The sequence below is a fragment of the Lemur catta genome, chromosome 16 (assembly GCF_020740605.2).
Source record: "Lemur catta isolate mLemCat1 chromosome 16, mLemCat1.pri, whole genome shotgun sequence".
Taxonomy (NCBI): domain Eukaryota; kingdom Metazoa; phylum Chordata; class Mammalia; order Primates; family Lemuridae; genus Lemur; species Lemur catta.
The window spans coordinates 21,114,503-21,258,681 of record NC_059143.1 but is presented as its reverse complement, the minus strand read 5'-3'; positions in this window follow the sequence as shown (position 1 = coordinate 21,258,681).

Below are 144,179 nucleotides of genomic sequence, written 5' to 3'. Positions count from 1 at the left end.
CTCACATGTGGATGCATAAGGCCAGAATGATTACTAGATTTCTCATTTAGGCAAACATCTAGACTGTGAATTCATTCACTAAAATGATAATAGGAAAAAAGAACACTTCAGAGTGATATGCAATGAATTCAGTTTTAAAACAGAAACAGTGCTGGTAACAAGGTGGTCTCCCAATAGTATATGTCCCCACATTTTCTAGGGCAAAGAGAAATAACTAACTGGACAATACCAAATTCAATTTAGTGTTTTACCTTCTCAAGCTTGGCAAACTAGTATGTGCTGTAAAATAGACCTTGCTGTATGTTTATAGTAGTATCTATGAGCAAAGGTGACTTTCATCATTTTTTAAAAATACGCATCTGTTTAGAAATAAGCCCATCATTAGATGCCAATATGAAGGAATGACACTCTTCTCCAGTGAAATGGTACCTTTTTTATTTCAATAAGCCATTCCACATTGTGTTTTATAGTGTAGTGCCAAAAAATAATTTGTAGTATGGCTTTAACATTAGAACTGAAATTTTTAAAGAAATATTTGCAATAGAACTGTAATGCCCTTTTAGCATAATGATTTAGAAATAATTAAGAATGATACTAATCGGAAGACAAGCACAAGATAGAAATACTTTCTCATCATCTGTCAGCATCCATAGCTCCCAGTTCTTTGCTATCCTAAGTTCTTGTTTCTTGCCCCTAAACACCCTCTGAGATCCAACTACCTCTGTCTTTACTCACATTTTCTCAGTTTTTATTTGAGGTCTGTGAGCCACTTCTGTCCCTAAACCATCTCTAGTGGAACAGAGCAGCAATTCTTGTTTGTTCACCATATTTTTGTGGCTTTACTCTGTTCTGAATTATAGATGAGTGATAAGTTTCTATGACAAAAAAGTGTTTACTAAGGTCCTAGAAATACTGACCCACCAAAAATACATTATAAAAATGTGTTAGCAGCCAATTAGATGCATTAATAAAAAATTCAAATCACCTATATTTAGAGATTGAGCTTTTATGATAGTTAATTTTACTTTCTAAAGATAATTAAGCATGGGTGTATCCATGTATGAATGTTTAGTCATGGGCAATTATCAGGTCAAGTGGAGCATTTGAATGTATGTATATTTTCTATTTTCAAAATCTTTGAGAGGAGTTTTTTCCCATAGCGTGTTCTCCATTTTTAATATTGGGAGAAAAAAGGCTGCTTAAAAATTATCTCATAAGTTCCACAGAAAATTAAATCGATAATGTAAGAAAAAATTGGCACTGTATATGGTTAATGGACAGAACATAATACATTTCCTAATATAAATTATAAATCCTATTTAATAATAGCTGCTAAGTAGTTATTAGAAAGTACTATACATTCTTTCCATAATTCATAGACACTTTATTTCAAATGCCACCTTGCCTCACACATACTTTATCTCATCATTAGAAGAATATATAAGCTGTTCTACAAAGAGAGAAAATTGCTTTTATTGAGATGCATATGAATCATTTTCCACTCTAATTGATTGGCTTTTTGGCCACATAGTTGAACATTAAGGAATAACAGAAAGTAATGTATACATTTTTTTTAGATTGTGTGCCACAGAAAATCACAGCAGGAACTTGATTATGATAATTTTATATTTCTGAGAATAGACAAAAGAAGAAAATTGCACAGTTATCTAATTTACAGAGCGAAGTGTTATTTTGCAGGATTGTCTCATTCTGCACATAGGTTCTTCTTGGGGATTTCAGCATAATCACGTCCTTACCAATCATTTCCGAAATTCTAGCTGTACTAGTCTTTAATACTATTCTGATTGTGATAAAAGTAAATCAATGCAACTGTCTGGAGAACCAAAGCCTCTTTGAAGTTAAACTGAGTTAACACACATGAAATTAAGTAATATGAGTTCTTATTTGTTAATAGTTCCATTAGATCTTCAATATAGGTTTATGCTGTAAGACCTAAAATTGGGATCATTTTGACTTCCTGTATCTCTTTTTCCTTGTGCAGAATCTAAGGTGGATCTGTCCTATCAAATATGACTCTACAGTAAGTGGCATTCCATTGATGCTACCGTCACTAGCTTAGATGTAATAGCAGCAGGGATGCTTTATAATCAGTATTGAGCTAAAACATATTTACTTTGCAGCTTAGTCCTTCACCTGCATTTCATGACTTCCCTGCCTTTTGTAGAATCATTTATGTTCTACTTCAAAGAACCATGACAAAGTTGAAGTCATTTTAATAAGTTTCACTGTGTTTTAAATCTAGTCGCTTAGAGAATATATTGTTTGCTTTTCCCCCTCCTTTTCTCCAGTACCCATAAATACAAATATGTGTAATGATAACGGAGATTTGATCACAGTTCCTTCAGAGGATCTGCCCACTTCATTGTGTGCAAAGATCAGATTCAATGAATATTTTCTTATTTGTATCTTTATAAGCATGTCAACCAATTTTAGTTGAAAAATGAGGTTGAAAGCCAGCCACCCATAAAATATATCTGTTTAAACTAGAATTGAACTTGTCCAAATGCTCATTGCTTTGCAAAATATGCTATTCCTATTTATTTATTTTTCACAGTTGGTTAGATCTTGACCTACCTTGCAACACTGCATTCCTTCCCACTAAGGTGCCCGTTTTATAACCCCTCTGTGAAACTTGAAGAATGCTCCCATCTACTGAATGAAGTATGAATGAAGATAAAAACTCATGATGAAAGAAATAAGTGTTTATGGAGAAAAATCCTTAGATGTGTGAAAGAAAAAAATACTATTCATGTGTATTATAGCACTTTCTTTAGAATAAATGTGCATTGTGTTTTAACCAAACAAGTTAACTCTCTCACTAGCTATCTGTGAATTAAACAAGTTTCAAAGCAATACTCATTCCACATCCTAAATATAATTGTAAGGAAGTGCACAGGTTCCCCCTGATGGTTCCGTAATTGACTCTGCTGAAATAAACTGACAATAGGCAGATTAACAGGAGAAAAGACATACAGATTTACTGATACACAACCACATGGGAGTTACACAAAGTATGAGACCTAAAAAAGGGCCAGATGGTTGCAACTTAAATACCCTCTTCACAGGGGAGAGCAAAGTGGGGGATATAGGCAATTTTAGAAGAATAAATTATTTTTAGGGAAGATGAATGGGCCCAAAGAACAGACAATAGCCTGGGAGAAAGTTTCTCTGGACGCTGAGGTGTAGTGTCAACCCTAGTAGGCCTTCCTGCAACTTGCATCAATTTCTGTCCTTTGATGTGGTATCTGGGGAAGGGATTCACAACAAATATCTTTTGGAGGATCCAGCCTTTAGGTAGATAAGGGAACTCAAAGATAGCCCTCCTCCCTATTTGCTGCACCTTAGGTGTTCTCAGTCTGAAATCCAAAGCTGCATATTTTGAAGTATTGTTTCCTGAGCCCCAACATGACAAAAGCTCGTCTTGTCACTAGGTCCAGGTATGACTATTAACTACACATTCTTGCAAAGATTCAGAGAATGTGAAATGGGGGTCTTAGAAAGATGGATACTTAATACACAAAATATGTTAAGAAATCAAGCAAAATTACCAAGATGTGAATTTCTTAAGGACAGGTTGATATGATCTTGGGAGAACTGGGAAAAATGGGAAGTACTAAATGCCAAAATAATAAAGACAGATTAAAGAGTAAAATTAGTAGAGAAGGAAACAGAAATCAATAAAATATTTTAAAATGTAAAAGGAGAAAAACAATTAACATAGCACCAAATATATTTTGGTAGGGCAGCTAATTATTTTGTATATTGTATTAATTCTCTCTAAAGTTGCTAACATGGTTTTGTTACTCAAATGAGAAGGTTTTAGATGCCAAGTTTTGAGACTGAAATGCATGGAAAATATTATAATATTAAATCCTTTGAAAACCCATTTAAGAAAATTTTACTGTATAACTAATGATTATAATGAATAAAAACATTTGAAGTGCCACATAAACATTAAATAATAATGCCATCATTGTATATAAAAGATAAATTTTAATCAAGTTAGTTATATTCATATTTGTAAACTTAATAATAAATATAACATCTAAACTGGGATAATTGTCGTATGTTCCCACTGGTTTTACTTGAGCACTTGTTGATTGCAGGGAAGAAAATCCTAACAAATTAGCTCACTTATGGAGGAATTTACTGGATAAATTTGGGAAATTAATGGAAAATGATAGAAAACAGAATGAGTGAACAGGAAGAAACCAAGGGAAGATACAGCACACACAAAGAGTGATTTGGATGGGTATATATCTCTCCAAGTTTTCTATTTCTCATGAGGAATATTCTTTACTTGTTGATTCTCTTTGTAACCAGCTTCCCTTGCCCTGGTCTTTTCATTGCTTCTTCAAGCTTTGGCTTGTGTATAATTCTGGCTTACAACTCAGTATCCCTAAAGCACAAATATGCAACATTATTTGATTGACTCAGCCTCTGTGTCTTAATTCAATGTTTCTGAGAACAATAATCTAATTTGTCCAGCTGAGATCGAAACCACATTTACAGATTATTAATAAGAAAGGGGTGTAAGGCAAGAACTGTGGTAAGGGCCTAGCTAAAAATAAGGCACAGGCCCAGCTAAAATAATGATAATAATGAATCACTGTCCCCTATTGCTTCTCTATAATTGCTATTCTGGAGCCACATTAGCTGGTGGTCATAAAGATTCTTAGCTTTCTCGGTAGATAACATCACCTTTTCAAAACCTAGGGATAGTTTCTGAGATATCTTCCAGGTCCCACATTCAAGTGGATTGGCTGACCCACCCAGATCAGCGATCCATACCAAGAAACTGACTCAGCTGGAATAGTAACCCCAGGAACTGAAGCAACACAAGAAGATTTCTATACCCCTATAATTTTGCCCCAAACCTAGCCAATTAGCAAGCCTAATTGCCTAATCCTTGGCCCTCCAAACTATCTCCCAAATTCTCAGGAAGGCCGATTTGAGAAATTTCTCCCATCTCCCCACTTAGCAGTATGCAGAATTAAACTCTTTCTCTGCTGTGACACCTACTGTCTCAGTGTATTGGCTTCCTCTTGTGCAGTGGGCAAATAAATGAACCTGGCTCGGCAGTTACAAGATCAGAAACTGACCACTGGTGCAATCAGTAGTAACCAAGTGTACTGGGATCACATGATACACAGGGCTAAACATTTCAAAACTTTAAGAAGGAATGGTTCACTAGGAAGCTGTGTGCCTGCACTTAATGAGAGGTATGAGCATCAGTAATACAATTTGGTATGATGTTTATAAAATATTTAGTAAAATTCACGTTATAAATATAAATTAGTTTTATTATAAAAGTATCAAAAGACAGTATACTGCTAAAGAGGAGTTGTGAAGTCATACTGCCTCACCTTACCACTTACTAACTCTGTGATCTTCAGCAAGTGGTTGTGAGCATTCAATGTATTAATTAGTGTAAAATTAGTGTAAAAGGAAAAAATTTGTGTATAACAGAAAACTGGAACACCATGAGAGCTATGTAAATTTTTGCTACAAGAAAGGACTCTGTAATATTTCATCTTTAGCATGGGCTCTGTGTGTGCGTGTGTGCTAATATATATGCTAATGTACCCATGTTCACATACACAGTACATATGTATATACACACACTCACAAACACATACACATGCATATGTGTATATTAAAATAGATAAATTATATATAGACTTTTTAAACGCTAAGTATTTTGTAATTTATAATAAAATAAAGAACAAAATGCATTTATTGGCTATTTTCAAGAAACAAGAAGCTAACCTTCCAGGATTAAAATAATATTTTCCATGAAAAAATGTTCTGCTTATAGATATTTACTATTTGTAAAGAAATTGAACACCATTTAACAATCCAATTTCCTCAATTGTTAAGGTGTTAATAGTATAGAAAACAAAGAGAACGAAAACACCAAAAAATTCTAAAAAAAGCGTGCAGAATTTAATTTATCTTCTCTCTTTCTCTTGTACTGCTTCCACTTTACTGTACATTCTCAAACACTACATTTATTTCATTCCTGTTGTCCTTGAATATGTTTCAGTGATAATGACTGTTTGTTAAATATTATTTAGAAAATACACATTTACAAAAATAAGAATATAATAACCTATAGACCTAGTATCCCCAAATAACTATTGTTAATATTCTAGTATATATCCTTCCAGGATATTTCCCTATTCAAACACAAAAGTATGTTTTTGCAAAAATTAGTCTATCAATAACATTGTTCCATGCTACCACATTTTCTCCTGCTACATCATTATTAGTGACTAGATGGTAACACAAATAAAATTTATTTAACAAATCCCTATTTTTTTCCTATTCTATTGTGCAAAACTTTCTATTACCATTCCCATAAGTATTTTTCATATGTGTATGCATAATTCTTGAGGATAAAAAATAGTGGATAGAAAAGGTTAATAAAAAATATGTAAAAAATATGTAAAGTTTAAGACTTTGGGTACATATTGCCTGATTGCCCTCTATAATTATTGCTTGATGACTCTCTTCTATCAACTATGTGAGAGAGTTTGTTCCTCTCAATTTTAATATCAGTTAGCTTTCCTATTAACACTTGTTAATTTTACAGGTTAAAAATATATCCCATTGTTATTGTAATTTGCGTTATTTAATTACTATTGTTATTGGTGCACTTTTCTAGTAATATTTTTTCTTTAGTTATATTTATTAATGAGCATCATTTATTTGTTGAGTAAATTTTACATACTGATTTGTCGAATGTTACATTATATATCTATGTGCTTGTGAACATTTAAATTTTATTTGTCTTTATATTTCATTATGCTTTTAAGGTGAAAAATATTATATTTGGGTAAACACTTGTCAATGTCATTTCTCAAATCATAATGAATGTTCTGAATCCTTTTCATTTCTGAAGGTTGTTAAACTTACACCTCTAATCATGGTCTGATGTGGCTTGTCATAACCTTCCCTAGGATCAGTTTAGAGTAATACATTTTAGATTAGTCTCTAGTTGTGTGATCTAGTAGTTTTCTAAGGGTCATAGAGCAATTGAAAGATTGAAAACACACAAGAATTTCCATATAACAGGCAAAAGGTATCCATCTTTGAAAAAATTAAGTAAGATTAGGGTTAGATAACACATTCTTTGCTATATTTAAGCTTAAAGTAGTAAGATATTTAATTTATACTGAGATATTGGTGTATGGTAGATTGCTTTGTACAAGGTATAGTTTTCTTTACACATATTAATTAGCTGTTAGCCAACAATATATACTTAATTAATAAAAGACAATGTCTAATGTTAATGGAACTTCAATTAACAAAATTACATATAATTAACAATTTTCTTAGATATCTGCAACTCTGGGGTAGCTAGCTAGTTGCTGCCTATTGTCCTATCCAAATATTATAGCAGATTCTAAATATATAGATATTATTAAGCAGAAATTCAAAAGTTTCTGATAGTTTAGGTTCTAACAAAATGATCAAAGATTTCCTAATATGTCTTATCAAGTAGAACGAAAATGCATGATGAGAGCATATTCAAGGAACTCAAATTGCTTTAGTTGTATAAAACAGATCAAGTAACTTCTCAAATATACTACATGATTGATTTTATTGTTCATTTTATTGCTAAACATTGTTTTCCTCTGCTGCTCTTACCACCACCAATTTCCTGCCCATCACTCCTCCTACAATTACATGAAGGGTTTTCTACTTAAGTTTCTTGGGTTTAAGAGAGCAAAGTAAAATGGACAATTCCATCTTCTCCTCTTTTAATCATGCAAAGTAAATTAAAGAAATAGGAAACAATAGAACTTCATTTAGAAAATGCTAAGAAACAGCTGTTACCATTTTATACTTTATAAGCAACATCATCATTAAGCTAAAGTTTTTTGAAAAGTACAAATAGATGCAAATTATCAAAATATTATTGTTGTTTATGGAGCATGTTCTGCCTCTTGCTATCATTTTCAAGTGCATACCTCACAATATTTTATAAATGATTTTTGAAAATATTAATCTGTCTAATAATCTGTCTGCTACATTGTAGCAGAGATTGTTCATTGTTTTCCAAAAGCCTTTCTCCACTTCCTCTTTAGTAAAAGAACCCACTGAAGCCCAAGTGAAAAACTCTTATTTCTAAAACTTCTGTTGCTGCTGTATACAGCCATGTGACTACATACTGGTCATTGAGTTGTAAGGGCAAGAGTTTTGTGGGACATCCTCAAAGTCACCTTGAAGAGGTCATAGCCTTTCTTTCTTCTTCATTGTGTTTGATTATCTTGTGCACGGATGTGATGGGTGAAATCATCCAAGACAAGGAGAAAGAGGTGCTACAGGTGAGAAGAGATGAAGCCTGAGTACCTTGCGTGGAAATGCCTACCCCATCTACTTGTGTTTATTTCTGCAATTATTTTCAGTGACAGAGAAGTAGACTGATAGCTTATTCAAACCACTATTATTTTTGATTTTTCTATCTCACTCTTATCAAAACACAATCCCTATTTGACACCAAAAGTAAAGCCTGTTTTCTAAACATATTTGAAACCAAACGTAAATATCAATTCAAGTGGTCTCATTAATTACATAATATATGAATACTAATTAGTTAAGAGGTTAATACGGAAGGACATGCTACCTTTAAGAAGTTCTATTAATTTCAGTTGATCCAAGAACAATATCATATTTATAAGTTTTCACAAAATTTAATATAGGCATTGATTTTAAAATCTACCAGATTGCTTCATTCTACAAACCTACTCCGTGTTCTGGCGATTAATGTGTCAAACATAATCCCACAATTATTTTGATGTTTTTAGTGATGAATGAATACAAATTTAGAAAGATGTCTGTTGAAGGACAATAGAAATATTGTCATTCTTTTCAGTAGCAAATCTTTGTAGGTTTGTAGATGAGATTTTAATTGTTTTGTAATGTAGTTACCCCTTATCTGCAATTTTGCATTCTAAGATTTTAGTTATCTGCATTCAAATGTAGCCCAAATATATTAAATGGATAATTCCAGAAATAAACAACTCACAAATTTTAAATTGCATGCCATCCTGAGGAGTGTATGAACTGTTCCACTCCAGACCTGAATCATCCCTTTCTTTTCAGTGTATCCATGCTATAAATGCTACCCATTGATGAGTCACTTAGTAGCCATCTCAGTTATGAGATCAATAGATCACAAGAAGAGGGTGATTAGAGAATAATAGGATAAATTGAAAAAGAGAAAAAAGAGAGAGACTAGATTCATATAACTTTTATTATAGTGCCTAATTTGTAAATTAAACTTTATCATAGGTAATTTAGATATGGAAAAAAACACAGTATATATAAGGTTTTGTACTCTCTATGGTTTCAGGCACCCACTGGGGTCTTGGAACATATCCCCTGCAGATAAGGAAGGTCTTCTGTACTATTAGGCCTTCTCTTCACATTAAGTGCCCAAAAGATATAGATACATACATACAGAGAAACCTTAAACAATGAAAAACTATGTACTTTGTTATTAGCTTTACTCTTTCAAATTCTCTTAGGACAAAGACAGAGCAGTGCATATCTAAAGAATAAGCACATGACTTATGCTCAAGGAATAAACAGGGCTTCCAACCATTCTGTTCATTTAATATCAGCTGTTCCCAAATCTTCTCAAGAAGTCAAGGCATAAATTAAATGTCCCACTTGCTTTAGAATTTGAAAAGAAAACCATACACAGAGCATGACCATTTTACATAGAGTGACTCCAACCACGGGTAATTAGGGTACACTATTTGTAATATAGCATTATTTGTATTTTCTTTTCTCCTCTTGGGGAGAAGAGAGATCGATGGCTATAGAAAGCCAATAAAGGAACAAAAGCATTGCTGATGTGTGAAGAAAGAAACCAAAGACTGTCCCTCTTGTAACCACTGGTTCTCTTGATTTTAATTTGTTTCTCTTACATTGGCTTAAAAATCAAACAACCCTATCAAAAAGTGGGCAAAGGACATGAACAAAAACTTATCAAAATAAGATATACTAATGGCTAACAAACATGAAAAAAATTTCAACATCTCTAATCATCAAGGGAAATACAAATCAAAACCACAATGAGATATCACTTATCTCCAGTGAGAATGGCCTTTATCAAAAAGTCCCAGAGCAATACATGGTGGCGTGGATGTGGAGAGATAGGAATGCTATTAAACTGCTGGTGGGACTGCAAACTAGTGCAATCATGGTGGAAAGCAATATGGATATACCTTGAAGAGCTACAAATAGAACTACCATTTGATCCAGCAATCCCATTATTGGACATCTACCCCCGGAGAAAAAGACATCTGCACTCAAATGTTTATAGCAGCACAATTCACAATAGCAAAGATGTGGAAATCACCCCAAGTGCCCATCAATCCATGAGTGGATTAATAAAATGTGGTATATCTATAGCATGGAGTTCTACTCAGCCACAAAAAACAATGGTGGTCTAGCACCTCTTGTATTACCCTGGATGGAGCTGGAACCCATTCTACTAAGTGAAGTATCCCAAGAATGGAAAAACAAGCACCACATGTACTCGCCATCAAATTGGTATTAAATGATCAACACTTAGGTGCACATATAGTAATTATATTCATCCGGTGTCTGGCAGACGGGAGGAAGAGGAGGGAATGGGCATATACACACCTAACAGGTGCGGTGAGCACTGTCTGGGGGATGGACATGCTTGAAGCTCTGACTTGGGTGAGGTAAAGGCAATATATGTAACCTAAACATTTGTACCCCAGTAATATACTGAAATAAAAAAATAATTTAAAAAAACAGTTAAGCCTACAATTGGTCATGGATAAGCATACAATTCTGGGAAATATACCAATTAACTATCAAGGAAGAACTATTAAAATCACATATGGCTCCTTATTTTGTACATACTGTTGTTTATTTGTGGACACTTGGGACCAGGAAGCTTGCCCAGAGCTCTCTCAACAGCACATTAATTTGCCTTAAGGCCAAAACAATTCATTTCTTAAATTATGTCCTAATTTTAACAATTATTTCCTAATAGAGGGCAAAAATATATTTCTTCTATAGAGGCCCAATAGAGTTGAACAAGAGTGGAAATACTAACACCTGAAGAATTTCCCTCTCTCAGAGATATTTGCATAAATGGAAAAAAGAAAATAAATTGCACACTTGTTGCAAACACAGTGTATATTTTTGATAGATTAAAAAGTCGAAATGTTATTATTGTTGTCACCATTTGCCTTTCTATGATTGCAGAAACTCTCAAGTAATTTTAGTCATTTTTTCCTATGTTTTTATATACAAGATAGATTCTTTGTTTGCTGAGGGGAAATATTAACAGCAAAAGGATATATAGCAAAAGCTTCTACATGGAACTGACTTAAGTGTTACTCTTGGGGGGTAATTTTCACCTAATTATTTTCAGTAAAGAACTTTATCAGAATTGAATTGCAAATTATACATATATTTAGTGGGCTTGATTTTCTGCTTTAGAATAAAGTCATTTTAATAGGAGGCATAATTAAGCTAAGCTATTCAGAAGTTTAAAAATAATAGATGCCAGCTCATAGATGTTTGTTAGGTGAATCTATTAATTTTATGTTTTAAGTCACAAAATTTTAACAATAATATTTATCTGAAGACATATTTGAAGACATGTTCAGACAAGGAACATTTTTGTTGCATTTGCTCTTTTTTGTTTGTTTTTTGCTTGTTTCAGAGATATTCTTCACATTTATTTATTGAAACACAGTGATTGTAGATAGGCACAGTCAGTAGTAAATGTGGCAAAATTTCCCCCATTAGTTTCAGATTGCTAATAATTTTACAGTATTGAATGAAGCCCTGGAATCTGTAGTCAAATACAGTGTTTCTTTTTACCCTTCATAAGAAATGACTATACAATTCTGGTATCATATCTCATATCACATAAAACATTTTAATTTGGTAATAGGCACCTTAGTTGTATTACTGTAAGAATGCTAACTACTTACTATATGTATTTATCTATCCATCTACAAAATAATGCAAATACAAGCATATACAAATTTAAAATAAGGTGAACAAAGTAGAGAATATTTGGTATAAAATCTGAATCTATATTGTTTATCAATTTACTGATAACCAGGAGCTATGGTAGACAGTTTATGTATTTTTTCATTTAAACTTGCACAAAATCCCTTTATAGACTAAAAATAGATTTCACAGAGCTTAAGTAACTTGTTCAAGGTAACTTAGGTATGGTGTACAGAAATTGGAAATGTATGTTTAATCTAAAATACTAATTAAATTGAATTAACAAATCATGGGTTATAGGGGCACAGATACAGTCATTAAAGAAGTTATAGCTTATGGAAATCCTCTATCTCTTCTCCAAACTGCTGTGATTTTTATATGCCTTACTTGTAAAAACCTTCTTAGAACATTACTACAAGATATGGAGAAGTTAGTTATCATTTTTTGTCATGCCTACCTTGTATTCTAATGTGAGTTTTTCTCTGGCTTCTTTCATTACAGCATCTTCAGCTTTGATTGTCACAGTTTGACATTGACCAGCTGGGAGTGCTCTTTTCTGTGTCCATCCATGTATTGGATTGCTGAGCTTCATGTATATCTAGGTAAGTCTTTCATCCATTTTATAAAATTCTGAGCCATGCATATCTTTAAATATTTTTTCTCCCCATTTTCTCTCTTCTCTCCATCTGGGAATCTAATTACACATATGTTAAACCATTTGATATTGTCCCAAGAACTTGTAAGTATAGTTATATTTTGTATCATTTTTTTCTGTTTTTTTGCATATTTTAAACTCATATCATCTATTTCACCAATTATTTTCTATAAGCCTTGCTTCTTTCTATACACAGACCTGAAATTATTGTAGTACTTCGCAATGATGATGAGAAATCGCTATTAATTTCTGAAATAAATAGATTGAAAAAAATTCTCATTCCCTAAAGATATCATTCATTTTCTGAATTAACACACCCATGAACTGCCTTACATTACTATTTCTTACTGTGTAAAATTTAACACAAACACACACACATACACACACACACTCACACACAAACCTGGATAGCAGTCCCTTGGTAAAGCATACTTTAAAGTTTATACTGCCATTCTATATATGTTTGCCCAAAATAAATATGTAACTATTAAAAGGAATAACCAATTTAGTCATTTTAAGTAAACTTTGTGATGCTTTTACCAAATCAACTTGCAAATATTTTTATAAATATATTATATAAGAAAGATATCTTCTACTGAACATTGCAGCCAAATTTCTGTGCTTAAATTATTGAAAACCATGTGTGTGTGTGTTTATATAATATACAAAATAGATACTACAAAAAAAGAATTCTATGGAAGTATTTTTTACTCGCAAAGCAGTATCGCTTTACCCCTTAACATAGGATTCAATTGATGGAAAAAATTAACTCTGATGGATTATTTTGGATAAAGGTTAAAAAAAAACTTCCTATGAAAATGTTAAAATTGTACTTATATTTCTGGATAAAGGTTATAATTCATTGTTATCCATTTTTATTTACAAAGCTATGATAAACTAGCAATACTTTGAAAATTACAACTAGCTTTAATTAGACAATGTTATATTAAAAATATAAAGTGGCAATAATAACAATCAATGCATCTTTGTTTTTTTTAATATTGATATAAAGAAAAATACTTTAGGTACCATTTCTATTATAATTGATCATTTCTTTGTGACAAGAATGTTGTAAATCTCTACCTGGTGGCTTGTGTCTTAACCTGGAAAACATTCATACAGGTTATTAGCAGTGTCAAAAGATTTTTCAGGATATTAAGAGACAACGTTGTTTCTAAGAGTAAATAAGATCACCCCAAAATATATTTTAAGTATTTGAAACTTCTAGATATTTCTCCTTCAGACAGTTTTCCTTTTGATACTCTGTGCAAACAGGAAAAACAAATTTTAAAACTTCTCAAACATTGTCATTAATATAAAATTGAATAAATGATAAGGACAATTCACGAATAAAAAATAAACATAGTTAACCAACGTATAAAAAATATTCAATTTCTTCATTACACTAGTATTAAAAAAATTCTTTTGGATATTATTTTTAATTTAAATATTCAATTAAAGTCTAATATTTGTTAAGTCTTCATGGTGGAAATATAGATGTTTTTGTATTTTCCTTTACCCAGCTTTTTCTGAACTTTAAGTAAAAATATACTACTTCTATAATTAAAATACACATATACTTCACTTTTATTAAGTCTACCTTAAGGGAAACCACTGGAATAGTGCATAAAAAAATGACTGGGAATGCTTATTTTAAAAATCTGTGGATCATATTCATAGAATAAAATACAATAAGTAAATAAGATACCATAAGAAAATGACATAAAAGTCATTAAATATTGGAATGAGATGGTTTGTTAATGCCATTCACCAGTTGAAGGGCATCTGGACTGTTTGCAGTTTTTGGTTATTATAAATAAAACTACTATGACTATTAATGCACAGATTTTCAATGAATTTAAGTTTTCATTTCTCTGGACAAATGACCAGAAATGCAATTGGTGGATCTTATGATAATTGAATATGGCAATTGTATATGACAATTTATAAAAAGCTGCCAACCTATTTTTCAGAGTGGCTGTACAATTTAATATTCTATCAGCAATGTATGAGTTATCCATTTTTTTTGCATCCTTATAACATTTGGTGTTGTCACCTTTTAAAAAAATTTTAGCCATTCTTATAGGTGTGTAGTGATATATCACCGTGGTTTTAATTTGCATTTCCCCGTGGCTAATACTGGTGAACATGTTTTCACATGCTTATTTTCCATTTGTATATTCTCTTCATTGGTATGTCTGTACATGTCTATTGTTTATTTTCTGATTGCTGATTGTTTTCTTTACTGTTGAGTTTTGAGAATAATTATACAATATTGATTTTAGTCCTTTATCACATATATGATTTGCAAATATTTTATCCCAGTTTTTCACATGTCTTTTTGCCCTCTTCTTTTGGTATTTTGTAGAACAAAAGTTTTAAATATTGATGAGACTCAGTATACCAATTTTCCCCAGTCTATGAATTCTTTGCCTGGCCCTAGTTGTCAAAATCATCTCTTATTTTTTTCTCAAAGATCTGTAGTGTTATAATTTACATTTAAATCTATAATCCATTTTGAGTTAATTTTTTGTGTAAGGAGTGAAATTTGGGTTACAGTTTATTTTTTTGCTAAACTATATCCAATTGATCCAGCATCATTTCTTTCATTCTCCACTGAATTATTCCCATCTCAGAGAATATGACTTACCAAAAAGAAAGAAAGGGCCAATGATAACACAACAACTTGGATGAATCTCCAGGGAAATTGACTTAGTGCAACAAGCTAATCTAAAAAGCTTACATACTGTATAATTCCATTTATATAACATTTTTTGAAAGGAGAACATTTAGAAATGGAAAACAGACTAGTGGTTTTCAGGGATTAAACAGGGAGTGAGGAGTGGCCAAGGTAGGAATTGAAGGTGGAATAAAATAGTTCTGTATTTTGACTGCAGCAGTGAATATACAAACCTCCATTCGATAAAATTGTATTAAACTAAATACACATCCATGCACACATGTGAGTACAATTAAAACTAGGAAATTCTGAATAACATCAGTGGATTACATCAATATCAATATGCAGGTTGTAATACTGAATTACAGTTCCGCAAGATGTTACAATGGGAGGGAGCTGGGTAATCTGTATAAGAGATATCTGAATTTTTTTCCTACCATATATGAATCTAAAATTATCTCAACAAAAAACTTGAACTGAAAACATTTAAGAAGTTAAGTTTATCTGGTCATCTCCAAGAAGCAAGAAAATTTTACATCTATCCCTCCAAATTTAGAACATCTAATACAAGTTAACTTTAGATTATCTGGTTAGGTTTTATTTGAGTACATATTGAAATTCATATATTTGAGGATTCTGTAATACATTCTACTTCAATATTATGCCAATGGGCTATACGTTTTAGTTTATGTAATTATAATGAAATTATATAAACACCCATGTATTAAAGACACTCAGTAAATGTGTATTAAATAAAAGTATACATGGAATTTTTATTTTAAACTTATTGACCATTTTAACATTTTATACACATGTGGCAATCTTTATATATGGTTGTGTGAATCTATTCCTAGTATTGTGATACTTAGGGATATTAATGAAGGAATAGTGGAAATATCTGTGAAGTAGGGGGTGGGACCCTTTGTTTTGTTGATTTCATGCAATTTCAAATCTGCAATCTCTTTTAATTCAGTGGCACATTCCATTAAAATGTTGAAAAATTCACATTTTACTTGCATTTTCCATTGAAAGGGAAATGACTGAAACTCTTCTATTTTGTAAGCATCATTTAATTTAGATTCTGTAAATGTATAAAGAAGATATAAGACAATACCAGTACCATGTATTTTGTCCATCCACCCACCCATAATCATTTCATCAATCAGAATTTTCTCCAAACACATCTGAAATTAATTCCTGGGAAGAGCACTTACCAATGATAATTTCCTTTACAACCATCATCCTAGTGCATGTCTATTATTGCATTATACTGTCAAATAAATATATCTTGTCAGAAACCTATTTTCAAATTGTTGACAAATTGCTATTTTTTGGACAGCCTCAGAAATTCTGTTGCCCAGAGAGATGGCTATTGTGGAAACATCTGAAAAATATGACTGCATTTCAGGCTGCCTTTTTTTATTATTATTATTTGGCTTAAAAGAGCCATGACATTGTAGTTTGTGACAAGTGACCTGTGAACATTTGAATTGAAGTTTAACCACTATTTTGATGTTCTGCCTATTATGTGTGTCATTTAAAACAAATACCGACTGTTACTCCTTTCATGCTTATTCAACACACTATAGTTATAACCCAAAACCATATGTCAAAAATGAGCCAGATATGCAAAGCACAATTGAATAAATATACAGTTGTTACTAAGGTGATAAAACAACTTTGCTATTATTAATATGTATGAACTTTTTAAAACCTTAGCTGTTCATAGATTTATAAAAAAGAATAATTTTAATATACTGCACAAATTGTGAGAAAAAACACTACAAGTTCTATAATGCCATCTTCTTGAAGAATATTAAAGCAGATTTATTTAAACCAAAAGAACTTGGAGTCTAGTACATGACTCAATGCACAGTAACTCAAGACCACTGAACTAAGAAACTAAATAAAGCACTGTCTTCTGAGGGCAAGATAGGGAATAAGAAAGAACTGTGAATTTAGTTATTACTTTATGGACATTGCTTTTAGAAAAAGTATAGATCACATTACCTAAGTCTTTTTCAATGTTTCTATATATATATTTATACATATATATATATGTATATAAATGTAAATATAAATACATACTCCAGCAAGTTTGGAATGAGAGCAATTTCCCTGGCCATTAACACTTAGTTACCTGACTGATTTGTTAGCTATGATCATTTACTTTTTCTAATTATTTTCAAGGACAAAAGAAAATATTGATTATAAACAAATACGAGTACAAAAAGTCACATGGTCCAGTAATCCTTTGTTAGTTTAGTTAGTAATGATTTGGTATCTCAATGTCAGACCTTCTAACCTCTCTTCCCCCAAATATCTGGGTTGATCTCTTTAAACTGCAAACATGCTTCATTTTTCTCCCCAGATTAAGACATTTAAAAGATAACCCCATTGAATATGGGATGAAATCTAAACAACTTTTCTTCACGTTCCCTACTGGTCTTATAACTGGGCATAGGCTTCATGTAGGCTGAGATTACAGTTGTTTAATTCACTACTTCCTACTCAGTGTATATACTAATAGCTGACACATATTATAGTAAGTGCTCAAAAATTGTTTATTAAATGAAAGAAAGCATCTTTTATTTTTCTCACTGCCTATATTCAAACTATACTCTCTTTGTTCATATGGCTTTCTCTGACAGGAATTCTTTTCTGACAGTGTGGCATAAAATCAAAATTTGAAGCTAAGACCAGTTAGGAGGTTATTGCTAGAAAACAGACAAGAAATGGTGGTGATTTATACTTATGATTTGGTCAAGCTACAAAAAATGGTATAAAGAATAGGGACATATGAAATAAATTGGCAAAAGTTAGAATTCCAAAATGTAAAAATGATTTCCATTTTCAGCTTGTGCACCTGGGTAAAGTGAGGTACCATTTACTGAAGCAGAAAAAATTAGCTGTACTTATGGTATAAGACTAGAGAGATAAAGAAATGGGAGGAAATACAATAACCCAGATATTTATAAAGCAAAACATTATAAATTAATGGTGAATAAAAGATTATCCAATACAAGGTGTTAAGACAATGTTAATTATTTTGGATAAAGACACTAAGATTTTTTTTGCCTCTCACAACATTACGTATTTTAGGAATTATATTAAAAACATAAAATTAAAGATTTCATAAAAATGAAAGAAAATGAAACTTGAGTTTCAAATTCACTGTGGAAAAATACCAAATATAAAAGTGTTAGGAAATGGGGCTGGGTGCGGTAGCTCATGCCTATAATCCTAGCACTCTGGGAGGCAGAGGTGGGCAGATCGTTTGAGCTCAGGAGTTCGAGACCAGCCTGAGCAAGAGCAAGACCCCGTCTCTACTAAAAATAGAAAGAAATCATCTGGATACTAAAAGTATATAGAAAAAATTAGCCGGGCATGCTGGCACATGCCTGTAGTCCCAGCTACTCGGGAGGCTAAAGCAGAAGGATCGCTTGAGCCCAGGAGTTTGAGGTTGCTGTGAGCTAGGCTGATGCCACGGCACTCTAGCCCGGGCAACAGAGCGAGACTCTGTCTCAAAAAAAAAAAAAAAAAGTGTTAGGAAATGGCACAAGTAATATGGGTACATACTTGCTTTTGGCTTCATATAAACTAAAAATTTAGTGTATAATGTGAAATCCAAATTGATTTTCGAAGGATATATATAATAAAAGCTTTTTGTAGAATATTACCAAGTACTAACACATTAAAATTTCATTAAATAGAAAAAAATGATTAAATTTTATGTTCAAAGTATTTTATAATATAGTTTACAAAAATACAGGAAAAGGATTCTAGGAAAATGCCAAAGTAGGAAGCATCAGAAATCTGTTTCCCACAAAGACAATAATTACCCTGGGAGAATTTTTCTGATGTAACTATTCTGGAACTCTGGAGTCTGTTGAAGGCTTACAAATTCCAGAGGAAAGCTTAGATGATAAATTGAGGTTATTTACCGTCAGTTTCTCCTCTTACCACAGTTACTGCTAGCCATTCCCCACCCCTCAGCCTTATGGGAGGCAGCTATGCACATGTGCCTGGAACAGCTTGTGCACAGCTAACAGGATCAAGTGAGGGTAAAAATGATCCTGTGTGCCAAAAATCAGGGGTCTGCTCTGATCACTGCTGCTTCAGATCACAGAGGAGCAGAAAAAGAGGTGGCATTGTGTTGCACTGATGCAAGCCCCTCCCCCTCTGGCTGAAGTGACTTGTGACTTACAGATTTGAAGGACTGGGGCCTTTTTATTTCTCCTCTTTACTTTTCTTGTTTTCTGCTTTTGGGAACCAGGCATTGAAAGCTAGGACATTCAAAAGCAACCACATATATAGAGGAAATTAGAAAGTCACTGTGCATGCCTAAGGGAAAGGATAGGCTAAAAAAAGACCTGAAAAAATTTAAGTTTACACCTCAGGCTGAGACAACGTGCAATAAACAAACAAACAAACAAATATAAAAACAAACAACAAACACAAAGAAACCCCCACAAATGCTAAGAAGGGATTAGAAGCTAATTTCCAGAGTTGCCATAGCTATCAACTCCAATGACCAGTTTCCAAAATAAATAAATAAATAAATGAATGAATAAAAGGAGGAAGGCAAAGAAACAGAAAAGTGATAGTCCATTCAATGGAAAAAATAAAATAAACTGACAGAAACTATAAAAGTCCTGATGACAGATCTGCTAAAGACTTAAAACAACTATTTTAAAAATGCTCAAAGAATTAAAGAAAGATGCGGAGAAAACCATGAAAAAGATAGATGAACAGAATAGAAATATCCAGAAAGAGATAGAAAACTTAAAAAAATCAAATAGAAATTCTGAAACTTACAGAACAACAATTAAAAGTCACTAGAGGAATTTAAACAGGCAGAAGAAAGAATTAGGAAACTTAAAGGTGGAACAATGGAAATGATCAATTCTGGGGAACAGAAATTTAAAAAATAAAGAAAACTAAATAGAATCTAAGGAAGCTGTGGGACTATCAAACAGAACTATATACATATTGTAGGAGTTCCAGAAGAAGAAAAGAGAGAGGGAGAAAGTGGTAGAGAAAATATATGAAGAAATAATAGCTGAAAACTTTCAAAATTTTAAGAAAGACATAAATATAAAGATCCAAGCAGTTCCACTGAGTCAAAGTAGAATGAACTCAAGGAGGCCCACACAGTATAATGAAACTATCCAAAGGCAATCTTGAAAGCAGCAAGAAAAAAGTGATTTATCACATACAAGTGATTCTCAATAAGACTATCAGCAAATTTCCATCAGAAATTTTGGAGGCAAAAGACTCAGTGTCTCATGAGGGCTTGTTATCATCTTCAAACATGATGTCTCCTTGCTCTATCCTCAAATGGAAGAAAGGGTCAAGGGAGTTTTGTTGAGCCTCATTTATAATTTTGTTCATGAGGATGGAGCCTTCATGACTTACTCACTTCCCAAAAGACCCACCTTTTAAAACTATCACATTGGGTAATACATTCCTACATATGGATTTCAGGAAGACACAAACATTGAGACTATAGTATTCCATGTGTGGCCCTTCCAAAATTTATGTCCCTCTCACAGGCAAAGTACATTCATTACAACCCAACATCTCAGAAAGTCTTCATTTAATTCAGCACCAACTCAAAAGTCTAAAGTTTAGAGTCTCATCTATTATCTAAATCAGATATGGGTGAGACAATGTCTCATTTATCCTGGGGCAAATGCTCTCCATCTGTAAAACTTGTGAAATCAAACATGTTATATGCTTCTATAATACAATGGTAGAAATTTCCCATTCCAAAAGTATAGACATTCCCATTCCAAAAGGGATAAATAGAAAAGAATAAAAAGGTAATAGGTCCCAACCAATTTTAAAACCCAACAAGGAAACATTAAATTTTAAGGCACTAGAATAATCTTTGACAAAGTCCCACCTTCTGGACACACTCGACTGGGAATTGGGTACCTAAGCTCCAGGGGGCTCTGACTCCATGACTTTGGTGGATGCAGCCCACAGTGCAACTCTCACAGACTGGAGTGTCATGGCCGTGACTTTCCCAGTATGGAATTGTGTGCCAGTGGTCTACTAGACTGAGGTCGCAGGGTGGCCCTGCCCTCCTACATCTCTGCTGAGCATTGAACTAGTGGGGTCTCTCTGTGGTGTCCCTGCCCTGTGGCAGTTCTCTGCCTGGGCCCCAAGTCATCTCTCTGGGACATCCTTTAAAATATAACTGGAATTAGCCATTTCCTGCACTCTGCACCTTGGTAGAAATGGCTCCAAATGGAAGCCACCAAGGTTTATCATCTGTGCTTTCCAGAGGGGCAGCTGAAGCCACACTTGGGTTCACTTGAGCCATGACTAGGACAACCAAAAACCACTGTAATGTAATGCGGGGAGCAGAACCTTGAAATCATTTTGCTCCCAATGTTCTGGAATTCTGGGCCTGTCATAGGCAGGGCAACTCCAAATACCTCTGAAATACCTTCAGGGTCATTCTTCTACAAGCTATTCCTGTTGCTTAAGGAATAGCTCCAGGCCTTTAAGGAGGTATCATTTCTTCACAGTAATGCAAATTTCTTTGACAATAGTTTGTTATAAATGTGATTTCTTACATAATCAAAGTAGATAAATTCATCAATTACTAAATAGGAAAAATGTGATATTTATCTTTATAAGTACTAAGTAATTGTTTTTAAATAAACCTTCTAATACCATAAGTAATACATTATTGATATTTTATAATAGTCATATTCTGTCATAAAAAATTATGAAAATGTATTTAATATTTGTAGTAATTTTCATTGGAGTAGACCTTCATATTAAATATCTTCTATAGTCAGATACACCTGAAAAATGGTAGAATTCATGATCCAAAAGTATTCCTCCAGCACTAACCTTCTATTACTCTATTTACTTACTTATTTTTTGAGACAGCATCTTGCTCTGTTACCCAGGCTGCAGTAACTTCTGGGCTCAAGTGATCCTTCTGCTTTAGCCTCCAGAGTAGCTAGGACTACAGGTGCACACCACCACACCAAGCTATTTTTTTTTTACTTTTTATAGAGACAAAGGTCTCACTATGTCATCCAGCTGGTGTCAAACTTCTGGCCTTAAGTCACCCTCCCACTTCAGCCTCTCAAACTGCTGGGGTTATGGGAACAAGCCACCATGCCCAGCTATTTTAAACCTTAACCATGGTGGCTAGTTATTAATGGATATGCTATTGCTGCTTATATAGATACAACATATGCATATGCAAATGTATATATATACATGTGAATTCATATATATACATGTGAATGTATATAATTTCAGAAACTATATTCTTAACATTTAGATTCATAGTCTGAAAACAGAAAAGAACCATAAACACATAAATGTCTTCTTATCCAACATCCACATTTTATGAATCACAAAAAATGAAAGTGATTTACTCAAATGTATACAACAAAGGATTTAGGCTACAAAGAATAATTATTCCTGTGCCTGCTAAGAAACTAACTCTTCTACTTTGGGCAGAAGAAGTTACTTATCTGCTATATATCTCTATCTTTCTATACTATATTTATACCTATACATATATCTATACCTATATACATACAATCTATCTTTAACTATCTACATTAAGAAGCCTTGTAGAAATAACAGCTTATGCTATTTTTTAGCATCAATAGTGTGTTTGTGTCTCTCTGTATGTAACACAACTAAATAGCAGAACTGACTTTTCATCGAACAAAAATTTGGACTTCAAAATTGCACTCTTTCCACACTTTCTGCTGCGTGTAATGAGTTGCACCATACATGTTTAAACATTCATTGATTTTAAATGGCTATAGTTGGTAAAATTGATGAAGTTATATGCCAGACAACCATTTTCATCTTAAAAACATTATTATATTTCATACATCAGAAATTATAAGACTTTCATTTCTCACAAGAAACAGAAGCCCATTCCAAAATTTTAATGTGCCAAAAAAATCTGATATCATTTATGTGCTATTTAATAGATTAGTCAATCCAATTACAAAAAATCTACTCATTTTATTTTTAAATGTTCCTGAATATATAGAGACTAGGACTAGAAGACCATCTGGTATTAAATGACTCAAATATACAGAAAGAAACCCAAAACATATATCCATCCATGTTAGCACCAAATGACTAAAGAATGGTTTTAACAATTCAAGTCACATTTTAGGAAAAGAAAACAGACTGGGGATAGTAAACCCAGCACCAATTTGCTGGCCCATTTGATTATAAAAGACTGAGACATTAAACTGTGGAAACTACAGAAAAGCTGACAGTACCTTAATTAAATTGATACTACTAGTGACACTCTGAGAGTGTACTTGTCAAGGTATAAATTCTTATAACATCAAATAAAAGTGACAAACTTCCCCAAGGACTTAGTGTAAGTTCTTCTAGAGGGGATTGGCTTATCCAAATTACTCATGGTGTATTTCATTTAAATTACTTAGAGTCAAAGTGAATGTGGGCTCAGCTAAACCATTTTTTCCCACCTGCTGCATAGACAGAAGGAAGATGAAGAGAATCCTGGGAATTTTAATTGTGGGACATTGGCCAGAAATGTAATATGGGAGTAAACAATTAAAAATAAATTAATGGCTTAAACATTATCATCTAAGAAATTTTGAAGGGTAACTTATTGCTGACAAAGATATCAGAAGGTTACTTTTGTCATGATGAATAGCTCTATAATATAGAAAGCTGCTATAGTCATTTGCATCCTGCTGCAAGCTTTGCCTCTTTAGAAAGATTGTTTATATTAATACATAATTTGTAAGTTAAGAATTTTAATTTTCAAATATACTTTCACATTTATTTTCCACTTCTCTGTGAAATGAGGTCTAGCCTTGCCGAAACAGAACACGTGTCAACCATAATCATGTATGCTCCTGAGCTACCAGGAAAGTGGTTCTTATAAAACTTACTATTACTGTAACACTTGCCCCTCATTACTGATGATGTGATGGCTCTGCTGGTAGGATGAAGAAAGTGATCATCAGTAGGACAGAGTGAGAAGATGAAACACTGTCAGGCAGCCAGCCTTTCATACTCCAGAAACTTATGCTGAACAAAGTTGACAGCTTTCAAGACACATACCAAATTCTGGCTGCTTCCCTCTGAGGCTAGCAGACTCATAGCTCTAAAAGAGGTGAATGGGATCAAGGCAGTGCTGAGCATTTGCCTAGAGAGACATACTTTGGCAACAGGTTTGTAGAGCTGAAGGATGCAAAATATCAAATATTAATATAAGAACTTTGGGACTTTCTGTGTGACATTTTAAGGAGACAGTTTTGGCTCCATCTGATCTTAAAATGTGACCTTCAGTAATTTCTGGCTATAATGAGCACTATTCAGTAAAACTTATTTTAGCTAGTGTCTCGCAAAGACTAGCCTACTAGACAATATCTACAGATGAATAAAAGTATGGCCTTAGGACCCACCAATCATTACTAGAGTTTTGGGTTTTTTTAAATAGGATTATCTAGTAAAGCCCCTCCCAGACACCAGGTCCTATAATAAAAAAAGAAGTAAACTGACACTTTAAAAAACATCCAAAATACAATTCAGTCTAGTGATTCTTGTTCCCCTGTGTATGAGATCCCTCCCACTGGAAAACCTCTATGTGTTTTCCATATACATGTCTGTTTCTTTATTCCATCCATATTTGTAATAAAGATGAAAAATCAAGAGAATGTTTAATACTTTCATAATATGCTTTGGGAATAAGTTTCTTCTTGAGCCATATAGACTTAAAGACATCTTTAACCTCTACCTTCCCTCAGAAAATGTATGACAGCAGGCACTGAAAGGGTTTGGAAAACCTGAGCTTTGCAACTGGAAGAGGATGTAGATGAAATGCCATGGAACAGACTAGATTTTGGATTATTTATTTTATGTAAAGTAACATCAAGATGTCTAACCTCAAGTAGGGAGTTTTGCAAGTCATCTCTACAATTCCCACAGCACAGAGTGCTTCCGATTAATCATTATTTCCAAAGTTTCTACTGAAATTTTTCTCAGAGGTATTCAGAAGTGTGCAAAATAAGCCTTGATATTTTTCAACAGTTCTAGGCCCAGCACCTCCATTAATTATATGGTATGGCCATTGAAAATTGTATTTCAAAACCTAAGAAAACAAGTAGATCTATGACAAATTGCACAGTATAAAATCAAGTATCACATCTCTATCATCACCCTGCTTACTCTTAATTCAAAAATTATCAAAATCATCTTCTAGATTAGCTCTTCCACTTACAACTTTGTTTCTCTTTCCAACTTATTATAAGATAATAAACCTATCAATTGTTTCTTTATATTGCATTTTCATTTTTCCATTTCCAGAGTGCCTTTCCTCCTTCATCTTTACGTATGATTGATTCTCCTTCTCCTATAAAAATATGGCCTGATCAATAAACAAAAATATTTCTTTCTTCTCATTTATTCTTCCGTTCCCCCACTAGCAAATTTAAAATACTCTATCTTCTCTCTGTCTCACACGTAACTGCATCATAAAGTCCTGTAAAAATATATCCCAAAGTTGACTGTTTCTTATCACCTCCATGACAACTACTCCAGTCCAAGTCACACTTATCTTTACCCTGATAGGTCAAAATGGTTCCTCACTGGTCTCTCTGCTTTTGCTTTCTCCTCCCAACACTTCTATTCTCCACCCAGCAGTTATTCTTTTAAAGCAAGGTGATTAAACTTCATCTCTATGCTCAGCAACTATAATGGTTTCCTATCTCAATTGAGAATGAAATCTAAAATCCTAGCATGACACGATCTTACTCCTTACTCTGGTTCTATTGCCTACCTTTCTCTCCCTAGATGACACCACACCACAGCCTCACCACTCCTCAGCATGACAAGTGTGCTCTCACACTGGACACTCTACTGAATTATTTCCTCTCCTAGAAAAAATCTCTTTCCTCTTCCTTTACCCTCAGATAAGTATATTTCTTGTTCCATCTTCTTCAGATATCACCATAGCAGAAGTCTTGTTTGACTAGCATCCCTCTCTGTCTCTATAAACTTGCTTACCTTTTCTTCATGACAAAAGCTATCTCTTGATACACCTACCTGTTCATATTCTCCGATGAGATTGTGAATCGACACGAGCGGATTTTCTTCATAGCTGCAGTTACAAGTGTCTGGCACATGGTATGGGGATCAAAAACATTTGTTGAATAAATGAATGAATTCTCTGAAGTTTGTTCTAACACTGTCTGTACTTGTAATGGCAAAAGATGAATCACTTTCCACTGGGAAAACAGAATTGGTGAGGGTAGGGGGAATGAGCCATTTTGAATGACTTCATTCAAAATATGAAATAATTATTATAGTACAGATAATGAGGGGGAAAAGTTTTATTGGGAAGTTACCTTGAGAAATTAGGTGAGCATATAAAATTAGTTTGTTTTATATTGTATTTTAACATTTGTGATTATAATAGCAATTAAACTCTAGGTCTTGGAACCACACAAGCAAATCAATTGTAGTCCTTGCCGAAGCACATCATTTATACTCATACCTATATTGTGTGCAGTATCTCATGCACTTTACCATGCTTTTAACATTTTGATAATCACTTTTCCAACAGTCATTTTTAACAAATAAAAACAACTGTGAAGTTTCATCAATTTTCAAAAGAGCCTTTCAATAATTTTATATGCAATTCATTCATTTTGGAGACTTCCTATTGATTTCCTTTTCTTTGAGCAAAAACAGACTTACCTGTCAGATTCTCAGTAGTCAATGAACTTGAATATGATTCAAAAACTCTACTCCAAAATCACCAACTGAAATACTGAATCTTTTAAAAAGATTTGAATTTTTTTCACTTTGCCATATTCAGTATGTTAGCTAGAAATAAACGTGAAACCAACAAAGATTTTGACACTACTAGAAAGAATGTCCTAAATAAGTGTTAAATGGAAAGAAATATTTGAGAAGCCACTTCATTAGTAAATGCCTTTTACATTATGATGACTCATGTTTAAAGATTTTGAAGACTTTTTCTTTGTCATGAAACTTTCTGTTTGCAGGGATTCAGATAGCAAATATATTAATGCAGAGTGATCACTTTACAAAAATAGATCAGGTGAACTTGAAAAATACAGTTGGAGATTTTAACTCTAGTCCCAGCTCTGTCCCCTACTATTAATGCTAACAATAACATTTTCCAATAATATACAAAAATATCACCAATTAACTCTAGAAAAAGATACACCTCTAAACTCTTTTTGTGTCATGAATTGATGATACTGAAAATATGACAGCAGGGACACCAACCATGCAAGTTAGCATGCAATAAGTATACAGCGATGTGTTTATCCACTCAGATCAATCAACCAGTAGATGCCTTCTAAAGTGAATGGGCAAATCATAGGCAAGAAAAACAAAAACGAGTAAAACAAGAACAGTCTCAGCAGTGGTTATGTCTAAGTGATGTGTGATGGAAACACTCAAGCTGTTAAAAACTCAGGAACAGGTGCACATATAGAAGCAAAGGTAGAATGAAGTGATAAAATTCAATATATATACATATATATAAACATATACATATAAAAGATGAGGGAGTGATTTGCCTACTTTCTACTCCCATATTCAGCCCATCTTCTGACACCAGATGTGTAGAGGTTTTTTTCCACACACCAACCAATCCTGCAGTGTCCAGTTGGGTGTTCTCTAATTAAATTCAGTTCTGACACTATCTAACTATAGTGTCATTATCTCACAGGTTGAGAGCTTAGTGCCACAAGATTGATCTGTACAGATAACAGTGGCAAGTAGCAGGGTGCCCCTATGCTTCTGAACAACAGGCTATATAATCAACGTTCCCATGACCCCTCCTTGGGTGATATTAATTTGCCATTGTGGCTCACAGAACTCAGGGAAACACTTTACCCATTTATTATAAAGAATATTAAAAATGATACAGATGAACAGCTGGTTGGAAGAGATTCATAGGGCAAGACATGTAGAAAAGGGTCACGGAGCTTCCATGCCCTCTCTGGATGTGCCAACCTCCAGGACCTGCCGTCTGTTTCAGCTATCTGGAAACTCTCTAAACCCTGTCTTTTTGAGTTTTTAGGGAAGCATCAAGGAGGTAGGATTGAGTAAATCATTAACCATTGGTGATCAACTGAACTTTCCACCTCCTCCCCTCCCTGGAGGTGGAGAATAGGGTGAAGTGTGAAGGATGGGGCTGAAAGTTCCAACCCTCTAATCACTTGGTTGGTTCCCCTCACAACCAGCATCCATCCATAGGCTATCCAGGAGCCCCCAGCTACCAGTCACCTCATTAGAACAAGAAACTTCTGTCGTCTATGAAACTCCAAGTGGTTAGGAGCTCTGTCACGAATTAGTGTCAAAGATCAAATATCAGATGAGAAGAATCTCCTATCATTCTTAGATACTGTTGCTTTAGGAGCTCTGTGCCAGGAAAGAGGTAGGCCAAAGATTAAATATATATTTCATATTATATCACAATAGGTTTTACAGACTTGCTAATACCATTTCTTGGGTTGGAGCACACTCATAAAAAAAGCACAGGACTTTATTATCTATATTTAGCCTTTTTTGGCAGGTGATCCCCGTAGAAGAGATTGTATCTAATAATATTCATCAGTAAGACAGAATTTCTCTAAGAGCTAAAGTGTTTAAAGAACACTAATTGATTTTACTTAAAAATGTCTATGATCCCTTAAATACAGGAAACAATGACTTGAACAAAGGCTAAATAAATATTCTGTTTGGTTGCTTACTTACTTTTGTTGGTGGTGGTAGTGATTTTGCTGGTGGTGGGCATGGGGGCAGGTATGAAATAAGTTGGATTTACTTCTCTAAAACTTTGCATAGGCAATTGTGCCCTTGAATTTCTCAGTGGGGAATATGAAATACAGTATCACTACAACTTGCTCATTTTTACAATTTTTTTTTATTGAAGAACAAAATATGCTTTAGGTAGAATTATATTAATAAATATTTAATTCCTGTGATTGTGACTATGTTACCAAGCAATGGCCTGAAAATAAACTGGCTCCCTGTATAAACATATTTATAAGAAACGGAACATGCATGCCAGTCATATCATATTCTAAACTCCCTAAAAAGTCTTTACCCCCTTTGTTTTCTGGGGTATTGGTCCATCATTAGCAGAGACCTAGCTCTAAGTCGTTTAAACCCAGAAAACTGAAGTCACAATTAAAGTGAGGCTCTGCATAAATGTCCAGCTATTCTTTTCTTGGAAGGAGGAGGCATATGTTTATTAGTAACATATACATTTCAAATCAGCTATACTAAAGGGATTAAATAAGGTGAAGTACCCTAGCTCTTATTTAAGGAAGAAAATACAGCCATCTCTCTGTGATTGTCCTGTTCATACAAAGATCACTGGGTTACCCATACTCTTTACAACAGTCAAAGGTATGAGGCATCAATCAGGTAAAACCTAATGGTCTCCACTGGCTGGTGAGCTAATTAAGAAGGAGGTTTTATGACCTCATTCTGAATTTAACCATTGTTTCTTTTATGTAATTGCAATGCCAGGATTACCAAAAAATTGTCCATCTGTCTTTAAAGAATGTCCTCCTTGAAATACTCAAAATTACATCAATGCTAGGAATAAAGAATATAGAAATCCTGAAGTAATTCCCAACTTAAAACAAAATTGCCTCCAAGTAATGAGCAGTAATGTTGAGTTTAATATATACTTTATCTCAAATCCAGCCATTCAGAAAAAATGAAAATGTTCCTCACAGTGAAAATACCCACTTTGGGGATCTTCAGTTCCTTAAACATATAACATATTCCTTAGTGGGACAGGAAAATAAAAAGAGAGGGAAGCAGGAGGAGGAAGAGAGAGAGACAGAAAATTCTTTGATATGAATTAATTGGCAATTTGATAATTTATTTAGGATGTATATTAACAACTTCATAAAATGCACACATTCACTTACCTAAGCAAGGAATCTGTTAGACTATTTTAGTCTTCAGAGTGTTTTTCCTGTAACGACTTATTTTACATCATTAGTTATAAGAAACTGTGACAGGAAGCACTAAAATTAGTGTAAAAGCTGACAGAAGTTCAAGTCTATGAATCAGAAACCTGCCAAGACTATGTATTTTTGTCACATACAAGAAAGAAATAGTATGTATGTGTTAAGCTCTTTTGGACTTCAATGAAAAGGGACTAATATAGATGTACACTAATAATGCAGAGTCTCAGCTCAGTCTCATCTACTGCCTCATAAAACTAAATCATTCCTCTGTCCGTCTAGATGGTTTGGGGCAAAAATGACCTAGTAAGGAATGGGAGAGGGTGAATAATATTGCAAAATTAGGGTTGAAATTAGAATATGGTAATAAGCAGCAGAAAGAACTCAAGATTTTGATGTGAGTCTGAGAATTATGTCTTTGAGTAACATTTACCACCATAGACATTCCTAATGCTTCCCCTAATGAGGAGATTTATAGAATCATGATATTGAAAAAGATCTTTAGGATTATTTAATTAACCCACTTAAATTCACTAATTTATTCATTTAAAAAATATTCATCAAGGAATTATTGGATTTCACTATAGAACACTTAAGACCCAAGAGGTTAGACCATATACTCAAAGTAAGGAGCTACCTAGTAACTCCCTACTATCTAAGTCTCCTGATAAATATCGAGGATATTTTACATTCTCTTACTGTCACTCTCCTAAAACCCCCTCCTCCGTATACTGGACTCTGTGGTTCCATAATAAATGAAGAAGAAGGCATGTATATCAAAACTGGGTCAAGCAACTGTCTATGAACTCAGTCTTCAACAATCATTTCCTTGCCACCCTTCCCAGGCAAAACTACCTTTGATTTTAAAATATGAAGGGAAGATCTTCAGCTGATGCCATTGGAACATCAAGGACTGCTCACCCCCACAAACTAATGAAGGAAGTGCTTCACAAACTGGGCATATTGATAAGGGATTAGAATATTATATAAAGGATCATTAATTGAGGATAATGGTACAGTACATCTTGAAGACCATGGTGAGCTTTATGTTCTCTGAGCTGATACATACTTTTAGTGCTATTAGGTAAATAAAGAGGTACCTGGCAGAAATTATTCTGCTGTGCTGATGCAAGACTCAGATATGATATGAGGACCCATCCAATGACTTTCCTGAAATATGCCATAAAAGTCAGATTTTTTGATGTCCAGAAACAGCTGAAGAATTTGGGCCCACCATGGGTTGGATTGAGGACCAGTTAACAATTACAACCTGGTTACAAGCTAGTGTAATCTGGAAGCTTTTTATAAATCCTATTGCCCAGGCAATAATCAAGATTATCTATTTCAATCAACAGTAAGCAGTAAAACACAGGCATCAGTATTTTTTAAAGCTCCTCCTGTGACTACTTTAAGCACAGTAGAACAACCACTTCTACTGGTAGAACAGTAACACTTGGGAATTTTCTGACAGAGTAAGTAACTATCTCCAAAAAAATAGCAAATTGTGATAGAAATTATACAACAAACAATCAAGCAAACAAACTGTTTAAAAGTCTCTGAAAGTTGTCCTGAGGATAAACAGCAAATGGAGAAACGCTGAATTTTTCCCCATTCAGGCTGATATTGGCCGTGGGTTTGTTATATATGGACATTATTATTTGTGTGTAAGTTCCATCTATGTTTATTTTGTTAAGCATTCTTACCATAAAACTGTGCTGAATTTTGTCGAATGCTTTTTCTGCATCTATTGAGAGGATCTCTGATCAAATTGAAAAGCTTCTGCACAGCCAAAGAAACTATCATGAAAGCAAACAGACAACTTACAGAATGGGAGAAAATATTAACATGCTACACATCCAATGAAGGGCTGATAACTAGAATTACGAAAGACTAGAAGTCAGGAAAATCAGCAAGAAAAAATTAAACAACCTCATTAAAAAGTGGGCAAGGGACATGAACAGAAACTTTTCAAAAGAAGATAGACTAATGGCCAAAAAACATATGAAAAAATGTGCAACATCTCTAATCATCAGGGAAATGCAAATCAAAACCACAATGAAATATCACTTAACTTCAGTGAGAATGGCCTTTATCAGAAAGTCCCAAAACAATAAATGTTGGCATGGATGTGGAGACATAGGAACACTCATACACTGCTGGTGGGACTGCAAACAAGTACAACCACTGTGGAAAGTAATATGGAGATACCTCAAAGAGTTAAAAGTAGCATTACCATTTGATCCAGCAATACCATTACTGGGCATCTACCCAAAGGGAAAAAAGACATTCTGTAAGAAACACATCTGTACTAGAATGTTTATAGCAGCACAATTCACAATTACAAAAATGTGGAAACAACTCAATGCCCATCAACACGAGTAGAGTAATAAAATGTGGTATATGTATACCATGGAGTTCTACTCAGCCACAAAAACAATGGTGATCTAGTATCTCTTGTATTATCCTGGATAGAGCTGGAGCCCATTCTACTAAGTGAAGTATCACAACAATGGAAAAACAAGCACCACATGTGCTCATCATCAAATTGTTATTAGCTGATCAACGCTTTTGTGCACATACAGTAGTAACATTCACTAGGTATCAGACAGGTGGGAGGCGGAAGGAGAGGATGGGTATATTCACACCTAAAGGGTGTGGGGTGCACTGTCTGGGGGATGGACACACTTGAAGCTCTGACTTAGGTGGGTCAAAGGCAATATATGTAACCTAAACATTTGTACCCCCATAGTATGCTGCAATAATATATATATATATGTATATGTATATATTTACTTAATGGTAAAAAATGAATGCTATTCCTTCAAGATCAGAAATAAGACAAGGATATCTTCTCTTGACACTTCTATTTAACGCTGTACTGAAGGTTCTAGGATCAATAATTAGACAAAAATAAATAAATAAAAATAATCAATATTGGAAAGAAATAAGTGAAACTACTTCTATTAGTAGATAGCATGATCTTTTATATAGAAAATTCTCAATCATATATAAAAGTAGAACAAGTTCTGTAAATTTGTAGGATATAATATCAATATGCAAACATCAATTTCTATACATTATCAATGAACCACACAAAAATAAATTTAAGGAAACAATTTCATTTACAATGGCATCAAAAAATACTTAGGAATAAATTTAATGAAATAATTGCAAAACTTGTACACTGGAAAATACCAAGTGTCATTGGAAGGAATTAAAAACTATTTGAATAAATGAAAGTATATCCATGTTTCCATGTTCATTTATATTAATATTCTTATGATAGCAATACTCCCAAAATTGATCTACATATTTAATAAAAACCAATGTCTACATAAAAGCTTGTATATAAATGATTCAAACACTATTATTCAGAATAGCCAAAATGTAAAAGCAAATCAAATGTCCATCAACTGGTAAATATATAAACAAAATGTTAGAGCCATATACTGAAATATTATTCAACAATAAAAAGAAATGAAGTACTGACATGTTACAACTTGAATGACTCTGGAAAAATATGTTAAATGAAAAAAGATATTAATAAAAGATTGCACATTACATCATTTTATTTATTTAAATGTCCACAATAGGTAATTCTATGAGACAGAAAGTAGATTAGTGTTTGCAAAGGACGAGAGGATTCAGATTGGGGTGCATTGGGAGGTGACAGATTATTAATGGGTACGAATTTCCTTTTCAGAAACATTTGAAAATATTCTAAAATTAGATCTGTTGATAGTTGCAAAACCCTATGGATATACTAAAATGCATACAATTGGACACTTTAACTGGATAAATTATGTGGTCTGCATATTATATTTCAATAAATTTGATTGGTAAGTAGCAAAATGAAGAAAGCCAGGAGAGAGAAAAGACAGGATGGGTGGAAGAAAAAGAGTAAATATTAATAATTTTTCAGAACCCTTCTGGATGCACATTATCTGGGGAGTGGTGACTTTAAAAATATCAACCCAAAGCCTTACATGTACCGATTCTCATTTTGTTGGTCTGATGTGGGGTAGACTTTGATATTGTTAAAATATCCTTAGATTTTTCTAATGTACACTTAGTTTAAGAACCATTGGCACAAGAGAATTTTGGGAAGACATACCCAAAAATATTTGGCTTGAGCTGTGTATAATATCAACTTTGAAAGGCAGGCCTTTTTTTCTTTATTTTGGACTAATTAGTTTACTTTACAATCTTTTGCACTTTCTTATGAAAAATCTTGAACCATTTTGCATAGAGGAAGAGCAAAAATAATGTATAAAGCTTTTTCTCTTTAGTAATGAAATTTTATTGTTTGTCACTCAGATATGAAGCAGCAAATAGCATATTGACCATTTCAATGCTCTGAACACAACTCATTCTACATTTGTGATTTGTGAAATTTCTTCTTAATTACACTATGCAATTTCAAATATTTAACATTTTTTGCTGCATAAGAGCCCTTCATCCTATCCAATACCATCTCAGCTCTTATGTTTGTTTTTGCATTTGGATTCTACTTACCACCATTATGACATCAACTCTGAGAAAAGATTTCTCAGGACTTTTGGAATTAAAACTACCTGCCACTGTTTTCAGTTTTGAAAGGCTGCCGCTACCTACAGCTTCATTTGGTTTACTCCCAAGAAAGACTTTTCCATTTAAAATATCCACTGTGCCAATTTGTCTTCAGCCCCTAACAACTTTCACCCCTCCCTTTTACTTTAATACACTAAAACTCATATACAAACAATTTATGCAAAACACTCATATAGGTGGCATCTAACCAAAATTATGACTTCCATCATGCAAATGTGAATGCCTAATTAAGATCAAAGGTCAAGATTTCCATAATGATGTAGCCAGAAGTAATGTGTTGCAGGATGCCTTTGGGAATCTAACAAATTTGTCAGGCATAAATGCTTAATAGATGAAAATGAGATTCACTGTCCAAATTAGATCTTGAAAGCTATTCCTTCTCACAAGCTGATTGCCATCAAATATTAGCTGACTTTAATAGTATTTATCCAATATAAATTGATAGTTATATTTTATCAATTAATTGCAATCTATTTAAATGTAAATATCAGTATACCCCAAGAGTAGATGAAGAAAGTCCTTGAAAGTACAGTGCTTCTGATTTTAAAAATAATACAATATGATATTCAGAAATTATAAATATGTAAAATATTTAAAACATAGTTTTTACATTTAGTATATTATTTGACACACATTCTTGAAGAACTGGTTTTAGATTAATATGTTAAAATTGAAAGATTCATGCAGCATGATAACATAATGATTTAATGAACAGAACAAATGACCGTGTCTGCATCCAATGTGAAATCTTTTCCATTTTCCAGATCCACCATCCTTCATTAACTGTAATAAATTGAAACATTTAAAGTTGTGATATAGAACTTCAAGTGATTTTGTGAAGATCCTTTTGGTCAATGTGGCAGTAGGCATTTTATCATCTGTCAAATATAAAAATGGTTTTTAATAATAAAATTTCAGAAAAACAAGTATGTAATGCTTTATAGCTCTTAGTGTTATTATGCATATAAACACAAATGTTATCTTATTGAGTAAAAGTAATTTTGAATCATGAAAATCAATTGTTTTGTTTTATTAATCTGGAATGCAAGGTCTATTTATTCTAAGATTTTCTCTAAAAACTTCAAAAATAGTATCTTTGTATTAATTTCCAGATGATTATTTTTAAAATTCTGAAAAGGTCAACTAATAATCAATTGTGTTGTTGATAATTTAAATTTGTTACCAAATTTTTTATTCAGACTAGCTAAATAAAAATCAACCTTTGCAAAACTTTCCCAAAACACTTTATTCACTAATTACCTAACTTGTCTGTCTCTCACATTCCACTATACCCTAAGTTCTTTACAGGGAGGCAATGTATCTAATTCATTTTTCATTCTTTAAAGTAAAGTAAAGTAGATACTCACATATTTAAGAGGAGTGATTAAATGAGTAGATGAATGAATAAATGACACAAGACTGAATAAAGCACACTACATCTAGTAGTTTAGCTAATGAGAATTTCAACATATGTTCACAAAATATTAGATCTGTCTCTTATCATTGTTAAAAGCACCAAGACAACTAAATGAATGCCATTATTTCTCTAATACAGTCAATTGAGTAATTTGAGATTATTGATATTACCTTATATGCAAAGAATGCTTTGTCAAGTGGTAACTATAACAATGATCTTCCAATAACACATAAAAAGATATGTTGAGCCCTTTAGCTTAAATAATATAGACTTAATGTATTTGTTTAGATACACATTGTATCAAAACTCCTTTCTCTGACAGCTAAATATACTCCATTGTAATTGACAATATTTTTCTCCACTCCATTCCACAAGTGAAATGTATTTACAAAAATATATTGTTATGAGTCCTAATGAAAAAGTATAAACAATTTCACATATATCCCACATGTTGCTTCAGTCTAATGTTACTAAATGTTTTGTATATGATTACATGGGATTCTGCCCCTCTTTACAAGCTAATATACAATGTATTACATTGTTAATGTGTTACATTAACTTTTATTCAAAAATTAACATTATTTTAATATCAGTGTGGTTTGAAAGAAAAATACTGTTTTAAAATTTTAGGTTTAGAAAAAGAAATGTAGCAAATGTACATTTTAGTCTGAGTCAACCATAATGAGAATCTGTGTATAAAAATTAATCTTAAAATACTTGAATTATAAAATTATTTTTACATGCATTCTTAATACCAATGTGTAATCAATTTTCTATCAGTATGTTCTGTAATAGAAATAAATTTTACTTTTTCACTGAAACAAAATTATACTGAAAAAAACCACACTGTGATGTGTACAGGCATGGCCGAGCATGACAGCAATAATACTGCTTTGCATTTGTTGCACAGTTGGCCAAGGCTGACTCTGCCATTGGCAGCAATCTTAATATAATGTTTACTAATAGCCCTGCAGAGAAGCAGTATTTCCATAGCAACAAATAATAATACTAGAGAGATTAATCGCTTTCACATTATCAGTTTGCTGTAAAGCAATGTTTTGTAGTTTGATAATTGCAAGTCTAGAATGATTGTACATTATGAGCTGATTAGCATAAACACTTAAGATGAAAATGTCTCTGTTGAAATGGGAAGAGTATTGCAAAATAGACAGGACTATATGGTGAATATGTCCATGGTGCAAAGCCTGTGTGTAGAGCTATTAAATTGTGGCATTAGTCATATTATTTGACCCTGGTCATTTGATATGATCCATTCCTGGAGGGTTATTTGCTGGCAACATATATGCACACACAGAGAGAAAAAGAGAGAGAGAGAGAGAATAGAATGACATTAGAAATTTAGTCAAAAATCCTTCTTGAGCCCTCCATGCAAAACCATTGGCTGGTCTCTCAAAACTACAGTCTTGACTCTAAGTAGAAGCCAGGTGAGAACTATGTCCAGGCTTCCTTTACTTAAACACCTATATTTCATGTAAAGCTCTTTGACCATAGGATAGATTTGACTATCATAGATTGCCTCAGATTATTGTATCCTTATTTCATCACTAAATACTTTTACAACAAAAAATCCTATTCTCAAAGGTTTTATGTTTAGTTGCTTCTTAGGAACACAAAGCATACTTTGTATTTTGTGCAGGCACAAAGGATTATATTTATTTAGTAACCTCTGACTAATAATACAAAAAATAAAAAATTAACAGCAGAATTTAGTTTTGTTTTATTGGACTGAGAATGAGAGACTCTTTTATATTTCTGGCATTGTATTTGTAAGAACAAAAAGTTCCCTAAGGAGGGATAACTATAAAATCAAAAGAAAAAAGTTTCATCTAAATCTATTACAATTGTATTTAAATCTATTAAAATTGGAACTAATCTACAGGTTCCTTTATATTTTAATTTCGATTTTTGAAAATGAGAAAAATATTTAAGACAAAATGTGTTAAAATGATTATTGTATCTGCTACTGAATAGCATAGTAAATAATAGGTCTACCATAAGCAACAGTCTCTGCATTTCATAACATTTTTAATGTTTGTTTTTCTTATATTCATAAGAATTATTTATTTAAAATAGAAGACAAATATATGATATATGACAAGTAAAAAACATTCACTGCTGCTGTTCAATAATCAGAATATTATTGATTGAACTATACTTGAAGATTTTCAACTGTGCTGAGTATAATTAGTGTATAGGGAGCACTGTCCAATTTGGACAATAAATATTGTCCATATGATCCCATTAAAACCACAGTTCAGAATGATCACAAAGGCAACAACCACCTCCAGGGAACCTGGGGACTATGTGGTTAGCATCTTTGGAATAAACCCAGTAAATAAGAACTTGTTTCCAATGAGCATACCAGCTGTTCTTTCCGTGGTTTCTCTAATAGCTGCTTCCCCATGCATTATGTATTAACTAGGAAATGTTGATCAATTCCTCCATTAACCCACGGTTCTTCTCACAGATTATATGGAAAGGCTCAATTTAATTTTATAGCATAAATTGTCAAATAATTTTGACATGAAGAATGGCAAACTAGAGTTGAATGACTATTCTATATTAATATATTGTATATATAATTTCTATAATGATATATTCACTTTGAGATTTTACATTATATAAGTGGATTACTAAAAAAATCTTTACCAAATTGTTTTATAAATAAAATTTTTTTATCAACTCTAGAATTTAAATTTTATAGAAAGATGTATTAATATTTGGTTAATTTCCAATAAAAATAGCACCTAAGATGCTCCATGATTTGTCTCTGACAGTACTTAATAATCTTCTACAAATAAACAGATACCACCAGTAGAATTTTCACCAAAAGACTTCCTTGAAATAATTAGTATCTGGTTTTGATTATTTTAAATTCAGATTTTCATATATCTGGCTTTGTCAAGGCAAGGATTACATTTAAGAAGAATGGTAAAATATGTAAACATTAGAAGATATTGTTAATTATTAAATAATATTCTGTTTGAATAACAATTTTAAGTTACTTTTATGTTTATAATAAATGTTATTCATATATTACATACTGTGATATATTATGCTATAGTAGAGAATGTATAAATTTAGAATAAAACCTCAAACTAAAACACTAAATCATAAATGAAAATCGCCAGATATTAATTTTCAATGCATTTTTTTCTTAAAATCACTTTCACCTTATCCAGGTGACACTTAGGGGCATGTGTTTGTTGTTTTGGGGATTAAGGTGGGATTGGGATTGCCTGTGACAGATGGTTTCTTATCCTACTAAATGACACACTTAGTGCTTTGAAAACTTTGAGGAAATATATAGTATGTCTTTAAATAAATAGATGAGTAAGTCTGCTTTTGGAAAATATGATACATATATTCTAAATTTACTAAAAAGTTTTAAATTGGGAATAATCTATTTATAATTTTTTTTGGAGTTCCATAAAATTAAAGCACTGTTAATACATTATAAAATTATAAAATTATCATATATACAATAGAGAAATATCTGAAAATTTATAGAAGTTAATATATAGGAAGGGTATAACTATATAGAGTTTGACATTCTGCTTTTTTAATACTAAATCTTTCAGGGGAGAATTTTGTCAAGTCCTCAAAAATTTAAAACCATACCTTTTAATGATTGCAATGTAACATTTCTTATCAATGTAAAACAGTCTATAAGTTCATTCTATTAGTACTAATATTTAGATATATTTCTAGTTTTTATATTATAAAAAATCAGAAATTTATTTTAATGCACCTAAGTTACATAACCATGAATTTATGATTACTTGCTTAAGACAGTGTTTTAGATGTGGGGTTAATAGTGTGAAACCATTGATACAGATTGCTGAATAATGCACTAGACAAGTTGTAACAATTTATTTTTCCACCATCAGTGTATGATAGTCTGTTATACACTCTTTTTCAAGAATGTGGTTAGTGTATAAAAATACAAATTAGTGTTGTTTGTTGGTCTTGTTTCCTCTAACTTTGTTGAATTCATTTATAAGCTCTGATAATTTGTGTGTTTGTATTCTTCAGGATTTTCTGTATATAATATCATGTCATCTTTGCATGTGGATAGTTTTATCTCTTCCTTTCCCATTTGAACTCCTTCTATTGGTTTTCTTGCCTGATTACCTAATACTTCCAGCACAATGTTGAATAGAAGTTTCAAAAGAGGACATATATACCTCTTTTTCTTATTTTAGGGGGAAATCTTTTAGTCTTTTACCATTCAACATGTTAGATGCAAAGTTTTCATAGATGCCCACCATCACATTAAGAAAGTTTATTGCTATTCTTAATTTTTAACATGAAAGTGTGTTGAATTTGCCAATTTTTTTTTCTGCATCTATTGAGATGATCATGTACTTTTTAAAAAAATTATTTTTCATTCTATTAATGTGATGTATCTAACTTGTGGAGTTTTATATGTTTAACCATTCTTATATTTCTGGGATAAATATCACATGGTCATGATATAAAATATTGTTATGCTGTTAGATTTGGTGTGCTGGAATTTTGTGGAGTATTATTCAATCTATATATACAAGGAATATTGGTCTGTAGTTTGTTTTTGTTATATTTTTGTCTAACTTTCATGCTAGTATAATACTGTCTTCATTGTATGAAACACGAAGAACTTCTTTGTCTCCTAACTTTTGAAAAGTGTTTGATAAGGTTTGGTTTTAATTATTCTTTAAATATTTGGTAGAATTCAGCAATAAAGGCACCTAGGCCTGTAGTTTAATTAATTTTTTTTTTTTTTTTCTGAATAAATCTTGATGTGTTACAGGCGGATTCAGATTTTTTGTTTCTTCTTGAGTCAGTTTGGGAGTTTGTGTGATTCTAGGACTTTGTCTATTTCATCAGAGCTATCTCATTTGTTGGCATGTAATTGTCCATATTACCCTTTTATATATTTTTTTTATTTCTGCAAAGTGAGTCATAGTGTTCTTACTTCCATTCTTGATTTAGTCATTTGTATCTTCTCTTTTTTTCTTTGTCAATCTAGGTAAAGGTTTGTCAATCTTGTTGATCTTAAAGAATCAACTTTTGGTTTCATTGTTTCTCCCGATTATTCTTCTGTTCTCTATTTCATCTATTTTCACTCTCATCTTTATTTTTTCATTTATTCTGCTGGCTTTGGATTAACTTTGCTCTACCTTTTCTAGATTCTTGAGTAGAAGGTCAGATTATTGATTTAAAATCTTTCTTGTTTTAGGCCGGGCGCGGTGGCTCACGCCTGTAATCCTAGCTCTGGGAGGCCGAGGCGGGTGGATCTCTCGAGGTCAGGAGTTCGAGACCAGCCTGAGCAAGAGTGAGACCTCGTCTCTACTAAAAATAGAAAGAAATTATCTGGCCAACTAAAAAATATATATACAAAAAAATTAGCCGGGCATGGTGGCTCATGCCTGTAGTCCCAGCTACTAGGGAGGCTGAGGCAGTAGGATCGCTTAAGCCCAGGAGTTTGAGGTTGCTGTGAGCTAGGCTGATGCCACGGCACTCACTCTAGCCCGGGCAACAAAGTGAGACTCTGTCTCAAAAAAAAAAAAATAAAATCTTTCTTGTTTTTAATGTAGGCACTTATTGCTATAAATTCTAAGCACTCCCTGCACCGCATCCTACACATTTCGATAGCTTGTGTTTTCATTTTCATTCACCTAAAAGTATTTTCTGATTTCTTTCGTGATATCTTTTTTTGACCTGATAGTTGTATTATTTAATTACAACATATTGGGAAATTCCCATGTACTTATGTTACTAATTTCTCATTTCATTGTGCTTGGTTGTATGATTTCATTATTTATATATTATTGAGGCTTATCTTGTGGTCTAATATAGGATATATCCTGGAGAATGTTTTGTGTGTACTTGAGAAGAATGTGCTTTCTGGTGTTGTTGAGTGGAGTGTCCAGCATATATCTCTTATGTCTAATTGTTTTATAGTGTTCTCATCCTCTATTTTCTTGCTTATCTCATGTCTCTATTTGGGCTATCTATTTTTGAAATTGGAGTTGTGAAGTCTCCAACTACTAATATTAAGCTATCTATTTTTCCATTCAATTCTGTCAGCTTTTGATTCAATTGTTTTGGAGCTCTGTTGATATATCATACAAACTAGTCCCAATATATATGAATCAACTTACCAAAATAGATATATAATCATTACGCATTCATGATGATTGAAACTTTTATCCTTATGCATTATATAATATTTTTCTATTGCCTCTTGTAATAGTTTTCATCTTAAAATCTACTTTATCTGATGTTAGTATAGCCACTCCACTTCTTATTTTATTTTTATTTTTTATTTTTTCTGGTTACTGCTTGCATGGAATATCACTTTCCATTCTTTGATTTTTAATCCATTTGTGTCTTTGGATCTAAAATGAATTTCTTCTGGATAGCATTTAGTAGAATCATATTTTATTTTTAATCCTTACTTCCCATCTTTGCTTATTAACTGGGTTTAACTAATTTATATTTAATGTAATTACTAACAAAGAAGAACTTATACCTTTTTGACTTCCTTTCTGTTTATTTTACTAAATCATGTATTCTAAATCATTATATTTTTTTCAATGACCTTTTACCAAAAGAAAAGATTATTAAAAGCCTTAGAATGTGCAATGTTGGTTTATAGACTTTATGGGAGGGAGTAGTTTCAATGTTTATGTTAATACCTCTACTCTTATAGTCACTTTAAATTGCTATACCTTCTCTTAAAAATGAAATCAGGATTTAAAAAGTGGTAGAAAAATTTTCTAGGTACATGTTCTGGAGTTTCAGCTGCCTAATGCCAATGCCATTATTGTCCTCAGATGTCATAGACTATTCATTTTCTTAAATGCAGATTCAACATTTACATTTATTGAAAAATAAACATGAGACAGACACTTTGGAAGTTTTTTCACATTACATTCTTCAATAGTCCTGTGTAGTAGCACATTAAAATCAGGAGAATAAATATAATTTTTGCATTTCAACATATAAGCATACGGAGTAACTTGGGTTTCAATTTGTAAGTTGTATAGATTATGATGTACCAAGTAGCTTGCTTAGTCATTTGATATAAGAAGTTTGTTAAATCATAAATGAGTAAATACCATTTTTAATCAGTGTAGCTTATGGATAATTTTGAGGGCAAAAACCTACATGAATTACATGGTCAGAATGTTTCATCAGCAACAGACTCTTTTTAAAAGTTAAGCAAGTTCAGGGAATCCCAGTAACATAATTTTGTTCTCCAATTTGACAACTATAGAAATGCCAAATCATTTAAATCACTTGCATTAAATATTTTAAAGTCAGAAATATCAAACTAATGAATGAAGATAACAAAAAACTTCCATATGTAATTGCACATATAATTTCCACATTTTCAATTTTGAACTCAATTGAATCATCCTTAAGCTGAAACTGGCTTTTAATGTTATGCTGTTTTTGATTTTTTGATAACTAGTCAACTATTAAGGAAAAATCTTTGTAAAAAAAAATTGTTTCTTGATTTCCATCCTTGAATATATTTTAACATATAGCAATTCAGTGTTAAGGATCTCCATCATTTTAGAGTTAGTTTACAGACTTTCTTCTTTAAACTTACATAGAAAACTAGAAATAAAGTCTTATCTCCACAAACTGCAATTCTATGAATCTATTCAGTCCCAGCAGATGGGATTTAAAATGCTTCAACCATATAACTACTTCAGCCATTTACACAAAAACTGCTTTAGCCATTAGGCATTTTCAGGGCTGGCTGTTGGAATCATTTCTCTAGAGAGGCTAATGCAAGAAAGAAGCGATGAGAAGCAGAGCAGTCAGAAAGAGAGAAGAATCTATTAAAAAAGAAATTCAGGGTAGCACAGAATTTAGAGCTGGAAAGGAGGAACCAAAGCAAGAGAGCAGCGAGAGAGTGCTGAAATAGCTCAGCTTTTTCCTGAAACCAAGTTAACCTGAAAAGAGAAGACACTGTTTCTTGCTTACAGCTTAAGCTATTTTGATGTTTAACAAGATGTCTACTATTTTACTACTTTTTTATTTTTTTAAGGTGCTCTTTTGTGAGCTTGGATATAGTTACATATTCTGAGAAAAAATTACTGAAATCATTTTCTTTGGGCTGTGTTTTGTTGGCAATAGATCTAGGGAGAAATGTTTTAAAAGCATCCTAATAATGAAATTTCCTGAAGTGGAGACAACTTAAGTTTAATAATTCTCAATAGACTACTAATCAGTTCTTTAACATTTATAATATTGAGGCTGATTTGCTTCAGTATGTGAATGAAAACTGTTAGATGGGATGTCAGAATGAATTAATCAAGGATGTTATTTATTGTTTTACCCATTCAATTTTACACACTTATGATGTAGCTACTATTGAATTTATTATTCATGATAGAAAAAATTTCTCACAAAATTAGCATTTATTATTTTAAATTAATGCTAGCTTTAAATAAATATGAAAATGATATTTGAAGTAAAATATGTTCCATTGTTCCTCAAATCTTTACATTCTTTCATTCTTGTTATTGGAGTAATAATTTTTGTGAGTGTTACTTATATTTATAATACATTTGATCACAAAATGAAAAAAAATTAATCAAAGGATTAAAAAACAGAAAATCATTGTAGAAAATCTTGAGAACTTGAGGATAACAGACTCAGCTAAAAAGATCCATTGGAGATTTGCTTACTGGTCCATGTGCTCCAGGGACAGGACTTCCACACCTGTATAGTATGGTTCTATCCTGAAGAAAATACATTGAGCAAGATTGAGCACATTTTATAGCCTGACGTAATTTGTCTACTCCTGTACAGTCAACTTCTGTTTCCCACTAATCATGTAATCTTTAGTGAGTGAGCACTGTTTCTATAAGCAATGTACTTTAGTAGCAAATTTACTGGATACAAAGTATCCAAATATTATTAAGGAAATATCAATACATAGAGAGTAATCTTTGTTTACATGGATGCATTTTGACAGATGCTGTTATTAACAAAGAAAAAAGTTAATGGTATAACAATTCTAATATAATTTAGTGTTAAAAATAATCATGTTTGACAAATTTTTTAAATAAATAAAATATGGAAACAAGTCTAATTTCAGTCAGCATATCAGTTTGAGATGTACTCCTCTTTTATTGTTTCTGTCATTCTCAAATTATCTATTTTTGTTTTACTAATTTCATTGTAATTTTACATTTTTTCATGGTGAATAATACAGTTAAGAAAATAATAAAATGAACACCCATGAAACACATCTTGCTTAAAAAATGGAATATTTCTATACTTCAAAGACTTTTGTATATTTCCTCTAGATGTCATATCCCTTCTTTCCTTAGAGGTAACAACATATCTTGTTATTGTTCTCTGTCACTCATTCTTTAATTTTTCAAAAAAGACATTTGCCTATTCAGACATATAACTAAAGATATAGTTTTGATTTTTGAAGATTACATATTATAAATGGAATTCTGTAGTATGCATTATTTTTGACTTGTTTAGGTTTCTCAATATTTGGTTTTTCAGTATCACCCATTCTGATATGTGTATATGTAGTTCATGTATTGATTCTCAATTCTATGCAATATTGTACTGAAAAAAATTACTTATTTTCTTTTCTATTATTTATTGAAATCAGTTATTTTCTGTTGCTGTTTTATCGTTATTATTTTATCACTCTTAGTTGATATTTTGATGCTATTATAAATGTACATAGCTACGTTTGTACCTAACTGGTGCTCATTTTCTACTGTTTCTTTAGATCATTTTTATTATAGGGTGGTGTTTTCTTTTCTCACAATTTCAAAGGAATTACTTATGCATTCTGATATAAATCCTTTATAAATTGTATAGGTTGCACATATCTTCCCCCAATTTGTGTATTATACTTTCTTTATATCCTTGTACTATTTTCTTATCCTTCTTGTCAAAATTTGTTTAATGTAGAGGTAAATTAGAATGGTTCACATAAATTCATTTATATTGAAGCTTAAATAAGGTAATATTTGAGTGTTTACATTAGCATTTTAATATAAATAACATCCTTTAATAAAACAAGTTAAACATAATGGCAAAATTTTCAATACCAGATAGAAGAAAATAGAAAAATTAGGGTAAATAGGTGAGACATTCTCAGTGTCTCTCATGTTTTCCAAGTTGGAGATTGACTTTAATGATCTGTATATAATGCTGATTCCACTTAAATCGAATCAAAGAGAATTTTAAAAGTTGGAAAGTCAAATTTTATAAGTTCTGTAGTTATAGGTAATTCCCTTCAGGCTACTCAGAGCAAAGTTTATGGTATTAAAGAAATAATTTAATTGTATCTTAAGGAACATGGACAAAGTAATGAGGTTTGAAGTGTTTAATTTAAAACCAGAGTATAGTTTGGGCACAGATAATTTACATTATACTGTCTTTTATGAAGAATATAATAATCTATATTTAGATGTATAAATTCTGTCATGGTTATCTTAATATGGAATTCAAGACACCTTGTCAAATTCATTTTCTTTCCTTAAAGATGTAGAATAGAAATATATAATGTCACTTGCTTTATTCAGTCTTCTTTGCATAGCAATGGTGAAGTATGTAACTGATACTGTGACACTAAACACAAGGTGGAATTTGTACTCATCTAGGATGTTCATTTACCTTCATCAACTTACAACGTCCCAAACATTTTTTAAGGCAACAACTTATGTTCTAATATTTTCTGACAGCTGTATCTGTCTATATGTAATTAAATTCTTTTAAAAGCACACTTCCTTTATAGGCAGTAGTGTGCTTTCCAATGAAAATAAAAGTTTTCAGTCATATTAAGGACTAATAAAATCTGTTAGTTCAACCCCCTGTCTTTTTGTCTTTGAATTAGACATACATGCTTGATAGCTGAAAAGGAAAGAAAAAAGAAAGAAAGAAAGAAAGAAAGAAAGAAAGAAAGAAAGAAAGAAAGAAAGAAAGAAAGAAAGAAAGAAAGAAAGAAAGAAAGAAAGAAAGAAAGGAGGGAGGGAGGGAGGGAGGGAGGGAGGGAGAGAGAAAGAGAAAAGAAAGGAAAGGAAAAGAAAAGAAAAGAAAAAAAAGAAAAGAAAAGAAAAGAAAAGGAAAGAAAAGAAGAAAAGGAAAGGAAAAGCCCGGCACTTGGAAATCAGATTTAAATAGCGCTTTTATAAAGGGAATACATGGTTAATTTCCCTAAGGATTCTCCATTATTGTCTCTCAGAGATGGGAAATTTTGCAAAATACTTATTCAAAGTCATATAGCTTGATTGAAAACAGCCAAATTTGAATCCAGGCTTTTTAGGTCCAACTTTTCTATTATTCTTTATTAAAAATATTGTTCTATGTTATTATAGTTACCGAAGTAAACATGTAAGTTATTCAGTCCATAATATCTAAAATACATTGTGCAAATCTCAACATGAAGCTTAGTATAGTGGGAAAAACACTGTCCTTGCCATTTGAAGATCAAGGATTACTTTACCATGTTTAACATTACCAACCTTGCGGTCTTGAAAAATATATGTGTATATATAATTTAAATTTAGATGCTCAATTTTATCATTTGCAATTAGAACATAATAATTGGTACCTCAGAGTGTTGTGCAGATTAGGTAAATATGCACATGTCATTTTAACATCACAAAAATTCTCTGATGAATCTCTCTACAGGCCTAGCACAGAATTGGGTATTTGAAAAATAAAAGTTGCTGTTTTTGAATCTTTTAAGTAAGGATTGAGTAAGATAAGTCTTGCCTTATTGACAAGAATGAAAGGAAATGTTTTCAATAAAGATAGGAAAAACAGCACTTTGTCAATGCTGAAGTGATGAGATAAAATTGGGTCATAGATTTCAGACAATGGAAAGCTAGATCTCACATTAGCAATCAAAAACAAGAATCTCCTTGCCTTGCTAGTGGATAAGAAATAAGATCGGTACTGTTACAACAAGACAAGCTCTCTAGTAAGGTGAAAATACACAAAAGCTCAGATCACAATCAGGTTTATTGGGTGCTGTGCTTACATATGTGAAGCATAGAAATTGAAGTAAATCAAGGATGTTGCCAATGGTAATTTTTCAAGTGAGAATTATAAAATTAATTTTGCATTACTTTATGCTGACATCTGAGGCTTTTATAGATAAATGTCTGTATGAGGTCAGCAATTGCAATACTTTTGTAATATTATTACAGAGATCTTTATATCACTGTAGTAAAGAACTCTAGACTTTAAAATCAAGGCTAAACAAGAACAGATTTACTTAATTCTCAGTCTCTTGATGTCTTGATAGTAATTAAGCTATTCATACACTTGTCTAGAGTACCCCCAACCACAATTCTTTATGTGTTTTAACTCTTATGCTCTGAGTCTAAACTTTGCTTAGATTGTCTTTTGTACATGGTCTTTGAATAAGATCTTGGAACAGGGACTTCCTGTCACATTTATTGTTCTCTATGAAGAAACAAAATTTCGTGAGATCATTACTAGGACTTGAGTAACAGAGTAGTTGCCCCTCCTCCCATAGATATGGAAGTGTAAAATTGAGAGTGGGGAATATGTAACAAAGGAAATGGCCTGGGAAAAAAACTGCAAAAAGATCAACTCACAATTAAGGCAGAAGCAGTTTATTTACCTTGCCCATGGGGGAGTTGCTCTCTTCTTTCTAGGACCTGCCACACTGGTTCCACCTGTATCCATTAACTTAAACTCTGATATCTGTTTCTTTATCTCAGCAAGATTGTAATATTCTACTTTAAATTACCTTTCTTTCCCTTTCTGGAAAGTACCTCTGGGCAGAAAGCCAGAGACGTTGTAGGAGTTATCTCATTTGTTTCTCTTTTCGAAGTCTTCATGTGATCAGACTTTAGCTCTGCATGAGATCCAATGTGTGAAAATAGTTGTTTCATAAATGTTCATACTTATTTCCAAATTTTCCCTTTGTTAACAGCTGTGTTATTTGTGAAAGAGTAGTTACACTATCATGACTAAAAATGCAGTTGTCTAGTTTTTGAGACAAACTTAATTTCGTGATAAAGATTTAGAAAAGTTATATATACATATATATAAAATGTTATTTTACTTAAAGATATATATGTGTATGTATGCATATACTGACATACACATAAACATACACATATATAATAAAATATTAATAGTTATTTCAAATAAGTTTTTATGCAGTCATGCATCTTCCAGACATCATTCCCTAGGCTGTGATGCAATATTTAACCATTTGGAAATACTTTGTAACTTCATGAAGAAATTTATCACTTGGGAAAAATAAAATAAAGTAAAATAAATTATTTGGAAAATAAATTGTTTAAGGACATTGTTACAAATTTAATTTTAAAAAAATGGGTCCTGTTAGTGCATTAGAGATACAGCTATCCATTTTTATCCATACACACACATTTACATCCTTAATCAATTCAATAAAGAAAATATTTAGTTAGAAAACCCTATTTTAAAAGTAAGAAGGTGATTCAGTGAGAACTGTGATTTAATAAGATAAATCACACAGAAGTGTATATCTTGTAGTTGAGATCAGTGAATTTAATTTGAAAAAAAATTACTGATTTCTGTTAATGTTATCACCAAAAACCTCATGATCTCCCAAGAAGGATACTCAAATTAATGGATTTTTTTAGGGCAGTTAGGAGTTTACATTTCAGAGAGATGAAAAGGAAGCTAAGATCATGAAATCTTCCTCCACTAATGTCTTTTAGTAAATCCATTAGAAAACCATTTGTATCTAATTGTCTAATCACAACAGAAGACTAAGAGTGACATAGCTCTAATGGGATGAAAGTAGATTATAGTCCCATACCCTGTACTCTAATACAGTCTGCATATAGCAATAACCTTGGAGGCCATTTCATTTAATTTACTTAGGATTGAGAAGATGAAGGGAGAGTTTTAATAAATGTGAAACAGGACTCATGATGGTTTGATTGCATCTTTAAAATAGAAAGTTGAAATCTGGCCTTAATTAATACATTAATCCTCAACCACAAAGAAGAAAAGCTTTGAGATTCAAACTGAGGATCTAAAAAAGATGTCAACTGAGATCCTTTAAGGAAATGTGAAGCTTTGTGAAAGCTAACTAAAACAATTCTATGTTAAAGTAACAAAATGACTGTCAATATTTATTGCTCAAAATATCTATGTTCCAAAACCTTAAGACAGATCTGTAAGCTCTCTTTGCTCTGTTACAAAACTCATCTTTCAATCTTTCTCTTAAGAGAGGATACTGGATTAGATGGAAGGGATTTTCTTAACTCCAAATTTTATGACTCTCCTTGTATTTAATATTTTAGGGTATATCTTTCTCCAATTCTCCTGTATACCCACTAAAAAGAGGTTTATAGCTCACCACTCCATTAAAACTATTCTTTTCCAATAACTGCTAACTACAGTGACCAGAATATTGCCAAATCCAACATTTATTTGTAGTTTCCCACGTTAAATTCTTTCTCATTCTGTCCTCCTCATCCCATGACTGCTCTGACTTTATCACTTACCTCTTTGCTTTTCAATACACTCCAGTAACATAGGCCTCCTTTCATGGGGGTTTCAAAATGGCTAAGCACCTCATCTTTGTCAAATATTTGCTCAAATGGCACCTTCTCAAGGGGCACTACCCTAAGCAATAATTTTTTGTGTGTGGTATAAGATACACAAATTCTATCATTTTTATCATTTTTAAATGCAAAGTTCTGTGGCATTAATTGCATTCACTTTGTTGTGCAAACATCACCATGATCCATCTACAGAGCTATTTCATCTTTCCCAACTGAAACTTTGTGCCCACTGAACACTAACCACTTATTCCCCATCATTATTTGGTATTCTTGGCACCTTTCTTGAAAATCAATTGTCTGTAGGTGTGTGAATTTATTTCTGGGCTGTCTATTCTGTTCCATTGGTCTATATGTCTACTATTAATGCCAATACCATGCTATTTTGTTTACTATAGCTTTGCAGTAGATCTTGAAAGCAGAGAGTTTATATAGGCTGTGGTCTTAAGGTTACAATTGGCATGCATTTGTTTTATAGGATCTGTATACGTTGGAGGAATTTTTTTTTAGGGCTGAAGCAAACAAGAAATATTTTACCCCCAAATACAGTTCTTTGACATATTTGAGATAGTTGCAGGCAAACAGGAATGATACTGCAAGGCTGTCTTTAGGATCAGTGGGAGCAGGGAAGAGAAATTTGTATCTGTAGAGAATCTCTATTAAATACAGGCCAGGCTCTGCCTATTCCATCAGGGAAAGATTTTCTGGGAGTCTGACACCCTTAAAAGTCTAAATAAAAAAATTTGAATATTATCCCACTCTCTCCTGGCCCATAGATTTTCTGCTGAGAAATCCACTAAATGCTATATTGGGATTCCATTGAATGTGATTTTTAAAATTCTCTTGCAGCTCTCAATATTCTTTCTTTGTCTTTGATGTTTGATAATTTGATTATGATATGTCTTGGGGAATTTCTCTTTAGGTTGAGTTTGATTGGTAACCTTTGAGTTTCCTGTACCTGGATGCTGTTGTCTCTCTCCAGATTTGGGAAATTTTCAGTCATTGTTTCTTAAATACATTTTCTAGGCTTCATTAAGGATGTAGTGATATGGAAAACCATTGAATATTTAAAGCAGAGAGTGACACGGTTTGAGTTATGTTTAAAAAAAAGAATCTTCTAGATACTGGATGGGGAATACAAGGCAGTGGCGCAAACACGGAGGCAGACAGAAGTGTTAGAGAGCTATTATTCCAATAAACCAGGCAAGAGATAATGGTGGGTTGGACAAGGATAATAGCTAACAGTGGAACAAAATAGTATTAAATGGTTGATTATGGGTACATGTAAGAAGGTTAGTCTATGTAATGCATTGATGTATGAGAGACAGTTTTTTTTGAATTGAGACATTGGCAAAATAAAGTTGCCATTGAATAAGGTAGAAAAACTTGAGGGAGGACCATTTGGAGCATATGAAAATAGAGTTTATTTTGGACCCATTAAGGGAATGGGAATGCCTGAAAGTCACATATAGAGAATAAATTTGCAGGGAACAAGAATGGATATAGGAAAACAATTGAGAAATTTAACAGAGTGATAGTAAAAATGTAGAGGAATTGAGCAAAGAGAATAGGGAGATAATTAGAATGCAGAGGCAATGTGAGGAGGAGGAGTCTAGGATGACTTTGTTTTCTGGCTTGCTTGACTCTTTAGAAACTAATGCCATTCATCAAAATAGAAATTACAGGAAGAGGTATATCCTTTGGACCTTTATTATAATTGATTTTACAAGAACTCACTTTAATTGAATATTACTTTTATAATTTCATGTGTTATTGACTTTGGAAGATTAAATATTACTCAGTTATGCAGGTCCAGCCACACTGGGCTTTGAATCCCTAGAAGGAGAATCTTCCCAGACTGAATGACATCTATATGCTTATAGCCACTAATATGAGGTTAAACAACTCCTGTCAGACTAGTAACAGATCTTCTAATTATTATCTTTTGAGTATTAGTTTTCTGTATCAGACAAGGATACTCATAGATGCAGTAAATTCAGCTGTCCTTTGGAATGCTTAAAAGTACCCACAAATGAGAAGCACCAACATTTTTTAAAAGTTGCACTGGAGCATTTTAGGACCTGAGATTAAAGCTAAAAACCTTGAAATCATTCCAAGAAATATCCAGTCCCTACAATGAAAAAAGAGCATTGATTTCTGAAAATAATTTTATAATCTATTGAAAAATATGTATTTAAATAAATGAGATCCTAGAAAAAGCATGTTAAAGTTTCTATAACAAAATATTCTCTGTGATCTTATGAACTGATTTCCATAAAATCTCGTCACCATTAGACAGCACCTTCTTCTGTCAATGGAAGCTACATTAATCCTATACTAGTCTATAATACTTGTGCTTTCTGATGCATTGTTAACGATATGTTATTTGATCATATTGTCTTTTTAAAGTAATGTATTTGTTTTCTTCATTCTTTGACCTTTAAACTAAAACGAATTGCTTTTTATAACTGTCAGATGAATAAGATGTATTTTACTAGTTATCAAGCAGTAGATGAAATAGTGTACTCTGTGATTACTAGTGGAGAATCATTAACGTATTTCATGAATCCTCTCTTAGACAGCAGTCATCCATGTTTAGTACTGGTTATACTCCTCATTTGTAAATACTGTCTCCTGTACTCAGATTTTACTTTTTCCACGAAAGTTGTTTTATAACCCTTCTTTTCTTCCTCGTTTTGTTCTATTTTTCTTCCATTTAGCATTTATTCTACATTTGCTACACATGAATATCTGCCCGGTACTGTGCCAGGTTTCTAAAACACAAAGATGAATAAAATATAATCTCTGCCATCAAAGATCTTGAAACTTAAATCCACTACCAAGTGAGTATAGAGTCAACAGATGTTACAGTAATACCCACAGAAAACTCAGCTGAGAAGTGTGCTGAATGTAGGGGAATTAAGGCCAGGGAAAATACCTTTGCAGTGGAAAAGCAGAAATGACTATGAAGGAGCTCATGGAATTTCACCCCAAAATATGACCCCTTAGATTAAAGCATATTTTAAATTAGAGGTCCTTAGAGATCAACAGGCCATGGAAGGGGCTTTTCCTCTATCTACATAAAATCACATGGACCCATCAAAAAGAACTATTATCTTTCCTTCCCCTCCCTGTTATCTCAATATATTGCAGGAAAGAAGATCAAGAATGCTACTATACCCGGCCCAACCCATTTTAAAAATAACACCTGACTCTCAGCTTAATTTAATTTCCAAAGACAATCATTTATTAGTACAAGTCTATCTGTTTCTCCCCATCCATTCTCCCTAATATCTATTCATCCTCTCTAGTAACCATTTATTGCCTCTAAACAGAATCACGTATGTTCCTAATCTCTCTCTCCCCTCTAAAATGAGAGTATACAAACTTCTGAACCCCATTAGGATATTGGATAATATCTGTGATTCTCCCCATGTGCACCATAAATGAAATTGTAATCTCTTTCTCTTATTAATCTGCCTTATTGTGAGTTGATCTTTCAGCAAACATTCTGAGGGCAAAGGGGAAGTTTTCCTTCTCCTCCACAACGATATTTAAAGAAAAAGGTAGACTATTGAATATGAATGAATTTGAATTGGGTTGCATCTAAAAGAAAATCAAACTCAAAATAGCTTAAAAAATAAAGAATTTTTATTGGCCTACATAGCAAGAACTTAATTAAGCATACTTCATGATTTTGAGTGAAGCTTTTAAAATATTGTTCATGGACCTGCTTTCTTTCTGTCTCTCTGCTCACAGTTCCACAGTGTCAGCCAGACGACTCCTTGTTGTGGTTGCAGGATGTCTGTCCACGACGCTTTATGTAACTACACGACCCACTGTAATACCTGGAGAATTTTAATTTGTGAACCAAGCACAGCAGCAGCTGTCTCTGGCCATTGCCCATACCTGCATTAAGAGGAAAGCTGTGTTTTGAATGTAGAAGAGACACATCTAATTTAAAGCAGAATGCCAGTAAGCAGCCAGAAATAATATGGCTTTCAAAACAATACCCTGGGCAAGAGGTGATAAAGTGCTAAGAGAACTAAGGACTCCAGACCTATTATCTGACATTGAGGCTAGGCTTGAGTTCTAGTAAAACACTGAAGGGAAAATAAGTACTTAAAATAATCCAATTGCATTAACTGAGCACACCTGGTAGGGAAAAAAAGTTTGCAATGGGAAGATAAAGGCTGATAATTCAATGTACATGGTATGTATTTCAGATCCTTTTTTGGCATATATATGGTACATATTGCTATTGGATGCTCCAGATCCATTTAATATATATGCTGAAAGATAAGGTAAATACAAATTTAACCTCCCAAATTCTTAAAAGGAATTTTAAATATGTATTCTACTCTCAGGCTGTAGATTAAATATTCAAGTCTAATCATAATATTTATTTTATTTACATATACATATTTAAAATCACATATTATATAAAATAATAATGAAGCCATTTCATTCAAACTTTAATTTTCAACATCGATTCTAACTTTATCAGAGTGACTTTTTAGATTTAGGTAACACAGATTTCCATAGATATCATCTTCATGAGCATCTATGGCATGTTATTTGAGAAGTGGCCAGTGTTGAATCCATGTATTATGCTGCCACTTTGAATTTTATCCAGAGCCACAAGTGAGTCATTTCTATAACATTAGAACATTTTTTCTTACACATGTCTTGGAATATCTTTGTGATCTCTGCTACATAACCATTTTCTCTACTGCTTCTTTAAATTATTTAACAACCTTGTTTATAATGACATACAGCCTTTAAATTGGTGAGGTCACACTCCCAGGAATGATGCCTACTTGATAGTTTTCTTTGCTTTCTGTTTTGCTTTTCTATTTAGTATCCTCTGCAAGTTTCCCAAGTTAGCATTGACTGAAGTTATTTCAGGCTCATATGTGTTCCTTCAACATCACTTTGATGCTCCAAATAAAATAATCAAAAATAAATAAATAAAACACCCTCATAATATGAAAGCTGTGGTAGGGATTCAAAGGCAAAATAGTCCAGGAGCAGTGGCTCACGCCTGTAATCCTAGCACTCTGGGAGGCCGAGGCTGGCGGATTGTTTGAGCTCAGGAGTTCGAGACCAGCCTGAGCAAGAGTGAGACCCTGTCTCTACTAAAAATAGAAAGAAATTATATGGACAGCTAAAAACATATATATAGAAAAAGTTAGCCGGGCATGATGGCACATGCCTGGTCCCAGCTACTCGGGAGGCTGAGGCAGGAGGATCACTTAAGCCCAGGAGTTTGAGGTTGCTGTGAGCTAGGCTGACACCGCAGCCCTCTAGCCTGGACAACAGAGTGAGACTCTGTCTCAAAAAAAAAAAGAAAAAAAAGGCACAATAGTCCTTCTTTTCTTGGAGGTTTTTTTTTTTTTTTTTTTTTTTTTTTTTTTGTTGAGGAGAGTGTGTGGGAGAAAGATTTATTTAGTGGTACAAGTTTCTTTCTGAGTGTTTGAAATGTACCTAAAATTCAATATGACCAAAACAGAACTCAACATCTTTCCCTCAGTAATTGGCTTTTCTTCCTAGACTCCAATTCTCAGAGAGTAGCAATGATGTTGACACATTTCTCTTCCTCATCTTTTATATCTAATGAGTCTCCAAATTTCTCGATTTCTAGCTACTTTCTCCTTTCAGTGTCCTTGTCTCATTTTAGACATCATCATTTAGCCCCTGAACTATTGTAAAAATCCTCAAATTGACATCACTGTTCTATTTTTTAACATTCTGAGCCATATTTTACTGTTTCTCAAGTTAACTTTTTAAAATGAATAGTTGAAAATGTTATTCCCTGATTAAATCATATATAACTACCTGTAGTTTCTTGAATCCAGTATCTCTTTCAACACTTGCAGACTCTTCACCTGTGGTTGTCTTTACTTAGAATATTCTTGCCAATATGTATTCATAATCTTTGTGAAATATTGATACTTTTCAGAGGGCAGAGTAAGCCCTTATGTTGAATAAATGAAGGAGTGAAGATAAGAAGCGAACTCAAAGCAGGCCAACATTTCTCCGTTAAGCAAGGAGAAATTTGCTAGAAGTAAAAAATAGATGGTGGTGTTAGAAAATTTGATGAGACTGTTAAACGTAAAATGCATGGCATGAACTCCATTGGGGACAAGTAGAATAATTGTCCAGCAACATTAAAGATCTTAAATTGGAGTGTAAACTCTACATTTTAATATGCAAGACAGTAGAATTTCATATTTTACCCTGTAGCAGCATTGGGGCACAGAAGAAAAATGATTTGATTTTTATTGGAAATGAATCACCAAGGTTTTCAGAATAACAGACAATGTGAATAGAGGAAAAATTCAAAAAAAGGAATTGAAATTTTCCAAAGGAGTTTTCTCTTGGAGATATGAGAGAGGTGGAAAATAGGAGGTTGTATTCAGAGAATATATTTCTTGTGAGTTAGGTTCACAATGCCACTATGACAGTAGACTGCTATAGAGAGAGAGTGTGGTCACTGAACAGGAGGCCAAGCCACTTTGATGTTCCAAGACTAGAAAACTTTTGCATGAGATATTTAAATTGTCTAGCTGACTTGATAAATTAGGGTGCCAAGGTGGACTGTGCTTCTGGTACGTGACATCCAAGAGCAGAGAGGTGGGACCCTCTAACTGTTTTATAACTAGTGACTGGCATATCCAAACACTATGAGTTTTGAAAGGGAAAGACTAGTTCTTTAAAATTTCCCAGTTGTGCAATTATAGCATTCCTTCAAAATTCCAATTTACTTATATAGTTTTCTTTTGATTTTTATATAGGTAGCATTAATTACTATATGATAAAAAGAAAAAAAATGATAATTATACCACCATTAAGAATATAGTTTCTAAAAAAACTATACATATTATTCACGGATATTTGTTATTGTTTTCAAAGACAACATTGTCAGTATTTTTTAAATCCTTATAAAGTTAAAATATGATTTTGACCATTGAAAAATTTAATTTTGAAGATAAAATCAAGATTGGCAAACATTTATTTTATATATCACACACAAGCACTGTACGTAGGCATTATTTCCATTTCTTCTACTAGAAAATACATGTATGCATTTATTTTTTCCCATTTAATTTCCATAGACAATTATTACAAGTATTATTACAAGTATTTTCTTTAATTCCATTGTCTTTTTCTCACTTTCTTTTATTCACTTAGCTAAACCAAACATTGGTTATTTCTAACAATCTACTTACTCTGAGTTGAAATTCACAAAGTTGAACAAGGCTTCCAAAAGACACATAATTTTGCTAATTATTTACATACTAAATTCCTGCTTACAAACCTTAAGGGGACGTGGCAAGCATACTTTATCTCCTTAGTTCTTTGACATTTCTACTCTTCTAGTTAATTTTATTTCTCTATTGCATCCATACTCTCAGTTGCTAGGCTGACTCCTATTTCTATTTCTCTGAGAAAACAATGCAATCAAAATGAAATGTCTACATCCTACCACCACCATATCTATACACTTACCTGCCTCTGAGTGCATAGACTCTATCTTCCATCGTGATATTATGGATTGATTGTGTACCCTATATCTCAGTTCTTCTTTCCTATTTGAGGTCATTGAGAAATTCTCTCCTTTCCCTCCTCTATTATCATTTCCCTGCTCGACTATTGTTACCATGAACATATAAAGATGGTAATGTTTTAGCCACATTAAAAAAATTCTCTAGACCAAATATAACCCTCCAGCTACTAACACATTTTTTCTTTGTTTTTTTAGCAAAATTATTTGAAAAGTTGTGTTTACATTATCATTTTCTGGTTTTATCCTCAATTCTCCCTTGAACCCTTTTCTATCAGACTTTTTTTCCAATCACCATACTAAAAGCATTTTTGTCAAGATCACTATATTGTTCACTAAAACCAAGAGACATTTCTCTCACCCATATTTTACTCAACTTAATTCACTTGTCTCCATGACAACATATTCATCTGCTTTTCCTCTAAATACTCTGGTCACTCCTGCTCAGTATCCTTTGCAGATTGCTTCTTATCCCTTTTCCGGTTGTTGGAATGACCAGGACTTTAGACCTTTCCCTCTACATTCACTCTTTTTGTGATCTCCATACTATGAATATGCTATTGAATCCTGGATTAACACCTTCTGCACAGTCATCTATCCTGAACCCCAGGCTAATATATCCAAACGGATACTCATGAAATTTACATTTAGAGGTCCAATAGGTTATTTCAATAAAAACACGACCCAAACCAAGCTCTTGAAATCCCCACTCCCAAATCCCTTACCTTTCATTATCTTCCACATGACATTTTCTAGTGCCCACCATCCTCTGCTCACTTTTACTCTAGGACTCTCTGCCTTTCCTCAAACACCAGTTGGACTCCTTCAGGAAGTTGTTTCATTTTTATAAAATGCTCTCCCCCAGCTATGTGTATGTTTTACTCATACACTTCCTTTCGGTCTTTATTCAATTTTACTTCTCATGAAGTAAAGGTCTTTCCTTCCCACCCTATCTAAAAATTGCAACCTTTTCCTTACTTTATTTTTCGGCATAGTACTTCTTACTGCTTGATACATAGTTTAACAACTCATCTTACTTATTGGCTTTTATCTGTGTCTCCATGCCAAATTGTAAGTTCCACAAAGGGAGGGATTTTGTCTGTTTTGTTACTGCTGTACACGAAGAGCATACAATACTGTTTGGTGTGTAGTGATTACTCAATATTTATTCCCTAAAGAAATTATTAAAGATCTGTAATTATGCTTTCTTTCTCATTCATAATGTTATTTGTGTTCTCTTGTCATTCCTCTTTCATTACCATCATTTTTTCAATATTCTGGCTATTTTATTGGTCCTTTCAAAATCTCTATTTACTTTAAATTAAACCTTTCTACTTAGGAGAGCTTTATACCATTCTTTTTGTGTGTTTGTTTTTAACTTTATAAGTTGAATGCCTAGTCTACTGATGCTTTTTTTCTCCTAATAAATTTTTCTGCAAGGAAACATTCCACATGTTTTTCTAAGTAGAGTCTCCGTTGTATTAATTTCTGAAGAATTTCCACTCTTGTTACACTCTTGATTATTTGGAAGAGTCTATTTTCCTTTGTTTGGCTATTGGATTTTGTTTTGCTGTTTGTTGCTTGGTTGGTCCACTGGTATATTTTCTGGTGAAGGGAATATTTGGGTTTCTCCTGTCACTGTCCATTTCTAACGTGTTGCATAGTGATCAGATACTATTTTTGTATGATTTATGCATTTCACTTTTGGATAATTTTTAAGGTAATATTTAAACCTTCTCTGCTTCTCTTCCATTAGAATGTTCTTACTAAAGTGTTATCTCACTTACCACCTAGTAACTAGCCCATCTTTTCTTCTTTCTTGTATCTTTCTTTGTCATATTTAAAAGTTAATCAAAGCAGAGATTGAAGAAAATGTGGGGGAACAACCATATTAAATTTAATTGTCTCAGGAAGGTATAAGAAATTATTTTAGGCAGGTTCCTTCCCACCTTTTTAATTAGTTTGTGAAGAGAGAAAAAGAAGATAATATATATATTTTTTCTGGATAATAAAATATGATAATGTAAAAGGAATGTTCAAATAAAAAATTTACACATTTTATAATAGAGTTATTTCAAAAACAGAACACTTATACACAGGCAAACTGTCACTAAATTAAAACTTAACTTGTGGGAATTCTTCTTTTCACAGAAAGAGAAATTTTCCCCAATGTACCGTAAGCTGATATTAAAAGTAATGTATGACAAATTAGGTCAAGCAAATGATATATTCCATGCACTTTCAGTCTTATTGGTCCAAACATGAATCTAAAACTTTGAGTACTATACGAGATGAAACTTTTAATTAATATTTTTCATAAATCAAAAATTACTTTCATAATTCTCAAATTTATTTAAAATTTTCTAAAACATATGTCTTACTTTCAAAACTCAATGATAAACTAAGTTAACATAAACATGTGGTTGATATCATATATTAACATAAATTACAGAGCATCAAGATAAATAAACTTGTAAAGTGAAATTTGTTCATATTGCTGTTTGATATTTTGCTGAAAAAAATAAAGGTGTATCTAAAAGTATAAAAGATAGAAAGTCACCTAAAATATATGTGTTACCTCTAAAAAAAAACCTTTGAATTGGATCTTTGGGAATCTAGGATAACTTTTCCTAAGGCTCATTAAAAATGTGTAAGTTACAGATGAAAACACAGGAGCATGATCTAGCACTTAAAAAGAGATCTGACCAGGTGGGATTTCTGGAATGGCAGTGTGAGAAGCTTAAAAAAGCTTCTCCCCTAGAGAGATATTTATTAAGCTAGTCAAAATTAGCAAAGACAATCATATAAAGTCCCTGGTGATGGATCAAAGGGCTTAAATAAATTGTGAAGCATTTACTCATCAGATCTGTGGAAACTCAGTAAGAAGAGTGGGAGGCTGTGCCATTTAAGCTAGGAACTGCATCCTCTGCACCCCCAGAGATCTGTCTTGCAGTCTTGCAGAAATACTGTTTCAAAAGGCTCAGCAGACAGGTGGCAATTCCCATATCTCCCAGTTACTTGGGATGAAAAAGATACTCTGGGTGGTTTCAGATGCTGGTGAACATCAGCACATCCCATCACAGTTCTGTGCTACAGAAAGCTTATATCAAGCCCAGTTGCAGCCAGCAGGTACCAATTTTCCCACTTTTAACTCTTACTATCTAGTAAGAATTTGGGCAGGATAGGTGGAGAAGAGAGTAGTGTCCCTTTCACATACAACTCTGTTGTGAGAATATGGTTCTGGTAGGCCTGGTAGTCAAGAGCCATGTCCATTTCCTTCAGTCTAAGAGAAGAAGGACTATACTGGGTAAATTCTGGTCTATGCCAGTATTTAGTAAATATTGGCAGATGCCATTCTCCTGAGTATGAGGCTGTGGAAGACCCCTACTGGACAGTGGCTAGAGCCAATGGCTATGCCATTTCCTACCCTCAAACACACAAACATGTAGCTCCAGCTTCACGGAGAGGAGCCAGTCAGTGCAATAATGAAGAACAAGTAAACTATCCCTACATTTAGTTGCTTTCATAGTATAGATGCTCTCTCTACCCAGAAGAGGTTCAGAGCAAGCCTGAAAGACTGGCAACATCCTGCCTTAGCCAAGGAGACTAACTTCAACTGAATCATAACATGAAGTAATATACGTACTGGGCTGTTGTCAAAAACACTAAAATTATCAGCTAACAATTATTGAAGCCTAAGAGCTGGGTATGCTATCAATAGACATAGACCAGCTAGAATCTCAACAGGAAGAGTGACAAAAGAGACAACCAAAAAGATGCTGGCTAAGACCACAGTCATCTTTGGTGGTCAGGAGATTTTTGGGCATGAATGTGTCCTCTGAGAAGTGACATCAGTGGCTATATATAGCTGGGGAAAAAAACAACTGCATTAGTCTAGCCATGTCATAAAAAAATAAACAAGCAACAACTACAACAACCCCTGTGGGTAGAGAAAACCAATAGCCAGAGTTGTGACAATATTCTCTAAAATTTGCAGCTATCAACAAAAGTTATGAATGTGAAAATAAAAAGGAAAGTATAACTGTACAGAGAAAAAATATCAGAATATAGAAACTGCATTTGAGGGGGCCAGACATTGAACTTAGCAAACTGATTTCAAAACAGCAATTATAAATACACTCAAGGATCTAAAGAAAGCCATTTTTAAATGAATAAAAGAAAATGCAATGACAAATTGCATCCAAAAGTAAATGACAATAAAAATAGAATATATTGAAAATATAAAATTTCTAAAGTTAAAAAGTACAATAAACTAAAAAAAAATTACTAGAGGGTCTTAACAGTACATTTGAGCTGGCAGAAGAAAGAGTCAACAAACTTGAAGATTGATAGAGATAATGCAATCTAAAGAATAAAGAGAAAATAAGAATGAAGAAAAATATACAGAGCCTCTGAAAAATGTAGGACCCCATTAAACACGTGGATAAGCATAATGGGAGCCTAGAAAGAGGAGAGAAAGAAGCAGAAAACAACTATTTGTAAAAATAATGATTAAAATTTCTTAAATTTGATTTTAAAAACATGAATCTAATGACCAAGAAGTTAAAAAAAAAAACTGCAAGTAAGATCTGGGTGTGAATGCAAGGATATCCACACTCAGATCATCATAGTCAGAATGTTGAAAACCAATCATCCTGAAAGTAGTAGAAGAAAAACAACTGATAACATACAATGGGACAACAGTAAGATAAACAACTGAGTTCATTAGAAAAATAATGGAAACCAGCTGATAGTGGGAGAATATATTTAAAGCCCTAAAGCTAAACAACAATAAAAAAGTAACCTGTCAAGAACATTGTAGTCAGCAAAACTACATTTCAAAAATCAAGACAAAACAGAGATATTATCAGATTAAACAAACCAAACACTGACAGAATTTGTTGCTAGCAGACTCACCTTAAAAAGAAGAATAAAATATTTCTCAGGCTGAAAATAAGTGATATCAGACAGTAATTCAAATATGTAACAAGAAACAAAGTATGCCAGTAAGGGTAATTATGTAGGTAACTATAAAGATATTATAAGTGCATATTTATTCTTCTTTCTTCTCTTAACCCATTTAAATATACGTTTATAAAGTAATATGCATATAATTGCATTTTGGGGCCTATAACATTTGGAAATATAATGTATTTGATAATACTCTATAGGCAAAAAGTACCAACAAAGCTGTTTTGGAATAAGAAATTGACACCAGTTGGTAAATATGAATTTACAGGAAGAAATTAATAAAAACAGAAAGGGTAAATAAAAATATTATTAATATAACACAATCTATGAATATAGATTTTCTCTCTTAAAAGCATGTAACTCTACTAAGTAATAATTATAAAAATACATTGTTGGGTTTGTAATATCTAAATATGTAATGTATGACATTAGCATTGTTATGTTATAATAATAACATAATAGCAACAGAAAAAGAATAGAACTATGCAGAAGTATATATATATTTTTATGAGACATGTTCTCACTATGTTATCCAGGCAGTACTTGAACTCTCAGGATCAAGCGACCCTCCCACCTCAGCATCTTGGGTAGCTGGGACCACAGGCGTGTGCCACTGCATCTGGCTCAGAAGTGTAGTTTCTGTTGTTCACTGGAGTTGTTAGTATAAATATGAAATAGACTCTTATACATTAAGGTATATGTACTGTAATCATATAGAAAATACTAACAAAGTAAAACAAAGAAATATAGTTTAAAAATCATTAAAGTAATAAAAATGTTAGATAATATTCATGTGATACAAAAAAGAAGGTAAAAGAGCATTAGAGAAACACACACACACACACACACACAATCAAGACTCACAGATTAGAGACATACAATTAATGGCTAACAGAAGAGCTTGTGTTGGTCTTTCATGCCTCAGTTCTCCATGGAGTGACACCATGAATGCAGATACCACCAGCGTATAACTTGATATTTGTAGCACAAAAGAGGAATTCCAAAATTTTGAATCTCAGATGTTAACTGGAAAAAAAAAAACCCGTCAAACTCTGTAAAATAATTTAAAGACATTTATTCTGAGCCAAATATATGTGACGATGGCCCAGTGAGTCATACCTAAGAAGTCTTGAGCAAGCAGGTCCTGAGGCAGTTGGGCTACAGTTTGGTTTTTACTTATTAGAGAGATAAGAATTGCAGGTAATATCATAAATCAATACATGGAAGGTGTACGCGGGTTCAGCCAGAAAAGGTAGAACATATTGAAGTGGGCCCTTACAGCTTATAGGTAGTTTCAAAGATTCTTTGGTTCCTAGTTGGTTAAAGAAATGAAGTTTTGTCTAAGGGCTTGGGATGTTTTAAGTTAAGATAAGGAAGTCTGTTTATCAGAGAAAAGGCATACCCACTTGAGTGATCTGTTAAAGAAATTGATGGTCTGCAGATGATTTAATCTTTGCCCTGCATGGCTTAGATCCTATTAATAATTTAGTATGTTAGTGTCCCAGAAGTGTCCAAACCTCCTTCCCTTCATGGCCAGGAAATCAATTTTAAGGTTTTGCTGGGGTCCCCTTTTCAGAGGACCAAGAGGGGGGTCCGTTTAGTTGGCAGGGGACTTAGGGTTTTATTTTACTTCATTCAGAGTTTATATAGGTCAACTGATGTCTACCTCTTCTTCCCTCTGAAGAAAGAAGGCACAACCATTGATGTGGAACATAAATAAATTCTTTCCAGGTAGAGGAAAGATCTCTAGGTTTCCAACCCCAGAATGTAAACAAATGGCTTCAGGGAATTGGAAATGACTTTTAATAAAAAGAAGATTTCTTTTTGGGTTGATACAAATGTTCTAAAATTAAGTGTTGGGCTTGGTTTCCATAACTCTGCAATAATACTAAAACCATTGAATTGTGCACTTTAAATTGGTGAATGGTATGTTATGCAAATTATCTCTCAGTAAAACTGTTAAGAGAAACAAGCATGTCCTCTAGTAGGGGTTCCTCAATTCAGGGTCACAGATCAATATTGTTCAGGGAGTAAAATAGGGCAAAGTATGGGGTTTATTTTGAAACTAAACATATTCAATTTAAGGGACCTTTTTAAATTTTAAACTTAATTACCTTATCATTTATGTGTGTGTGTATGTGTAAACATTTGTTTTTAGGATATGCTGATAATGAGTTAAATGAGTTTTTTAAATGTACTCACTTGTTAAAATAGAAATTGAAAATCCTATGGATCTCCCTGGTGCCCCCTCCCATAAAACCCAAATATTTGAGATTCTGTAGCCTATCAAAGACCCAATGATAAAGGGTACTAAAGTTGGCCTAAAAGTCCTGTAAGTCAGCTTATGTTTTACTGAGACACAGTAAAAGGGCTTTTCTTCCTATTTATCTGATATAGAATTATGAACTTTCCATACATTAAAGGTCCATTGTAAACACTATGAGCTCATTCACTTCTCCTGCTCTTTCGGTTTTGGAACCCTCATGGTTAAAGGGGAGAACATTTGGGGAAAGAAGAAAGTAATAAAGGAAACTTGTTTTCTACTACCCTTCCCCAAAAAGAAAATGGCTAACCCCTCCTGCTGTGTAGAACAGAGCTGGCTGAATTCTAACTGACAATTCACAAAAGAGCTTTCTGTAAACAGGAGCTTAACATTTAACTGCTAACATAAGAAATTTAGAGTAAATTGAATTTTCTATGGCCTCTCAGGTCCAGCAATAGAAATCAACAAGCTGAAGAAGCCATGCTTAGCTGTTGCTAAGTTACAGTGAATACCTATTGTAATGCACGTGGATGTACATTAATTCCAAGTACTGTCATTATACACTGTGGTAATACAAAGAAAAGCAAATAGATTTAAAATGATTTTTTAAACCCTTTAAATTAAACAGCAGCCAAATTGTTTTGCTCCATTTTTTTCCTTTTGTCTTCAAGGTGCTTTTTTTTTTTTAATTATTATTATTGTTTTTATTAAAAGTTAACGGTGAGAGAAGGGAAGAAAATGTGGCTTTACAGGTTGAAATAGAGCATAAACCATGTTTCTGCTTATAAGATAACAGAACGTAAAGCATTTCTAAGAAAGAAAGAATGTGTGTATATACACAATATAAACATATGACATATCTTCAACATTTTCTTACTGCCCAGTGACAACACAGTGCTATTACTGAAGCTTGTTTAAGAATAGGGTTTATTTTGAAACAGAAATTTATGATTTCTACCTGAAAACCAATAACTATAGCTCAGCTATTCTGTGTTCTCAAACTGAGAAAGAGAGAATTGTTTATACATCATTTGGTAGTAAATGTTCCTTATAAGATTTGCTCACTTTAAGGCCCCAAATGCTGACATAATTGTCACATCTTTCTAATAATTTTAAAAAGATAATTCACTCATGTTTTTAAAAAGACAAAAAATATTTTTATAATGGATTAATCTATATCTAACGAGTACACTCTACATGCAGTTTGTTAAACAAGTTACTTTAGTTCTTTCTATTAATGTATAATGTATGCTCTACTCCATATATTTACAACTATGTACCTCTATCAATACCACAAGTATAAGTGAAACTACTGTAAAGATAAAACTTGTTATTACATCATAATCTCTACTCACTGAATCCCATGTCCTTTTCTTCTTTTTTTATGGGCTAATCTCCTGATGGCCTTGCCCTTCCATTCTCCACACCATTTTCTACCTCTCCAAATTGTATTTTAACTGTTCTGTCTTCATACAGTCATTCATTCAATCAACAAATGTTTAAATACCTACCTGATGCCTGTGCTAGACATGAAGAAAACATTGGCAAGTAGTATCAGATAAGGTTTCTGGTTTTTAAGAGTTTATGGCCTAAAGGAAAATATTAATTAAATGATTACACAAATATATCTAGATGTATGCCTGTAATAAGTGCTATAGACTTTAAGGTGTCATGAAATCACATACTAGAGAAGATTGAGTCTACCAGGAAAGTCAAGCAAAGCTGACCAAAAGAACTAAGAATTAAGGTGAGAGCTATAGGATGAGATGGCATTCAGCCAGGCAGAGTGAGTAGAAGTAGAGCATTTTCATCAAAGGCAGGAGGATGTATGTATGGCATAACTGGGAACAAAAATGAGGCCAATACAAGTTGTGAAAGGCCTACATGAAATGAGGCTAATGGGGTAGGGACCAGTTCATAGAGTACCTTGAGCAATATTTTAAGAAAATTAGTATTTATCCTAATAGTTATAGAAAGTTATTAAAGTAATATAAGCTGTCATGGATAACAGAGATTGATAAGTGGGAAGAAAAATAAATATGGGCAAACTACTTAGGAAGGTATTGCCTTCATCTAGTTTTAAGAGGATAATGGTTACTTGAAGGTGGTAATAAGAAGATTCAGGTAAGTAGACGGATTTGGGAAACATTTAGAAATTAATATTGGTACATTAAGGTGATGCATAGGGTATAAGTTATGGGAGATGGATGTGCTAATTATTACTCTTCTGGGGTTGCCTTTCACAGATGTTGGGAGTGAGGAATGAATTCAATTTTCAATACAATGCATTTGAAACACCTTTGAAAAATCTAAACTGAAATGTAAAGGTCAACAAGTTCTAGACTGGTGATGAACTGTGTGAGTTGATGGGATTTTGGTGAAAGCTGAGGCAATGTGGATACAATTTATTAGGAAGAGATGATGGAATGAGAACAGAAGAGGACCTAGGCATAAACTTTGAGTAAATCCAACATTAAATGACTGTATACAGGGGAACATTTCCAAAAGAGAGGCTAAATAATAACTGTGAATATGAGAGGAAACCCCAGAAAGTGATGTATATAAGGGAGAGTATTTCAAGGAGGAAGAGTTCAAATATGTTGAAATGTTACTAAGAGATCAGTTAAAATAAGTACTGGAATATTCCTACCAAATGGAGAGGCAAGAAGGTAAGTCATTTGTTATCCTAATAAAATCTGAAATTAAAGGCAGATTGATATGGATTGAAAAGTGAATGAGAAGGTAAAAAAAAATAAGGAAAGGACACATAGAAACCTCTTCTGATGAATTCCCTAGTTTCTCTCTCTAATTGCTCAAAATTCAGTCTTTAACATGGTTCTGGGAATCTATTATGTGAGTTCTTATCACATAATGAAAAAATATGCATATTACTCTGTAATGCATAGGTGCTATATTATTTCTTCCCCCCCAAAAAAAAAGAATTCTATAGAATGGCAATTGCTCCCATACTTGGGATATTTCATAAGTCTTACTACTAATGCCAAATAACAAAATAACAATCAGAATTGGAATTAACCACATGGCTCTCTCTAATTTTTTAGACTTTTGTGTTTTTATTTTTTTATTTGTTCTATGCATATTTCTGGCTCTTGACAACAACCTAGGTTTAAAAGTTTTTCATCTCCACGTGTAATTTTGACTATACCAAGATTTCATATGGTTTACACTTAACTTGACAGCTTCCTAAATGCAGAGAAGAAATTAAACCATAGTATTTCATTTTTTGTCCCTCCTATTTCTCTCACCTTAGTATTTTCAAAATTGCACCACTATGTAGAGAACACTAAGTGGAGAATGTGTTATGTTCATAGTCACCGGAGTACACATTTGAAAAAGTATTCAGTGGTTTACTCTTCCCTATCAGTTCTTAATCTTACCCTCAACTTTCCTAAGCAGTTTAAGCAGAGGTTGAAGAAGCTCTTATTGTAACAGAGTAGTTGCTCCTTCTCCCATAGATATAGAAGCATAAAATTGAGAGTGGGGAATATGTAACAGAGGGAATGGCCTGGAAAAAAATGGCAAAAGATGTTTTCTGTCTCTTTAAAACTTCTCCCAGTCCTTTGGGAACTGAGGCCTGCAATCCCGGTCTTGGGCAGGTGGTCCTGAGGGGCAGGGGAATTGCTTTTGTTCTTTGTGTTATGCGTGAGATAGCTCAGCTGCACTGTCAGCCCCATCCCAGGTCAGGGCAAAAGTCTGTGAGAGCCTCCCAGGTGGGTGGAGGTCACAGCTTTGTCTCTGGCAGAGATGGGACAATTCGAATCATTAAGGACAATAGCCTAGAATTGAGAGTCCTCCCTTTAAAAGCTCTGTATTTCTGCTTATGGACAGGAATTTGGATTTTGAGACTATAATCTACCACCTTTCCTCCTTTGCTGGCAAAGTAATACATTTCTTTTTCTTTCTTCTCAACCACTTGTCCTCGTTCTTCTGATGCAGCCTCATGGACAAGTGCCAAGCTTTCAGTAACATTATCTCTACCCTTCTGCTCTCCTTTTAGACCCTTGGGGGCTGTTCAGTGGCAGCAAGCTGGTGAGGTGGGATATAGATGGGACAAATGTCTCTTTGGAAGTAAACGGGGCTGGACTGAGTGGGAGAGTCAGAGGAAAGATCTGGGAGGGCAGATGCCAGGAGGGAATTGGAGGTTGAGATTAGTCTGCAATGTTTTCTCCTATCCAGAGGGAATCTCATATAGGATGTAAAATTGAAGTAAGAACCAGATGCTACCTATTTTCTGCAGCAGAATCAGTGGTCTTTCGGGGCAGAGTAAGCAAGGGCCTTCAGACAAGTTCACAGCAATTACAGTGAAAACATCCTCAGAAGAGTAAAAGCTGATAATGAGAACTGGGTTAGAGCCAAGGGTTAGAGTATATTGATTCAAAAGTCTCTAACCCAATGTATGCACAAATATATAAAACACACGTAGACTTATTTACACACACAAATGCATGCACATACATACTTGAAAAATTACTATGCCATTAATAGGGGCAAATACAAAAGTGATTTGTTTAAAATAATGTCCAGTAATTAGAAGATCATTTTTTTAAACTTAAACAAATGTTTAACCTAAAGGTCTATGAAAAATATATACAGTATTTCACTGAAAGTTATCTGTACTCTGGATCTCAACATGCTTCTTCCTACTTCTGAAATAATCTATGGGTTATAAACAAACAAACAAACAAAAAACAAAACAAAAAAAACAAAAAATACCACTTGGATACACATATGTGTTTGTGTAATAGTCAATAATATTTAAGCTATTAATTTGCCAGTAAACTAATTTATTTGAAAGAAGATTAAAAGCTCTATTGTGCTACAACAGAAATAGTCAATCTTCCTTATCTACACTCAAAATTGGATTAAAATTCATTACTATCACAGATCCCTGTGACAAAGTTAACTTTTAAATCTCGTAAAATAAGTGCCCTCCAGCCTTTATCTAAATGATGAGCATCACTATTTGGGGAAGAGCTGAGATAATTTTACTGAGATTAGCAAGACCTCCGCCCTGCCACCAGGGATCAGACTTCGTGTAACACAGCCTTAGGAATTGAGAACTGCAAGTTTTCTTCACTCAAAAACATACTTTTACACTCACCCACCATGATCTCATTCTTTCTTCCTGCTAATCCTGACATTAACATCCTCTAGTGAAGGAGAAGTCCTCCTCCAGAAGGCCCCAGAAATGAAGAAGGGGAAACCCAATCCCCCTAACATACCAGATACAGCAAGCAAGTGATTGATTGCCTTATTGACCTACAAGCACAAGAATATAGAAGAGATTCTCCAGGTAGAATCGAGAACAATCATTTTTTCCATCATATTTGTATTTGGAGTACTCTGTATCTTCACTCTCCTCACCATACTGACTCTTGTCAGAATAAACTTAATACTGAATGAGAAATAAAACAAACAAACAAAAAAACTAACAAAAAGTAAACAAAATGTAGTTCATCATTTTCAAAATAGGAGTAAATAAAACAGTGAAGTGAGCAAGTGATGAGATTATATCTTAGGTCCTAAAAATTCAATTATTTCAGGAAAAATCAACTGATTATTAAACACAAGAAAGGAAAATATAAAAAGTGACTCATCTTAGATATCTCTATTTGCTTATTTAGTATTTTGCCAAATTCTGTTTTAGATAAAAGTAGCATTAATTTTCTCAATATATTAATTCAAATAAAATCAACTGAAAGTTTTATTGTTCATATGCTTTACAATGAGTCTTGAAAGTTCAAAAAGGTCATATGCACATTTAAAAAGAGACAATTAGTATGTTTTATGTGTAATCTTTTCTCTGCAGACTTTTATATCATAACTTTATCATAAAACTGAAATCTGGAAAATATTAGCAATAGTCAAAGGAAAATCACTAGACCTTTTTTTCCATGTACCTTAGTAATGATAGAAAATTTTGTTAAACTTTTAAATACAATGGATGCTGCCAAAAAAGAACATGGTTTCAGGCAGAAGTAACCACCCTTGACAGCTCAACTGCCTATAAATTTAAGGAAATGCTGTCAGTTAGATTAAAATAAATCTTTTGTATGATCAATCTTTGTCTAGGTGATAATATGTCTTCAACAGTTGAGTCAGGTAAAGATTTTCCAAGCAACACAGACACAATGCATAATTGTTACGTCACTATTATGCCTGTCAGAAGTGTAATCCAGTCATTTATGGCTTTTAAACTCAGCTTCATGATTAATTTTACCATACTATTTCAGATTAACGGATGGAAATCCCTAATATCTATTTGGTGTCATTGGCAGTAGTGCCCATTTGTTTTGTAATAAGCTATCAAACATTTTATTCCCTATTCAAGATAGTATCATTTATCTCTTTCCTAAACACATACACATGCATGCACATAACTCACTTTTTTCCCCGCTTAACACCACTGTTTCCATTATTTTGCCTTACAGTTTCAGGAGGAAGATAAATAGGTCTAAGGGGTTGTGTGTGTTACACATATTTTTTGCTCTAATAATGGAATCTTGGGGTGTTCCATTATAAACACTATTTTCTCCTTAGGGCATTGACACACAGAACTTCCTTAAGTGTTCTAAGAGCCATGCAGGTGGAAAGACTGTCAGTTCACAAGGAAGTAGCAGCCTTGAAAAATAGTCTTTCTCTGTCGTTCTTGTTGACACATGCACATCAGCATTTTCTTGCACAGCAAATAATAACACTGCATTTTTATCTTTCTAACAAAGATTTCCACTTCAACTCTCCCATACAGGAATGTCCAATTGTTGGTGCAACTGACCAATGCAAAAACCAGAATTCTAGAAAATAATAAGAAATGCCAGGATGTTAGTTGATGCAACCAAATTTTTTCTTTCTCTAAATTTCCTTCAAAATATTAAGCTTGATTTGTCATTTCCATAAAATATAATGCCATCATCTGTTTCTAGCTTGCTTTTCAGGTACTGCTACTATGACTATAATCACATTATCTATATATAAATATTTACTTTAGTGCTTCCATAATATTATCATTTCCATTATAACATCAGTATTATTTCAAAATATTGTGCTCTAAGTCTCAGAATGTAGTAGAGACACAGGTTCCTCCACTGAAGAGTGGTAATTAAGAGAGCAATTTTTTAAAAAAAATTTAAATAGGTAAGATAATTTCAAAGAATAAGCCCACATGCTCAGGTTCCTACAACTTATAATTGAGCAGTGTTGATTCTTCATCATTGTTCTTTCAAATTTTTCAAATTAAGGATGTAAAATATTATACACATAAGGTTATTTCCTTTACCATCCTATTTTCTCCCATCCTCAGAGGAAACTATTATAAATTGGGTGTGTATCATTCCAATGTGTGTGTGTCCATAAATATATTGTTTGGAGATTATTCTTATTGTCATGAGTGACACACTACTTTTTTTTTCACTCAGCATTGTTTATAAGACCTAGCCATGAGGATAAATATAGACCTCATTTGCAGATTTATATTATTGATTGTAATTGTATGTTACTCCACCGCAAGCATATACCACAAATTATGTAACCACTGCAAATTGTGGTTATTTCTGATTTTGCATAATCATAAACAATATAGTAATAAATTTGTATCCGTATGCACATGCACATGAGTTTCTCTAAAGTAAATAGCCACAAATGGAATCCTCATGTTATAGGGTACATGCGTTTTCATATTTATTAGATATTGTGGAACTGCAGGGGAGAAAATTTAACTTGGCTTTGCTGGGAGAAAAGTACTGCCTTTTCATAATCAATGTCTTTGCTAACTAACTCATATAATCAAAACATGTATGGATCAAAATTTAAAAGCTTTTTATGTCAAGAGCAGAGATTTAATATTAAATAGTTACAATCTGACCATTTTTTAGTGAATGATAATAAATATCATGGCATTGTTTACAAGGTTCAAATCTTTATAAATATGAAGCAAAAATGAAGAATGCCTTCATAATTTTTAATTGCCAAAACAATAGTCTTTTTCTAATAATTTCCTTATATAAGCAAAAATCTTACATTTATATGCCATAAGTATCTCATAAAATCATATGTATTTATAATTGACAAGAACCAAAGGGACTAACAATTCATTTTAGCAATAAAGTAAAATAAAATTCAGGCCACACAAATTATTAATACTTTTGGATACTTCACTTTTCCATATTCCCCAGGATGAGTACAAATGTTTTCACAGGGGAAAAAGATAGTGCCTCAATACTCACAGGCATGTTTTAAATATACTACCTATTATCACTTTCCATTTATTTTTATCTACAGCCATTCTACTCCCTCTAGTATTGGAATATTTCGCAAATATAAGATTGAATTTTTATTTTGTTTTTAAAATCAGGTAATAATATATTTGGAAAGTGTGATGTTGCACATGATAAAACGATTTCCTTGTATACTGACATATTTAAATGTAGATTTATTTTCCTGCTATGAGCTTCAGATTTGCACTTGATTAAGTTTAAGCAGGCAAGAAAAATACTTTCTCTTTGGATCCTGATCCTATCATTTTTTTTGCTTTACCAGATGGTATGTATTATAAACCAAAGTAGTGTTTTCTCCTAAGTTGTCATCTGTTCCTTTCATTTTCACTAATATCAGCCTGATTAATTAAGGAAGACCAAGCCAACTCTCACTTTTGTACTAATACACAACCCCCATTGTAATTATCCTCAGCATCATTTGCATAAATTAGATGATTGACTCTACTTGACCTATGCCCTCTTTCCTTTCCTTTAAGTGATGCAGAGTTCACCATTCATATGCAAATCAAAGTGTATGCTAGTTTGGTTTCCAGGCAGATTTCTTTTTGTGTTCTTTATTGCAATACACATCACTTTACTACTCTACCCTGATATTCATTTCCAATATATACTGACTTCTGGATGATAGTGGATTCCTAAGAGCTCTGGAAGAAATCATTTACTTCCTTTTTGCAGTAGCTGGCCATGTAGTCCCAGTGAAATCAATCTGTGTTCTGTAAATAAATTGTTAATAAACACACTTGCTTATTGGCATCAGCCACAAGAATAGATAAAATCCCCAGCCAATTATTCTACTGTTCTAGAAATCGGGCAGTCGATTTGCAGTCAGTTATAGCATCCTGATATCCTGTGTAGGTTCTCTGTGGGAATGCTTTCTGAGCTGCATACCTATCACCCCATCAGAGAAAAAGCCCAAAGCAATCCAAAAGTCTCTAGTTTGTGCAAAGTCGAAGAGAAAGCTGCAAGGTACCAAGTCTTCCTCCTCCTACCTAAAAGACATAGACTTTGTGGCCAATAAAAACAGGCCCTTTAAAAATGAAAGGAAGAAAATAACAACTTGTGTAAGCAACACACATAAATTGAATCAAGGGAAAGAAGTTTCTCTCTCTCTCTTTCTCTCTCTCTTTCCAATTCCAAATGTAATAAGATGGAGAATCGCATTCACCAGAACACTCAGGGGGTCACTTCCCCAGAAGCAGTGGCAGCCAGCAGTCCAGAGCACTGGCTTTGAAAAGGGGCAGGGGTGTGGTCTGAAGGGTCAGATGAGAGAAGAGTTAATGTTGCGTAGACTGTGTGCAAAGAAGGAGAAGGATGGAAGGAGAAATACTTTTAGCAGATAATGTAAAGTTTTTATTAGAAAGTGCTGTGCAATCTCCTATTCATATTCCCGAGATATATATTACTCTTTCTGGTACTTGGATGTAGATGTGCTAGTTTTTTGCAGTATTGTGTAAGAATATTGTCATCATGATATTGATTACTGTCATAATGACATTTCAGTCAACAACGGATCACAAATATGACAGTGGTCTCCTAAGATAATTATACCATATTTTTACTTACCTTTTCTATGTTGGAATATGCTTAGATACACGAATACCACTGTATTACAATTGCCTATAGTATTCAGTACAGTGGCGTGCTGTACAGGTTTGTAGCCTAGGAGCGATAGGCAATTCTGTATGGCCTAGATGTGTTGTATGCTGTGCTGTCTAGCTTTGTGTAAGTACACTCTGCGATGTTTGCACAATGATGAAATTGACTAACCACACATTTCTCAGAATGTATCCTCCTCAAGTGGCCTACCCCATGGCCTACCCCATGGCCAATTTTGTGTGTGTGCGAATATTTTATGTAATTCCCCCAAAGGATAGTGTTCTTCTTTTTTTGGGGGGAAGGGAGAAATGTGTGCGTGTGTTCATATATAATAGTCCAAACTTCATTTGTTATTCATATTTATGGTACCTTTAAATATTAGAATTATTAAAGATAATTATAATATTTTAGTGTTTGAGAGGAGGGTGTTAGAATCCCCCATGTAAATTTTGTATACTTCCAGCTTCTCTTCTATGTTCTAGAATTTTTGCTTTTTCAATTTTAGGCTATATCTTTAAAGACATATAAGACCATGGTCAATTTTTCCATTTATCAATATGTACTGCTCCTCTTTATCTCTTCTGATGTTTTTATCTTAATTTTTCTTTTGGACTTAAGGCTTTCTTTTGGCAGAGGCTTTCCTATCTTTTTATTTTAAGGTTTTTATCAAGTGCTTGTTTAAATAAAACTTTCTTAGCAAAATAGTATTAGATTATATTATTGATTATATTTTTCTATCAAGCTATAAAATTCCTCGTGTGAAGTATTTTCTTTGTCAGTTTGAAAATATTTTTCTATAATCATCTTGCATCCAGCACATTGTTGAAAAGTCTGAGAGTAATCAATACCTGTTACTTCATAGGTAATTTGCATTACTGAGAGATTTTTTAGAATTGATCTTTGTTTTTAATCTCAAATTTTCCTGTAATACTTTTTTTGATTTACATGTGATTATTTTCTTTTCTCATAATATCATTTTGAAGCTCTAAATAACTTTTCAAGTGAGACTCATTATCTTCTTTAATGCAAGGAAATCCTTAATTATTATTTTTCTATATATTTAACCACTTTATTTTTCCCTCTTTAAGACTTCTGTTATAGTCCTACTAACATTTCTGCTTTTTTCTTCATATTTCTTATCTCACTGTTAAAAATTTATTTCTTTTAGATATTTTCCAGGAGAGTGCGGGATTTGATCTTTCTCATATTTTTTTGCTATAACCATTATGCACATTAAGTATACAGATACATACATAATCACTTACATAATACTACCATATGCTAACAATTTCAATATGCACACGTTTTCGCCATTTCTCTGAAACTGAGACACATCTAACAATTCATAGCCTCTCACACTATCCCACTGCCAGGTAGCATTCATTAGATAGTTTCTATTGACTATGCTTTTTTTTCCCCCCAGAATATTATGGGGGTATAAACATTTTGATTATATAAATTGTTTCTATTGACTATGCTTTCATGAACTAAGTCATAGCTATTCATAAGGTTGTGATTTTCTTTAATTTCTCAGCAATATTAATACTACACATTTGGAGTTTAATTTCTTTGTAAAATCTAAAAATATTATGCCATAATCTGACCGTAAAATAAAATTTACTGTATATACAGCAAGGCACAGGAATAGTGGCATTAGGGTCCAATTGATGTTAGTGAATCAGAGATTTGTCTTTGAAGGAATGAACACCATTTGATAATACTAGCAGCACAATAACCAAGTACTTTAAGAGTCCTAAGAAGGGAAGATGGCTTGCAGTAAATGAAGCTATATTGTATTCTGTAACTGAAATATATACAAAAAGCTTTTGGAAAAACAGGCTGTGTTAGGCAGGGTTCTGCAAAGAACCCATAGAATGTATATATAAAGAAAGAGAGGGATTTGTTTTATGGAATTGGCTCATGTGATTGTAGGGGCTGGCAAGTCTGAAAATAACATGGCAGACCAGCAGGCTAGAAATTCTGGTTAGAGTCAAAGTTTCAGGCTTGATCTGGAAAGCTGGAAATTCAGGCAAAATTTCTATGTTTCAGTCTGGAGGTAGAAATCCTTCCACTTCAAGGGCCCTTGACTTTGGATGATTGGATGAAGTCCACCCACTTCATGGAGAATAATCTGCTTTACTCAGTGTCTACTGATTTGAATGTCAATTGCATCTAAAAAAATACATGCACAGCAATATCTCAACTGGTATTTGACAAAACAACTGGGCACTATAGCCTAGCCAGGCTGACACATGAAATTAATCACCACACAGGCCAACCAAGGTAACTGAAGGCAGGATAAATTGTAAAATTCCTAAGAATTGATCAAGAAATTTTAAAGTAGTGATAGGCTGGTGAGACCAATACAGGACTAGGTATTAAACATCAATTTTTAAGAAACTTTCTGCTGCCTTTATACAAAAGCTATTTAATGTCCAGTGTTGTATTTCAATTGAGTGTTAAAAAAGTAACTATGTATTTAGTAAAATTTTAATAATTGCTGATGAGATTTTGGTGCTCTTACATGTGCCTGAGGCAATACTGTGTATGCTAAAAATTCTAAAGAGATCAATATATAGCTATGGATTATGAATAATTTATATCTTAATATATCTAAAAGAAGTTTATCAATAACAGAAACTAAAAGACAAAAGTTAAGTCTAATAAAAACTCAAAGATAATATGTAGCACATTTTTCTTTTGGAAAAACACTGGTGCATTCTGAAATTAAAGGAAACTTATTCATAACTTCTGGTTTTAGTCTCATATTCCCAATATGGTCATTTAATTCTGATAAAATCTATATTAAATTCTTGTTGTGTTTGGCCCCCTAATTTTTGTATTTTTTTTTTTTTTTTTTTTGTAAATGATTCAGCTTTCTTTCTGGAATTTATCAGCTACATTAGCATTTATACCTATAAGCAGAAATAGAAAGCCTGTGCCTTAACTTATACTCCTCCAGGGAAAGGAATTTAGAGATGAGTAGGGGAAGGTGAGAAGGAGGTATAGAGCATGTCTCAGAATGGAGAGACTTTGGGGTATCAAACTATGTTCAATCACTCCTTGCCTCCCTCACACTTAATAAGGCTACATTATCCTGCAAAAACTTCTCAGAAACTCTTCACAGCTACTGATCTTTTATTATAATATATCCATTGTAATTTGCTAGCTTACTGAGTTGGGGCTGGAGAGGAGGTTGGGTTGACATAGAAGTGAGGCTCATTCAGCTGGTGTGAACTGTAACAATTATACCAATTGGTAAAGTGTGATAGCAGTTGGTAAACAGATGCTGTTTTGAGCCCCCATCTGCCCCAGTTGCTCAGAAACTCTCACTGTTCAACAAGTAAAGGACTCCTGGCTGGCACAGACAGGATCTCCATGACCAGCTATACCATTTGTGTTAGTCGCGAGTGGGACGTAGTGCATTTCCTCATGGATCAACACTATAGCCATTGTCTGTTCTGACCAGTCAAGAATTATGCCTTACCGATTATTAAATATTGTGATTGTGTAAGTGGAGGAAATACTCAGAGCTGTGTAGCCCTTTGTGCTTGTTACTGTATGCTCCTTACCCCAGCCAGACTACAGCATTACCCCCCAAAATACCAGTTCCCTCCGATTGATGCTGGGATGCTTCTACTGCAGTTTTCTTGCCTCAAAGTGTAATAGGGTCATTAGTGATCTTCCCAGAGTAATGTCAAAACAGAATTCTGTTTGTTTACAGAATGATCTAACTAACTTTAGTATTCTCTAGGATTCACACAGCTTTGTGTTGAAACATAAGTTGACCTCCCACTTCTGTGTTATCTCCATATTTGGATTTGGTGAACACAGTCAACAACACTTGCTAATTCTCCATTATGTTCAGCGCTAACATCAGTGGGTCTCAGGGGATTCAACTTTACCTCTAGCTCAATATAATATGCAAACAATTATTTTCTCTTTACCCCTAACTTTTCATTTTTTAAAGATATATCTGTACTGTATGTTTCAGATCAACTGTTTTTTGTCCTTAAATAAGTCACTTTTATAGTATAAGTAAATAGAAAAATAATTTAAAATATTTAAAATTGACCTAAGAAGGAAAATGTTTTCATTAATCTTAGTCCCCAATCATTTTCACTTCTTTATTTTTATAGATATTACACAATGAGTTCATTTTCGTCACAAAGCACTTTTGTTATAATGCAAAGCTCCAAATTCATGGATGCTTTAAATGACTATGAAAATAGAACAGCTTTACTATCCATCTTTATAGCTCTAATAAATTACAAAAGTTTCTCTACTTATTCTCATACAGACTTGGGCCAAGGATAAAATAAGTGTTACTAATCCAACAGAAGTATTAAATCAGTGTGTGCATACTTGTTCCAGATGAGCAATGATGTTTTCTAGTGGAAACAGGAGATCAGAAAAACATATTGAAATTTCCAAACCTACTGAATCTAGATCACTACACTTCACACTTTCTAAATATTTAAAGAAGTTTAGTATATGAAGAAGGAATTGTTGGTTCCAATAACTCATCCTTCACTAACTTGTCATCCTTGGACCACATGTGGAACTAGGTTTTTGTCCTCAGGATAGATGTGACCAGTAATGAGTGTGTTGGGACTCGTTTACACTTGACTATGATTAACTCCTCTTGGCTCCATCTTCAGTTACCTTTATAAGGGCATCTAATGAGACACTCTCAAGTCTCTAGGTGTAATTCAAACAAGCAGGATGAAAAACCACAGAAGTCTAAACCCATGACACCCAGGCTTAGTCTTTTTATAAAGTCTAGTGTATTTTTGGTATTTGACTTCTGGTATTTGACTTCCTTAATAGTGTTTATATTGGTCAGAATACTTAAATCCTTGTCTCCAAAATGAAGATAATCACAAATGTTTTTAAAAACACCAACTAAGAAACACTATAGAACTAAACTTTTATTGTCCATAATTGTCATTATTAAAGAAGGACAAATACATTGAAACCAAGGATCAATAGAAACATCATTTTGATAGTTGATAATTTCCACAAGTATTATGGTGACTACAAACACTATTTCCAGCTGATACCACTCTGCCAAATATCTGAGTTTTAAATTTCACATCAAACTGGATATGTCCACCTGGATTTCCACTAAAAGCTCACAATTAACATTTCAAAAACAAAAATGACCTTTCCCTTCTCTGAACAAATTTCTACCTCCATAGTCTCACCATTGACAACCCATGTTCAACCACTCACATAAATTAGAAAGCTGAGCATCATTCTTCAACTTTGTTTTCCCATTTCATCCAATTAATTTTACATTCCTATTGTTTTTACTGCCTAGAAATGTCTCAAATATGTTTTCTCCTTTCATTCTGTCTGGTACAACACTAGTTTGGACTGTCATACCTTTTTGGACTTCCACAAAATTACTCTCATCTCTTTTATCCTTCTACCTCTTTTCTACTCTCCAAACACTGCCATAGCAATCTATTCACACCTCAAATCCCTTCCTCCATGATTTCTCATTTTTTTATATCAGTGTGTCCCCCCGTCACAGAATACTAAATTTCTGAAAGTTGATTGGTGCTCATTAAGCAGCAAATACATATAAAGGGGACAAACGTGTTTGTGAAATGCTGAATGTTAGATTTATTTTATGTATAATCACAATATGTATTACAACTTTGGAAAGTCCTGCAATGAGGACACCTATTTAATTTATTTTCTCTAGCCTGAGAATTTCCCAAACATCTATGAAAAGAGAAATCCCTTTTAATGAATTCCTATCAGCATCTTGTAGAGTTTATAGAGAACATCTGGGAAATCTCTAGCCTGTGTGATCAATTCCAACAAATTCAAGGCACTCCACGTTATGGTGCCCATATATTTCTCTACTCTAATCCCATCCCCTGCCATTGACTGCTTCAAGCCAGATGGGTATAATTGCTGTCCACCATGCTGTCTACAGGGTGCTGTTTTTAGTTCTTTACTCTTTCTTGGGCTATATCTCCCACTACCTGGAATGCCCTTTACTTCCTTATTAACTCTTCAACTCACACTCAACATTAAAGACATTCCCTGATTCATCACAGGTAAGAGACTTGCCCTCACATTATTTTTCTCTAATTGCAAGTGCACATTTCTATCTTCTTGCTTTTTCATATCATTTTCTCTAAAATCTGAGTTCCTTAAGGATAGAAACTGCCTTATTAATCTTATCCACAATGACGTATAGTGTGGCAGGACATAATAATTACCAAATAATTACTAATGAATGAGATGATTATATATTTAAAATAATATAAACAAGAAAAGAATATATTACCTACCAGTTTATTTCTATGTTCCATCTGAGCATTTCTCTTAATAAAAGGGAAGCACATAATTTTTTCACTTGCTTCAGAGAAGTAATTTTTGAGTTGAGATTTAAATAGCAAGTACATTTTCCATACTCAGGGAATGATGTGCATGAACGAAATTATGGAGGCATGAGAATGTGTGTCAGGTTTGAGCAGCTCAGTATGCCTCAATCATAGAATCTGTAAAGCATGCAGTGGGATAAGAGGCTGCAAAGTCCCAGAGGATCTGAATGCTATTCTTAGAAGATGATCAAGGTTGTCACATTCATGGAGTAGAATAGATCAGTTTAGAACAATTTTTCATTTTTGTTTCTTACTGTAAAGCAATTTACGTATGGGATAGATTTTTAAAAGGCACTGTGTTTGAGCATACCCTATATGTAATAACTGTATTATTTATTCAATTATTTATAAAAAACTTAGAAAAGAAAAAGGAAAAAAGAAATGAACAAAACCAGGATAACAGGCCGTCAAAGAGAAGACCAAAGCTTCGGTGAAAACTTCATTTTATTTAATAACTAAAATATTTGCCCTCCTAAGGGGATCAGCTTGCAAGAGACCTGAAAAAAGAAATTCTCATTACCAAAAATGACATATCCAGAGATTTAAGAGAGATTAAACTTGAAAAGGGAATGCAGTGTGGGGGGGTTGCTGAAGATTTGAGTATCAAATAACTAAAAAAGGGATGCACATTTTGAAAGTCAGATTAAAAAAGAAGAGGAGGAGAAAAAAAAGGAAAAGTTTGCTCTGTTGAAATACTGAGGTTAGCAGTAGACAGAAAAGGAATAAAGGACATGAGCTAGTTTCCAGACACATATTTAGAACATAAGCTTGAATTCAGATTTTTAGTGATCTTTTGGATCTAATTTGCACCTGCCTTAGGGTAAGCAGATGTGAGTTATTTGGAGGGGTATCTTTATCGAGGTAACAAGTGGAAGTTGTCCCAAGAAGCAGGGCAAGGAAATAAGAATTAAAGTCATCAGCCAAAACTGTCTACAATGGAGCTGGAAAGGAGGTATCGATGGGTTGCAACTCCAGGTAGCTGTCAGGATCTCCTCCAGAAGTGTTATGTAGACAGCTGTGGACCTCAGGGCCCTCCTGGGGAAAAGGTGGGCTAATACCATACCTGGAGAAACAGGGAACACGCTATGACTATGCCAATTAGAATTTAGGACACCAACTGCATAAGTATGCAGAGGATTCTCTAGCCCATGGGCCAAGCAGCATAGGTACGACAGAGTCTGGAAAGTGACCTAGAACAACCAGCTTTCAGAGAGGCTCATGGGAGATCCACATGCGTGGTAAGATTCAGGTCATATAACTCCCAACTGTCCAATCAAAGTGGTTCCAGGTGATGTCTAAGCCACGTGGAGGGTCCAATCCAGACACTATAAAACAAGTACATAACCCAGGCCTTTTTTTTTGTCGTGATAAGGGGTCCGTTCAACGTCTGTGGTGAATGTATCTTGCTCTCACTCTGTAAACCTGTATCTTGTTCTTGCTCTATAATCCTATCTTTCTCTTTTAATACACCTCATTTTCGTGCTTACCTTGCTTTCCGTGTGTTCGGTCATTCTTTGGCCAAGAGTATACCAAGAACTGACATTTCAGACTGCAACCTGACACAAGGTAGTTTTTTGTTGTTTGTTGTTGTTCCACAAACCCCCAACCAGGTATTATTGTAAGATAACCGGAAGCCAGAGTTATGGAGAAAAAAACTGAGAAAAAAATTGCATAATAAAAGGCCTTTGTGACTCTATGCAAGTCTCTCCAGCTTAAATTGAGACCTTCAGTGATTACTCAATAATTCAAGCAAATAAAAATGTCTTTTCTTTACTCTCGGATTTTGATAAGAAAGACTAAGGAAGAAGTCAAAGATCCATTTCACTTTGCCTTGTTAGACAATATGCACTGGAAAAATTCAATATTTCTTAGAAATTTAAGTAATAATTCATATTTATATATTAATATTTATTATAAATATATTTTCTTCTCAATGAGAATTAGGTTTTTTGAAATGAAATTATGTCATAAATATCACATCTATTTAACATATTTATAGATTCATTGACCTTTTTGTTCTCAAGCAACTGTAATTAATTCTCCTTGTCATGTCTTCAGGTATATCTCCTAGGAAAAAAAAACTTATAGGTATTAAACAACTACAAGTTATGGTTGCACTAATTAAAGAGCATCTTGGTAGGGGAAAAATGACTAATGGTAAAAGGCACTGATTGCTGTAATTGGTTACCAGGACTGGATTTAATGTTTTATGGAGGAAAATTATGAATTTATTTACATCTTGGGTGCATAAGGACTGAATATGTAAACCACACAATGGCAATATATATAAGAGAAAAGGGCTGAGAAATATAATGCTAACCAGTATTTGTTTTCATTAAAAATATGTTGAACAGACACCATCAGAAAGTCTTATGGGAAGATTTATGTTTACTAGTGCAACTTCTCATGACAGGCTCAGTTTTAGCCTTTGTTCCTTGTTCCCTAATTTTCTCTCATTGCCATATAATTTTATTGTGTAAGTTTTATACCGCCTATGCCTCTAGTACCTTGCCCTTCAGACACTATTTCGATCTGTGTTCTGCTTGACTGGATCTGCATGGTCAGATACTTCCCTGTCAGATAGTCAGTGGAGATTCTGGTTTTATTGCCCATAACAAATAAAAGTTATCTCCACTCTTTAAAGCTTATCTGCGACTCTGAGACACTACAAGTTCAACAGCACTCAGATGACAGGAGGCTACAGCACCAATAAGTAGATGAGACAATGAGATTATAACCATTTGTTTAAAGGATTTAGGACCTCTTTATAGCCATAGCAAGCCACTATTAATGCTTTATTGTCTTCCTTTAGAAGGACAGATAAGTCAAAAGATAATCTTAAGGTGTGTTTATGAGTAGATAACACTGGAGGATCATTAAACAAAGGTTTCTGGGAGTTGAAAACTCAGGGAACCCCAGTTCTGAATATAAAATCAATGATTGGGGATTTGTTCATTAAAAGCCAGCAAAACAATTTGTTAAAATGTACAATTCATTATCACTAAAATCAAATAACTTTAGAGTATTTCAGTAACTGCTTCTCAAGTAACTTGTATACCATATATAGTATTTTCTGCCAAATATAATTTTGCAAATAATGATGTTTGTTACTGCAATCTTGTTAGTTGGCATAGAAGAGGAAGCTTCTAATTGTGAAATATCATGATTTTGAGGCACAGTAGAGAAAATTTATCCCACCAAACAGGAGATAAATAAATATGAGGGTGAATCTGAGGTCCGGAGCTACACTATTGGCCATAGTTCTCAACAGTTTAAAATATATAGAAAACTGTAACTCAAAAAGTTTCATATTGAAAATTCATTGCCTTGCCTTTGAGTTAGGAAGAAAGTTTTTGTTTATTATAATTACTAACATGTCTTTGTTTACTATATGCCAAATCCTGATTACCACTTTATATTGATCATCTGATTTGATCGTCATAATAGCTTATGAGTGGGGAAATTTCCTATTATCATCCACATTTTTCAGATTAGATAAATAAAGTTTAAGCCATTTACCTAAAATTATATATTATTTGGGGCCAGTGGATCTGGAATCTGAATACAAACAGCTCTGAAACTTAAAGAAAGCTTCTGTAGTGATATATTTGATCGTATGAAATAGACAAATGTAAAGCATAGTCATAATTGGTTCAGCAGAAATGAATTTTACAGGAACCTTGAACACATTTCCTACAAATTTAACTTTGCCATAATTAGGGAAAATAAAAAAATAAAATTCTGTGTCATGATATGTTTAACATAATACCAACTTCAGGAACCATGGGGACATTATAGAATACCTATTTAGAATAGTTAACTTCAAATAAAAAATAAATTTAATATATTTTTCTTAAAAGGTTAATAAAGGAAAATGATGTAAAGTAGACCTCCATGGCTTGCATAACCTCATATTTTCTTCCACTGTAGTGTCAGACATACTGACATTCTAAATAAACATAGTTTTGTCATGTCCATGAGCATGTGTGTGTGTATGTGTGTGTGCATGTGTGTGTATAAGTACATACATACACACATACAAACACATTTCCACTACAAATAGTCCCTGCTTATTAGATACACAGTGAATCCCAAAACAAATAATAAATAATTACTCCTACCAAGAAAGAAGTTGTGAATCTCAAATTAAGAACTTCATTGGAAAAGTCCATGGAGTCTTAAGAGCTTAATCTTAGTCATAGCTCAAATGTAGCTGTTTTAAATGAAGTGTTAAGCAAAAAATTATTTTCACTTGTGGGGGCTGGGGGAAACATCCTCTTTCCCCAGGAAGTTCGCTGAAAGATCAACTCACAATTAAGGAAGATTAAGAAGAGAAAGAGGTTTATTTATCTTACACACCGGGGAGAATCACAGAGTGATTACTCAATATCCCAATGAGGTCCAGAAATTTTTATATCCTTCTTTCAGAGGGGAGGGGGGATTAGGAATATAGGCAATTCTGTTTAGGGGCAATAAATGGTTGCTAGGGAGGATGGATGGATGGGGGGATAGAGATTGCTAGTAAGTGATTCTCTTTGCAATGAAATTAACCTGAGAGACAGGTATTATTGTTATATAATATGTAAAATGATTTGGGCCAGGTCTGGTTACATCCTTGGTCTTCCTTCCTGCAATATAATGAGATAGTAGGGAAGGGACAGGAGGTTGATTATTCCCGATGGGTATGACTGGTTTATGCAGATAGAGGGAAAGCCCCTTCCAATGCCTGTTGATCTCTAAGGGCCTTTAATTCAAAATATTTTTTTATACAAGTGATAATATTTTGGGGTGAAATTTCCTAAACTCCTTCATACTCTTCGAGGCAATATCCAGGTAACTATAAAAATAATAGTAAAGAAGCAACATTGTTCTTATATATAAGTGTGTGTGTGTGTGTGTGTGTGTGTGTGTGTATGTGTATATGTATCTCCAAACAACTGAGATAAATGCCTTTCTTTATCAGCAATTCTTTTAAACCAGGTACATATCTGCCAATATTTCTTTATTATATGCCCTAGACAGACATATTATTTCCTTAGTGTAAGCCTCTAAGAATTTCTTGACATAGAGTTCCATTTACTGTGAATTAATTAGAATTGATATACAAAATTTAACCTACCTATTAGCTTGGGTTTAAATATGTTAATTCACAAATATGGTATAAATTTGCTTAGATTAATGCAAACTACTTGTTTCATAAATGTTAAATATGGATTTCATAGAACATCTATCAAGCTCATGATTTTAATTGAGCAATTGTTTAAAGATTACTCAGTAAAAACATACTATTAACTTCATGCTTAATAAAAAAAAGTCAGAAATAATCTTACTGAGTTCCATTTTCCTTCCCAGTGATAAAGTGAGTTATGACACACAATTTTTTATTTGTAAAACATGAGGCCAGGGAAAGACTTGGAAAATAAACCTATGTGCACATGAATCATGGAAGTTTCACTAGTTCCCACAATGAAATGCTTCAACAGCTTTAATTCCTTCTTTAATAATAGAGTTCATCTAAGTATACTATAAAAATATGCCCATAGAACGATTTCTTCCATTTTAGAATAAACACTGGACATTATAATGTATAAAAATTTTGTTAAATATTAATATACAACTGTTTTCCTCAAGATACCTTAAAATTGAAATAATTTTTTACTGCTTAGTTAAAATTCCATCAATTTTAATAAGCCAGGCAAGTAATGTTTTATGCTTAAAGTGTAATAGGATCATCATCTTTGGATACTCTGACACTTCTACATCCTGCAGTTTCATTTATGATGAAACTCTAGTCCCTTAAGTTTTATTGTAGTGAAGGAGCTCAGAAAATTTCACCCCAAAATATTACTTCTTGAGGTAAAGAATATTTTGAATTAAAGGCTCTTCGAGATCAGCAGGCCTTGGAAGTGCTTTCCTTCTATCTGCATAAAACCAGAGTGACCCATTAAGAAGGACAACTATCTTTCTTTCCTCTCCCAGTTATCCCAATATATTGCAAGAGAGAAGATCAAGAATTCAACCAGAAGGTGGGCCTGTAGTCCTAGCTGCTCAGTAGGCTGAAGCCAGAGAATTACTTGAGCCCAAGAGTTCAAGGCTGCAGTGAGCTATGATGTCACCACTGCACTCCAGCCTGGGCTACAGAGCAAGACCCTGTGTCTAAAATAAATAAATAAATAATTAGGAAAAAGAGAATTCAACTAGACCTGTCCTAACCTAAAGATAATACCTGTCTCTCAGGTTAATTTAATTTCCACAGAGAACCATTTACAAGTCAGTCTGTTTCCCCTCCATCCATTCATTTTCCCAAGTATCTATTCATCCTCCCTAGTAACCATTTATTGCCCCTAACACAATTACCTATATTCCTCATCTCTCTCTCTCCTATTTATTAATAAAATAAGGGTATAAAAACTTCCGGACTCCACTGGGGTATTGGGTGATCACTCTGTGACTCTCCCCTATGTGCAGGCTAAATAAACGTGTAATCTCTTTCTCTTATTAATCTGCTGTATTGTGAGTTGATCTTTCAGTGAACTTTCCAGGGATAAAGGGTAGGTTTTCCTTTCTCCCCCATAGTAGCTCCTACAGAAGAGCAATTCACACAATTTTTTTGGTCTTAATTGCATTGGTTTTATGTAAGGTTTTTTTTATTATTTATATTATTTTGAAATGTAAAATCATGCTAAACTATTTATGACATATCATTTTATAGAACTGAATAATCAATTTTATGACTGGAAGAGAGAAAATAAATAAATAATATTCAATCTTTTTTCACAGATCATCTAGGGCTTTTTAGAATCTTTTAGGGAACAACAAGCAGAGGAAAGGGAGAAGGTTAAGAGGGCAAAAGGAATTTAAATGGGAAGGGGAGCTCCATGTCATTCTTCAACCAGAGCTGTTCTGTACATTTATATAAATAAATCTGTGCTCATATGTGTGTGGGAGGGAGGGGGAATTCCTAGGATTTCAAGTGAAGTATTCTTCTACCAAAGGAGAATTTTTGAAATCCTCTGATGCATATCCAGAATCACACGATCTTTACTAGCACTCAGAGAATATTGATTGTAAGCCTCAGTTTGCAAGTCCTGGGGTATAAATAAACCAAATTCTCTCCATTCATTCATTATACTATAAAGGTTTATAAGCTGTGGTTTATACAGAAGCACCCTATCCCTAAACACACACAAATATTTGTGATAATAGGAAATTCTCTATATATTTATTAAGAGTCAATATTCATAATGTCAAAGATTAATGAAATGAGAAACAAAGTACATTACATATTTGGCAACTCTATATTAATACTTTCATTGATTAAATTTCTAGATCATGTAAATCTTCATCTGTTTATTTGTTAAAACATTAAACAATTATTTTCAGAATACTGCATTGATTTCCAGAATAGAGAATGTAAAATTTTACTATGTGATTCAAATATTACTTAGTGTGAAACAATATGAACTATTCATCTTTTATCCATCAAAAAACACTCTATTTTATAATAACAATTAAACTTTTAAAACAATTGTTTTTGCAAAGAACAAATCTCAGCTAAATTGAAGGGAAAAAAATGTGTTATATCCTAAGGAGCCAGGAAGTGTGTATTGCTTTCACACACATGACTTCACCTAACCCTCACAGCAGCCTTCAATTGAGTAGCAGAGTTTTAGAAATGCTTTTATCACACAGACTGTGATTAGTGGATCTAGAGTGCAGTCTAGTCTTGCCTACCTCCAAATCTCATCCACTTTCCACTCTATTTCACTACCTGTGATGGTGATAGGAGAAATCAGTCAAACCCTAAAGAATACTTCTGTATCCTACCTAGTATACAAAAGTGTTAATTGTATAACTTGGTGTTAGAATAAGACAGTTTGGCAACTTCTAATTGTCCATTATATTAATAAATGAAATGGGTGAAAACATTTCAGAAAACTGTTAATATTAACAGAGTATCATAAAATTTTTTATTTCCTAGAACAGAGAACAATGATACTCTACAGAAAACCACCTTGAAGGGAATATAGGAAAGTAATAATTGTGATGAATGTTTATTTTTACCTTAAAAAATGCTCTAATTATTGTCTCTATGAAGAGCAGGTGAGATTCCCTTTTGGACGTTCCACTTAAGCAATGAGTAGAAACTTTTCCTGAAAGGTTTATGGAACCATTATTCTCTCTCTTCCCAATAATATGCCACCGTGGACTGACAGTTCACACAGAAACACACAAAAGGCAATTAATTCATCAGCAGAGCACTACACAGAGGTAATTTATCTGCCATGTAGCATTTGATTTTCAGCAGTTGCTTCCTACCAAGTTCATCCTTTAGAAATGGGATAGGGTAATCAGCTGGCCGTGTGCCCTGAGACACGGGGATATCATTTAGTTCAGTATCTTAAGAGTATGTCATGAGAGGAGTAAAGAGCAAGCAGCTAAATTACATTCTCTTGAATAAAACAGACTGAAATATATTAAACAAAAGGTATACTTCACTATGTAGTCATTGTGCACTTGCAACTCGCCCATGAGAATTGATAGATAGATAGATAAATATAGCTCGCTAGCTAGATAGATGTGCCACCTTCCTACCCTCTCCCCCACTCCCCTCAACAACCAAAATCAAGAAATCCTGACTCATGTTACTGTCCCCATTTGTGAAGTGAGGACAACAATAGCACCCACTTCCTAGTGTGTTGTTAGGATTAATTGTAAAACACTTAGAATACCACCTAGTTTATAGTAAGCACTCAATACATTTACCTATAATGATTGGTAGTGTTACTATAGTGGTGGTTATAATTAGAAAGATCAGTTGTTAGAATAGCACCCTCTGCTTCAGTTACTGTGTATTTCACTCATAACCACATCATTGCATAAAATGATGAATTGATTTCATCTCCTTCCATTGCCACCCTTGTCAGTGAACTCTTTGAAGCAAAGATTGTGCCTTTCTCATCTGTAACCTCCAGCCTAGCAGCTCCAAAATAATTTTTACTACTCCTCTGATTTCTACATTTATGTATCTATTTGACTTTGGGGGATTTTCCTATGTGTCTGGTGTGTATGCATGCTTATGCATGAGAGAGAGAGAGAGAGAGAGGGAGGGAGGGAGAGAGAAAGCTGGCTATGCATTTTGAAGGAAGTTACTTAGTATCTGGCACTTCTAAGTGTTTTTAAGTGGGAGGATTTTTTTAACCCCACTTTCTCAAATTTCAGTATAGAGCCAGATCTTATAATAGTGTTTGGAGTCTCCTGTACTGTGCTTGCATTGAAGATATCTCAACACCAGATCAGAATCTAGCCAATAGATGCTTTATAGAATTCCCAGCTGTGAGGAAGGAAGGCTATGAAGCCCTTTCGGAGGCATAGCCTCCAGCAAGGGCCTCAGACTCACTTCTGTCTTTCATACCCAAGAACCAGGAGATCCATGTCAGCCCATGTCAGGGCTTGGCATTTCTTGTCCATTTTACAATCACTTAAATTATCGCCCCCTCCCCCCTTTTTTTGAGATGAGCTGTAACTCTTTGGTATTCTCTTTGTGCATTTTACATATCACTTCTAAGTGTTTGAGGCAGAGAAGGCTATTGAAATGTGAATTTTCTGTTACATCTTCACTGGACATCAGATATGCCTTTTAGAAAGAGCATTCTGGCGGCAGTGATGCAGGGGGTAACACAATCAAGGGAGGAAAGCCCCCTGAGCTCACCAAGGGGGTTCTTGGCTTGGCACTGGGAAGAAACTCCAGAACTAGCCAACTAGTGACAGAAAGTTTATTGAGAAAGAGACAGACAACAGATCCTACTCTACAGACAGAATAGGGGTCCTTTCCTAGGCAGAAGGGGGACCCCTTATGGGGCAATGGTAATGTTTTTAAACGTTCAGAAACCTTGTACATGACCAGCATTGTCTTAAGGTCAGGACATAAGGGTTAATCATAAATTGCTGTCACAGAGAAGTGAGCATAAACAGTTTGTAAGGCATCTGGCTTAGTAATTCATCCATCCTCCAGTGGTCCCAGGCCAACGATTTACTGGTGTCTTCCTTGTTCAGGGTGGTTCAGAATAGTTGTACTCAGGTTCTCTGCACTTTCAATTTCTGCCTTATCCCTGCATTAGCGGGAGGAAGACTAGATTGCAGGGAGTGGTACATTAGACTAATTAGAAAATTGTTACAATAATTTACATATGATTATACAGAGCCCCTAAGCCAAAGAATTGACTGTGGTAATAGAAAAATGGGGATTGATTCAGGAGACTTCTAAGATGGGGGAAAATTGAACTTAAAACTATATATTGAAGAAACCTAGGAAAAAATCTAGACTTCTAATAATATTTATTGAATGCTTACTGTGTTCACATGTCTAAGTCAAACTTTAAAACAGATTGTCTTTTTTATTATACTGCTATGAGCAATCCCATAAAGTATGTTGTTTGGCAAAATTACAAAGCTGGAGTGTGCACACCTAGGATTCAAACCTAGATGGTCTGACTGCAGTATCATCATTATTAATCTCAATATTATAGTAGTCTCTAGTGTAGAAGAGATACCCATAAGAAGAGACAATTGTGAGTGTGAATGACTTTACCCTTCCAGATTGAAGAAAAAAGCATGAAATTGGATAGCAACAAAAAAGGAAAACATTTCTTTCCATGAATGATCTGCAGCCTGCTCTAGCATAAAGAGTCAGGAAACATAATTTGAGCCACAGCTCATCTGGGTATGATTTTTGTGAAGTCTCTTAATCTCTCTTTGTTCTTTCTTTATCCAAAAGAGAAGCAGCACCGAACTTTATTGCTAAATTTCTTGCATTCTCTGATTGTTTGCTCTAATAATAGGTATTTTTTGAATACATACTCATACAAACAGAAAATAATAGTGCCCCTAAAACTACAGTGAACAATCTCAGGCTCATTGAAGACTCAGAAGTGCTATTCCAATATGATCTAATTACCTAAAACAGAAATAGAAACAAGGTGGCAAAAATAACCATAAACAATTTAGAAAAATGACCTCACCATTCCTACCTGTCTTCCGAGTGATTTGACTGAAAACACAAAGGTTTTTTTCCTTAATAAAATAAATTCTTAAGTATAAAACACAAAAGGCATATTTATCGTAACTTGCCTTCAGTTTCTGTGCTCCTTCCTGCTCATTTATGGAGCTATAACTAAGGTGGGAGAGCAAACACTTCCCAGTAATTTATGTCAATAGGAAAGACATAAACTTCTACGTAACATATTTACACAATATAATAACCATTATAATTATGGACTACATCCTAAAAGTGATTTTTATATACTGTTTTCTATATTTTGACCCTCAGGTAAAAATATATTTTATTTAAGTAGAATAGTTAATTCCATGAAAAAATTATTTATTGAACACCTTTATGTACTGGGCAAAGACCTGGTTGCTGACAGGAGTAATAAAGTAAATAACAAGTTCTTATGTCTATCAGAAGAATTAGTTTTCTTCTAAGAAGGAGTAGTACAGAAAGGCATTTAGAATAACAGGGATTTGAGTTCAGCCTTAAAGTATAAGAGGATTTTAACCAGTGGAGCAGGTGGAGGAGAACATTGCACATGAGTATAAGGATACAGGTAGAAGTGAGAGTCCACGTTGATTTGTTTGAGTTGGTAATGGTAACTGTGGCAGCTGAACTGGAACATAGATCACTTAGACTTCTATAGTTTAGATGACAGTGGAAATGCACAGTGGCTAGATAATGTGGCAGGTCACTTATCAGGCAAACAGAATTTGTCAAAATAGCATTTCTTTTAACCTGGAGATCAGTTGCTTGCCATCTATATCACATCTAAAAGTCCTATTTTCTCTGATTTCTGCCTATGGAAAAAAACTTTCTATTCAAACTTATATTTTTTTTCTCCAGTATTTACATTTTTCTGGAAGTTTTTCAATTTTTCTTAGAGGGTGGGTAACATTTTTTTTTTTGCACTTCTATTTGTATGTAAGTGGATTGATTCCCCACTTTTCTCAGAAATTATAGGAATTAACATATCAGGAGACAAATTAAGTATAAACAGTAATCTTCCTCTGCATTTCCTCTGCTCTTATCATTTCTCATCTTGATTGCCATGAAGCTGGCTTCACCTAATTTAACTAAAATGAAGAATTTTAATAAGATGTGAGTTATTGCGCAGCAACTATTTGAAAAACAATGCCATTAATTTAGCTACTGCTATGAAGCATTCTTTCACAATAAAATCAAAACTCCAAATATTCCCAATTCTCTGTGCTTAATGAAGCATGAGGGGGTTTTGCCATTTCCTTGCAAAGATTAAGCAATATCGTAAAGCAAATTTATTTAGTAAGAAAATGTGATACATTAAAGTTTTGCTAATGGCTGTGTATTTATCTCATGAAAGACAGTTGGAAAGGTAATTATAACATGCAAATTAGTTTCCATTGGGCTGCATATTAAAATTAATATATTAATGTACAGTATCTCAAGCTGAAACCTGTGCTTAGGTTTCCAGATAAGGATTTTGTGTTAGGTTTGTGTTCTTTCTACTCACCATTCCATTGTGCTATTTTATTTAAAGTCTTCTAATGCTGTTGTCTAAAATCTCTCTTTTTTCTGTTTTTATTTCCAGTTAGTCTATCAGAGAAGTTCCTCTCTGCCCCACCAAATTTCTGTTTTTTTCCTAATGTATTCATCTGTTTCATTACTACAGTTTTCTTAATTCATCAATATGTTCAATATTGTTACAAAAACAGGAAATAAAGCATTCTCAGAAAGGTCAATGATATGAAATATATTAATATGATATAGTTGAAAACTATTTTATTTTTGTGATCCATTAATGTTTGCCATGATGTTCTTGGGCAATTCTGAGAAAGAAAATACAACTATGATTGAAGGAATCAGATTACTTTAACTCTGTCTTCATTTTCTCCTTTGAACCATTAGGCATTGATTTCATCTCTGTTTGAAACATCCAGCTAACTCATATACCCTGTGTTGTGTTTTTTGAAGTTGTTACTAGGAATTCACTGAATAGGATTGTTTTCATAATACAATTCTTCTCTTTGATTTTGCTGTGTATGTGCATGGTCTATCCTGGTGTGAGAACAGATTGCTATCTGTGTTATTGGAAAATGGTGCAAGTGCCTTATTTCTGAGAGGGGTTTGGAATATTCCTTCTCTTTATACTTCATGTTTGCTTACTAGCAGTCTTCACTTCCTGTAGCCTCTTCTCTACCATTATTCCTCATCATACACAATTGCCTCATCATCCAGCTCTTCAAGATCTTTGAGGGGAATCTGAGGTTTTTTGTTTTGTTTTGTTTTGTTTTTAATGTGTGTGTGAAAATGCCCAACTGTGTTGAATATAAAGAATAGTCTTACATTTGGCACCTCAATTTATTGAATCTTAATATTTTTCTACTATGTATTAAAGTTTTTAGAAATTAGTAAAATATTTCAGAGAAGACTGAATCCCTTAGATACCTCACCTATTATTCTCACACTTTCATGATAATAGTTATTTTGACATAACTATTATCTTGACCATTTTTAAATTTTCTTTTTATTATTAATATTTTACTACATATGCAAATATCCACAAACAATAATTTGCTCACTTGTGTTAAAAAATGGTACATATATTTGATTTGCTTTACTCATTCAATATTATACTTTTGAGTTTTATGAACATTGACACGTGTAGCTTTCATCCACTGATTTTAATTTATTTATCATATTCCAATTAATGAATATACCAATAATATATTTATTAATACTTATCTTTGTAGAAATTCACCTTGTTTCCAATTATGTTTCAGTATTACCAAAATGCTGCCTTAGTACATATCTCTTTTACATGTCAATATTAAATAATTCTGATTTCTGAACCCCATCACCAGAGATTCTATATTAATTCAGAGTTATATGGGAAGGGTGGTTCTTTGCAATAAACATTTTCTCTGAATAAAAGAGAGTGGAGGGATTCCTTTAACGGTTACTTTTTTCTAGGATCACTAGGCTCTGGTAAAGTGTTGTCAAGAGAAAAAAGCCGGCAGCACTACATTAACTGAATATGGTGATGGTCCCCTATAGGGAACCGTGGCCAGTTGTAGTACATGTGTGTACATGTGTGTCAGGGTGGGGGCAGGGTTGGTAGTGGGGGCTCTATTTATCCCACTAATTTTCTTATACAAGTTTACCTAGAAAAAGGTAACCACCATGATTCCGTAGGAAATCTTACCAGAAGTAATAGACTTATTAAGGGAAGAAAGTGTATCAAAGTCATAAAGTAGTGGATTATACTGGATACCATATTGTGTGACATAATTCTCACCCTTCAGCACCAAAGCACTTAGACCAGTTATTGGGAGAGCTGCTTTTTGATATATCACGGCTAAATCCTTTTCCAGAAATTGCTCTTGAGTAGAGATTGCTGCTTCACTCAAAGAGTTTACACCTCTTTCTGGAGGTAACTCTCAGGCAATAACTTTTTGACATGGTGGATATAAAGGAACCTTGCCTAAATATGACTTCTCAAGGGTTGACCTAGTTGCAAGGCACCCTGTGAGATTAGCTGAGTTCTCCTTTGCATCTGCATTGTGGTTCTCCTTCTCACTCTCCCAGTTCTGCTTCTGTCACTACCTTACAGATGTTTCCAAAATCACACCGCAATAAACCAACTATAAAAATCTGTCTCAGGGGCTAATTCTCAGGGAACCCACTTGCAATAAAACCTCCCTTCAACTTTTCAAACTCAATAATTTATTGGAAAGGAATACTTATTAATTAAGTACTATAAAATAATTCTTATAGTAATTATAAGGATTTTATTTAGACTACTGGTTACTCCTAGTTGGAATGGACAGTGATATGATTTACAGTTAGATCTTAGTAAGGTTTAAGTTATTTTTTCAGTGGGTTCCAGTGGAAGGGAAAAAGAGCAAGGGAGTTGAGAGTATAATAACAATAGTGGATACAGGTTATTGAATTTCATCTGGGTACAGAGGGAGCTGATGTCATGATGAGCATGACAGAAAGTGAATGTAGGGAGGTTGGAGTAGGAGTTCCAATGGGGTCAAAGCATTGTCAGATTCAGGGTAAGGGTTTGAGGTACAAAAATAAGAGACAGTAGGACATAAATTTTCAAAGAGCTATTGTGTGGATTAAGGAATGAGTGAGCAACAATACATTAGAAGTTGCAAAGGGGAGTAAAGAGAATGCTACCCTCACTTCCAAGATAAGTGAGTAAGGAAAAACAATACTTGAAAAAACATCAGGGGAAGTAGTGTCTCAGAGGGCAGGCAGATTTCACGCAGAGGAAGGAGGTGAAAAGAACCTCCAAAAAGGAGACTAGGAAAAAGATTTCGATAATGACCAATCTTGAGTTCCAGACGGAGGTGCTTAGGATGCAGAAGTATTGAAGAATGTATATCAGGTGAAGAGATGTTCAGAAATGAATGAATAAGAGTTCCAGAGGTATGTGATGGCCTTGAACCTAGAAGTCTTGGGCTTGGTGGTGACTGAATTAAATAGGGACATAAGACATCAATGGACTCACATCTTTGGCCACTTCTTGGAGAGGAAGAGAATAATTAGTTTTATTATAGCCTCACTTTGAGAACCAGACTCTTTGGCAGATGATGGTCACAAGGAAGGAAGTACGTGGGTGGCAGTAACTAGCCAGGAACACCTGAAGTTTTCTTGGCATCCTCGTTAATTCTGCCAGTGATGGCATTGCGGTGAGGGGAGAAGCATATTGCCAGGAGCACGCAGTGCTCTGTGGATGCCCTATGCATTCCTGCTGATAAATACCATCATTATCATCATTTTGGTAGCAAAGAGCCACAGCAGGAAGGATAATATCAATGCATTAATAGATTAAAGAAGCAATATCATGTGATCATTTCAATAGAAGCAGAAAAATAGTTCCTGATTTCAAAAATATATAGTCAGCAAACTAGAAATAGAAGAAACCTTTTTTAACTTCATGCAAGATCAAAAACTTGTAGTCAGTAATAGTTTTTATGGTGACAACTTGGAAGGACTTAATTAAGAGTTGAGATGGATACATAAATGAATGCTACCATCACTTCTACTTACCATAACAGGGGAGACACTCACTGGGGAAGTATGACAAAAGGCATGTGGATAAAAAAAGAAAAAACAAAAATATCATTAGTGTTATACACACTTTATACAATTAATATATGCATGAAGTTATATTTGTTATAAATACATAAGTATAATATGCATGGGAATAAAAATGTCCATCCAATACAGAATTATGGTTACCATGAGGGAGAGAAGGGAAAAGGATTGGGAATGGTCACACAGGCAGCTTCAAAAGTGTCTACAATACTTTATTACTAAAATTAAAAAGGAATCTAAAGCATATATTATAAAATTTTACAGTTTGAAAGTTCTATTAAATAGGTGATAGATACATGGCCATTTATTGTTTTAATCATTATAATTTTACTTTGAATCTTTTATAAATATAAGTGTATATATTTATAAAATACATATAAAATCTCATAATGCCACTGCACTTTAAGAATCTTTCCTGAATAGAATACCATCTAATCCTCTTAGCACAGTGTACAATATCATCCAAGATCTGTCCATGGCAGTCTAAAAACCTGTAAAATGCAATTAAAGGATTCAGTAAAAGCATCCCCTCTTTCAAGAACTCTAACCTAGCCACACCATTCTGGGTAAGGTTCTCTTACTTTGTACTGTGTTAGCATTTAGGGCTCACATCTATCATAGCATGTATCGCACTGGATTATGGTGTTGTTACCCCTTTGTGTGTCTCATCAAGCAGATTATAAATTCTTTGAATGCAGGAACTGTATCATTTATCTTTGTATACCTAACTCTTAGGCATACAATAGCACATATTATTAATAAGAAATGAATGGCTTTTTAATGAATAGAGAACTATTTAAGAAGCCATATTCATTAGAAGCCAAAACTGAGCAATGGCAATGATATTAAAATAGAAAAATAACTCTATTTTTGTTGCTCTAAAAATCTGAAAGCAAATTTATGTTGCCTCCAAAAGAGGTCAACTCTCCTTTCTAAAAGTTAGCCATTGTAAAGTGTTCATTTTTCTGCTCAGATCTCTTACCTGTGCATGGTAAAATGTTTTAGAATCCCTGTAACTGTTATTTTATTTGAAAAATCATTTGTAACTTAGACTTATTCATCTGCAACTGCTATGGCAGAAAGCTGAACATTTTAATATAATTAATTTCCCATGTGATGTACTAAGAAGCAGCCTGCAATGAGAGATATGTTTCTATAATGCTGTGATTTTCCTAAACTGGCATTTTGTGTATATTAACATTTTGTTATGTTAATATGCTCATAATATTTCTCAAAATCAGTTTAAATTTCTCTACATTTCTTCTACCCACAAAAAATCTAATGACTTACAGCATTGTTACCTAATGTAATTGCTTCAATGAAACAAAACTACCCATTGCACCTGATATTTAAAATTCAAAATGTATAGTTCCTTATACTCTTTATCCATTTATGACTCATAGAGCACCCAGAATAGCCTGTATGGCTAGGCTTAAAAATTTAAAGTCAAACAACCTGGGCTCAGTTCAACTGTGTGATCATCAGCAGGTCATTTAGTGTATCTAGTCAATTTCTGTATCCCCAACTGGGAAAAATAATACTTTTGTCATGTTCTTCTGGTGCAAAAAGTGTTATTATTGCTTTTTTCAGCTTAGGAAGTACATTGACATGCACTGTAACTTGCCCTATCTGATCGCCCTTCCATGATTCACAAAGCTTAACCTATAAATGTATATGAGATTATTGGTACCACAGGCCAGTTGCCTAGCGGTCAACACATACAGTGGATGCTCATTCCATTTCTGCTATTGATATTGTCAACATAAATGCAAAAAAGAAAACTGTAGAAAAAATAACAAATATATCTGTGATGATGTATTAGAATCATACTATATTAATCAAAAGGCAAATTATTTTAAAATTATTATTGATGCTAAATAATGACCTTGTGATTTGACCCAATTTTCTATTGGTACTAATGCAAATAAAAATTCATTCCATCTGTTGGTATCCTTGTGGTATATAAAATAGTTATTATTAAATGATTAGAGCTCTGGTATCTCCTTTGGGAGAATGCACTGGTGTGAAAATATTACCTACTATTAAAGCATTATCATTTATAAACATACTTAGACACCAATACGCATGATGTCTTTGAATAATTGTAGGAGTTTCAACTGATCATCCATTTGGCACAATTTTGTAACCAAAAGCTTATATTTGCAAGAAAATTGGCTGAGGGTAAATGGAAATCTTTATTGAAATTAACTAAATCAAAGGGGTCAATTGTGGATCAAAACTGATTGCTTAGGCCTCATTAGTGCTAAAGTCTAATCAAATGAATTGGCTAGCCTCAAGTCACCACCCACCAAATTATTGCCTTATGGAATATTTTTACATACCATGGATGCTACTTTCAAATGATGCCATGTGAAACCAAATATAGACAATCAGGAGGCTTTTTTTGCACATGATTACAAACATCTGGACAATCCAAACTACTTAAAAAAGTGGTAATGAAATGTTTGATATTTTTGGTAATTGGTTGTATCTAAAATAAAAGATGATTTGATGCTTTTAGGAGGTAAGCAATTGTTGGTTTGAAGTATTGATTTGTCATTTCTAATATCTGCTATTTGTGTCTGGCAGCCCCTTACTAAACAAATTTCTTAAAAGACATGTTAAAATTTATGCATCATTCAAGTGACATAGATTATTTTATCATCTTCGAACTGTTTAGACACTGTATACATGTATACATATAATATTGGGACTGTATCTTTTTGCAACTGAGTATGAAAAAACTTAATTCTATTCTTGTGAAATTTTTAATAGAGTGCATTTTTTAAGAGTAGAAAATGAAGTGGTAAGTGGAAGTTCATAAGTATGAATAAGGCAGTTCATTCCTATGTAAATTTGCTTTCTGAGAGCATTTCATAACTTTGGTAAAATTAAAATGAGTGGAAAAAGGAGAAAACAAAGTGTTTCTCATGATCAAGGAGAAAAGGGAAATTGAAGGGGCAGAAAGTGGTGAGAAGAGTGAGCTGACACAGTCAAAGCATGGGAGTCGAAAAGCTGGTCAGATAAACTTGGTATAAATGAAATGAAACAGAAGTATCTCGAGGTAAACAAATGAGATAGTAGAAAAATATCTAGAAAGCTGAAGGCATTCTAATCAGACAATAAAAATGAAACAGTAAAATAAAGCCAACAGATAATTGGAGATTCTTTAATTTTATAAGATTTTTTAAGGAAAGTAATTGTTTTAGAGAATAAAGGTAAAATAAAAATGGGGAAAATTTTTAAAAGAATACTAATTAAATTCATCTTTTCAACAAATATCAAATAACTACTTTGTGCAGGCATTATGATAAGCTTTGGATGCAAAGATAACAATATGTTTTTGCTGAAGGAACAAATAATTATAACATAGCAACATAGTTGCTTCATGAAGTTACATACAATGGACAGTAAGAGAGCTTAGGAGAAAAAGTGGCTAAGTTTGCTAATGAGACAACAGAGGAGTAGCATTCATTCTGAGACTGGAAAGGTAAGTAAGCATTTATAAAATAAAGTGAGATACAATCTGTTCAGAAGGGACAGTTTATGAGATGTTATAAGGCCCTTAAAGGACTCTGGCCTATTACTGCAGTGCTACAGGATGTAGATTAAAGCAGGTGCTAGATCAACGCCAGTCTTTATGTGCCTGAGAAGGAGTTCTAAATTTTATGCTGGAGGTGAAATAAAGCAACTGGGTAATTTTGAGTCAGGGAGTGACTCAATCAAATTTGCTATAAAAGATTACTTGATGAAAGTATGAAGGAAGAATGAGTTATGGAAATATTAAATGCAGGGACATTATTAAAAAGATAATTGAAACATTACAGGTGAGGAATTATAAAAGCCTTAACTGGGGCAATGGTAAGAGACTAGGAGAAGCGGAGATAAATATTTAAGGCACAAAGTGAATAGGTCTTAGTGATTCTGATTCTTTATTATATACTTATGATTTTCAGTTGTGCCTAACATTCCTTTGCCCTCAGTGTACCCCAGCTGCCTTGCCCATTTACTCTGATCCACAAGTAATTATTATCATCCTCTATGTGAACCATGATGTGAAAAAAACTGTGGGAAGTAGTGATCATTCTTATCCATGCTTTCTGAAAAGATTTCCAATAATAAAAATGTTGTAGCCCCTGATAGATTTATTTTCCATTAAAAAGAAAATCAATTATTTTTAATTATGACAAGGACAACATTACTTCAACACTATGGGTTTCTGTTATCTCTGGACAAGGTAGAAGAAAGAATTATCAAACTGCTGCCTCCTGGCTCACAAACTAGAAATCTGTTTTGAACTCATAATGCCCTATGTTGCCATGAACACCCAACTATGCATCAAGAATTGTCTTTAGAAACTGGGAAGATAGAAGTAAAGAGAAGAGGTGCCCCTTCCTTTATAGAATTTAAATGTAGTTGGAGAGACAAATATCACTCAGCATTCACAGGAATAAGTGCATAGAGTGCTGTCAAGGAAAAATACAGGGCACCATAAGGACATTTAATGAAAAGATTCTGGTATAGGATCTGGTGAACAGGAGGGAGCTGAAAGGCACTGTTCAGACATAGAGTGGGATAGATGACTATTTTACCGGAACAAGTGTATGCAACATTATCAAGGTTCTTCAGATACTGACAAAAGACTAATGTGGTTGGAACCAAGAGAGAATGGGCCAGACCTATGACATGGGGTGTACAGGAAATGGAGGGAAGGCAGGCTGTAGCAAGTCTATTAGGATTCTGAGTTTATGTTTAGGTGATGGAAGGCCCTCGAAGAGTGTTGAGCAGTGGAATGATTTGCTAAATCATAATGCTTTCAAAGTCTTAATTTCACAAGTGTGACTTAGACTGTCCTATATAGACAGAAATAAATGGTCATTTGAATATCAAAAATGATATTGATCTGATATATCCATGATACAAAAGAAAGAAATACATTTTAAGATATAAAACAGCAATAGTTAGCACCAATTGGCCTTCAATTGCCTTCCCCTTAAGTCTAATTTTAGAATAGAAAACATTGGTAATTGGGTATAATTGTAGAGAACAAAGGGGGGAAAATATAACCTCAAGCCTTTCCTCTGTGATCTTCCTGCTTAATTTGGAAAACCCAGGATAGATTCCTCAGTTCCAAGCGAGCACTCTTTTTAGTATATACAAGAATATACATAAAATATTTATATATCTATGAAGATATATGTTTATTTATTGAGAGAGAATAAAACAATACAGATCACAAATATGAATATGCACAGGCTTAGAAACAGTAAAGTTTGAGGTAAGAGAGGGTCTAAAGTTTTTAAGTAATTTATTTATTTATTTTTTAACCAGCTTTGTGCTGTGTTTGAGTGTGTGCATGTGCATGTGCGTATGCAGGTATGTATGAATATAACTACAAGAAAACAGATGAGCGGCTGTATTTTTCGTTCAGTCCTACTCTCAAACTAAGCAATAAGCCACACTCCCCATTTTGTGCTTTTATTGTGAGCCATGATACACGACTCATCAACTTCTAAGGATATGGTTTATTCTGTTTCTTTGTTAATGCATTGTTTGGAGCTAGGAAGAAGAGCTTGTATTTCATAATTATAGGCTGAATTTCTAAACTTTTCAATGAGCACTGAGAGCATTAAACTTTAATTGGAGAATAATGTGAATGACTGGTGAGCTCCTTATTTTTATATTTAACTTCACTTTCTTATTCATTTCCTGAGGCTCTTGTCTGACTCTTAGAGTCCAAATCTAAGTGTGGCAATGAGCATTCAATTTTTTTCATAGTGAGGCACATTCAATTTTTTGGCATACTAAAAAGAAATCGGAAACAAGAAGAAATGGTCGATGAAGAAAATATGTGGTATATTTTTGTACTTTATAATAATAATGGGCAAATTATAACCAATGTCTATAATAATTTCATTTCAAAATAACAAATTAATGATATGACAAGATAGCAAAGTATCCAAACTGAAATGTAGATTAGAGAAATAAACTGCAAAGATATGGAAATTACCACTTAAACTAATTTTTAAACTATAGAGGTCATCATCTCCCAATAATAATATTTTCTATACCACACTTTATTAGGTTCTCATGTAACATGCCCTTTTTTACTTATATTTTATAATACTTTTGCAGTGAAGTATCTCTCCCTTGCCTTGGACTAATGATCTGTCTCCTACATTCATGAAATTAAGTTTTACCATTCTCTCCCCATGTTTTTATCCTATTCCTACTTATAACTGCTAAAACTTCTGGCTTCTCAGATGGCTATGTCTGAGGTGATTTTCCTCCATCAATACAACAACAGATTGATTAAACAGATGGGCCGTGTTTAGAAGATGATATTACTTTGAAAGGGACAATCAGTTCTTTAGACACCAATGGGACATTAATGGCATTTGTTAAACTTGTCTTAATATTATTCTTCACTATAAATTTGCACTTATTTTGTTTATATCAGTCGCAAGTTTCTTTGTAAGTCAGTCATGCATAAAAATCTTTCCCAGTTGTTAGAAATCAGCATTTGGATATTTTTCCACATATATCAAAAATGGTGTTGAGAAGTGTGAACATTATTTGGTTATTTTACTCTAGATCTCTTTTTATTATCTGTTTGTCTTCTGTTGGTGTTCATATCATCAACCAATTTAGTATCATTTGTGATTTGAATTAATGTGCTATGTACCTCCATGTCCAGACCAAAAATAAAAGTATTAAAATTCTTCTGGGATACTTGAAACTGAATGCAATTTAATACCAATAAAGCAGGGCCATGATGTTTTTCAGAAAGGGATTGACAGAGTATTTCTACTTAGGGGAAGTGCAGCTGCATATTGATCATTAAAGGAGATTTAGAATTTCCTGAAAAAGAATCCCTTAAAGCTTTAACTTAATGTACCATATAGCTGCAGTAAAGAAAGATAACAGTATGGTGGGTGAAATTATTTTTTTTAAAAGCACTTAAATTGAAAACGAAATGACTACAGGAGACAATCTTCCATTTTATCACCATGAAATTGTAGAGACAGTAATGAGCATAACAAGTGTGAAATATCCTTAACGTATTAACATGAGAAGTACTGCAGAGTGCAAATTCCTATTTAGAATTTCCACAATTTAAAAGATAAACTGTATCCCCACTATAGCTGTATTCCTTAGAATGTCTGATTTTATTACACTACACATGGGTAGACAGACTTCAAGTTTCAATACGCATGTCCCATATGTATTTCCACATTCAGAGACATTTATGAGATCTCAGAAATGCCCCCCAAAAGGTATGGAATAAAGATCCTGGAAGTGGCAACACCCATTCATATGGCTGGAAATCCCGCCTGGCAATGTTGCTTGCAATTGTGACATACTTTATATTCTTCCAGCGAAATCTCATTGCATTCATGGGTTTTATAGGTATTGCAGTAATATAAATTTTCACTATTTCATTCTTACTTTGGAGGCAATGAAGGGGAAGAAGGTTGGACTATATGGAACTAAGGAAGCATGACCTTGATTCACTGCTCTTCTGAAACACATTTATCAGCATCGTGTGGTCAACTATAGCATACTGAGCTTTAAGCACTGAAGCACTCTGAAGACACTAGTGTATTATTTGACACTTTGCAAAACAAAAATCCTTACTTTTGGGGGACATATGAATGCATGTACTTTTTCTGTATGAATGAATTAGGTATTGTTTAGATGTTTATAGGCTTATATGCTGTGTCATTTCCCTGTTAGGATCTAAAAATTCTTTTCTCCTATAAATCTCTGCCTATTGTCATCTGCACTTTCCCTATTTCATTAGTTTAATTATTGGTGTAAACTATGGACTGTAATGCACTGTTGTATGTGTGTGTATGTATGTGTGTGTACTTCCTTCTGAGTGTGAAAGATTTTGGTAAAATGTATTTCCAAAATGGTCTTTGCTCTTACCTGCTTTATAGTAAATAATTCTAAAGGACACTGTGTAGCTAGTAAATAGTAGATGTGTGCCTTAATTATTTCCAAAACTAGAGGTGATCATTCACCTAAAAGCATGCAAGCACATGGAATTTGCCAAGCTAATAACTAGAGCATCCAAGACTTGAAGGCAATAGAAACTTCCTCTTCATTTTTCTGAAGGGTAATCACGACAATTTTGAGGGGGCTCATTGGATAGTAGTTATTTATAGAGTATTCTATCCTTAAAGAAAATACAGTTTTAAAATGGGCATGATTTTATGCATAATTTAACTCCCTTCCTGGAAATAATTGTCTTTATCTAAAGGAGATTAATTGCAGGAAAAATCTTAAGGTCCCTGTATCTCTAGGAAACACTATCTAATAGCCATGATTGGACAAAAACAATATTAAAAAAATAGTATTTTCAACTATTAAGAAAAACATTACCTGTTTAAAGTAATTAGAGTAATTTAAATAATCCAATGAAATTTTGGGGAATTATGAATGCAGAAATGTATAGAAATAGGGAACATTTCTCCGTCAAATACGTTAAAGGCAGTTTGGGAGCTTGTTTGATAGTTTGTTGATCAGAAAAAAATCTCAAGCTTCAAAAAAGTCATGAATAGCAAATAAAATTAAATTGTTCTTCTCTAGTTCCTCTTGAAACAAAAACACTTTTACTTTAATATAAAAGCAGAACAGATGTTGTACAAAAAAGAACTAGACACAAGGCGTATCTCTTTTATACACCACATACTTTAATTTTCTCTATGCTTGATGAAATAACCAATTTGCTTAAGAGTTATTAAAATTACAAAAAATATTATTTTTGGATTTTGAAACATTCAGATTATTTTGAATACTATGTAAGAAAACATATTTATCAGAATTCTGGGCAGCTCATAAATATCCCATAACCCCTGCAGTCAGTACACTATTATCTTTGTCATGTGTTCTTCAATACACACATACATATACAGATACACAAAGAGGACAAAATTTATATTAGAAAGCATATTGCTAAATTTCAATAGACTCTTAGCACCCAACATATGTAGCTATCCAACATTAATCTAAAGCTATTGATTTAATATTGCCAGCAACATATAGATTTTAAAATTTTAAATTGTTTTAAAATCTCTCATATTAATGCTTTTCTTGAAGTTATCAAATTGTAATGATGTGGCAAAGCATAAAAACTCTGTGCAACGAAAATGGAAATGTTCATATTTGGCTTTGTGATGGTTAATTTTATGTGTCAACTTGATTGGGCCAGGGAATGCCTAGATATTTTGTCAAATATTTTTCTGAGTGTGTCTATGAGGGTGTTTTGGTGTGAGATTAGCATTTGAATTGGTAGACTGAGTAAGGTAGACTGCCTTTTCTAATGTGGGTGGCCTTCATCCAACCAATTGAATGCCTAAATAGAACCAAAAGGCTGACCCTCTAGAGAACAAGAAGAAACTTCTCCCTGCCTGACCATCTTTGAGCTGGGACATTTGTCTTCTAACTTTGAACTTAGACTTGGGCTGTAACTTCCACCCTTAGCTCTCTTGTTTCTGAGGCCTTTGGACTCAGACTGGACTCTACAACCAGCTCTCCCAAGCCTTCTGCTCACTGACTGCAAATACTAGGACTTCTCAGCCTCCATAACCATGAAAGCCAATTCCTTATAATAAATCACTTTATTTCCTATTGGTTTTGTTTCTCTGGAGAACCCAGACTAATACAAACATAATCCATAGGAACCATCTATCTGTCCTTTAAAATATTTGTTTAAAATATTGATGAAATACATAATTGCTCTACCTTGAAATGTAAATGGCTTTTCTATTCAAGTATGGTATCCCATAATTAGTTAAGCAGATACAATATTTAGGAATCATAAGTTCAGAGAGTATAGAAAAAGAAAATTTTAGATATTATTTTTAAAGTCCATTGAAGAAAAACAAATGTAAAAAGATTATAAAAAAGGAAAAATGAAGATATAAGGAAATGAATACTTTAAATGGTTTCAAAATGATTAGATAAGAGTATGCTCAAGTTGTAAATGTTTAACCATCATTGGCAATGGCTATCTTAGTAGCTTCAGGTAAATGCTACTTTTTCTAACCAGAGAAATATAATTTGTGTGAGCACCAAAGAGCAAGCTCAATATAATAATCTTTTTAATGAAGTTTACAACCAAAAAGGAAAGAATTTTTTTTTATTTCAGAATATTATGGGAGTACACATGTTTTGGTTACATAAAGGAAAGAATTATTGATTTCTTTTAACAATGGAGATCTCTAAATGTCCCAGGATACAACATTCAGAGTAATAATCTGGAGAACTCATCAATTTGATCCAGAGTGGAAAAGTTTAATTTGTAATGAATATCAACATTCCAAGTATATGTATTTCCAATTGAAGTATAGAAAATCCCTCTTTATAGCATGATAAATAAAATGTAAAAGTTATAGCAAAATACATGTTCACAATATTGTTTTAGTTCAGGGAAGAGACCTTGGATGCAGTTTGGGGCCACGTGGTATTAGTGGTCCATTGTGTCTAATACATAAAAACAAAACAGTATTCTGGATTTAAAGAATTTCTAGAATGTGTAAGGAATTCAAAGAATTTCCATTTCATTGGCACTTGTTTCCTAAGCTCAATGGGGCTTCTTGTAATTGTAGTAGAATACACACAAAGTAAAATTTGTCATCATAACCATTTTTAAGCATAACACTATAGTTCAATAGTGTTAAATACACCCACAGTATTGTACAATCTCTAGAATTCTTTTCTTCTTGCAAAACTGAAACTCTTTACCCATGAAACAACTTCTCATTCTCTCCTTCCCTAGTCCCTGTCAACTACCTTTCTACTTTATGTCTCTAGGAATTTTACTACACTAAATACCTATATAAGTGGAATCATACAGTATTTATTTTTTTGTTACTGACTTATTTACCAGGTATAAGTTGATCCATGTTGTAGCATGTGTCAGGATAGTTTTTCCTTCCTTTTTAAGCTTGAATAATGTTCCATTGTATCCCCTCACCACATTTTATCTATCTATTCATCAGTCAATGGATACTTGTATTGCTTTTACCTTTTGGATATTGTGAGTAAGGCTGCTATGAGCGTAATTGTACAAGTATCTCTTTGAAAACCTGCTTTCAATTCTTTTGAGTATATACCTAGAAGGTATATTGGTAATAAATGGTATTAAGCACTTAATAAATGGTTGTTAAAATGAATAGATGGATAGAAGTAAGAAGAGATTAATGATTGCTTAAGTAGAAATGGATAAATAAATGTTTGATACATGCAATGAGCAGTACAAAATATAATTTCACCTATTGACATGTCCCTACCTAAGTAACATATGAGAATAAAGGCATACCAGAGGCATAGTAGCTCATTTTATAATCCCAGTGGCTCAGGAGGCTGAGGCGGGAGGATTGCTTGAGCCCAGGAGTTTGAGACCAGCCTGAGTAACATAGAAAGACCCTTGTCTCAAAAAAAAAAAAAAAGAAAGAAAGAAAGAAAAAAGAAAAGAAGAAAAGAAAAGAAAAAAGGAAAGAAAAAAGAAATACCAGGATTGCTGGTTGGTGAGAATAGAAAGTATGACATATAGATCATAGGACATGTATAGAGTTAGATTTAGGTGAAGGAATTTGCATGAGTTAATAAATCAATATGGGTAATAATTAGGTAAAGAGCTCTGAAATACCTATAGTATGCAGAGCTAAGATAAAATCTACTGCTCATATTTATTATTACTCAGTAAACATGTGTTTTTATTATGTAAACATGCATTATTTAGTAAATGTGTATATTATTCAATAAACATGTATTTAGTGTCTGTTATGTGCCCAAGATTGTGTGTGTGTGGGGGGTGAAATTATGCAATACAAAATAGTTTCTTCCATTGACATGCGCAAAGACTTATCTTGCATTCAACAAGTATTTATTGTATACTTGCTATTATGTGGCAGGCTGTCACGGGGAATACTGCCTCATGGATTCTACATTCTATGTGGTGGGTTGGAGGGAGATGGTCTTTCTAGAGTAAAAGATTAAAACAAAGACAAAAATAACAGAGTAGACAGGAAAAACAGAACTATGACTACAATGGGATTATCCTAAATGTTAGTTTGAGTTACATTAGGTTTCACCAAATAGTACTGGGGTGTAATTGAGGACTAACTTAATTTTCCAGAGGTAACTCAAAGTCATGAAAATCTGAAACCTATCATGGAAATAAGATTGAATTAGATATCCATAAAGAGAGATTCTTGTGAGGTGAATAGCTCTTAAAAACTAGCTTGCATTCTACAAGCATAATATGAAAACTAGTTTAGTGGTTGATGTCTATAAAAACAGCCGGTCCCTCCCAGTTCATCAGCTTCCAAAAGCAATGTAAAAAGGTGACTCAGAAACCCAATCCCTCAATATGTCTTTCTAAGCCCAACTCAAATTTGTGTGTAAATTCGACCTTTTCACACCTTTTCCTATCCGAGGAAAAGGAGGAAGAATATTGGCTGAAAAGAGTCCTAATAAATGAGGGGTGGGTTAATTAAGGATATAATCTTATTTGTTTGTTTTATTGAGTCATTTTACCTTGAAGACAAATAAGGCTTTCTGTTATGTGTTTTCCTCACACCAACTCTCTAGAAACCAAAAGCTTTTTCTTTTCAGGAAAAATCAAATTCTAGTTTGGACTTTCTGCTTCTTTGTTTGCCAATTTTTTTAAAATTTTGATTGCATTGATCTTTAGAACTGAGACTCATTAAAAGCCATAAAGGAAGATACTATAGAATGTCCCCAAATTCAAATCTCTAGATAGCTAAATGTTACTTTAATATTAACCATGGTGTTTCTGAATTATTGCTGTAATATTTCAGCAATGGGATAGAAGCTGTCAAGGTCAGAACAGCCTCATAAGGGAGATGTGCAAAATGAAAGCATTAGATCTAAAAAGCACAGTTGTCGCTGCTCTAAGGAATCTTTTTATTAAAGTAATCGACCAAATGATATCATATAGAACTGTGAGATCCCAGAAAACGCTATGTGGCAAATGTGCTCAAAGATAAAGAGTGAGTTTTCATTTCTGTTTCTGTTACATTTTAGCATGTAAAACACCTTGGCACCTTTCATTCCAAGTAAAGCATGTATTTAATATACATAAAGTTTAATGAAAGTGTTTTTTTTTTTCCTACAGAAAGATTGATTTAAATTGCTCTCAATCATCTTTTTAGCTCAATGAATAGAGTAGCATTATTTGTGATGTGCCCGATGGCTTTATGGTGGCGAGTGCCCCCTCCTCAGGCTGCGCTTCCTACCCTTTTCCATTTTGCTGTGATTGGGAGGTCCTGGTGAGTGACTGGGTATATACCACGTGCTCATTACTCTCTTCTTTCTCACCAGGAAACAAAATGATTTATTTTGTTGCTCTTTCACATATCCAGTTGTTCAATCCATGGTTGGATTTCAGACCATGAGATAAATCTCTAACTTTTTTTCTCATCATCATACTTTGGTTTTTTTGTTAATTATTTCAGCATATTATAGGGGTACAAATGTTTAGGTTACATATATTGCCTTTGCCCCACCTGAGTCAGAGCTTCAAGCGAGACCATCCCCCAGACAGTGTGCACTGCACCCATTAGGTGTGGAGTTTTAAAAGGTCCAAACAAACAAACAAAAAAGAAAGCAAAACTCCTAGCAACAGACATTCAAGGTAACTCCACAAAGCCACCAGCATTTGTATGGCATTCCCAGTTTTCTAAGGGCCTGTTATCTACATTTACTGTTGCTTTTCCCGCCACCCCTGTGGACTAGTTTACTATTACCCTCATTTGGTATCTGAAAACTCGGAAATGCAAGGAAATCACATACTTGATGGTAATTGAGTTAACAGGTATTAGATTCAGGACCCAAATCAAAACACTCTTAGTTTATACTCCCTAATACACATACACATTCTCCAAAACTCTCTCCGTTGTGCCATAATCCTAAACAGAACCAGGCAAGTCAGGGCCTGCAAGAGCTATGCAATATGGAAAAGTGAAACATTCCAATGCGTTTTTTTAAAAAAATACATTGAATATAAGTTTAAAAACTGAGTTTTTTTGCTAAACTTTATCATCTCTGGCGAAGTATTCTATCTACATACATGTTCATATTTTATTTCTGTGAAGTTAAATTAATACTTCTGTATTAATTTTGTGGCTTTGTAGTTTTATTAATACTATTTCTTGCACTTAGATTAATACTATGAAAGCAAACAGCTGTCAAATCACATTGCTTATTTTCTCTTTTGTTTGTACTAGGCTTGAAATAAAGCCTGTTGAACTGACTTTCATTAAAATCTTTTTGGAATCCAAAAATAACATTTTAATATTATTAATTCTAAGTATCTTTCCATGATTTCTTAATTTAACACATATAACTAGATGCATCAAAATCCTGTTTCAATGAAATTACTGGACCATAAAATGATTGTTCTGTTTCTCTCCATCATTTAACCAACAATGATATTTGCAGTATTTTTCTATGTAATTAAATGTGTCTGTGAATCTTTAATGCCATCTAAAAATAAAATATCCATAAAATTGTTGAATTGACAGTAATATAAATGTGAGGCATGAATGTGCTTAGGTATTCTGAGATGCAAAAACTCTTTTGGGAAATATTAATATTTTGCCACTATGGGATTTTTAACTCTTAACCAAATACAGAGCAAATTATTCTAGTTGAAATAACTTTCAGATACTTCTATTTTGGCATCACATTTCAAAAATTCTTGACTTGAAGATTATTCCAGATGATCAACAGTATGTAGGAGCAAACCCATCTTCACTTTAAAATAATCATGAATTTACTTGAAGAGGAATTTCAAATGATAACCATTATTAATTTGAATAATAGTTAAATCTCTAAGCAAGATTACAAGGCCAAGCCAAATGTTAATATTAGCACAAAATCTGTAATCAGTGAAGATTTCCTGACTTCCAAATATTGGGTTTTTTGGTTTTGTTTTGTTTTGTTTCAGGAGTGTCTGTGTATATGTGTGTGTGTATATGTGTGTGTATGTGTGTGTGTATGTCTGTGTCTTTTCAGGATAACCAAGATTATTTCTATGGGAGAGGAGGCCAGGGACATCAATATTCTTTCACATACATTCATCTGTACAGCCATGGCTTACTAGACCAATTATTTTTTCCTCCGTAAAATTTGGTTAAAAATGAGCAGAACATTTACATTTAAAATATTTAGGTAGTTTTCATTATTATAATACACAAGGAAAGGCATAGTGTTTTTATCACATTGACTTAACTTCAGATACCAGCTCTGCCATACTTAGTTTTTTGACTACAAACAGACAATTTAAACCTGTTAAGCTCTGTTTATTCTTAAAACAAAGAATATAGAAAAATATGCCTCCCAGATTTTATAGATTTTAAAGATAAGGCAGTATGTCCAAGGCGTCTAAAGTTCCTAGCATATAATAAGTGATAATAAGTAATAGGCATTATTTTGCATATCCTTATTGCATGTAAATATATGGATCACTTGCTTACGGTGTCAAAATTTATTAAGCAATTAGATTTGCTTAATTTGTTTGACAGATTTTTTTAATCATTCATTCATTTAATAAGCATTTATTAAACATTTATTATATGTCACCACTGTACTGGGGATTCAGACATAAAGTAAAAATCTTTGCCTCATGAAATTCATAGTATTATTAGAACCAAAAGAGGTCCCATTTATTGAAAGTGTATAATATAAAAAGAATTGCATTGAACACTTTGAAGACATATTATGAATAAGCTGTTCTCAAAGTCAGTATTTGAACCTCTGTTATACTGTGACTTTTAAGCCCGAGTTCTTAATTGGTACAACATACTACTATGGGAAGACAAAACACATTTTGATACAGGGAGACAAGAGTAATAATTGATTTGCTTAATAAAAATATACACCTTTTCTCACTTAATTTTTAACTGCATGTTGATTTTATTAATAGCAGACAAAACAAGTGGGTTTTATTTCTCTTTTTTTTTCAAAATGAATGATATTTTGGGCAAAACTGAATTATTAAGATAATTTGTAAATCTCTTTACAAATCTGAAAACACTATTTTTCTCTTCCTTTGGAATCATAATTCCTCTAAATGTTCTTTGAAAAGGTAGAAAAATATCAATGTTTTCTAACTTAGGACTTTTGATCTTCCAGGGGAGTCAATCATTATTGACATTTTATATGTCATCTGTTAGTTTTGATCTGCCATTTAATCAATATTGAATGATAAATTCTTAATTAAGATATTTTCAATATAAACAGAGTGTTTAAGAAATAGAAGCATTTTTCAAGCCAACCGGTCTGCTTCAAATTTCTATGTAATGAATGTATTGTTAATATAGAAAGATAAACCTTGTGAATGCTCTTATTATCAGCTGTGAAAATGTATTTGATGGATACTTTGAAAATCTGCTATATAAAATTCACTCAATTAATAAACTTTCCTAATTTTCCCCATAGAATGTTAATTTTTATTTTTTTCTACTTATGGCCCTATTTGGGAAATATATCCTATTCTTAATTTTTTTTTATCATTCTACAGAATTCAAGCATTTCATCTAAACAGATCATGAAAATCAAATACTGATAAAGAGTCCATCTAAACTCACAAATATCTTTATATTAGTTCATGAATTTGAAGTTTAAAAATTACTGTAAACAGATGGCTTTAAACAATGGACATTTATTCTCTCATGGTTCTGAGGGATAGAAGTCTAAAATCAACTTGGTTTGGGGGCCATGATATCTCTGAAGGCTGTACACAAAATATCTTTACTGCATGCTCCTTCCAGCTTTCTGTAGCCATAGGCATTCCTTGGGTAATGGCAGCTTAACTCTAATTTCTGTGTCTTCTCATCACCATCTTTTCTGTCTGTGTGTCCTCTCCTCTTCTTAATGACTTCTCTCCAATCATTAAACTTAGAGTTCACCCTAAATTTAGTATGCCATCCATAGTAATTGCATCTCCAAAGCCCATTTTGATATAAGTTCACATTCTGAAGTTCTGAGTGGACATACATTTTGCAGGGACACTGTTCAAGCCACTAGAATTCATAATTGGTAATTTATTGAAAATAGCAGAAATTATCTATTGAAAATGCAGACATAGACATTCATTCATTTATTAACTTAACAGACTAGGACAGATACAATACAGAACTTATCTTTAAGTAAAGGAGGATGCCATGAAATTTATTCTGCATGTTTATTAGTACTATGATAGATAAACTAAGTGTGGAGTTCTAAATTCACAGATAAACTTACAGTCTAACCGCTTAGTAAGGAATCCAAGCATCTAAGAGCTAATAACATAATATTACTTAGTTATAAGTGCGATAAGTAGAACAAGGCAGAAGAACAAGTACTATGAACACATACATCAAGTTCTTGTATCAGGTGGACTTGACCGTTTTGGGAATTGAATTCCTTGAGGAAGTAATATCTAAATAGAGATTAAGGGATGACTAAGAATTAACTAATTAAAGAGAGTTTATCTATGCCTCCATTCTATTTTCTGAACAATCTGTAGTATAAAATCAGTAATTCCAATTCACTGACAATCGTATTAATTATATCCTTTTCACTTATTCACTCTTATATTATAACCTAATATCCCCAAAGGAGAAACAGATGTGTTACCCTGTGAATAAACCCAACAACCTCATTTTTGCATTACATTTTAGTATTCAGATGCAGCTGGACAGAAACAGCAGGAAAGCTTTAAGGTGAGAAAAGCCCTAATTTGACTGATTAATTCTGGACCTCTAAACTTTTCTGAAAAATCTTTGTAAAGATAGAGTTATAAGTAGAACACATCTGCTGTAGTACCAAGCAATCGTCTCTGACAGATTTCAGATAACTTCCATTTGTAGGGAAAACGGTATAAATACTATATTGTCCTAACATCATTGTCTATCTTCTACTCTGCATAAATGCAGCTGCTGCTGAATTACATGTGTGTGTGTGTTTGTGTGTTTGTGTGTGTGTTTGTGTGTGTGTTCATCCAGTAAGGCTTTTATCACCTATAATGTACAACAGGGCTCTTGGGATATGACTGCTTCTTCATTTTCTCCTATTTCCTGGAACACCTTTGGTAATTCTGACAAAACGGGGATGTCCTGGAATATAACAGAAAGTCTCTACAAGTTTGTTCCCTAAGGTAAAAAAGAGGATAGAACTGAAAATCTGACTGACCATAATAATATTCAGGCTAATTAATGATATTAAAAATAAGTCAAAATATCTTTGTAAAGTTTTCCCATGTGGAAACATGTCTACTTTCTGATAATATGGTTGACTGCTTTCTATGAATCATTTCCACAGAATATCCTAGGAACCCAGAGATGAAAGGGAGAATTTAATAAATAAGCCTCTGTCATAAACAAGCAAGTCCATAAGAGACAAAGAAGCTTATAAGAACAAGGTGACAACTTAATTTAATTTAATTTAATCAACTTTAATCAAATCTAATCATATTCATCTCTACTGTACCAAATAAAACCTTCCCTTAGCTAAAGACTGTTTGCGCCTTTTCAGGCCTCTTATCAATTAAATAGTCAATTGAAGTCCTAATTCCAGTATAATTCAATCATAACACTTGATTAAAAAGACTCCAGAAAACTTCTTGTTGGTTTAGCGGAGTTTTGCATGCAGCAAGTAGAAATAATGGACATAATTCTGTGGAATGCATGATAATACTGTTACCTTTCTACATTCAATATTGAAAGCCAATTCAAAACAGATGTTTGATTATATTCCCTATAGCTCTTAACTGGACACATTTTACTCCTTTATTTTAGAGTATAATAATCAATTTGCCTGGAACTGGGTGTATGTTTGCTAAATACACCAAACTTCTTACCTACAGATTGCAAAATTCATTTAACTTCTGATCGCCAGTTATAAATTGAGCACTACATGCTCAGACAAGCACTGAGCTCGGTTCCACAGGAACATCAGTAAATCTGTCCTTTCTTGTAGCGCCATCTGTAACCTAGATAAAACAAGTACACAGAACATTTCCATACAGTGTTACAATTGCTATAAAAACAGCTGATATTTATTGGTTTTCCACTCTGTGCTTGGAACTCTTCTGAGAGTTCTTCATGTACTAACTCATTTAATCCTGACAATAAACCTATGAACTATATACTGTCACTGTGGAAAGAGTAACATGGCAAATTTAAGTAATTTGCCAAATGTCACAAAACTAAAACGTGGGAAAACACAAGCTGTTTTGTGATTCAGCCAAATTACTAATTAATTTGTTATCCATTGGCAGATATAAAATGTATTGTTCCTTCCCTTTGTGCTTTATATCTTCATTCCTTCTGCCTTCTAAAGGACCTTGTTAATCATTCTTTGTTTCTTTCCTATAAAAACCTCTTTTAACTGCACCCTTCCTATTAACATTTGTATATACTCAAATTGTGCTATCTTATAACAAACAATACTAAATATAGGAATACATTAAAGCTGTAGCTCAGGATGTTATTTTTTCTTCCGTATAATTTCTTCCTAGTAAATTTCACACTTTTCCAGTGCTTTCCATTAACATTGATATAACAATAACTCTAAAGTTACATCTTGTTATCAGTCTTTTATCTGATGTGTAGTATGCGAAAATTTTTTCCCATTCTGTAGGCTGTCTGTTTATTTTCATGACTGTTTCTTTGGCTGTGCAGAAGCTTTTTAATTTAATCAGGTCCCAGTCATTTATTTTTGTTGTTGCTGCGATTGCCTTAGGGGTTTTCTTCATAAATTCTTTGCCTAGACCAATGTCTGTAAGAGTCTTTCCTACATTTTCTTCTAGAATTCTAATCGTTTCCCATTTAAGGTTTAAATCTGTTATCCACCGTGATTTGATTTTTGTGAGAGGTGAAATCTGTGGGTCCTGTTTCAGTCTTCTACATGTGGCTATCCAGCTTTCCCAGCACCATTTATTGAATAGGGACTCTTGTCCCCAGAGTATATTTTTGTCTATTTTGTCAAAGATTAGATGGTTATATGAGGATGGTTTTATATTTGGGTTTTCTGTTCTGTTCCACTGGTCTGTGTCCCTGCCCTTGTGCCAATACCAAGCAGTTTTAAGAACCACAGCTTTGTAGTATAGTTTGAAGTCTGGCAAATCAATACCTCCCATTTTGTTTTTATTGCTTAAGATTGCTTTTACTATATGGGGTCTTCTCTGATTCCATACAAAGTGTATAATTATTTTTTCTAAATCTGTGAAAAATGATGTTGGTAATTTAATAGGAATTGCATTGAATCTATAGATTACTTTGGGTAGTATAGACATTTTAATGATGTTAATTCTTCCAATCCATGAGCATGGTATGAATTTCTACTTATTTACGTGTTCTGCAATTTCCTTCCTTAGCGTTTCATAGTTCTCTTTATAGAGGTCCTTTACCTCTTTAGTTAAATATATTCCTAGATATTTTATTTTCTTTGTTGCTATTTTAGAACTCAGGAAAATCAGCAAGAAAAAATCAAACAATCCTATCAAAAAATGGGCAAAGGACATGAATAGAAATTTTTCAAAAGAAGACATAAGAATGGCCAAAAAACGTATCAAAAAATCCTCAACATCCCTAATCATCAGGGAAATGCAAATCAAAACCACAATGAGATACCACTTAACTCCGGTGAGAATGGCCTTTATCAAAAAGTCCCAAAACAACACATGTTGGCGTGGATGCAGAGAGACAGGAACACTCATACACTGCTGGTGGGAATGCAAACTAGTGCAACCCCTATGGAAAGCAATATGGAGATACCTTAAACAGATTCAAGTAGACCTACCATTTGATCCAGCAATCCTATTATTGGGCATATACCCAGAAGAACAAAAGTCATTCTTTAACAAAGACACCTGTACCCGAATGTTTATAGCAGCACAATTCACAATCGCAAAGATGTGGAAACAACCCAAGTGCCCATCAATCCACGAATGGATTAGTAAACTGTGGTATATGTATACCATGGAGTACTACTCAGCTATAAGAAATAACGATGATACGACATCTCTTTGGTTCTCCTGGAGAGAGCTGGAACCCATTATACTAAGTGAAGTATCCAAAGAATGGAAAAACAAGCATCACATGTACTCACCAGAAAACTGGTTTCCCTGATCATCACCTAAATGTACATCAGGGAAGGATACCAATTGGATATCAGACTGGGATGGGGGTTGGGGGGAGGGGGTGAGTGTATGCCTACATGACGAGTGCATTGCACACTTTCTGGGGAATGGTCATGCTTGAAGGTGCAGACCCGGGGAGGTGGGGGGGGGGGGTTAGGGGATGGAGGTATGACTACATGATGAGTGCCAGGCGCACTGTCTGGAGAATGAGAACGGACGCGCTTGGGACTCTGACTCGGGGGGATGGGCAGGACATGGACAATGTATATGACCTAAACTTATGTATCCCCATGATGAGCTGAAATAAAAAAAAAGAAAAAAAAAAAACAAAACAAAAACAAACCTACAATCTAAAAAAAAAAAAAAATAAAGTTACATCTTCAGTCCCTAACTCTTGATACCATGCCTCATCTATCCCCAGCTAGTGGGCCCCCTACTCTGAATGGCATCTTTATCCATTCTGTAAACCAGAAATCTAGACGTTACCTTACCTTCCAAACCTCTCTTTGGCTCCATCACAGTGTCCTCCAACTTTTACCTTCTAATTCTCAAATGTATCCACTTATCTCAAATCACATGACCCTAGATCAATCTATGATTTTTTTTCCCTACATGGAAAAATTTTTCAAAAAAAATTTCCTGATGTAACTCCTTTCAGTAGCTTCAAATACCTCCCACAATAAAAAATCCATAGTCTGGCCACCGATGTCTTGCATGATCTGGTGCCTTTCCCACATCACACTCTTATTTTAACTTCAAACAACAAATGTGGCTTCATTTCCTCAAGAACACTATAATCCGAGCCCTCAGAATAATTAGATCCCTGTATACGTTTCTTTTTATAATCATGATTAGTTCTTTTGACAAATTTATGTATTTTTATTATTATTGCAATGTGTCTCTCTAACTAGAAATGAAGCTCTATAAAGTCAGCTAAAATGTCTTTTTTTAAAATGTCCATCTCCCTACCATTTAACATGTAAAAATAGCACTGGGGAGATGCTTGATAAATATTTGCTGTATAAATGAATGGGGGAAAAATGAAGTTAAAGGCTTTTATTTTCCAGTGCTTTCTATCAAGGTTTTCCATCATAAATCTTGTGAGTCCTAGGTTATCTCTCAGTTTAAAATAACTTTTTAGGAAGAATTGTTATTTCTTTAGCTAAAATGCTAGCATGGGGGTCTTAGAAAAGAACAGCTGTTCCAAAGTACGAAATATAACTCAGAAAAACTGAAGAGAATTTGTCAAGGAATGTAGTCTATTATGCCTCCACCTTCTTGGCTTGAGAACAAAATTATTCTTACCTGAAACTTGCTAGCACTAACATTTAATGGGCATAATGCCTGTGACAGTCCTTCTCAGAAAGTGAACACAAAGAAAATGAAAAAGAGTGATTGACAGCAACGTAAATACAATAGAGCGGAGAATAAACTTGGAAAGCACATGTCTGGATAACTATATGACACTAAAAGCTATTAAAGGTGACAATAGCTTCATCATTTGTCTACACTGTCTTTTATGCAAAACATACTTACACTAGACCTGGAGTGACCTCTAGCCAAATGGCACAGCTTGGGGGTTTTCAATGCATGTTAGATTGGCATTATGTTTTATTCATTTTTGCACTGACAGTGGCAGCAGTATCTAATAATATAAAGACCAGAGAATCTGCCTGTATGATATTCAGGTCACTTCTACCAGGTCAATTCTATTCTAGACAACTGTGATGTTGCCTGTGTAAAAGTAGGAATTGGGGACAAGGTGAGGTGATGGAGGAGGAGCTTCATCACTTTTCTAGAACCAACTTTTTAGGTCTTTGTTAAGTAAGCGAAAAGAGAATCCATAACAATCATGCAAAGAGTTACTATGACTATATAGCACTTTTTGGATCATAGGTCATCCAGGCAAAGAAATCTAACAGAAGGAAAAGAGAACATGCAATTGAAATACTTTCTATGGTGCCCTCTTTCTCCTCCACCTATTATATATTTTTCTTCAAAGTGTTTGACTATAAATCCTGACCTTCCTGTTTGTAATGTGCAGTCAAGTTACCCCAGAGATGGAGCTCTGCCAGATACGGGATTTTCAATCCTGTCCATGCTATTTATTGTTTTTTCTTTTACTACCTTTACTGCTAGAGCTTGTCTGTTTTTATGAGAAGGTAAATGCAAACTATTATTCACAGTGCATTCTATAATGCCAAGTAGATTTGGGAAACCAACAGTCAGAGTTATATAAAGCTTTGACATAAACATATCCTCAGTGCTGAAAATTAACCAAAACAATCATGGACTTTTAGACCTACACACTTTCCAACGACAAAAGGGGAAAATTTTTTTTTTTTAAGCATCAAACGTTAATTTATTTTAATTTTAAAATGTTAAGGTGATATAAATATTTTTGTTACATGGATACCTTGTATTATAATGCTTAAGTCATGGTTTTAGGAGTTAAATGACTGTATGAAAGGGCTTCCCCCACAGTTGTGTTGCTGTCTAAAAGATGGAAAATCAAAGCTGTTTTAGTTTTCTGTTCTTCATCACAATAGTCTTTTAATCATGAATTGGACAACAGATTGGTCAAACTGATACACAAAGACATCTTTAAGTTCTCTTGTGAATGAAATATCTTTTGAGTCCATATATTATTAAAAGTTTTCCTACCGACTAAATACAAATAAGACCATGTAAAATGAGAATTATTAAATATGCCTAAATTAATAATGTTAAAACATTGAAAACACTCTTAGTAAAAGTTTACTGTTCCCTGGTATGGGAAATGTAGTTTGAGTCATAGGCTGTTAACACTGAGGCAGGTAAGGAATTTGAATTAAGCATATAAACTGCTGAATATATAAAGTGTAAAACTATCTTATCAGCCAAAAGAGAGTAACTGAACAAGGGAATGACCTAATATCCATTGTAAATGCATTACCAGTGTGGTTTGCAGAAGGTTGGAGAAACAAAAGGATATACAAAGTGGGAACAATGCCTGCAGGATCAGCAGAAAAAAAATCAATAACAAATTTGGTGTGTATACTATGGGAGAAAACATCTCTCCGTTGTGTTATTAGAATGGGAATAGGTTAAACTGGGGACCCAGGACTTTGTTTAGGTGTGATAGATGGCATGCTCTCAGCAAGTTGATTTAGTTTCTAAGATTAAACTCATCTGCAGTTCTTAGGAAGAAAGAATGCAACAGTTAAGATTTTACAGTGTTCTTAAGCCTTCCTTCCTTTTTTAGGGCTATTTTTTTTCTCTGAAATATCTAATAAAATATTATCACATATTAAATCTTATAAACAAACACACTCACATATATGTGACTTTTGCATAAAAACTAACATAGAACAGGTTATGTGCATTAATGTCTGGAAAAGTAAATCTGTAGCCCCCACAAAAGCAGATGGATGTATAATATTCATTATGTCACAGAAATAGGGTGTTAGAGTCTCAAACAAATAATACAAATTAAATCAATATAACTAATTGGATGCTGCAGTGAAATAAAAATGTAAAGTAATCAGCATCTTAAATCATAATAAATCTTCTATGATATAGTTCCAGAGCTTTTGAGAGGGAATATATCATGATTCCTGGTGGTCTATAAATCACTAAACAAAAGAGAATGGGAAGCATAAGGAACACTTTATATTTCCACTCTAGCCTATTTTTCACTATTTATATCAGGAGGTTCAAATGGATTTTTACTTATAATCACCTTTAATCTTACTGTGAGCAGACCATGTTACATAAACTGATAAATTTCTGTTTTCTTTAAAAAGACCACTGCTACTTAATTACTGTATATATTGTAAGTTGAGCAAAAGATCAGCTGACATTCATGAATGATACAGTTTTATTAATTCATCTATATAAAAGAGAGTAAATTACATACTATGTACAAGTTAATATAGTGGAAAACATTTATACTATTTAACAACTAACTTATATTTTAGTGTGATAAAATGCATGTAGAAAATAAAGCATAGTCTCATACAAAACAACATCACTCTAAGTATTTCAAGAGAGGTGCCAACATGTCACCCTGAAAAACCAAAAAACAAAGAATAGAGGAGCTCTTGTTTATAAGACTGGGGTAAAATCTTGTATCTTGAGTTTGTTCATTTAATTTTTTACATGTTTTATTTAGTAAATTTATATTTATTGGAATATTACTCTATTAAACATAGCATTAGGTGTTTGAAATTATTTATCTCAAGAGTTTAGAATCTGCTGGAAAAAATATGCAAGTAAATAGATGATACAATAAAATATGCTATTGAGAGATAGAAACACAAGGTACTATTGGAGCAGTTAGGATGTTCCAGATATATGACATCACACGTGCACAATCCCTGAGTGACATGACAGTGTACAATTCCAAGGAAATTACTGGTGAAGTTAAAGTAGGAGACGTGGCAATAGATGAGACTAGGAAGGCAAAAAGGAGCCAGTTAAGGGAGAGCTGTTTATTTTATGCCAGAGACATAGACTTCGATCTGCAGGCCGTGAGAGCCAATGAAGGATTTCAAGCAGAGAAATGACACCATGAGATTTGTATTTGAGAAAATAAATTTTGATAACTGTAGAAAATAGATAGGTATTAGACAAGCTTTGAGTAATAGATAGCAAGAAGAAAGTTGCTTTAGAAATTCACAGAAAATTATAAAGACCCTGAATAAGGAAGCAAGATGTATTCAAGAAGGAAGCCAAATCGAGAGATATAAGAAAATAGAATCCATAGTAAGGGACATGAAAAGATCAATTGTGATTTGTAGGGTTCTGGTCTTGGCCATTGTATGATGGTTGCATGATTCCAAAAGGTGAGAACACCAGAGAAAATACAGATTAATGAGGTCATTTAAGGACATATTAATTTGAAGTCTATGTAGGATATTCAATATAGATAGTCTATAGTTGAACATATAAACCTGAAGCTTAGAAACGAGATCTTGGCTGGAGATGCACATTTAAAAATCATAAGCGTATAGATACTAATTGAAGCCATGGGCAAAAACAATGTTGTCCAGAATGAACATACAAACTAGGGGGAAAGAACATTTTGAAAATGAAACATTGCAGGTTTAAATCTGTTATCCACCGTGATTTGATTTTTGTGAGAGGTGAAATCTGTGGGTCCTGTTTCAGTCTTCTACATGTGGCTATCCAGTTTTCCCAGCACCATTTATTGAATAGGGACTCTTGTCCCCAGAGTATGTTTTTGTCTATTTTGTCAAAGATTAGATAGTTATATGAGGATGATTTTATATTTGGGTTTTCTGTTCTGTTCCACTGGTCTGTGTCCCTGCCCTTGTGCCAATACCAAGCAGTTTTAAGAACCACAGCTTTGTAGTATAGTTTGAAGTCTGGCAAATCAATACCTCCCATTTTGTTTTTATTGCTTAAGATTGCTTTTGCTATACGGGGTCTTCTCTGATTCCATACAAAGTGTATAATTATTTTTTCTAAATCTGTGAAAAATGATGTTGGTATTTTAATAGGAATTGCATTGAATCTATAGATTACTTTGGGTAGGATAGACATTTTAACGATGTTAATTCTTCCAATCCATGAGCATGGTATGGATTTCCACTTATTTACGTGTTCTGCAATTTCCTTCCTTAGCGTTTCATAGTTCTCTTTATAGAGGTCCTTTACCTCTTTAGTTAAATATATTCCTAGATATTTTATTTTCTTTGTTGCTATTTTGAAAGGTATTGAGTCCTTAATTTGGTTCTCCGATTGAATGGTATTGGCATATATGAATGCCTCTGATTTGTGTGTATTGACTTTGTAACCTGAGACATTACTGAATTCGTTAATTAATTCCAGGAGTCTCTTGGTTGAGTCCTTGGGGTTTTCCAGATACAACATCATGTCATCAGCAAAGAGTGAGAGTTTGATCTCTTCTGTCCCTATTTGGACACCTTTGATTCTGCTCTCTTGTCTGATAGCTCTCGCAAGGACTTCCAATACTATGTTGAAAAGTAATGGGGACAGTGGGCAGCCTTGTCTGGTTCCAGTTCTGAGTGGAAACAATTAGAATTCTAGAAGAAAATGTAGGAAAGACTCTGACAGACATTGGTCTAGGCAAAGAATTTATGAAGAAAACCCCTAAGGCAATCGCAGCAACAACAAAAATAAACGACTGGGACCTGATTAAATTAAAAAGCTTCTGCACAGCCAAAGAAATAGTCATGAAAATAAACAGACAGCCTACAGAATGGGAAAAAATTTTCGCATACTACACATCAGATAAAAGACTGATAACAAGAATCTATTTAGAACTCAGGAAAATCAGCAGGAAAAAATCAAACAATCCTATCAAAAAATGGGCAAAGGACATGAATAGAAATTTTTCAAAAGAAGACATAAGAATGGCCAAAAAACATATCAAAAAATGCTCAACATCCCTAATCATCAGGGAAATGCAAATCAAAACCACAATGAGATACCACTTAACTCCGGTGAGAATGGCCTTTATCAAAAAATCCCAAAACAACACATGTTGGCGTGGATGCGGAGAGACAGGAACACTCATACACTGCTGGTGGGAATGCAAACTAGTGCAACCCCTATGGAAAGCAATATGGAGATACCTTAAACAGATTCAAGTAGACCTACCATTTGATCCAGCAATCCCATTATTGGGCATATACCCAGAAGAACAAAAGTCATTCTTTAACAAAAACACCTGTACCCGAATGTTTATAGCAGCACAATTTACAATCGCAAGGATGTGGAAACAACCCAAGTGCCCATCAATCCACGAATGGATTAGTAAACTGTGGTATATGTATACCATGGAGTACTACTCAACTATAAGAAATAACAATGATACGACATCTCTTTGGTTCTCCTGGAGAGAGCTGGAACCCATTATACTAAGTGAAGTATCCAAAGAATGGAAAAACAAGCATCACTTGTACTCACCAGAAAACTGGTTTCCCTGATCATCACCTAAATGTACATCAGGGAAGGATACCAATTGGATATCAGACTGGGATGGGGGGTGGGGGGAGGGGATGGGTGTATGCCTACATGATGAGTGCGTTGCACACCCTCTGGGGAATGGTCATGCTTGAAGGTGCAGACCCGGGGAGGTGGGGGGGGGGAGGGGATGGAGGTATGACTACATGATGAGTGCCAGGTGCACTGTCGGGAGAATGAGAATGGACGCGCTTGGGACTCTGACTCGGGGGGATGGGTGGGACATGGAAAATGTATATAACCTAAACTTATGTACCCCCATGATGAGCTGAAATAAAAAAATATATATATATAAAAAAAAAAAAAAAAAAAGAAAATGAAACATTGCAAAACCCAGATGTTTTGGGCTCTGTAAAAAGAAAAATCCATAGGTGTTATGAGAAATGAAAAGGAATTAAATAAGAACAAGTAGAATGATTGCTATGAGAACTCAGTGACCAGTAAGTATGAAGTAAACAATTTGTAGAAGCATCGGTCTGTAAGGATGTAAGATTTTCTTTACCAATCCTTAATATCCTGAGAAGAAGAAATATTAATAGATGGCTTGATTGAGCAAATTATATAAATTTTATGTGTTTATGCCAAAAATCATAAGTGAGAAAGAAAAAACAATTCAAACAACCAAAGAAAGCAAGGAAACTGCAAATAAAATGTTGATATGATTCACCACTGATGCTGGGATTCATAGGAAATAAACTGAAGCAATGGGAATGAGAGAAAAGGGAGGGAGGAATTGAATATCCAAAGATATGATAAAGATAAAATACTGTATAGTAAAAGTAATGAAGTGAAAAGCTGGAATGAATGGAGGCTGTGATCAGAGATTAGTATTTGGAAATTATTTTATTACAGGTAGTAAAATTATAAGTGATGATAAAATCCAGATTGAGGCCAAGGGAATGGTTTTCTAAAGTAGGGTGGAATTTGAGAGAAGTGAAATCCAGGAAGTCAAGCATTTGTGAGAATGAGGTGCCCAGTGGGTTGGCCACGTATTCTTGGCTATCATTGTAGAAGCTGTCAGGATTTGGGACAACAACAAAAAAAAATACTGAAGGCCGTGCATCAAAGGGCCACTGCAGATAAGCGTATAAAAGGATTATTGAGGCAAAACTTCAAAGATAGAAGAGTTTTTGCATGAGCTAAACAGCAATGCTGGGGAAGTAGCAATGAGAACTAAGAAAATGTAGATACTGTGTACAACACCATGGTAAATAGAGTGGGGATGAATGAAAGACATCCTCTGCAGCACAAACCAGTAGGCACAGGAGAGAGTCAGATTATAGTTGAGTCCAAATGTTGAAAAAAAAATACTTGGATGAGAATTTAAGCATGTAGTTAAAAGGCTAGTCAGACATGAAAAAGTAATCAATGGAGAGGAAATGCAAGGTGAGGGATGATATATAAGTGGAAAGTTGGCTGAGCAACCTGAATTTTACATGTAGCTATGAATGGCAAATTATGAAGTATGAAAAGCATTATTCACAAACTGTGGCAACAATGGGGCTGGAAAAGGTAGTGAAGTCCAAATAATAAAATGTGACTACATTTACAAGTTTTTACTATAGCACAAAGCATTGGAGAGAAATTGAACATTTTGAGCAACAAAGTGCATAAGCAGATTTGTGGTTTAAAACCTTGTTCTGACTTCAGTGAGAATAGTTTGGGGGCAAATGATATTTGAGGTAGGGAGAACAATTGGGAGGTTACTGTAGCAAACCAAAGGAGGGACGATAATGGATAGATTTAGAAGCCCTGAGTGAGATAAAGAAAAGTGGGTCAATTAAGAGATACTTCAGGAAGATTACTTGACAGTGTTGTCATGTCAAACTCACTGAGTAGTTTGTCAGAAATAACAACAAAAGTGATGGTACATGAAAAATAATGATGTAGATGACACTGATGCAAAGTTTGCTTCTAGGTAAGTTACATTGGTTTTATCCCTGATCACCATTCTGGCTCACCTTAACTCTCCCCCTGTATCACAGAGTTTAGAAGCCTGAAAATCGTGTTTCCCAGAATGTTTTGCCTAGAGTTCTAGGTTACACAGCAATGGTTAAAGTAATGGTTTGAGATGTAAAGTCGAAGGAAGAACAAATATATCCCTTCCTTGAGAGACTTCAAGGAAGTAGGAGAAAAGACTACATACATATGTGACATTCTGGACAGTTTCTTGGAAAACTCCTCTGATTCTCAGGCTTTGGTACTCCAAGAGTTTGAGATCATCAACATCAGTTTCTCACAGTGCTTACACTTCCTAGTTGCATAAAATCCAGCAGGGGTTGTCCCTGGCCTGTGTGCTGCCAGTCCTTCAGATCTGAGCATCTAGTTCACCTCCGAGCATAAATAGTTCAGAAATGAGGAATGAATTGCTTATCTGACTGGTTTTAATTGAAAACAGTAATAACATTATTGCTAAGATAAATGGGATACTAGTAGACTCCAGCATGCCTGTAGGTTGCCTAAACAAATGTTGCTTAAAGGTATGGCATTAGGAGACCATAAGGGTTACTGAAATAGAACTTAGGGAAAATAAGTTCTGTAAGCACTGGGTGGGTGGCTAACAGATCATAATTAGCTTATGAAAAAATTGACAAATTTAGGACTTTAATTTTTGGGCTCAAGGCAAAGCCAACAAAACAAAACAAAACAAAAAAGCTTCTATTATTGGTTTCAAAGAATCTCTATTCCACCGTAACCTCAGCATCAGTGTTAAAAAATCAGACCAAAATCAACCTTTCAGTGTCCAAAATTACAATTAGTGGATATTCACAGACTCTGTAGAGCTATTACAGGAAACTTAGATAATAGAATGGGACAAAAATAATAACACATAAATTTGGGATGGTGTTGTTTAGTAAATTCTGCTTATCTTCCACTTCTGAATTTCAGTTTTTTCATCTCTGCTAGCGGAATCAACTCCTTTTTATTTGTTGGAGATCAGATTCCTCTTGCTGGAAGTCTCTGTGATGAGAAAATTACCTTTAAAAGAGTTGCCAAATCCCCTCAAGACCCATTCCCACCAAATGTCAGTACCTGTATGCTCATAAAAATTATCTAATCCCAGTTCATTTAAAGAAACAAGATTCCCTCCAGCTTACTCTGGAAGTAAAGAACATATCAACCAAAAGAATTGTAATAATTTTGCCAATTTATATCAAGAGAAAATTGGAGAATATGTGTAAGAGTAGATTTTGAGGGTGTTATAGCAGAGAAGAAGAATAAAAATAGAATGTAGAGACATTGATGAACAGGACATATCTCTTGTCCACCAGGTAAAAGTTTATCCTGCTGATTGGATCAAGTTAGGAGGATATAGCAAATACCCTGCTGACTTAATAGGAAACATACCTTACTTATACTCACAAAAATTCATAATTGAGAGGCTTGTCACCCTGATAATGTTTTCCATAATCTAAGGCTTGTCAAAATGTCATTTCCAAGATGGAGGAAAACTTGCTGCACTTTACACCCTATACCACTAAAAAAGACACAAGACACTTGTTGGGCCTCTGAGGGTTCTGCAGCCAACATGAAGAACCCCAAAGCCATAGGATTTGAGTGAGGATCAGAGTAAGCAAATGTTCTCCAGGCAGTGGAGACTTCAGCACGAGATGCTCAGCCATTTAAAACTTATGAAGCAGAAGATGCAAAGATTCTCAAAGTGTCTCTCAGCCCATCAGAATGGAATATGCAGTCACCATTTGTTTGAAGCAAAGCAAGGCCCTCTGCCACAAATAACTATCTTGACTTTGAGAACCAACTCCTGGCTTGTTATTCTATTTGTACCTAGTAACTCGTTTTATATTTTATTCTTCTCTTCCTCCCACATTATTTTACATGAGGCAAAGTGTGTGGTACTTTTCACTTAGATTTCTAATTTCTTCTTTAAGTTACAGAATGTAAAGGTAGTTTGTAAATAAACTGGAAGTGTAATAATTATTACACAGAGATAGATACAGTGATTTCTGGGAGTCTGTATCTCTTATTTTTAGGGGTGTGGTTACTTTTACATTTTCACTTGTATAAGACTATCAGACCAAGAAAGAAAGAACATAACAAAAAACTTAACATTGTGTTAGAGAGTGACTTAATCTGTTTAAGCTGCTATAACATGATACCATAAACTGTGTGGCTTATAAAGAATTGAAATTTAATTTTCCTAGTTCTGGAGTCTGGCAAGTCCAAGATCAAGGTGCCAGCAGAGACCATGTCTTGCGAGGGTATGATTTATAGTCCATAGATAACATCCTTTGGGCCTCTTTTATAAGACACTAATCCCCTTCATGAGAGCTCCACCCTCATGACCTAATCACTTCCCTTATTCCCCAACTCCAAACATCATAACTTTGGAGATAAGTTTCTATGTATGAATTTAAGGGGACGCAAACATTTAGACCATAGTAGTGGCATACCTGTCATTGCTTTTATTTAAGAGTTTAAGTGTAAATAGAAATATTTCTTAGATACTAGGAATTCAAGGGGGAGGACTGAAGCATATATGGTTTGTTGATATTTAACACTGTCTCCATCATTCTAAACTCTCTCTGTATCACAGACATTAGAAATATTAAAAACCACAATTTCCAGATTCTCATCACCAGAATTCCAGTTTAGATTTTGATAATAACCAGTACTTGTATGAAATTGCATAGATAGAAAACTGAAGTCATTTTTCTTTTCTCATCATAGTTGATCCATGTGTAGCTGGGTGATAGATGCAACTTTCAGAGGTACACTGAATATTTTCTTCAAATCATCTTGTTCAGTTCAACAGACAGCTGAGGTCTTAGACAGTTCATACTTTCTGATTTCCCTAAATCCAGCAGCTCCCTAACCTTTATTCACCCAGCCCTTCCAATGGTTTTGTAAGGATCTAGTTCACTGTATTAAATTCTATCTACTAAAATATCTACATTCTCACATATAAAAATTATTCATATAACATAGTAATATGGAAGTAAAAAGTAACTAGAAATCAATTTTAACTAAGAAGGAAAAAGCTGAAGGTTAGTCTAAAAATTGTGATACTTACTTCTGACCTAAGCCTTAATAATTATGATTTACTATGCTTATTCAATAAAAACACAGAACAAGTGGATCATATACTCACATTTTGTTATATGATGAACATGCCCTTAGGGAAAATGTCTCCAAATAACTTTTTTGTCTTCTTTAGATGCCTATAATTTGCTAACTCCACGTTTGTTCTGAATTTAAATGAAATGCTAATGAGCCAAGTAGCAAGCAAGAATCAAACTATTTTTGAGCAACTGTTGTAAACTTTAAAACTGCAATGGCCAGGCAGCAATTGTCAAAAATCATTCACAATAATCCTTTTGAAACTCAGTTTCCTTGTAAGTATAATGAAGATAAAAATACCTCACAGAAAAGGACTAAGAAATAAATGAAAGAATATATGTTAACATTGTTCACAGTCATTTATAGTCGAATTGTTAGTTACTGTTTTTGTTACTACTATAATGTGGACTTATAATAACTCTCTAATATTTTAATCACTATTTAAACAGATGTGCCTTATCATGTAGTGATTTTCTCACTATAAATATGCTATACGTAAAAGCAAAATGAAGATGTATTTAGTATTCTTGCTGTGAAGACTCTTATTAAAAAAAAATTCTACTAGTACCACTGTTGAAAAATAAGAGCTTTCTGAAAATGTATTCTAAATTTGTTTCCCAGCTGTTAATGTCTCACCACAGCCACTAAAGATGCCAATAACTGCTGTTTTAATCTCTTATTCTGTCCACTTGACTCTCACGAAGGCCAGTTAAATAAACCAGCCAAATATGGCTGGTGAGTAAACTTAATTTCACTAAATACATTACATTAATAATCATTATTGCTGAACTCTACATTTCTCTCATCTATTTATCCTCTTCATTGGCTTTCTACACTTTCTCCTGTCTCTTGAAATTTTGACACCAATTTTGGCAATCTTGAAAGCTTAGATCTTATTTAACTTTAAAAAATAAAAATAAATCTGAGAATTCCCACAGCCCCCACCATATCTACACTCCTGAGGGGGGCTTCCTTAATTTCTGTACTAAATGCTATCTTGTTTTGTCAGGTCACAGTCTGAAATGTTGGTTCTTGGCCAAAGAGTGACCAGACACACCGAAAACAAGGTAAGCACTAAAATGAGGTTTATTGAAGAGAGAAAGATAGGATTATAGAACAAGAGCAAGACAGAGGTTTACAGAGCAAGATACATGTGCCACAGATGACGATTGGACCTGTTATAGCAAAAGAGAGCTTGGTTATGGTCTGGGTCTTGTTTTATAGTGTCCGGACAGGGACCTCTCCGTGGTTCAGACGTCATCATAGAACCTCTTTGATGGACAATTGGGAGTTACATGACCTGAGTCACTATGCATGAGCCACTATGCAAATCTCTCATGATCCTCTCTGAGAGCCTGTTGTTCTAAGTCCCTTTCCAGACTCTACGGTACCTATGCTGCTTGGCCCATGGACTAGAGAGTCCTCTGCATTCTCTTGCACTTGGTGCACTAAGTTCTGATTGGCAGATTCGTGGGGTGTTCTCTCCTCCCCCAGGTGTGGCAGTTGCTCAGGACAGGATTAAGGGTCATTTTTGTCCCTAGGAGACCTGGAATCCCTCACTATCTACCTAACAGTTTGACTTTTTTTAATGACTATAGTCCAGTAATTTTCCTTTTAACTGTCTATAAAATTAATTTATCTTTCCCAATTAAATCATTCCTGTCAGTATACAAACATCCTCTTTTTTCTTCAATATTAATAAGAACTTCCAATCCTAATTCAATCTACAGTTACTATACTACTTGTTTGCTCCCCATAAACTCTTTGTGGTATTGGCAATGCTAACTATCTTCAAGTCCTCTTTTCTCATTCCATCTTTAAACTCCTTCAGTGGATGTTTGAATTCAGCCATCTCATCAAAAGGTATTTGGCCATATCACTGATTCCTTAACTTTATTAAATCTAAGAATTAATTCTCAGTTCCCATCCAACTTAGATATGCTTCACCAGTCCTTCATTCTACAACTCATTACTTGTATTCGAAGGCCTTGTCTTCTATAAATTTTCTTCCTATCACATTGACCTCTTTTTGATTTTTTGGTTCAATCTTATTTTTAAAACTTCTTGATATTAGACCTTAGCCTTGGATCATGTATTAGTTCTCTAGGGCTGTTGCAACAAAGTACCGCAAACCAGATATTAGGCAAAAAAATACATCTCAATATTGAGTTAAAAAAACTGAAGTCATAGAAATTATCTTCTCCAAAACCAATGGAATGAAGTTAGAAGTCAATAACAGAAGGGAAATTAGGAAATCCACAGGTATGTGAAAATTAAACAATACACTCAAACAATAAATAGGTGAAAATAAATCACAGGAGAAATCTGAAAATAATTTGAGGCAAATTAAGAACAAATGCAAACTAAATGCAAAGCTAGCAGAAGGTAAGAAATAATAAAAATTAGCAAAAAGTAAATGCACTGGAGAATAGAAAAACAATAGAGAAAATCAATGAAAACAAAACTTGGTTCATTGAAAAGATTATTAAAATTGATAAATCTTTATTCAGATTGACCAATAAAAAGAGAGATTAAAATTACTTAATTAGAAATGAAAGTGGTAATATTGCTATTAATACAAGCCTTATCAAGTATAGTGAATTTTAAGAGAACACTATGTACAATAGTGCTCCAATAAATTCGGTGATGTGGATAAAATGCACCAAATTTTAGACACACACAAACTCACAAAGCTGTTTGAAGAAAAAAAATTTAAAAATCTGAACATATCTATAAGAAATAAAGACAATGAATCTGTAATCAAACACCTTCCAACATAGGAAAATCCCAGACTAAATGACTTCACTAGTGAATTCTACTAAACATTTAGAGAAGAATTAACACCAGTTCTTCTCAAATAGTTAAAAAATAAAGTAGAAGAGAAAGAAACACTTCCCTGCTTAACTGAGATACAGCTTCTTTTTGTGATGATGAACAACATTTTAAATATACTTAATGTCACTGAATTGTATACATTAAATTAGTTGAAATGATAATCACTATTGTGTGTATTTTACCACAATAAAAAATATCCTAGAGTTTTAAATTCTAATGATTGTATTATTTTTATTTCTAAAATTTATATTTAGACATTTTTTCAATTGTGAATAATCAATTTTGCACAATCTTCTTCTTTTTCATATTCTAGATTCCCTCTTTTACTTTTTAACACATTAAATGCACGTATTTTCCATCCTACAGATGATAATTCCTAATTCTAAAATATATTAAATTTGATTTGGTTGTGTATTCTATGAACTGTCATTGATAAGGCCTTACTACTTTGTTTGCTTTATGAATGTTTTTATTATGAATTCATGTTTAAAAAAACTGTATTAGTGGGAAATCCATGTGATAAAAATTGAAGGTTTGTTCCTTCAGAGAGTATTTGCATATGTTTCTCTTTGGTACTTAGAACATTGGTAATGCATGAGAATTTCATGGGATGACATTAAACCATATTCCTCCTTTTGGGGTTTTCAGATCACAAAGGTAATGTGATATTGAACCACAAAACCACATAAGAACCAGCTTGTGGTAAAGAATTCTGAAATTCAAAGCTAAAACGGCAAGCTTTTGAACAGTCTGTATTTGCAAATGATTACCTTCTGTATTATTTATATTTCCAGGTCACTGTTTCATTGAGATTGTTACCCTTATATCTCAGCTTTATTTGTGGTTCCTGATCTGATCTTTCACTTTGTGTGGGACCTGGGCACACATGTGTTATTAAAATCAAAATTCTACATTAAGGGCTCTACAAGTTTTCCCAGGGAAGCCAGGGACTTCATTTCACTTATTACTGTAGATTTATGCTTTCTATTTGCTTTCTGCCTCTGAAGATTACTTTTACTTTATTGCCAGCTCAGACATGAATTTTAAACTCTTTTTTAAAAAATTACGTATAATATTTTTCTACATTTTAGCAGTAGGATGATTTGGGTTATCTCTTTTGCTGTGCGTTGGAAATGATATACTCTCATATTGTTTTTGTCCAGAGATAGAGGAAAAACTCAGGGTCTAACACTGTTGTCATGTCTAGATTAGCCTCATGATGAAACAAATCTACCAATTCTTCTTATCAATCTATCTCTGGTGATCGTGAGTGCTTTCACCAAGTATTTCCAGCTCTTCGATTTTTACATCCAGGATAGGATGGATTACTTTCCATCAGTTTGAAGTTAGAGTTAGCTATGGAACTTTATTTGGCTGCTGAAATGCGAGTAAAAGTAAAATTTGGCACTTCTGTCCAGAAAACTTAAGAGACTGAGTAATTCAGTGCACCTGACTCTTACTGCTGCACAGGTCAAGCCTAGGTCAAGATAAAGCCTTTGTTGATCTGGACCCCTGAGGGATTGACCAGTGACAACCAGCCCCACCCCTCACACCCTGACCCTGATTGTTGACTGCATAGAAAATACAGGCTGTAAAAGGAATAAAGTTTTGTTATCTTGAGCCACTGAGATTCGGGGTAGTTGTTTGTTATGACAGCATAGCTTACTCAGTACCGTTGGTTACACTGTCACATATTATAATACTTTTTAAGCTCAGTCCAATGCCCACTATTTCAGAATGTCTTCCCTAATATTTCTGACAAATAACTATTCCCTCCTCTGTACTACACTAATAAGAATAGCAATAAAAATGACTAAATTTACTATTAGTGAGTTGTATTAAGCTTTTTACTCACATTAACTCATGTACTATTACCCTAGAATTATGAAGATGGTGTATTATTATCTCTGCATTATGAGTGAGGAATATAAGACTTAAAGAAATTAAGAAGCAACCATATTGCTCATGTAACATTCATTATATTTGACTGAGATTACAATTACTGGTATACACATGTTATCTCAACTAAAATTAGCACACCTGTTAACTTCATATCCACCAGTACCAGCCTAGTGGACTGCACATGGTAGGTGCTCAATTTAAATTTTTTCCAATTATAAAAAATAACACTAAAAATTCAAAAATAAAGGAAAACATAAATAATAAAACAACAAATGTTGTTATGCTTACCACCCTGAGAAAGTTTTGATTTTTTCTTCTGTCTTTTTTTTCTTCCCATGTAATTTGCAGATTATTGACATAATATTCTGTGCGCAAATTTGTAGATTAAGTTTCATATTTAAATTAATATGGTTAAGTACTTCTACCTGTCCTTCATGACTATTTTAATGACAAAATACAATGCAATTACATAGGTAAGTCTTTAATTTATTTTACATGTCCCATGATTGATTTCATTGATTTCATCTATTCTTTAATTTAAAAATATTGAGCTCCTTTTACAAGGAGTGCGAGACACTCTTACAGACACTGGATACAAAAGGGCAAAAAAAAAATTTAACTTCATGGGATTTGATTTCTAATGGGAGGAAACCGATAGTCAATCAATATACTTTCTAATGTAAGTACAAGGGAGAAAAATAAAGTGAAATCAAGGTATGGAGAATGACAGATCATTCTATATTTTTGAAAGGGTGGTCAGAGATGCTATCTTGACAAGATAATAATGGTTCAGGGGAGTGCTGCATGAGATGATGGGTTAAGTCACCTGGTCATTTGAGAGAAGAGCATGCCAGGCAGATGGAACAGCAAGTGCAAAGTAAGGTCCTGAGGCAGGTACTTAGCAAACTCTAGGACCACCAATCAGGATGGCTGGAGGAATCCCCTGAGTAAGGAGGAGATTGTTAGGGATCAGACAAAGGAAGCAGCCAGGACCCATATCTTCTACACCATAGTAGTATTTGAATTTTACATTGAGTTTACAGGAAAGTTATTTGAGTATTTTGAACATAAAAATGATATGATGACATATGTGTTTAAAAAGGATTTCTCTGGTTGCTCTAGGGAGAATATGGGGGGTATCAAAAATGTAAGCAGGGATACCAGCTAGAGGCTCTTACAGGGTTCAGGTAAGAGCAGATGGTGGCTGAGAGAAGAGTGGTAGTGGTTTAAGTGGTAAGATGTAGATGATCTGATTATTTGGCATATATTTTGAAAGTAGAGCAAATATGATTTCCTGATGGATTGCATGTCGAGCATGAGAGGAGGAGTTAAGGCTGGCCCCTATTCTTCGTTTGGCTTTGATTTGTAATGTACAGTAAAGTTTCCAACTTATCTGTAATAAACAGCACCTCAAGGAATATCTTATGCATAATTGTCTACATTTTTTAGATATGTCTGTCTCCTGTCCTTAGAATATCTGCCTAGAAGAGGAATTACCTATCATTGGAGAATTTTTAACAAATTACTTGTCATACCATTGACACACAATTGCTTTAGTGGTAGAATTTGTTTGGTAACATTTACTTTTGGTTGTATATTTATTTGTTTCTGTATAGTTTCTCTTTCTTGATCAGTTTAATTAGATATTGTTAATTCATATGCTTTTCCATTTAACCAATATATTTACATTTTTTTACTAGACTGTAAAACCTATTTTCATCTAGTGTTGTATCTGCTGTGACATGTGTAGATGAACAACAAACAAAATTTGTTGTTCCTAAATTTTCCACTTTTCTTTTACTGGATTAAGCTTGAAGAATTTCCCTCTACCATTGCCGCCACTAGATCTCCTAAAATTGTTAGCTATTATCATAATTATATTTATGCCCTTCAAGTTTATTTTTAAGTCTTTTTTCTAACGTTTTGAGTGGGACGCTTTATTTATTCATTCATTATCATATGTACGTTTGTGGACTTGTGAATGTGGATGTGCAAACATGTAAATCTGTAAAGCTACGGGTTTGCAGCTATTACAGTTTTAGACAAATTTAAAACATGTTTATGTGGTTTGAGTTGATGTTTAGAAATAAAAAATAATAAAATAAATAAATAAATCATGTTCACATATATTCATAGTTTTCAGATCTTCTCCTCTTTTCAAATCATATATAATTCTATTTTTATTTTCTCATTGATTCATTCATTTAGAACAATATTTTTAACTTTCCAGATAGCAAACTTGTTTTATAATTTTCTTATTAACTAGTGGTTTTACTGTAAATTGACAGATGGGGCTTATATAATTTCATAGGTACATTCTCTGTGTCAATCTTGTCTGTTATATTATTCAAACACTCTGTTAGCCATAGTGACCTGAGTTCACTGTGAAATATATATGAAACCTAATTCTCTGTCAGACACTCACTGCTGATTCAGGCCCATAAGTTAATGGCTGGCTACAAGGGATACATTAGGCACGTGATGCCTACCTACTTATTATAAAATCAGATCTTGGTCTCTTAGCTGGCAAATCATTCTGGTATTCATGGATTTATGAGAAGTCCTTTTATAATTATGAGAAAAAAAATGTAAGTTCTCTCTCGCACGCTCATTCTTGGGATCCATCTTGAATTCACCTTGACCTTAATATATGGAGAAAGGGTCTGGAGGAATGAGAACAAGTTTATATAAATAAATGGAAACCTCTTCCCTGTACTACACATTGAGATCAAAGAGAAAAGAAGGCAAGGCCAACTGAAAAGATGGTGCGAAACAGAAACGACAAGAGATTATGACACGAGAGTTCTGCATGTGGAAAAATGTCACTATTTTGTTTTTTCCAGTGAAGGTTACATCACCCAGGGCCATTCCTCAGTAGTTTGTCCTTGATCTAAATCAGGAAGTCCCATTCACAAGAGTAGAGTGATAACTTCAATGATTGTTTTTATTTGTGCTGCCATGAAAAAATAGCACAGACTGGGTAATTTATTTAAAAAAACAGAAATTTATTTTCTTATAGATCTGAAGGCTGGGACATCCAAGATCAAGGCACCAGCATCTAGGGAGGACCTTTATACTGAGTCCTCAAATGGCAGAAAGCAGAAGGGCAAGTGACCAGGCACTTCATGGAGTCTCTTTTGTAAGGGCCTTAATCTCATTCATCAGGAAGACCTCATGGCAGACTGACTTCTTACAGGCCTCACCTGTCAATATCACCACATTGGCAATACCTGAATTTTGAAGCGGACACATTCTCATCATAGCAACGATGATCACGGAGAACAGAAAGCTTCGGACATCTTCTATATGTCTGCTGCGATAGGAGAGACTTCCCCCAGTTGAATTATTTTGCTCTCCTCTTTCTTGCAAAATGTCTATTTCCCTGAGTGGCATTTCTCCATATTGTTCTGAGAGGGCACTATCTACTAACTTATAATACCACTGCAAAGGATGCCAGATGGTGTTATCTGTTAACACATTCTGGAAGGTACCTGCTTGTTGAACATTTCCACTCAGGAAAGAACAGCTACTATACAAGCTTATCTATGTGATGAGGCCCAGGGAATGGTGGGTGTCTGTTTTGTATTCCTACCAACTCTGGGAGGAGTCTCTGTTACTTTGGCTTGCTATATGTAGAAGACATTCACTCCTAGACAATGTCCTGTGGCTATGTTGGATTTCTGCTTCATGCGTCCACTAACTCCCTGGGTTAGAACATGATCTCTACTTACAGTGGAAGGAATAACTAATTATGCCTGCAAGACTATTGAAAGGATTTCCAGAACAGATGGTATCTGAAGCTGGCTTTTTATAGGATGAATTTTAACCTGTTATAAGGAGAAGGGCAAAGAAAAAATGTTCAGGGTGTAAGAAAAACATCTGCAAAAACTGAATTCAAAACTAGATATTTTCGTATACAATGCTGTCTCTTGAATGCTAAATTTATAAGACTTTCCAAAGAAGATTTTGTATGCCATGTCAAAGAATTCTATCTTATAACATGGTTATGTCAAAACAAGGTTAGACAACTGGATTTTTTTAGGGTGATAGTTTTGGTACCCTAACCATTAGAATAATCACCAAGCCTTCTGCCAAATTCCCTATGGCTCCCCCAAATCAACAGCATTCATCAGACTGATAATAGCATTCGCCTCACTAAAAGTGTGCTTTAGAAGTGTTTTTTGCTCCTTCTATAAAAGGACTGAGTCACCAACTGATTCAGTAATGAAGATAAACAGCAAACTCCCTAAATCTTCTGGCCTTTCTGGCCCAGTGCCTACTCACACTCTCAGGCCTGGTTCTTAGCCAGATGACTTGGGTTTCTTTCCAACTTTATTCTTCTCAGTCCTATTCTGGAAGATTTTGTCAATGACTATGTTTTACCTGAAAATCCCTCCAGTTCTGCCCTGCATTCTGTCAAACTCTGAAGCCAATATTTTTTTCTCCTTATAAAGGGACCAGATACTAAATATTTTAGGTTTTGTAGGCCACATGGTCTCTTTTATAACTACTCCACTCTGCCATGGTAGTGCAAAAGCAGCCATGGACAGAAACTGAAAGGTGAGCATGGCTGTGTTTCCAATAAAACTTTGTCTATAAAATCTTATTTATAAAATAGCAAGATTTGGCCCAATGACTACAGTTTGCTGATCTCTGTCTTAGACCTCACTCACCTTGAATCTCAAGGTCCCCTTGGACTCCAGTGAATTTACTGAACTTGCTTTCTTGGGCTTGATCCCTACATGCTGATTTCATCCTTGAGAAACTTATCTGGCTTCCATTATATCATGCTCACACACACACACAAAAATATCCCTCTTGCTATTTCTATACTACATCATCATGGCTAACTTTGCTCCCCAAACTGTGCAGCTAATCCTAATTTCCACATGACATTGAGAACAGTCAATGTTGCAAGAGCTCGGGCGACTGATTATGAGGGCCAGAAGAATTTTAAAGGTGATGGAAATTGATAGATAATATCATCTACTACTTGTAAGTGTTTACTATGTGTCAGATGCTAATTATTTACATATAAAAACTCATTTAATCCTCACAGTAATGCCATGAGTTGTTATCCTCTCTAAGAGAAGAAAGAACTGAAACAGATAGATGTAGTAAGTGACCTGCCAAAGACCCACAACTGGTAAGAAATGAGGCCATCATACAAACTCAAGCAGTCTGGCTCCAGAAGCAACATTCTTAACTACTACACTTTCCTGGAGGTGTTGCCAGACTGAGAAATGCTCTAACAGGGGATGTCAGGCACTCAGTAACCAATTAGATGCAATGAGAATGGGAGAAGAAACTAAGAATATGTTGGAAATAATTTAATCAGGAGAATGTTTGTCAACTATGCTAATGTTTCAATTATTTTCTAAGCATGTTTGTAAGAATTTCGAAGTAGATTTCTCAAAAATAGAAGTAATCACTTGGCCAAGCCAGAAATACCTGTTTAAAATCATTTTAGTCTATCAATGCCTTTCAAAAACATATGTACATGTGACTCAGCTAGGGACCTTATTGGTATGAAAATTATGATTCAGCAGATCCAGGATGGGGCCTGAGGTTTTGCTTTTTTAACAAGCTCCCAGGCAGGACTGGATTCACAGATGTGTGTCCCGTGCAGTTGCATGCGAATCCCACGCTTGAAATAATGCTCTGCTGTCAGCATTTCCGTATTCTTCATAATTTATGAACAAGGGGCCCCGTGTTTTCATTTTGCATGAGACCTGACAATTATGTAGCTTTTCCTGCTCTCAGGTAATGCTGCTGCTGGAGGTCTGTGAACTACACTTTGAGTTTGAAAGGAGCTACTACAGGACTTTGCAAACTATGGTTCACTGGGCAAATTCTGCCAGCTGCCTGTTTTTGTAAACATTGTTTTATTGGAAAACAGCCACCTTACTTGTTTACATATTGCCTATGATGGTTTTTATGCCACAACGTGAGTTGAGTAGCTGTGACTAACACATATGATATGGCCCTCAAAGCCTAAAATATTTTCCACTGGTGCTTTATAGAAAAAGTTTGCTGACTCCTACTGTAGTAGATAATATTAGGAGCCATAGGATCAATAATAATAGTATGTCAAACAAATTGTTTTCCCAATACTTAGGATACTATTGCCTTGCATTGCTTAAGTATTTCTTTTTAGACAAAGCACTTCTAATATACATTATTAACTCAATTTCCCTTATAACCCCCGCTTTGAGGTAGATGTGATATCCATAATCACATACGTTGAAAACTAGGGTTGAGAGAGCTTAATGTTCTTGTTCAGGATCATGCAACAGTAGACTAACGAGCCCATGCTGTCTCCATTTATTCACACATTATACACCTGCTTTCTCTATTTCTCTGTAATGGTCTTCTCAGAGAATTTTTTCTCTAAGTAGAGACTGTAGCTACTTCTAACTTTTTCCTACATTGACAGCATTTTTATATAGTAATTCAGTGGGTATCAAGCTGCGTTCTACATAGCACTAGGAGCTCCAGGAGCTACTTCAGAGGACTCTGAATATGGACAAGTTACAGAGCATAGACCAGCAGGTCCAGAATACTCTACTTGACTTTCCATATTTGACCTCTATGTTACATTTAATCAGAAGAAATATTTCCATACAAAATTTGTCTTTAAACAGAGCTCTAATAATTAGTATTTGTTATAGTTTGTTTGTCCCCCCCAAACCTCATGTTAAAATATGATCCCCAATGTTGGAAGTGGGGCCTAATAGAAGTTGTTTGGGTCATGGGGTGGACCCTTAGATTAATGCCTACCCTCAGGAATGAGTGAGTTATCACTTTATTAGCTCCCATGAGACCTGCTTGTTAAAAAGAGCCTGGAACCCCCACTTCCTCCCTTGCCATGTGATCTCTGCACCCACGGGCTCCCCTTCCTCTTCTGCATTGAGTGGAAGCAGCCTGACCTTCAGAATCATGAGCCGCATAAACCTTTTCTCATTATAAATTACCCCATCTCAAACATTCCTTGATAGCAACACAAAATGGACTAACACATTATCTCTTTTTCTTTTGTTGCTTAAAGCACCCTAAATTCCATGGAAACATCTTTTCTTCCCTCTTCCCCACTCCAAACAATGTAACACAGCACTGTGTTATAAATTAGTACACCGTTACCTTTAACAAGGTTGATTATCTGTGAATCATGTAGCTCAGCATGACTACATTAAAACGTTATGCAAATTGTGTCTATTATTTCTTCCTTTTGTATATGAAGGGAGGATTGTTTAGGTAGGAGTAACAGTGAACATTGATTAGACATTATATCCTATTATACCACAACAATAATTAATACAATGGTTGAAATTCTCACAAATATATGACAAAAAGGTATACTTTAAAAATGATGTTGAAGTCTCAAATAAAAAATTAAAAATATATGAACATTACATGGTGTTAGAGCTATTAGCTAGGAATAGCATAAGACTAAATATGATTATAGAAAGTACCATATCTGGCTTCAATAAAGACAATAGAGTCATCATTCACTCTTTCTCTAAGAATCACATAGCCAAGACATAAATGACCATTTGCTATTATTACTTCAAAGCTATCTTGATATTAGAGATTGAAATGTGTCTTGAGTCTTTTTACCTCACAATGTAGGTTTATCAGAGATTATTTTAATAATTTCCTCAAATAATTTTAAAACAAATCTACTGCCTACTGAAATTAGCATCCAACCCAGTACTGTCACCTAGTTTGTGGTCTCCACTTCACTAGGATTGGGCCCTATTTGTATTTATTCTCTCATGAACCTCAATGCTTAGAACATTTTCAGACTAGAATCATCCAGTACTGTCACCTAGTTTGTGGTCTCCACTTCACTAGGATTGGGCCCTATTTGTATTTATTCTCTCATGAACCTCAATGCTTAGAACATTTTCAGACTAGAATCATCGTTAACCTCACAAATCAAAGTATTACTTACCAGCTACCCAGTCTATCCCCAATAAACAGGCAAGTATTTG